This window comes from Dromaius novaehollandiae, chromosome 5 (genome assembly GCF_036370855.1).
Source record: "Dromaius novaehollandiae isolate bDroNov1 chromosome 5, bDroNov1.hap1, whole genome shotgun sequence".
Taxonomy (NCBI): domain Eukaryota; kingdom Metazoa; phylum Chordata; class Aves; order Casuariiformes; family Dromaiidae; genus Dromaius; species Dromaius novaehollandiae.
In genome coordinates this window covers 16,671,621-16,815,799 of record NC_088102.1, presented here as the reverse complement: position 1 = coordinate 16,815,799, position 144,179 = coordinate 16,671,621, and the positions used below count along the sequence as shown (strand labels likewise).

The following is a 144,179-nucleotide window of genomic DNA, read 5'->3' as shown; positions in this document are numbered from 1 at the left end:
AGAGACGTAAATGAAGAGGGAGAAGGTAAATTGGCCGGGAGTCCTTTATGTCTTCTGGTTTCTGAGCTGCCTGGGGGACAAAAACAGCTGCCAGGGCAAACAGCAATGGACCCACGATGGTAGCCAGAATGAGCCCTCATCTGCATTATTGATTTGGATTCTGCCTCTCAGAATTGCCCCTGTGATTTAAGGGACACTTTGCTGTTGCTGCTGCTGCCCCTTTATCCTAGAGGAGGTCTCATGCTGCTAAGCCCTTTGCAAATATCCTGGTGCTAGGACTATAAATAGCATGTATTTCCCACTGACTAAAACCTGCCAGCATAGCAACAGTCTGACTTGGTTTTCCTGCTTGAGGAATACATAACTGTTTGTGTCTTCTCTCCGCTGAGATCTCTCTTTGCTTTAGGCACTGGTCTCTCTGCTCACTAGTGACAGAGTATTATTGAACCTGGTTCCCATTTCTGCTCTTTCTGATCACTTTTGTCCACATCAAACACCGCTCCCTGGGCACCTTTCCATGCCTTCCCTCCCCTCTCTCTTATGGCAGGTCTCTGCCTTTCTCAGGTATTCTGATTGCTACTCTATATTACTTTTCCCTCATCCTATTTTGATTTGTCTGATATTCATACATACAACACACCATCTGTGTAAGCTGCTTTGTTTGAATGCACTTTTAATGCAACTTCTAATGGCCCCGGAGCTTCTTTCTTGCTTTTCTTTGTCTTGGTCTTGCCTTGCATTTATATGGTGCCTTTCAACTCTGTGAAATCCAACTCTTCTTATAAATAAATGCAAATGTGTGTCCCTGCACTCACCAAAGCTGCTGAGCAGGATCTTGATTGACAGCTAAAAGCATGTTGTGTAAATACAGTTTAGGAGAAGGCTTCTCCAGTCAAAACTGCACAAGAATTGTAAGTGAGTACAAAGTCACCATACAAGTGAGAATATGCCAATATGCCCTTAAAAAAAGGTCCCTAGGATTGCTAACAAGCACAAATGTGTTAGCTGACTTTGCTTTCCTCCCACAGGCTACTAACGGCAGCCCACTATCTCTACTTCAGAGCTCTGATCTGCATCTTGCTCGAGGGGCTGTCCAGGACTTGAGCCGAGCATGACTTTCCCAAGTCTATCCTTGCAGGACAATGCAGTTAAAAGGACTTGCAAAGGGAAAAATATTCCACTTGACTATGATGTTCAAGTGGGGTTAAATCCTTGAGGAGCCTCTCTTCCCTACTTGGTAATTCGAGCACTTCTTTGTGAGATAAGGGAAGGTGTTAGGCTCCAACAGCATCTGAACTAACACTCTGCTTTGTATGATTTCTGTGCCCTCTTCAGTTTGCTAATCAAAACAAGTTTCTGTTGTGTATTTCTTATCCCCAGAAGGTGGAACTATCCTCAGAAAATTAAAGCTCTCTTATCTGTTAATGTGTCATCACAACTAATAGCCTGGGGACTGTAAACAACTTTAAATATCAAAACAATTTAGCTGGCGATTGTCTGCGATTATGGCTTAAGAATACAAAATTTGTACACACTGATATCCAAGCTAGATTGAATACAGGGAGCCAGATCGTCAGCTAGTATAAATGGAGGGAACTCAGGGGAGGGAGGATGCTTTGTACAAGCGGAGCATCTGACCCTGGGAGCTTTTCAGAAGTTCTTATTTCTTGTTTTCGAAAGTGTCAGATAACACATGACAGCACGAGCATGATGTATGGAGGGCTGAGAGCCCCGCCAGGGCCCTGACCATCCTCGGCTCCCCCAGGTGTGCAGGGACGCCACGTTCTGCTGCACGCACCTTCCTGCACAGCCTGCGTGGGGACCTTATGAATAATGACTTAGGAGTGAAAGGATTTAAGATTACAAAACTTTCTCAAGAGCAAGTCAAGGTGCCAGCATGTTCAAATGCTGTCAGATATGCCAGGGCAGGTACTTCTTGAGGGATGTGCTTTGTATCTTCAATGTGACAAAATCTACTGCAGTGAATTAACATGCGTGCACTTGCTGCTGCCTTTTCCAAACCACTACCATCACTGATCACTTTTAGCTTAGTTACCAGTCACCCTGTTAGTGACCAGAAGAGTAAGAATTATTTCTTCTTGCTAGAAATGCTTTGACTGTTTGCAACAACAGTGATGGGCAACAACCCTACAGATTTGTGAACATGGCAGTGGATATGTTTTATAGCACTGCTGGATTTGGCATTTTTCATGTTAACTAGTCTCTGCTTAAAGTATTTGTATGGCCTTTCTATTGTCATAGGTCATTTTCTGACATAGACTAGGCAGTTCTTTGAAGTATTTAAATAGGAAATAATATTCCCATCTTACAGATGGGAAACTGTGGATTTCTCATAGATACATAAGGAGAAAGTAGTAGTGCAAGGAGCTGAATATTGGAGATATGTCCTAACCACCAAACTATCCTTTTCTCCCCTGAGCATCACAGAATATATGGAATAGTGTATTTCTGAAAGGCTGATATTAGGTTAATGATGAATCTTACAAAATGAAGTAGGAGACAGTAATTTTGATGTGGCAGAAGGGCGCTTACCTAATGAATTAGTACTTAAATGAGAAAGATACTTATTTAGGAACTGATACAATTATTGTCATTTATCCAGTGGGGTCCTTTATCAGAAGTTTATCAGTAGTTCTGGATAAGGAAAAGAAATGTTTCTGACAAGTATGAAGTCCCATCAGAAAAACATAAAGGGAGACATGTATCACAAGAATTTAAAAATGCAAAACAATGTCATATAAGTGAAATAAATTCCCCAAAGAAAGTAAAAAAGGCTGAAAAAGGTACCCTGAAAGCCAAAAGAGTTTTCTATTTTTTTTAATTAGGATAATTATACTAAAACTGTCAGCAAATATTTTCACAGTAGCAAGAAACACCCACAAAATCCAACCAGCCAAAATACCCCTCTGAGCATGACAGCCATGAAGGTTAAAGGCTTGAGTTTGCCGTTAGGAGAGTGCTTCTCTTCTCCCAAGGTCAGTCCTTAAATGTAGAGAAGTAATTTTGATTCTCTTCACAGTTCAAAGTCAAAGCTTACCTTGATTTCAACAGTACCGTATTTGGTAAACTGAAGTACTAATATGATTGTTTTTGGTTCCAGTCTTGTCCTGTTTGAATGCTAAGTATCTCTTGAAACCAAGCCTGTTATGGTCTCGTGTAGTTTAGGCTGTGTCTACCTTAGCAAGTAGTGTGGCTCCACTGGAGCAATCTCTCCAGGGAAACAGATGGTGCTGGTGTCCACACTGTATGTGTTGTGATGGTTTTACTTCAGACCAGCTCTAGTCTAGTCCCCTCGTGCCATGGGCTGAAATCATCCTTTATTGTTCATAGCACGTGAGGAGCTCTTGCAACACATCTTCAGGTGTAGTTTCATCCAAAAAGGATGCAGTACATGCAGTCTCAGACTGCATCACAGCATGAGCAGCACATAAACAAGTCTGGAAACAGAGATGACTATCCAACAAACTGCGTTGTGCATCGTCCCATGTATAAACTCTGCTGCTGTAGCCTCCTCATTACTCCCCTGCCTCTCTCAGGTCATCATGGCCCAGGTCACCACTGAACTGTGAATATTTCTCTACATTGGGCATATTTCTCCACACCACACTGAGGGCTTTCCCCTTCAGTTAAGGATCCTTAGTGGGACAGAAATAATCTAGCAGCCTGATTCACATTGGCGGTGTTCGGATTTGAAGCTACTCAGTACCTCCTTGCTAATAATTAGCACTTGCTAAGCATATAAAAATGATTGTACCACATCACATCAGAGACTGCGTAGCCCTGGGTCCTCTCTGCAACAGTAGCCAGCAATGAGGGCTTGGGGAGCATTATAAGAACAAGGCAAGCATGCTGTGGTACTTCCCCAGAATACTTTCCTAGCTTCCAAAAAATACACAAATGAAGGACTTCCTAAGCCAGAGGCTAATCTTTTTATTTAATAGTCTTTGATACCTTTTTGCTTTTGTGAATCATCTAGCTACTTTTTGGATTTATGTTAATTTTAGCATCTACAGTGTCCTGCAGAAAGAAGTTCCTGAATTTCACCACATACTGTACACTTTGGATTTATTAAAGGATTGGACATGTCCATACCAGGGGTTCAGATGCCCCCAAGGTGCCTCTGCTCACATTAATCCGAGAAATAGGATTACCTAGGGAGTGTAATGCAGAGACACCTGGGGAAGAAATGCAGTGTAACGCCCAAGTTAAAAGCGTCAGTAAGTACAGTGTGTGCGCAAATACACCTAAGCTGGGGCTGGACTGCTCTGGGTGAATTTGCATTGGGAAGGGCATGGGAAACTTCCCTTCCCCAGGATTGGCTTGCAGAATCCTTGTGTTCCAGCCTGGGATTTTATTTGATTGTATTTGTGATTTCACTTGATTTTTCAAATACAGTGATAAGGAAACATTTGACCAGAGGGCAAACCTCTCAGTTTCTGAAGGGGAAGAGAACGCAATATCCAAATGACTCAAGGGTTTGTGGATGAAGTAATAGCTACATGTCATAGCTTGGGGTATGGGTTTGCGGTCCAATGCCACAGGGGCTCAGAGCATTTGGGTTGTGAGGTTAATGTAAATGGCTTTGGTAGCAAGTCTCCTGAGACTTCCCAGAACCACTTTTCTTGTTAAGATTTGACAGATTGTGCGGTGACAGTTAATAAGCTAGGACACCCGATAGGTGCAAAGCTGCACAGAGGGAGGTGGGACAGAAGGTCCTCCTTGGATGCTGCTGAGTGCAGGCATGCCAAAGCTCTTCTGCTGCCAGAAGAGGTCCCACAGATGAGGAGGAGCAGATGGTGACAGGGCGGTGATGGGACTGGAGAGTTTCTGAGGGCGGGAAGAAAACATGGAGCAGGACAGCAGGAACAAGTGTGCCCTGGGAGGTATCCAGTGCCTGTGAATCTCTGCTCTCCTTGGTGAGGTTATCAGAAGACCTGCTGCATCAGTGCGCTGTGATGTCTGATACACTATCCCCCTGTTTGGTGGCCCCTGTTCGTGCTGACTTGTGTTTGCCGTGGGTGTCCTCAGGTTACTGACTGTCCTGTTCTTGTTTTCTGCTGAATCACTTGATGATGCTGAGGCAAAATACATAAATGTCAATGCAAGTGTAAGTAAAGAGGTCAGTAGCACCTCCGCACCCCTCCGTTGCTACCTTACTCACCACTAATCACTCACCTGCTGGAATTCAACCGTGAAGCCCTTTATAGGAAGCTGTCAGCAGTAACTCACTGTCTTATGTATGAAGAACTTGCAAAAACTACAAAATATGGATTGATACACCTGGATTCTCTTTTTCCTCTTAGTCTCTGGTCTGTAATTTCTTCACCTCTTCCAGACCGTTCCATCCTTTTTTTTTTTTTTCCTCCTCTGATCACTCTGCTGCAGCTCTGTAGCTGAAGACCTCAGTCAAGCTGCAGTTCACGACGCCTGTGGTGTGTTGCTTGGAGAGAGACCTGTGCCGTGCCATGCCGTGCCGTGCCATGCCACACTGCAGGATAGGGCGGCTGGTTCCTGGGAAGCCCTTCCCTCCCTGCCCGGCCAAGCCGCATGTGAACAGGGGAGTTACTCCACAGATTAGTGGAGGGAGGAATTAGAGAACTGCCTGTTCCCCACTTCGCCTCTGACTGAAATCCTCCTACAAGCAGGAGCCGTTTGGGGGCATTTTTTGCTGTGTTCTGCCGCTGCTTCCCGCAGCAGAAAGGTCACAGAATAGGGTTTATGGCCTGGGACATAACAGTAGGGCATAGCCTGAACCCAGATGTTGGCAGATCAGCTTGCTTTCAGAAACAAGCCAGCCTTTTTCATTTTTCTGGGATGATCTGGTTTACCCATTAGATCCGAATTTGCAGGGTTACTTGATGGCAAGTACAGATAAACAGAGGTTATGCATTTCTAATTTGAACAATCAAATGTTTATCCAAGCCTCAGTGCCTCGCTAGAAGAGCAGAGGAGCTTCTTTATCACTACAGCGGTGCCTAGAGTCAGGGTTGGTCCCAGACTTGATGAATCTTCCTTATTAAGCGGTTCGCAGGCTGGGGCTGCTGCTTAGGAAATGGCAGTATCCTCCCTGCAGGCAGATCGATACATTTTGGCTGACTGCACTGCAAGAAACTTTGCATCGTACATTAAGAATGAGGAAAATAAAAGCTAGGATGGATGTTATTTTGGGTTTTCTTTTATTTTGAATTATTTATTGGGAAGTCACTGTTGTCTTCCTTCTTGTCAGGAGACAAAATGTCTTTGTCTGGTTGTTTTCCCTATTAAAAAGAAACAAGGTCTTCACAGCTTTATTTCTCTCACCCACTTGCTTCTTGGTAGTGAAGTGTAAATCTAGTGTCGCCACAACTTTGTGAGATTCTCTCCTGCTGCCCTAATACCAGCAAAGTCCCCACTGATGCCGCTGGGAGTCACGCTTCATTGGTACATTTCTAAGCAGTTTTGTAACAGGCACTGAAAGTACGTTGCAGATGAGTTATACCTGTTGTGACTGCTGGCACATAAGCAGAGGGTATTATGGATGGCTATAAGACGTGTACAAGCTAGCTGAACCATCACTTTAATTAAGCACTTAATAAGTACCTAGGAAAAATTATGAATCCTATTTTAAGGGAATTCTCAATATCAGATGTTACGGGGCAAAAATTCTGCAATTGGCTCCACTACTAATATCAGCCTAGAAATACAAACTAATAGTCTGCTGTGATATTTTTCTTCCTAATTCTAGGTTATCCTGAAAGGGAGGATAAAGACACTGGCCACCAAGATGGTAATCACTAATGGAAATGATGAAGATAAAGGCAATCAAGAAAAGGAAAGCAAAGAAGAAACCATCCTGGCAATGCTTGGAATTATTGGGACCATTCTGAACCTCATTGTGATCATTTTTGTGTATATTTACACGACGTTGTAAACTAGAAGGCATGCAAATGGGACAGATAAAACAGCCATTAAGGGTGACAACAAACATTGCTGACTATTGACAAGTTGTTTAATCAGAATTGACTCTGTATTATATTAACACATCAAAAAAGCACTGCCTGCAGGCAGCAAAGGCTGAAGCACAATTAATTTAACAAGACTTTTTCACGTAGCAACAAGCTAAACTCCTCTGTCCTGCGCTCTTCCTTTTGGTTTGGTCCTTGGTTTGGGGGGAAATGACGACAATTATGTAAGTAGTAGCTTTGAAGAAATCCAGCAGGGATGTGTTGTTTTAACACAATTTAAAAAAAAAGCAAAACTGTACACTATATACAATTAGAAATGTATACCATATATCTGCAAAGATCTAACTCAAAGATAGCTGCATAGCAGAAATCGTGTGTCCATTAGGTCAAATGATTTTTTTCTTTTGCTTTTTGCTTTTACTTGCATTGAATTTGACAAGCTTTTTATTTAGAATGAACATATGGTGCAATCATGAAAAAACAATTCCATTGAGCAAGGTCTGCCTAAAACTGATAAAACATAGGAAGAAATACATTACATGGTTATTTTTCCTTTCTCATTTGCTCAACATCTGTGTCTGTTAATACCAATGTTTATAAAAATATATTTTTAATAAATGTGCTATATTTTTAGCATGAACCAAATATTCGGAGACACTTGTATTCATGCAGCAAGATTTTGTTTGAAGAAGTGCCCTTTTTTTGACAATGGATGTTATTTTTCTCAGCAATTATATAGCAGTCTTGTTTGCAGCCCTCTCATTGTAGTCTGAAGCGAACTCACATCATGCTCATATGCATGACTTGAAGTTGGACTGTCAGCTGAAAAGCATTGCTGTTTAATATGGGAAATAAGAAAACACTGAAAGGTGACCTTTGGAGACTGGTTGCAGAAAGAAGGCTCTATTTATAGAAAGAAAAAGCAAATGAAAGGGCCATTGAGGCATCTCACAAAAAATTGCAAAATTCACAGTATTTATGGCTTTCAGAATCTGATCACACTCTCTAAGTACTTATATTTAGAGAAGTGAGCAAAGGTTTATGCAGCTGCACAGAGAGATGTATAAGAGCCTGTAGTGAGGAGGTTAAGAGAAATCCAGACTGTGAATACAGAGCACACTTTAACTGTGAGGATAGTTAACCATTTACACTTCTTGGACATGTGCTTTAACTGAGTGGGGTGCAGTGAAATTCTTTGACTTGTGTTTTTGTCAGGAATGTACAATGGATGATCACCATTTTTCTTCAGAGTTTAGTGCATATGAATATATGATGCATTAAAAATATGAGACCTCAATTCTTTCTCAAGGTGCCTAAGTATGTTTCCCATTTACTCTGAAAGATCTTCTTAATAAAGGGGTCAATTAATGCTTACTGACTTGTGGCTTGAATTGTGTCCCCAGATGCATGATGGGGACTGCTGCTGAAGTCAGTTGGAGCGGTAAGAAGGTTGATACAGGTCTGTTCCTGGCATCTCAGAGATTTCAGTGATCAATCCTGTACCTCTGGAATCAGTAATGAACCTTTCACTGCTTTCCTGAGGCTAGGTCTGGTTTCAGAAATACAAAATTTCACTGTAGGATATAAAAGCAAGCCTGAAAAACCCTCAGGAGCAGCTCTTGTAAAGGAGATGTTTAGTCTGTTGTGATATCACACACTCAATACTAAAACCACTAGGAGAAGGGAAAAGGTCAGTGAATAAATTAAAATGAAATACAATATTAGACTGAAAAAAAAAAGAGCAAAAATAATCTCATGATAATGAAAACATGACAGAATAATAGATCCTTGGAAAAGCAAGCTGAAAAAATGAGGAGAGATTTAACAAGAAGAGAACAACGCAGAAAGAGGGTGCCGAGCATGCCAAAGTGTTTGAAGAAACATTCGTTGATGTTTGGACACTGCCAGTAGAGCTGCAGGTCTTGGGGAGAGTGAGAAAGATTAGCGACGGCTCAGTGGAGCTGAATGAGGCTGATCTTGCCTTTTTTTTTTTTTTTTTTTTTTTGAGAATTAGGAAACTCTGCTTTTTGCTTATCCCAAGTGAAAACAAAATGAGTAAAATATATTTGCCTCCATCCTGCAGTTTTTATTCTGGTGAAACTACTGCTGCTTTCAGCATATAACATGGCCTTGGCACTGATGTCCCAAAGCACACCTGAAAATACTCCTGACATCTGGGTAATCCCAGCCCACCCCCTCGTGCTGGCGTGAGCCTCTTGGCATATGTTTCTCTTGGACCTCCCCCCTCCTTCTGCAGCAAGCGCGCCAAGGAGTCTGTCTGAGGCTCGATGCCTTTTCTAGAGAGGAAACTTGGGGAAGCGAGGAGCCACAACTGAGAGAATAGCTCCGATGCCTGCTACTTCGTCAGTCTCTGCATCAGGTGATAATACTTGTCTTCCTCTTATAGGTGTGAAGGTGTTTAATGAATAGCTGTTCACTGAGTACTTTTATTAATATTGCAAATTAAATCTCTGTGTTGTAAAACAGCATGTAGCCCCCCTGTCCCCCGAATGCATTAGCGACTGTTGCTGTTCATCACGCTGGCACTGCTTCAGACCCTGGGTTGGCATCTGCATCCCAGAAAAACACTAGCTATAGCCCAAACATGCCTAAGCCTGACTGATGGGTCAAAAAAACCCACAGAAACTTTGTTTACTCTTCCTTTCCCAAAAGAAGACCCACTGGGAGAATAATTTCCCATTTTGAGTTTGCCGTATTTTGCCACTGAGTGAAGGATCCTGTTTACTTCAGCAAATGCAGGGCGTCCAGGTGCCTCGCCACACTGCGCAGTCAGCAGCCGCATGCTGTATGTCTTGCCACAGTGCTTTTATTACACTTTGAAATAGGAAGAAAGCTTAATCCCATTCCATAAAATGTTTAACACTTAATATTTTAATTTTACTGTTTTCTGTTCACAGATAGTTCTAGAAATATCCTGGGGCAAGTACTGCCAAAGTAGATTCATTAAGTATTCATTTAAATAAAAATGAAGAGTTTCCTTTGAGGGCAATTTCTTTACCTTTTATTTGGTATTCATGAACACTGATATGGGAAAAGTATGTTTTCAAGAATGACTGTGGAAGGGAAATGTTTTATAGAAGAATCCGAAAGTATGTCTGCTCAGGCAGATGCACACAGGCTTGTTTTCCGCTGCATGTCAGCGGGAGCCAAATTAGCCTGATGTCTTTTTATATGAGCAGTTGTCAGCATGCACTTACACGAAACGTTCAACTAGGTAACGTATATACTAAGGGTACCTTATAGTCAGTAACTACAGTATAAATGGATGACTAAAACTTCTCATTACAGGTGCTGAATAGTAAATCTGCTTTGGCAAGGGAAAAGCTAGTAGTCTTGTTTCGGGCTTGACTTGTAGGTGATGCAAATGGCTTCCAAAGCAGCTTTTTAAAAACTATTATTATCAGTGACAAGAACCTTCATGTTTGCATGTAACCGAGTTGAATAAAATGAATATCCAGTACCTTAATAAGATATGAAAATCAACACCTTTTGCCTCTATAAACTAAAGGATATAATTGTATTCTTAAATTATCGGATATAGTTTGATGATTTGTGTTGTGGGAATGAAAAATGTTTTCCTGAAAGTCTTTATTTGCCCAAGAGGTGCCATTCTCCCTGCTAGTGTCTGCTGTCTTGCCCGCATGCTATGGTGGGGGCAGAAGACTTCTGTGGAAGAAGAGAAAACTATTTTAAGTACATTAAACACACAGCAAAGGAGAAGGCAGAAAGAACAGCAGCTCTCATCTCTAGTTCCTAAAACTGCCACTAAAAATTCATCAAATCAGGATTCATGTGTTCATATGGGAATATACCTTCTTGTGTACAATCAGACAGGGCAGTCTCTCCTGTATAGTGGTTGCTCTGTCCTCTCGCACCCCCGTACCAATGCTTGGCCTGTTGCAGCTGGGGACGGGTTTTACAAGTGCTCTGGTTGGGAGCCACTGTGCAATTCTGCAGACACAAAGCTGCTGTTTTGGTTTATTGTGGTGTAAAATTCTAGTATGGGTCAGAGTTATATTATTTTAAGAATGGTTAGTAGTTGTCTCCATGCTATTGTCTGATAATTTAGGGGACGACCAGCTGGTTTAATTGTCTTACCTGCCCTGCCCCCCCCCCCCCCCCAGTAAAATTTTGATTCAGCAGACATCCAAACACTAAAAAAGCTTGGGCCAAATTCTGATAAAGCTTTAGTATGGAAAAGTTGCTACTATACTTCACAGGAAGTAAAGTCCAAGTGTCTAACCCTTCCATTTAATCTGTATCCTGGAGCTCACCCCAAATGCTTCAATGCCTCATCCAATGAGCAGGTCTCTCATTTTTGAGTGAGAAGTTGACATTTCAGAATGCATTGTGGGATATGCAGGGAACCTGGCCCATAGAGGGGAATGTGGATTGAAAAGTAACTGGGCTAAAACTCTAGGGAGGCAGCACTGCAGAATTTTCTAATTAAACATTTGGGGTTTTGGCTGAAGTGCTTTGTTTCTGGCTATGTAGCTTTTGGGCAAAAAGTGTTATTGTTCCTTGGAAAGTTTCTGGAAGAAATATGTCTAAACGAAAGAAAGAATCTCACTGAAAGCGTTTCAGGAACAATTTCCAGCAGCAACCTTCCAAGGAAAACATTGACCAGGCCTCCAAGCAACCCTGGCTAGCTTCCCGAGAGGACTTTTTGGCAGCCCATGAGCACACTGCACATCCATGTAAGCACCTCTTGTGTACTCAGAGAACTCTCCTGCTTTGGAGAAAAATGACACATTTAAAAAGACTTACAAAGATTTAAGGAACAGTACCTTATGCATTCAGCAAAGAAAATACTCTTCACCTTTATTTCCAGTCTACAGTCACTCAAAGCAGATACCCTGCAGGTTCCGTGAGGTTTCCATGTGTGTCTGTGCATTGCGGAGGCTCTTCGCAACGATCTTAAAACTCAGTATAGATTTCCTTCCCCATCAATAATCCAAGAGAAACAATACCTGTGCAGTGTGGAAATCTCCTCCAGGCTGAAATCCCACATGCATCCACATTTATCTATCTACATATGAACCATCTGGTATCCAATAAGACATTCCTGGTATTAAGCATTAGGTTTGCTTATTTGCATTTCATGTGGGGATTCAGAGAGTTAAAGGCAACTTGCAAGACTAAAAACATGCAACTGTTTCCACTGACACAATTTTACAAAATGAAGCTATCACCTAGCAAGGCACCTGTTCACCTGAAATACGCCCGTGCAGTGTATGGCTTCATGGTTGCTGCATGCACACACTGAGAAGACACAGCATCTTTTCTAGGGACAGTTGATGTCTATCCAGACAGGCTAACTCAGGGCTTTCACCACTGTGCCAGTGCAGCTCTACTAGGTGAGCTGGAGGACCAGGCAGGTATGAGCCTTCCTATTTTTAGATTTGTTACCCTTTTTTCTGCCCTATCAGTGACGATTCATGTGTTCTCGGCACCTGAATTTCTCTCTGGCTCCTCAGCTCTGAGGCAGGGACAGCTTGACCCTACGTCCCCACTAAGTGCGCCTGTCACTCTCAGAGCAGGAGAAAGACTGTGCACTGCTGAGAATCCAGGAGAAGGCTGCCCACTGCCTGTCTCCTCTGCTGTCGCAGGTGCCAGTGCGAGGCAGGGCTCCTCTGCAGGTTGCTGACAAACACACAAACCCCCGGAGGCCAGGGCCTCCCCTGGGTACCGGTGGGAGACTGGACACAGTTTCGAGGGGGTTGGGTTCAGGCTCTAGGTAGCCACCATGGCAGGGATTTATACAAAAGCCTGGATGTCAGCTCGAGCTCTGCAGAGTGAAAGGGAAACCCTGCCTTGTTCATAGGAGGTGCTTAGATACATTCACAGCCCTGTGTTCCCTCCTTCTGCAAGCAGTACAAATTCAGATTAAGATAATCTAGGGCTCTAGACGTACCACTTCTGACCCTCTTCTTAGCAGTGACAGAGCTTTCTTCCACAGGGTTGAGGAAATTGCCTTTTGTGTGACTTAATCCTCTAGAGTAGGGAGCAAAGTCTCCCCTTGCAAGGCAGAGACTGCAGCAGGAGCACCTATTTCATGCTGAAGACAGTGGGTAACTTGCCTGGAGGGGTGACGGAGACCCTTTCCCCTCCCGTCATCCCAGATAACCTACTATTGCAACGCAAGGGAACTGCAAATTTATCATCCGTTCTCTGCAGGCTCAATCACCAATTAGACTCAGGTTGGTTTATGATACTGAGATGCTGATACTCTGACTTGCCTCCAGGAGCTGGGGTTCAGGAGTAGCCCTAATGTCTTTCTCTTGCCTTGATCCCATGGAGCTCCCACCATAACAAGAGCCTCAGTCAGTGTCAGGCTCTGGCACAAAGTCTTAATGGACTAGCATGAGCAAGGGACACGAGACGAGAGCCAGAGATGGTGCAGAGGAGACTGGCTGCTTTGCATAGGTACCTCTCTTCTTGAGGAGCAGTGGTATTATGGTGGACTGACATTGGTGGTGGGTTAATGTAATAAAATGTCTGTGTAACACAGGAGTGATTTCTCACCTATAGTTCCTGATAACTTAATGGGAAAGTCTTTATAAATCTGGCTTTGTCAATTTAAGATATGAATTAAAATTTGCTATATACATTTTCAAATTTTAATGTGCTGCTTTTTTTCCCTATACCAATCAATTCAATATTAGTTTTGTAGATACTGTACTTATTTCTCTAATAAAGACATTTAATGCTAAAATGCTGTTATTGGTATATAAGAAATGAATGAAAACAAGATTGTCAATGTTTTTATTAATTTTTTATCGCAGTGAAGAAAATATAGTCAGTGATTTTCTTTGCATTCAGTTCACATTGCTAGCAGTATTTTATACCATTATTGCTGGAGCTGAAAGGAACCTTGTGGGACATGGATTCAGCATCTAGAGGTGTGCATTTTTAAACATCCATCAGCAAATAGAAAAGTATATAAAATGTTTGCCTTAAGGTAAGAGAAAACAATGTCCCCCCGCCACTGACATTGCCTGATACATGCTAGGGCATAACGGAGATGCTCATTCTGCTAACACTTATGCATGTGCATAACTCAGCTTAAGGGACTTAGTTCCATTAGAGTCAATGTGCATATGCATATGTATTTGCAGATTTGGGGAATTAGCTGACAATTTAGCTATAGCAACAGTGCAATTAATCAGATATAGAGAAAGAAATCTGATTTCCTATACAATGAGCTATTTCTCTTTGCCTCATTGACCTTATTTTCAGCTGATCTGTTTGAAGATATATGATTGACAAGAATCATGCTAAACATCATCTAATACAATCGAGAAAAGACTCAAGACAATGGAGAAATATTCAACATACGTCTTCCATTAGAAACTAGGCATCTAAATTCCCTAAATTGTCTTGAAATCTCAATGCTGAATGTTTTACATTTTCCTTCACATGATTTACAATCAGTCAATCCACTAACTCATTAGTGGCTTTATCATATTTTTATTTTATGGTATAATAATGTGTATGTACAGTGTCATTGAGCTGTGCAAACAGTAGTAAATGGATTTTGCATCCTTTGTTGCTTTTTAAGTATTATAAGCCTCTTGCTAGTACATACTGAGCTCCTGTTTTAAAGAGCAAGAAGAGAAAGGTAATCACATCACTACACCAGCACAGAATTGTGCAAATCTTTTTACAAATTTATATAAAAGGTATGTTGCCTCTTACACAAAATAGGGGTCTTATTTCTTGAGTCCGTTCATCTGTCCAGCCTCAAGTGACTCTGGTCGTGGCATGAAGATGGCAGACCAACAAGGTTAGGTGTTTTTGATTTTTAGAAAAAATAATTCAGCTGTCAGACTCCTCAAAGCAGTGCATCACATGGTCTTTGCAATGCTACAGAGCGAGCTAAAACAATCTCATAACCACGAAGCTTTTCAGGGCCCCAAGCGCATTCTCCCTGGACCCGGACCCAGACCTGGACCTGCCAGCCTGGCTTTTTGACTTGGCTGCAGACCTGCCTCATCGCTGTGGCCTTGCTGGGTGATCACTGACTCTGTCCCTGTCTCAGCACCATGTCCCAACCCAGACTTGCCACTCAGCATCCTGGCACCTCGTCGAAGGGGTCGCTGCTGCTGCTGGCCGCGCCGCCATGCTCAGCTCCCAGTTCACCTTTCTCTGAGCAGCAGTTGACCTAGACTATAGAATCATGCAATACAAATCAGCAGTGTATTCAGCAGTGAATGCAAATCTCCCTTTTTTTTTTTTTTTGACATGCATAAATGTCTTTCATAAACTGAGCTCACCCTTCACCATGTAAATCCCATGCACCAAACCACTTCTGCCACTAAGTGGGAGAACATGATGGTGAGGTGGAGAGAGACAGAGGCAGTGAGATGTCCATTTGTTGTTGACAATCCTGTAACAAATCTTCAGAGATACAAAATTCAGCTTGTGAACACACAGCTGCCTCTTTCCTGGGCCTGGTAGTTTGCTGCATTGTGCCTTGTGCTCTGGGAGGCAGTGAGAAGAGCTTGTACATGTTCCCCATCCTAATCGAGTTACATGCCTTGCTGGCTTTGCTGTGATGACAGTGACTATGGCAAAGGCCAGGACATCAGGGGACCATGGCTGTGATACTGCTGCACTTTGAAAGGCTCCTGTTCAGCATCAAAGTCCTGCAGCGGCCAGTGGCCGCCTCATGTTTCCATGGAGCTTGTCTGTCATCCAGTGGTACTAGCGCTCCAGCTTTCATGGCTGTCCATGTTATGATTTCCAAGTGAAAAATATGTTGAAGAAGCAAAAAAAAAAAAAAAAAGACAATGGCTAATATATTACAGAAAAGTAGCTGATGATTGGGAAAGGTGTCCCAAATGTCCCTCCCCAAATGCATCTTTTTAGAGATGTGGCTGTCAGGAACTTTGCAGGGCCCCTGGCAGCAGTCTGGCAGCACCTAATGTCACCCTCATCACAAGGGCTCTGACTCAAGGGCGCTGCAAATGTGTCTCCCTGGACAGGACTGTGCCCTTCTCCTGTGAGGATGTTGTGTGATGTATTGTGTGATTCTGCACTCTCCCATTCTCCATATTTTTCTGCACCTATATGTGCTGCCTCATTCCTTGGTAAACATTGAAACGGGACCAGATTTCTGCATTCTTGTGTTTCCCCAGACTCCTGCCACCTTCCTTTGGCTATGTGGGTGGACAGGACCACACGATGAAGGCCTGGGGATCTGTCTGAGACTTCCTTTGCAGTTTCTTTTGCAGCTAACCGGTTCTGGTTCTGAGATATCTCTGAAATTACCAGCCGACCTCCAGAATCTCATATATCTTTTTGTTCCTCCCCAGAATATAGCAAGGGTCTGAAAACAATGACCCTTGAGCTGGAATTCCACTGCCTGGAAACTAAATAAAGGAAAAAAATCAATAAGCATGTAGACTGTTTCTCCATCAGTCTGTGCTGGGTTTACAGGAAGATTTACTGAACTGTGACTAACAGTAAAACAGAGTCTGACCAGCACTTTCAAATATCCTTTCAGATCAGTAAGTTTTTATTTATAGTCCTTGTCCCCTGGACAGAAGACGGCTTTTTTTTTTCTTTCAACCAGATGGTTTCTTCCTTCTGTGCATCTTTTTATTCATCAAGTCATACATTGTAACATTGTTGCTGATATGTCATTGGAGAGAAGAAGTGGATTTAACAAAAGAAATGAAATAGTCCAGGTGTAAAAATAAAATATATGTGAGTCTCTGTCAATCAGTTCAAGCTCCATGGAGCAAAATGTATAGATCCCAGTAAGCAACACACACTTTTTAGCAACCATTATTTCCTGAAGAGTGGCTGAAGCAGAAGGATATACACCGTATGCCCTGGGGCACTTGGATAACTACTTTAGAAGATATATCTTTATTGCATAGAAGTTAAATGTATTAGTTCACTTGAACAGCTTTCCTTCGGTAAGTACTGTTGTCATTACGTTTGGGTATACACGGGGGTGACATTTCCCGGCTGTCAGTCCAGCCAGCGCTGGAGCTGCGTGACTGCAGCTGGAGGCAGGACCTGGCTCTCAGGTCTGGCTTCAGCAGAGTGCTTCTGTTTGAAAGCATGCACGGTCCTCTGGACTTTCTGGACTGCCCACAAGCCCGAAAGCAAATACGTGCTCCAGTGCTTCGCTGGAGCAGGGCAGCATCCTGCTGCCGCACTAGAGCGCTGGGCACAACTTGCTTTGCAGGAAGGTTATTACTGCTCAAAAGAAGTTTTTCCCTCAAACAGGGGAAGGGAACGAATGTCCCCCCAACACTCTTCCGCTTCCCTCTCTCTCCCTGTCTATTCACATCAGCCCTGTCAATTCTTTACAAAACATCAGCACTAAACAGCCTTGCTTGACATCACTGTCTTTGCATTATGTATCTCAGATTTAAACTGAAAGCTGCCCCCTTGCCCAGGGCCCTATTTTCTCCGCTGATCCCTTTTCTGCCCCCGATGCCACCAGCTGTTGAGCATCACCATTTCCCACAGCCAAAGGAGTTGGGGGTTATTTTCTACGGCACACCTGGCGTGCCTTGGCTCTCTCCGCCAGCCCCGCTCCCTCCCTTATTTGAATCTTGCTAGAAATACATCCAGGCCTCACAGTGGCAATACAGTGAGTCTCCATCACCCATTGGCAGGTTTCCTGGCTGGAAGGGAAAAGGCCATTGAGGGAGACTTAGCACCATGGCAGCTCGGCGGGGGTTCACTGAAGAGTGGGTGTAAGCTAGCAGTGCCTCTGGGAGTGAGGTTTTGGGGTCACCCTTCAGAGCCCTCTGCATGAGCTGCTGTGGGTCCAAAAAGGAGGGGGAACATCCGTGCCGTGACCCTCACGAGGGGTCTGTGACTGCAGAGGTACAAGTGCGGTGTTGCAAATTCCTTCTTTACACACTTCACACTTTGGTCAACAGACAAAGATCTCTGAGGAAAAAGAACAAAAGTTAGTATCTCTTATAATAGGGACTCCGAGTTTTTTGATAAAGCTGCTTAGAAAAAGGAAATAACTGTGCTTTATTGTCTGGTACAATCCTGTTCTTACTGCAATTGCAGTCTTTACATTCAGAACTAGTGACGGTGATCAAGTTGATTTCATGCCCACAAGGCCCACAACTAATCTAACTGCACATTTGCAGCAATCTGTAAAGAAGTTGCTGTCCAATAAATCTGCCGATTTGTGAGTTTTTGAGCTGCTTTTTGTTTCAGGGGATTAGGAAAGCACTGGAAAACATAGGCACATCTCACCAGACAGTCTGTGACTGTCAAGTTCTCAGTCACAACGGATGCTGCCTTACTAGTCGTGAAAAGTATTTCTGGTCAGCGCGAGTGCTCTTAATGAAGTCAGAGTGGCTATTTGAGCAACTGTGCTCTTCTCAACATGAGAAACAGCAGGCTTCAAAGAAACACTGAAAAAAGCAGTGAAGTATGAGTCATCTGTAAAATGTCAGGTTGTATGATCTTTATGAAGCATGTAATTATTTTTATATGCATGTTTAATTAATTTTTATTTGTGTTTCATCTGGGGCTACATTTGTTTGTCATTCTCTTTGCTGGATATAGCATCACACTGCTACAATGTCAATAACTATTTTGGCAGGAGGAAACCTTTGAAGAACACAGCAACTAATGTGGCTGCCATGAAAAGTGGTCTGAGCTGGAGACTACAATCTGCAGGTTTTCTGCAGTGAAAATAATGTGTCCCTTAGCACAGCTCCCTCCCGCTCCAGTATCAATGGCCCACAGCTGAAGGTCCTGCTGGAGGCACTCACAGACCTCTGGAGGCAAAGCTAGGGACGTGTCAGCTCTGGAGTTTGCTGTGCTGGTTCTTCACCTGCCTCTCACAGCCTCTCCATAGCCGCTCCTCTAGTCACACCCCCAAGCTCTCACCATCCCTGCAAAGTAGGCTGCCAGCCTTTCGGAGACGCGGCAATGGTCCTGTTAAGGGAGCACAGAGACTCACTGTCGGTCCTCTTCCTACACTGGGAAGCAAATAAAGCTCTTCCCATGATAGTGCATTGATTCATCAAGATCCAAAGCCTTCTGTCTTCCTGAAAATGAACCCCTGACAGCTAGCTGAGCTGACTGTGGAGAGATATTAGATGAGATGGACACTTGAAGAAGGCCAATGGCATCCTGGGCTGCATTAGGAAGAACACTGTCAGCAGGTCAAGGGAGGTGATCCTTCCCCTCTGCTCAGCACTGGTGAGGCCACATCTGGAGATCTGGGTCCAGCGCTGCACTCCCTGATACAAGAAAGACCTGGACATCCTGGAGCACGTCCAGCAAAGGGCCACAAAAATGATTAAGGAGCTGGAGCATCTCTTATATGAGGAGAGGCTGAGAGAGCTGGGCCTGTAAATCTGGTGGGAGGGTGTAAAGAGGACAGGGCCAGACTCTTCTCAGTGGTGCCCAGTGGAAGGACAAGAGGCAACGGGCATAAACTGAAACACAGGAAATTCCACCTGAACACAAGAAAATACTTCTTCACTGTGAGGGTGACTGAGCACTGAAACAGGCTTTTCAGAGAGGATGTTGAGTCTCCATCCTTGTAGATATTCAAAACCTGACTGGACATGGTCCTGGCAACCTGCTCTAGGTGACCCTGCTTGAGCAGGGGAGGTTGGACCAGGTGATCTACAGAGGTCCCTTCCAATGCCAGTTATGCTGCTGTTCTGTGGAATGGGAATCTGGGCCTTTTAACACTGTCTCCTCACTTCTGCTTGTGAAAGGGATCCCAGGGAAGGGTGGTTATGTTTGGGGCAGAACTGAGGTGCTGTTGAACCCTCTACACTGAGGTAGCAAGAAGTGCTGGAGAAGATAAGATTATATGAATCCATCTTCTATTATCACCTGTAGAAATACAGGGAAATGGTCTTAAAGCAGGAGGTTTGGGAGTGTGGTATGAGGTTTGCACCTGGAGGCTATTAGAAGCAGCAGAGGAAGGAGAAGAGGCTGTGAGTGTGGGCAGGGGGTTGTTTCTCTGTTCCTCTGTCTCAGCAGGTATAAACCCGAGACAAAGCTATTGAAGTGTCTGGATTAGGAAGAAAAGAGAAACTGCTTTTCCCTCAGAGAAGAAATAACTGATAGGAATAGCCTTTGTTACTAGGAAAAAGTTGTGTCTTAGGGCATAGGATTTTTTTTTTTCCTCTTTACTCAAGAGAAAAGGGCTCTGAGTCTTCTGGAAAGGTAAGCTGTTAAAGCTGTATGCTGAAGATATAGTTTGCTCATGAAGGGTAAAAGTAGCCCATTGTTCCCCTGTGTAGTAGAACCTGGGACAGCAGGTAAAGAGAAGAAATCTTTCCTCCTTGTAATAAATTATAGTGTTACATTCAGCCATTAATGAACTTAATGCTGTTGCATTAGAACAGAGCTCAGGAAAACCTGTGGCTTTTTCTCATTTAAATGTGTGTGCACCATTTGAGTCTCTTGTGACTGCTACCCTTTGAGTATGTTGTGCATTTGGGAACCTCTGGCCAAGCCTGTAAAGTCCCATAGCTCATCTGGATGATAATGATGGCCATTCATGGTTAACCTCTGTCTGCAATTATATTTTCTGAATAACATCTGTGATACAGAGTTTGCTTTTCTGAATCCTAGGGTCTGATTTAATTCTTTTGGTGGTTTAACTCTTAAATGATTTAATCCAGTGGCATTAAAGTAGTATAGAATCAGACAAAATTGGGCAAAGTACCTTCTTTGTCAGATGTACAAAAACTTTTTGGTAATGCCTTTCTATGGTGTAAAACTAGAACAATCTGGGTTAGCACAGAAGAGTCTCAAAAAACAAAAGCAGAAGGAAAATCTTGTCTGCTGCTTGTTTTTGGCATTTTCCCAGCATGTTTTCTGTGTACAGGACCTGCACTGCTTGCCACCTCCCTTTGCCTTCTCTCTCTGCCACCTCACTGGCCTCATTTCAGGGTTTTCTTTGGTGTCCTCAGTACTTGCTTGCTGGTTGCTATAATCTTCAATTTACAGGAAATGTGAAAATTTGCCTTCTTAAGTGTTTTTAGTTTTGGTGCATCTTTGACTTAGACATAACATATGTGCTTTGGAACATGAAACGTTTTCTTATATGGGTTCTTCTTTTACAGTGCAGATGACTTGGACAATTAAGGAGTTTTGACATTGTGCTTGTCTTTACCCATGATACCGTTCTCCCTGTTCTCTATGGCTATATCACTTTTCCGTTATGTGTGAAGTCTTTTCCAACGTATTACTTGTTCTCGTTCTTAAAAGCCATAAATAACACTTCTGCATTCATACACATTTGCTAAGGCTGGAAATGCATTGGAAACCTTCATTTTTTCTATCTTGTGACAAAGAAGGAAAACCATGAGGCAATTCTGTCCCTCATTTGAGTATTACTGCACTTACAGCACCCAGAACTGAATTCACTAACTATCGCTGCTAACAAAGCTATTTTTACTGTTTTCATACTGACTTTTGCTGGCCCATCTCCATCTATTTGTGAGATGAATAGTGTGCTTGGATCTCATCTCTTTGTATTTACACAGGGTACCATAAGTAATGGCTTAATCTTTTCTGGAAGACGCTAACAAGCCTTTGGCAACCTGTGCTCTGCACAGAAAGATCTTTACTCTCACTTATATGAAAGTAAATCAGGAATTTTATGACTGCAAGACCTGGACAACAAAAAATGGAAACAGTGTTAAACTTGCCAAGATATGAGGCAAAAAAATCTTTTCCTGCCTATAGCCACAAGAGAAATGATCAAATTAGCATCAGGAAAGCTTCTTGACTTGTCACATGTATTAAGATGTTATGTATCTGCACCTTTCGGCAGGTATATTCTATCTTTTTAGAAAAAAGATAAATATCCTATGTTTAAAAGTCTTGGGTCAGTGCTTCCATTCCAGAAAGATATTCATATAGCGTATCGGGCACTGTAGACAGTTCAGTAGAGGTTGGAAACAATTACAGGGCTGAGTTGACGTGTATCTGAATGACCACAAACTGGATGAAAGTTAAGGTGCTGCAATTTCCCGCAGAGTTGACTAAAAGCCAGAAAGCCATTTTGCATTTGACTCCATCTTTCATGTGTTTAACCAAGTGTGCAGAAATGGTTCTACAATTCCCAGGATATGCTTGACCAAGGAGGGAGCCCACACTGTGCATCCAGTGTGTGCGTGATGACGAAAGGCTTGACTGGGTCTTAAGATTATGCCCATTTTTGGCAGCAGCTCTTCTAATTCAGCTGGATGCATTGGTGGTTTCCCAAAGGTGGGATGTTGAGCACTGACGATACACAAGCCATATGGAAATGATATATGGCCCTTCTGAGCCCTGCTGCTGCTTCCAGTGATGTAGCTTCCTATTGCTGCTATCAGTGACTCTGATAATATTTCCCCACCAAACAAACAAACAAACAAACATTTATTAAGTTGTGGGATGAATCAGGCCAGCAAAACACTGAATGTTTCCCATTCTGTTACTTCTGATCCCTTCACGGAGACGTGGGAGAGAAGGGATACCCTCCTCTAGACTGGCAGACTGGCTGGTACCGACCCTGCAGTAGAATGCCCCACCAGAACCAGCCAACGCAGTGTGCTGTGGGGCTCACCATGAGTGTCCAAAACTGGAAACAATTGTTCTGTTGCTCCTTTCTCTCCCCCTGCTTTGTTTTGGGAGCCTGTGAATCTTCTCTGTGAGATGTGAAAGACTGGGATCCTTCGTATGCGGCCTCCTTCCCAAATGCATGGGAACCCAACATCCACCCGAGCAGAATGTGCCCTGTGAAAGCTTCTTGCCACGTAAGGTGCCAGCCAGCTGTAGCATGCTTTCCCCCACGGCAGGAAGTATTGTCAGAGGGAGAATCTGTGGAGGATTGCTTGTCTTCTGATTGCATTATTTTTCAACCACATGAGCAATAAATATTTGAAGTCTGGTTGCAGGCTATGTAACAGCTGTGTAAATCTGTGGTTTCGAACAGAAGTGAGAGGCTGATCTTTTCTTTTAAGAGGAAACAAATACACCTCTATCTGGCATAAACTGTCCTCCTCCCCATTCTGTAAGGAGGAATATGTTGAAGCAATTCTGCTGCTATGAATGAAGGTGGAATATAATATAAGGAGAAAAGTCGTGCTGTGTATTTATTGCTACCTCCTGGCTATCCACTATTCTTTCCTGCTTGTCAGATCAAAGTATTCAATCAAAGCCCAATAAGGAAAGGCAGGGACTGAGAGAGGGAACTGAGACAACTGAATAGCTTTACTCTTACTGTTTCTTACTCTCTCCCTGTCTGTCCCCACCATATTTTTCCCCTGAGAGAGAAACTGTGACTGGTGATGGAGATAGGGAGCAGTCTGGGAGGGCCTTAGCATTCAAGCAGGGACTGACCTATGTGCGGCACCTCGTCGGGACCATTGGCTGGCTGCTGACCGGGGACCTCGGCTCTAGCTCCTGCTGAAGTCCACGAGTGAAACTGGCCCTACCTTCCAGCTCCACTCACTGGAAAGGATATTTGGAAATAACTTTTGTGAACTCTGAATGGAAAGAGCCATTTCCACCACCCCTTCCCCCTGGAAAGCAGGAGAATCCTGTGAGTTGAGGGAATAGTTTGCTTTTTCACTTTGTGTGTTTTCTCCATTTCTATAATAGCCCTTCTCTAAAAGGTTGGAAAGGTGAATTGAGTCACTGATTGGCAGCTGAAGTTTCTCTATTTATTCTTACTAGGGGTTTTTTGTTTTCTCTACAACATCATATGAGCTTTGACTAGTTCAAGTAATTTGGTTTTATGGCAGTATTTAAAACTGGTTAATGGAAACTGAGATTCACAGTTTACATGGACCCAAAGATGCGAGGCTCATATGTTGAGGCAGCAGTAGTGGAAGAAATGCAGATGATAGATGAATGCACTTTTGCATACAAATAGACTTTCAAGGGTGGAAATAATCCAGTCCTACTTTGATGTCCTGTGTTATGATTAAATTAGATCTTGTGACTTTGGAAAGAGCTTTGAAAGAAAGAAGTACTCTGACATTGACTGAAGGAAGATCTAGGATCTTAATTAATTAAACTGAAGCAGTGCTGAGCTATGGCAGTGTGGGCAGGATCTAGTTCTAAAGAAGAGCCCAGCTACCTTCTCTGTTTTGTTTCAAAAGTGTTTTCTGTATTTCTTGGAAGTAGTTTTATGAAGTGCTTGCAGTTGAGAAGTGACATGGTGATCTGACCCACATGGCCTGTTTCTTCTCTGTGAGGCATAGTTAGTAAAAATTTACAAGCATAGAAATGATTAGCAAAATGCTGTGGGGCATACTGCAGCTTACGCTCTTGCTGTTTCTAAAATCTGTTCAGTGAACAAAAACCCTAGTGGTCATCTCAGAACAGGCCATTATCAAAAAATTGTTACCTACCAAGACAAGTTTCCTTTTCAAAAAGCCCATCAGAGGCACAGTAGAATATTTATTACATGTTTGGCAGTATTCTTCTGCCTGAGGGATGGACTGCAATTACAGTGTGGTAAATATTTCATTAGAACAAAGCAAAACTGCATGTGAAGTAGCCTTCTCTTTATTTAAAACACTTATTAAAATACAATGTTAGAATCTACATGGAAATAATTCTTTCCACCCAATCTACCAACTAAGCTGCAATTTTAGGCAAGACACTTTGATATTACAAAACCTTGCATATTAGAGTAATCTATCTTTCCCTTGGAGAAAGATGGATGTCTTAATACAGATAGATTAAATTTAGTATACACTAATGTCCTCTATATCATTCTGGCTGCATAAAGGATTTAAGAGTTGGGTACAAGCAGAGTTTAGTTCCCTTGCAAAGTCCCTTCTCTTCAACAGAACTGGGTAAATGCAGTTTAACTACAAGACTTAAATATCACTTAATGTCAAATTCTGCATACAAAAGTGGGAAGTAGTCATTTCAGTACTGCATAATGTTGCATACACAGTATTGGAGAATAATGCTCTACTTTAAATACATTCTGGCTTCCATTTGTTTTAAAGATGACCACTTCTCCAGGTGCTGGAGAAAGACACAAAGGCAACCATTTTTTTGAGCACTCACCCCACTGCAGCAATTTCCTTATTGAACAGAGACAACACCTAGGAGGACATAAGAAGAAGAAGGTCCTATTGAACAGTAATCTGGCAATAACTCTTTTTTACAAAGTTTCAACACTACTTGATTATGCCGCTGTCTGTATGAAATTGTTTCTCTCAGATCGCTGCTAACATCATACCTGACTTTCCCATCTGCACTCGTGCTGTCCCTGATGCCCAGCAATAAACTTCTAGAGGGAACTGCCTACCTGCCTCTGGGCCAAATGCACAAGGGCATGCCTGTATGAGTGGTCACCAACCCCTTTTTAGTTGCCGTGACCTGAAAAGAGGCAGGATGAATTTAACAGAGAAGAGTCAACGCATAAAATTTTTGCCTAATGTTAGTTATCCAAGGTGATTCTGTTGTCTCATTCTTGAAGCTCTAATGCCCTGAGTTCTCATAGGGACTTCTCCAACAACACTGGAAAACTGACACGCTGAAAAAATTAATGTATGGTGAAACCTGCCTCTAGAGAGCTCTTATCATTCTTGATATTATAAGCATACAGATGCCGAAAAGCTGTGTCCCCTTTTTAAAGCCATAGCAGTTTTTCACTCTGACAAAAGGATGCAGCAGTAAATCTGCCCTGGGGCATAAAATCACCATTCATTGTATATGGTAGGAGCTAGCTTCTGAAGCTCATCCTCAGTACCAGTGTCCAAAATGCATTTAAATTAGATGTTGAGTTTCCTTTGGGTGGCCTCCAAACTCTAAGGCAACAAGCAAGCCTTCAAAGTGCGCTCCTGGGGAGCGTGGTGCAGAGGCCCTGAGCAAACAGAAACCAGAGCCAACGCATTGACACAGGACAGCACAACTGAGCCCGCAAAAGCTGCTGTGGTCTTGTCCCCAGCCCGATCAGCATGCCAGCAGGGAGGGAGGCTGTGCTGTGCTCCCTGCTGCCTCCTCTTCCAGGGCTAGCAATGACAGAGCCATTTCGGAGACCTGTGTAGCAGCTCCGAGCTATTTCAGCCTAGATGCTCAAAGTGGTGGTGGGGCTTTGTTTTGTTTTATTTTCTAATTCATCCTGTTGTGGGTGGGAATGAGTCACGAAAATAAAGCTCAGGAGTCTGAATATGTGGAGCTAGGCTGTTGGGATGTTAGGCAATGCCAGAGGAAGAGGGACTGAGGATTTGATGCGTGTAAATACGGTCTAAGTAACACTAAAATTGCATTTGGGTGCTTAATTCCTTTGGAAACCTAATCCTTGCACCCTCCCTTTGTGGGTCACAGGAGTAAAATAGCAGCCACACAGATGTGTTCTCCTTTAATGACAGGTCGTGTAGCGAGATGCTGTCTCCTGCTTATCTTTTTACTTAATACTAATACATGCAGTGCTTCACATGCAAATAGCTATGCTAGGGTTTGCACAGAGTCCTGTATCAGACAATGAACTGTATAGCTCTCTCTTCCTGATGTTGCTTTCCTTCAGTAAGAAGTCAGAGAAGTAAGTGAGATCTCATCAAAACACAATGCCATTGTATTTGAAAGCAGCAATGTTTAGGCAGAAGGGTAAATACAAGTACATAATCACCACCAACAAAAGAACTAAAGTAGAGGTATAGCCTTAAGTTAGCAAGACAGACAGTGAAAGGCCAAAATAGTTTAGGTCCTTACTGCCTCCTGGGAGTCCATGAGGATGCACCAAAAGGAAGACGAGCCTTCTGAGTTATGCTCTTCCAAGAGAGTGCTCTCTTGATGGGACTGTTGTCATATTTCCAGCAGCACCCCTTTTGACTCTCACATACCACATACTTTTCCACTGTGGTTTTGTATCATGACTAAAACATAACTTGCATCTCTGAAGAGTGTTGGGCATGTCTTGCATAGTCACAAGCGGGTAGACATCACTTTCACCATATTTGCCCTCATATCATTAATATGACAGAAGCGGTGGGTTATGTTATCTCTGATTACTCAGGAGCTGCTGGATGTTTAGTCTTATGGATGTTAAGAATCCCTCCAGACCCCTAACACTAGTAATTTGGAGTTATATTTAATACTCCAAGTAGTTACTGATGGTATGCATCTATCATTATCATGTGATTAGGTACCAGTTAAATTGTAGAAGCCACAATCTTTTCTCCAAAGCAAAGTATGTGAACGACTGCCTTTTGGAACAATGCGCTGCTTCTAGTTTTTTGATTGCAGATTTCTACATTTCTGTGCTTGTCTGAATTTTGTTAGAACAATTTTTACATCCAAACTCACATGAAAGTCATCCGTCAACCAATTACTGGAGGTTATTCAAAGGTTATGTTTGAAGTAGTCATTTGAGATATAAAGTAAGCATTACATTCATTGATAAAAGTTGCTGAACGAAGGCTTGAAAATCCTAAAGGAACTATCAGAATAGATTTGAACTTCTACACTGTGGGGAGAGCTTCCTGAATTCAAAGCATGACCTTGACAGAAGCAGCAGTTAGCTGTGCTCACACCTTCTGAAGTATGAGGGAAATGTTTGCATAATTAATTGAAGGTGCTTTTCATGTGACTGACATGTTGACAGTGATTAATTATTTTAATATTTGCTTGGGGTTCTGAGTCTGCACCAAGTGATTAATGATACTTTTGGAAATTAGTGGTTTTGTTTGCTCTCCTTCCTCTAATTGTTTGCTAAATAATTTACCATCACTGTATTTTAAATCCTTGAGTACTGCATTACCATCACTGTATTTTAAATCCTTGAGTACTGCAAATAGTACCTAAATAATATTGTTTAATGCAGAAGGAAGTAAATACAGGTGTCTCAAGAGTGTCTAGAAGAGCAGAGGGAGAGGTGAGCACACTTGTGCTTTAGAGGTACTTGTTAAAAGGAATGTAAGGATCTTCCCCACCTAAATAGAATAGGAGGTGACAATCTAAAGAAATTTGGTACAAAAGAGCTGTAATGCTTCAGGCAGACCTGCAGAAGCTATCTTTATTAAGTGGGTGTTAATTGAACTATTATGAAATTAGTTGGCAAATTTGCTACAGCCTTTATTTGCATTTCTGAATATCAAGTGATGCAGCAAACTAGGTCCCTTGAAAAATCAAACTCTTTACCCCTTCCCAGCCAGTGCCTCTTCTGCTGCACCCACTTGTTCTCAGTGGCCCTCATCTGAAACTCATTGGGGATCTTTCCATGTATTTCACAGTTTTCTTGAAGGTCACAGAGATGCCTGCAGTGTTCAGGCTGTTCTGTAATATGTGATAGATATCCATTCAGCACGAGTTTGCCTTACCATATGTTTCATCTCTTCCTGCCCTACCAAAAGAATGGCTTCAGTTTGTAAGCCTGTCATGCACTTCTGCTGTCTTTCCTATTGAGCTGAAATAAAATAAATGATGCAGTGAGGATATTCAAACAGAAATTGAAATTCTGGGAAAGAGGTAATGAGGGAAAAGTGCTGGCTTCATGATTTCTGATCTGATTTGAGAGCTGTGAGTAGGAGGGAAGCTATGAGTCTCTTGCGCTTCTGCCTCTGACTGTCTTGCTTGATCCACTAGTGCCTTGGTGTCTTAGATAACCCTACGCAGTCCAGAAGATGATGGCAGAATAATTACCAGAATATACTGGTCAGCCTTGGAAGGCTGCAGTTCTTCCAATTGTCATTGCTATATCTTGCTAAACTGATAACAGAAACTTCTAGATTAGAAAAGAGCTCTGGCCAACTCTGACTGGATATGCTGTGTAGTACTGGGAAAATTACTTACCTTGTGTGTGACTCACAATGTGCGTGTGTGTATGTGTGTGTATATATATACACATGTATATGTGTTATATACATACATATCTATATGTGTTTGTGTGTGACTGATAAAACTGATCACAGTGATGTTCTGTAAGGTGATGGTTGAAAGCACTGCTTTCCACAAAATACTGACCAGCTTTCCCTCCTGCTGTGCGACAATGCAGCCCTGTATTAATCCCCAGTTGACTCTAGTACTAAGGTCAGGCACACAGTCTCACCCAACAGCCTAGCAACAGACTAGTGGATGCTGAATGGCTGTGATAGCACTTTTCTGTCAGATATCGCTCAAGCAGTGATAGGTATCTCTCCAAATCCTTTGCAGACCCAGAAAGAAAAAATTGAGTAAAGTGTGAAGAAAGAAAGGATTGGAATCCTCTTAAATTTATATGAATATACCATCCATATGTATTCCTGGGGTGTGACTGAGCTAGCCACATGCTAAACCTTTGGGAAACTTAGTTTCTCTCTGTGGAAATTTCTCAAAAAGACCTGTGGAGAAAAATTTCACAGGGGTGACACAGTTAATGTGCAAAGATGCCATATGCAAACCTCAGGGCAATCCTGACTACACTTATTCTTTCTTTGTTATATGGAACTAAAGGGGAAAAAAGTGTGGAGTGGCCAGTGTCCCAAATCTCCCCATGCCCATTTATTTAGCCAGCCCTTGGCATTCTCAGTATGCATATTGATATTGTTGTCCACTTAGCCAACCCCTCAGCTATCTGTACGCTCATACTGGCTAATGCTAGGTGACCTATAGACCTCTAGCAGTACGTTAGCCTAAATAAAGACTTTGATGTGCAAATAAACGAGGAGCAATAAGACTGGACGAGTCAAATGAAGCTACTGTAAATAACTAGAATTTGCAATATCTTTTTAAAAAATGACAAGAAATCCAGCCAGTCTGATTCTTCTTGCTCTTGTCTCATACACATAATTCCACCTTAGTCTGTTCATTTCGCCCTCTTTCTCCAACCTCCATGTTTTATCCTCAACTTCTGCAATTCCATTTATTTCAGTTTTTCAAAGGAAACTGTTTGGATCACTTTCTTCTCTCCTCATGTAAGTATTCAGGAAATCAGCAACATAAACATCATAGAAGATTGATGGTCTGCACCCAGGAGATAAAAGACATTAACAGTTGCTAGAATCCGTATTTTGGAGTGCAAAATGAGGTCTAGGACAGGGGGAAGCCTAGTAAAAGAACCCCAGAAGCCTTTTCCTAAGCCTTACACTGACCAAAGGAGTCCTTGGTTTGCCTTCAGTTGATCTAGGTGAAGAAAACAGGCATGTGTGCCCAGTCTTAACCTTAGGTTGGGCAGAGAGAGAAGTTAGCTGCTCCTTCAGACTCACCAGATCATCATGTTGCCTTATATGCAAGTGTAACTTTCTGCACTCTTGGTTTTCTTTCCTTGGGAAGAATCAAACCAGAACTTCATACTGAAAAATGTGGTGAAAATCCCAGAACAGCACAGGCAGAACTGAGTCACCTAGAAGAACACTGATATGCAATGAAATGCATGCTCTCCACAGCAAAATCCTTAGCCCTTTAAGCACATTAAGACCTGTACAGAACTGTGTTCTTCTTGTGACAAATCTTCAGAACACCTTCCCTCTGGTTACTTCTGCAGGTTTCCTCCAAAGCTCTGCTCTTCTCCCTTCCTCCCTAATAAGCTAATACAAATCTCCTACTATGTGAAAAGCATATACCTATGTCTTGTGTCCTAGGTTAGTTGACTGGTAGATAGCTGCTTGTTCCTCAGGCTCCCAGCATATGACCATCTCTTGCATATTCTGCTCCTGCTCTTCCAAATGCCTTTCTCTCCCAAACAGCTTTTCCAGAAGCTGCTGTGCCAGTGTTCCAGGAACTTGTTCATGGTGTACATTAAAGGAAGGATCCGATTACCTTTATTTGGCCCTGTAGATTTGATACGAGAGAAATCCAAGACAGTCTTGGATTCTCTTACCTGGAACCTACCTCACGAACTTTGGAAGCTGTGTTGCACCTCCACCCACCTCCGCCACAAATACTGTTACACATAGCTGGAGGAGACAAACTGAGCTTGTTTGCTGGCCATGCACCTGAATACTTTTTTCTAACAGCCCTTTTATTGGCATAGAGCCCCCAAACTCTGCCACTTGGTAGCTGATAAAGCAGAACCTCTCAGATCAGAACATTTTGCAATCCCTATGACTCCAGGATTGCCAAGGTGTAATCAAGGGAGTGTCAGCACATTTCTGTTCCCCTGTTCCTGCCTTGCAGGAGTGGAAAGTAAAGGGCAAGCAGTCCATGGTGACTATCTGTGTCTTGACTGACTGCCACGTGGTAGTTGCTTTAATATCACGTAAAGATGTGTAAAGTAATTACAACATTTGTGCACAGATCCATGGACTCTCCCGTTAACTTTATTAGGCATTGGTTTTGATTGACTAAAGGGTTTTATATAACTGCCTTTTGAAGAACTTCTTAAAGCAAGGCAGGTATGTCTATGTTAAAGTCACTGCAGTTTCTATAAACACTAGTTTTAGACTCACCAACCTGAGGGTTACTAGACCTGTTAGCTCTAAAACCTGGAATTCAGAGCAAGTACATCAGGCAGGTGTCACAGGCAGGTTTCCTGGTCCAGACTGACCTCTGTGCTGCCGTAATGACCCTGCTAGGCTATCTAGTTTAAAGCTACTTTCGGTTTGTATGCCTGTGTAGCAACCAATGCAATATAGACATATCATATGTCAGATCAGCCTTATAATGCACACAAGTTGAACAAAATGTATTGAAATGTTCAAATTTAGCTCTAGTACTGAGCAGCTCTGTCACTATATCCATACTCATGTTACACTGCGCTACCCAAACCTGCCAAATAGCCAAAATACCCACCATTTTCAGCCAGACGAATACAGGCAGATCCTTCCAGTTGTTTTTTTTTTTTTGGCCATTCTGAGTACTTGGCTATCTCCTGTTCCTCTCTGCTGTGCTTAGCAAGGCTGACAGCTGGAGACAGGAGTTAGGGCTTCAGTTCTCCAAACTGAGAGACAGACACCAATCAGGCTTCCAGCCCCTGAAGCCTACAGGGAATTTCTAATTTCATGACTTTGTTAAAGCAGAAAAAGATTTCACACGTAGATAGCAGGGCCAACTGTTGGCGACAGAATGGCAGGACAAATTCTCAAGCCTGGTAGAATATCAAATAACTAATACCATTATCCCACAAAAACATGCAGAAATAATGCTATATTATGCACTGACTTGTGCATACTAGCCATGTAATTACTACTGATCTAGGCAAAACTATTCATAGTGATGGAAATGAAAGAGCACATTTACGGCAGCCCAACTATTGCCTCTGTATTACATGTGAACACTGCATGTATTCTTCTTGACTCAGTATAGGTTCTGAATGGCCAGCATATTTCTGATGGACCTGAGGCCAAATTCATTTTTTTCATGCCCAGAAAATAGTGAAATTCTATCTGGAAGAAACAACAGGCTGTTTATGGGTGTTTGATTGCATAGCAAATGGCAAAACTCGGAATTCCTTGAGCTAAATTTTCTGGAGGAACTACACTTATTTTCTTTTCTTCAAAGCTCTTGCCTCCAGCTGCCTGTTCCAGAATAGGACTTCCATTCTCCTTTGTCCACTCCTTACAAAAGCATATTCTGCAGAATATTTATGCAGAGAGTAGTACTACTGCCATCTACTTGTTGAAGACAACATCAACGTTTTGTTTCTTAATCGTGAACACAGCTCAGGTTATGTTGCAAATCACCTTTGTTTTCCTTAAGTCTAAATATCAGAATTTTTACCTCACTTGTGCTATGTATCCACCAGACAATCCACCTACACATTCTCTCTTCCCTTAGACACACCAACACAAAACAGGTAGTTGCATGAATGCTGTAGTTTCCTATATCATGATGGGATTAGCAGTATTTAATGAGATGCCAGCTTTGACAGAAATGTGTCCTGCAGTTGTACTATTAATAACATCTTTCTCTCACAAGGCTTCTTTGGCTGGTAATATAGCTGAGCTCTTGCTACAGTGGGGACCTTTGTCTGGCAGGTCGTCCTCACAAAACTTGTCTTTATGACCGCTGCTGCTTCAGTCAAATTTGATTGCCATTGGTCAGGCAGTTGCCCTTGTGGGATATATGTGGGATATATGGGATATATTGTGAGATATACACACTTGTACACCCAGATTCTAATTTTTATTTTTTGCTTATGTGTTTGAGGGCAGTTAGCTTTATCATCCTATATGTCCAAATTATTGGAACCCAAAATTTAAGTAAAAACAAAAGATTCTCTAAAGGTCTGCTGCTTGCTCAGTAGGGATCCACAGCATCTCAGTTCCCTTTGACTTGAGTTTAATGCTTTTTCTGTAGTATGACTAGCCTGCACAAATATGGCTTCTGGGTTAGTGCTTCCGGGATTAATGTGCTGTTATGTGTGTCATGCTATCAGTGTGTTTGCTAGGGGAGTTCTGCAATGAAAATTTTCTCTAGAATGATCTCAGGTAAAAACAGACCTATGGTTTTCCTATTCTCTCCTTACACTGGTTTTTAATTTTGCCACCTAAGCAGCATCCTATCAAATCACCTACAAAAAAAATCTGGATATCAGCTATGCTACAATATTAGAGCACAAACACGCCTATGTGATTCTCTCACAGAGTGGGTATTAAGGACATACTTAAAACATTTAAGGGATGTCTTTCCCAAAGTGTCTCACTGCTGAGCCTTTAGCTGTCTGGGGAATTGTTACACGTCAAAATTAATACTAACCAGAAAACTGTATCTTAGAATTATCAAAAAAAAAAAGCCACTTTACAGATGCTTTGGTTCTGGCAATGTGTGCACAATATATAGATGTAAAAAAATAAAGCTGACATTTTCCGATTTACAAGTTTAGTCTTCTTTAGCAAAAAGTCTTAATCTTTCCTATAATACTCTCTTCAAATGGCACAAAATTGCTGTCTCTTAAAACACCCTTGCTGAAAGTTTTATACATTGGAGCTTTCTTTCGGCCTCCATAAACGTCATTACAGCACCCAAAGGAATAGCATAGTCTGGAAGGACTTCTAAAAGCCTAACGACATGAGAAATACGTTAGATCTTGAAGAAGTAGGAATTAATGAAAACATCCCACGTTCTCTCTTTCCTCATTCTAGCTTTTTTGAAACCTTTACTTTTGGGATATGAGTTCCAATTCAGTTTGAAACCTCTCTGACTCTTTCTTCTCTTAGAGCTGTGCAAAGGGTTGCAAACAAATGAGGTGTCATGAAAGAGTTTGTGGCCCAGTTTCATCTCTTAGACACTCTCCAGCACCCCCAGCCAAAAGGCCTAAGCCAATCAGAAATATGCTTGTCTAAAACATCACTTCTCAAAAGTGTTAATTTGCTAGGCAACTAATTCATTTATACTTCAGATATGGTGACTTCTAGTTAGTTAAGGCAGGCAATGATGTGCTTACTGTGGTGCATCTAAATCACTCAAGAAATTATTGCCAGCTCAAAAAGGGTGGCAGCTGGGTGACATTCAGACGGGCACATTATAATAAGTGCAGCCACAAACTGTGCATATCTAGTTGCCTATTAACTTGTTTGTCAAAGAAAAGAAACAGAGTGTGTAGCACTAAATGATGCTTCCAGTTCTGCCTCTGTTCATGCCTAAATATGCTCTGGTCAGAACGAAAGCTGTCCTTCACTATGAAATCCTCAGGCAGAAAATGATATGAAAATTCAAATGATCATTTCACAAAATACAACTTTTTATGGAGATTTAATTGTAAATAACTCGGCTTCACTTGTGCACTTTTAAACTAAAAAATTTGGGGTTTTTAAGCTCTAATATGAGTAAAACTTGTTTTTTTTTTCACTGCTCAATCCAGTGATCTAATGCATCTTCCGTATCTCTAAAAAATGAAATAGGACCTGTCTATTAATAGCAACTCTGCACTAGGGTCTTTCTAATTATAAATATTTTGGTATATACACTGCAGGAAGCTCATATAATAAAATCATAAACAGTTTCATAACACTAAGATTTACATGTGCAACATGATATGCTAAACTATGTCCAAATTTTAAAATAAGTGTCTGTAGATTTGAAGTTCATCTTAGGAATCAGGTTGTATCAGTGATTTTTAAAGAAAGAATTTGAGATAGGTAACTAGAAAGAAAAAGAAAAGGAAATTGGGAACAGAGAAATAAACATTTGATTGAACCTGCACAAGAGCTCACGCTTAACGGACACCCTTGTGCTTTAACAGTGGGCTCCACAAACTCCCTAAACACAGTTCAGCTATGTTTTTAGTAGAAGACTGTAAGCTTCAGTAAATTGGTGGTACATAGAGTAAATCAGGTACATGAAATAAATCACCTGAAATAAGCTCTGCTGTCCATGACGGTCAGCATGAGCAGTATGGGATTTGGATAGGCAGAAATTGTCCTGCCTTATACATCCCACTCCGTCCCACAATAAGATGGCTGAGATCAGATAGAGCTTGGCCAACCCTAAACTTGAGCTTGGCTCTGCAGGTCAAAACCATCTTGTTTATGCCCGTGAAGACGCACAGCATAATCAGACCTTTCATTCAACCCTTGCACAACTGTGCTGTCCTACGGCAGAACCCAACCATGCATCAATCCTCCTGCCCTTCTTGCCGACTAGAGTTTGGAACTGGGGTTGTTAAATTCGTCTTGTAAGCATAGATGGTAACTGATATTTTTAATGCTAGAAAAGACCAATGTTTCTGTCTCATCACTTAAAAGTGTGGCTATATAAGGAGCCAACCCAGAGATCTCCAGCAGGGAGAGGGGAACTGGAGTGGACGTGGGGAGGGTGGTGGGTGGAGGGAAAAATCTGTGTCTGCCAAACAGTCACTGTTTGATGCAGCGGCTGATCTAGGTAGGAAACTCCTAGGTGTTCCCACCATTTTCCTTTCACCTTCCTCTTTACCTGTACTGCATTGGGCTGAAAGCTGGCTCAGGGAACAGGAACAGGAACAGGAAAGAGAAGCAGAGCTGGGAACTGGAAACCTAATAAAACAAAATACAATGATTACTGTTTGTCACACCACCTTACCTTGAACATACATTATTTCACAAAGCATTGTCCATTGACTTTGAATCCAGTCAGTTTTTCAGCTGCAACCGCTGCTTTTTTCTATGGTGTGGAATCGTTCCAGTCAGATAAACATGGTGGTTTCACTTGTTTGTTTGTTTTAATGGAAAAGCATAAAAGGGCACAGAAAGGGCACCTCTGAAGGTGTGGGAAAGATTGCTTGATAGCTGGAAGCTGGGAGGGTAGAAATGAGAGATCTCTTGGTATCTCCACTTCTTGTATGCTTTCCTTTAACATTCGCTACTGGCCACTGTCTCACACAAGCTACAGGGCTCAGAGGACCTCTGCTCCGAGCCAGCGCGGCTGGGCTTGAGGGCTTGTGCCAAGGGCAAAGGGGAGACGCTGTGCGGGAAGCTGGTGTGTAAATCCACGGCACGCTGGCTACACGGGCACTCCCAGAGTCGACACTGAACGGGGCACAGTGAGAGCTGGGTTACTCTGTTTTGAAAAACACCTCACAATTGCCATCAAATTCTCAGATCCAGTCAGAATAATTTCTCATATGTATTTTCATCATCTAAGCACACGTGAGAAGAACAGTGATACAAAGCTGAGTATAACCTGTTCACTCATGCACTCAGAACATTTCAATTCTGTCACAGACTACCTGGGGAGGGAGGAAGGATGCTCGTCATATCTGAGTATTGCACAGTGCCCAAACTGAACTAAAAAAGTATTTTTTTCCCCAAAGTACTGTCCTGGATGGCGATTTCTTACACGGCAGGGACATCTGCTGGTGCTAATGTAACTCTGCAGAGCATCCAGCTTTTCCTGAGTCCTCCCAGGAGTGGGCTGGCGGGGGATTTGGGAGCCTGCATTACAGTGCTAGAGGCAAGGCTCAGCTGGCCACCAGGCACTGCAGCTGTGGGGTCTGGTGTAACGGGGCCTTAGGCTCCTTGTAAGGAGACATAAAGCTTCTAGAATAGTGATCCAAAAAGCTGGTTTTGTTTTTGCAGAACTGTAATTCAGTTCTAGGTACCACTCTATCTGATTTTATACACTTTAGCCACTTAGGAACGCCAAACTTGAATCACAGTGCCATCAGCACTGCACAGACAAGTGACGAAGAAGGCAGGCCAAACCTGTGGATTGACTGTGACGTTTCTCAAAAGAAAAGTGAGATTAGATGAAGCCAATAAATGGTTGGTTGTGAAAATGTACAAATACTCAGTGCTGGGCAGAAGCAATTTGTTTCTATCATGTTCAAGTTAGAAGTTTAAAAGCAGGTTTAGAAGAAGGAAAAACTGACTAGAAATAATAAGGGGTTTTTTTCTACATATAGGAGTTGTCTTTAAGGAAAGCAGAGCTGCTAAAAGAAACACTGGTTGTGTCTACATTAGTCTTTTGGATGTAACCAGGAACATGCTTTTGAAGTGAATTGCCTGGTAGTCTACAATCACCTTGCTTTCATTCATATCACGGAGTCATCTTGGACTGCACAAACTGATTTCTTTTCAGATGAAACTAGACCAGCTGTGCTGTCCAGGAGTGTACCTAAAGCACCCCAACAGCTAATGGGACCAGCATATGGCAGTAAGCCCCCTAAAACAGATCCGGTATGGAGTATGGGTCTTCAGCATCAGGTATTTCACTCACAAATGCAGTCCCCTGGGCTGCAAAACTTCCTAAACTAGCCATAGCCAATGAATTTCATTGAGGCTTGCATGGTGCCTGATACACAGATGGCAATTTGTGATGCTTAAGCTCTTTCAAAGGCAGCCCTCATTCTCCAGTCTTTCTAAGCTTTTCCTCACCTAGCAAGAGCTCCATGATGCTCATGAAAAAGATGTCAGAATATATTTGGCCTATGTTACTTGCTAAATAGTGACAATCTACAAGAAATGCAATGCCAAAGCTTGTAAGAATATTGTAAGATACATAGGATTAATTGGTGAAAGCACAAAGCCACCATTACAGCAGATGGCTAAGTAAGGGGGAAACCGGTGAGCGTGTCAAAACATACTTTTGCACACAGAGACTAGGAGTAGTGAGAGCTTCTGGCACCCTGTGGAGTGCCCTTCTTTGAAATGCTGAGGGCAATATATTTAGATGGTGCTTTTTGCAGGCATACTTTTGGCCTTTATTGCCATTCCTTTGAAATCAATAGCAGTTTCACCAGTGATTTCAGTAGACAAGTTTTAGGTCAATTCCAGCCCAAGTGGAATCTGTCTCCTCGCTGTTTGCAGTGCATCCACCATCAACAGGAATATTTTTCTTATCTAATTCCATAGTGCTTTGGGTGCAGAGACTTGAGCTAAAGGCTCAGGAAACAATTCCTAAGCTTCAATTTGATATTTGAGCCTGAATCTCAGGGAACAGACACCTAGCCTCTCGGCTGCATTTTTTTTTTTTTTTCATTTGTGAAGAGCACAATAATATTAGTTTGGAGTGCAATTTGTTATGAGAATGAATTTAAGAATTTAAATATTAAGAAAATACTGTATAAATAATAGACATGATATAATCTTACTTGTTTTAAGGCACCACCAAAAATTAATTGGCAATTATTTATATAAATCATATGTTTACCAAGCTGCAATGAATTATGTTATATGAGGAATATGATTATTATACAATTCACATATGGGCAGCCAGAATAACAATACTAGTATTTCTACCTATAAGCAAAATCCTTTGCATTAATGTGTCCAATAATTTATCACAGTAAAAGGAAATATGGAACAAGTTAGTGTTTGTATACCTGCAGAAGTCACAAATGGACAGATATTTGTCAAATGCAAAGAGTATATCTAATGTACATCGCAATATCTGCTCCCAACAAACCACAGATTCTTTAATGGCCCCTGGGAATGATTTCTGTGCTGTTGAAGGAGAGTGCTTATGATGCTGAGGTGGCTGAACTTTCCCCTTCCCTATTTCCTTTCTAGTCTTCCATGGTTTTGTCATGGAGAAGGGATTTAAGCAACATGACTTGCACGTCAATAAGTGTTCCCTAGTTTACTGTGGCTTTAGAGAACGTCACAGGATAATAAAAATAACTGTTGTGCAATGTCATTATTGCTTTTTGGACCATGTACTTAAAATTTGGAGAAGAAGGAGAAAAAAAGCTTACACAAGGACTGTGAGACTACTGTCAATGTAAAAAGCCTATCTTGCTTTTGAAAACCTGTCCCTTCACCAAGTAGGGCAAGAGGGTCATCTCCAGCAGTAATCAGGGGAAGACAAAGAAACTCTACCTGAGAAAAAAATGTTTAGTTCTTAGTTTCCCACTTTCTGTGTAGAGGGAATCCCTGATCTATTACAAATAGTCTACCTTTTCTCATATCTGTATTTATGTATGTGAAAGCTAACTGTATTGCAGCTATATAAAGGAAGAATACAGGTATGTATGTACGAATATATATGTAGGATGTTCTGAGGCTGGTGTGGTGTAGCCCTGCAGCCTGGCCCACCTCAACCACTGCTACAGAGCCTGAGGGCTTCGGCCCAGAGCCTGGGGTGGAAAACAGCCTTTCCCTAGAAGTGCTGGGGAGAAAGATAGCGTAAGCAGGAGCTGCCTCTTGTTTGCTGAGCAAACACATATGCCGAAGTGGTAACAGAGACTTTCTGGAATGAGACGACAGACTGGGCCGCCTAGGCTGAGGTTATATGTGAGCTTTTGGTGTTGAAGAGCAAGCCTATCGAAACTCTCTGTGTTTGAAAGCTGCTATAACCATAAAGATAGCTATAGCAACGAAAATCTGCGTGACCCAATTTTCCCGGTATGTCTGCAAAACAGAGTCAGTATAAGCCAATCTGCCGTTTTGCTGCAGGGGGGAAAAGGAATAACAACTTTCAGGTTAAATCAGAACAGGGTTTTGTGTGTGTCTGTGTTTTTCTTTTTCCCCTTGGTCATTTCCCCCCCTCTTCCTTTATAAATAAAACCGCAGGCTCCGCCTTCTGCTGGGCAGAGGCCCGGGCGCGGGGTCCCGGCTCTGGCGGCCGGCCTTGCCCCCGCGCACGCCGCTGTGCCGCTTGGGCGCCTGCCTGGGGCGCGGGCTGGGCGCGGCCTGGTGCCTGCGCGCAGACAGCAGCTGCGGGAAGCAGGCTGCGGTAGTCGCGAGGGGGCGGACGCAGCCCGGGAGAAGGGCTGCTGCTGCGCTCCGGCTTTCCCCGCCCTGCATTCCTGCGTTTGGGCTGAAACCTCATTAAATCCTCTTAGAACAAAAATGTAAGCACAGCACTTTACACAGTTGTGCCCAGCTGTGTTATTAGCTCAGTGTTGACACTAATGTTTGGGAAGAGGTTTGTTTATAGTCTGATGAAGAGCTTAGCTTTCTTGGGAGCTGCATCTTGGGAACACGGGGCTCCAGAGAAGCTGGGCTTTAATACTGTTGTTACTGGGCAAAACGAAAAGAAAAGAAGAAAAGAAAATGCAAAAAAACCCCTAAATTTTTCAGGTGTACTACACATATAACATGATTGTCGCTGCATGCCTGCCTTTATGTATTCACCTTTTAGGTCCTGAGCAGTTGTGTTGTTTGTGTGCATTCAGCTTTAACTGCTGTAAATATCCCTGTTAACTCCAGTGTGGCCATAGGAGCAGCACAAGCATGCCAGGCTTTGCGGGACCAGGGCCCTATAACATCATCTTTCTGATGCCGAGATAACAGCTGGCCTTCTTTATACATCTGACGATCCTGGAAATCTCTCTATGCACAGACAGTGCTTAGCTCCCAAACTATTCCATGTGGCTTCAGAGAAGCATCACGTGATTGGGCTCTTTGCATTAAGTTGTATACATCTATGTTTTTAAATCTAACATCCAAATCAGAGCTTGCTCCTTCCTGCCAGCAGCTCTGGATCTGACCGGCATGCAGCATCTTGCGCTGCTGCCTGGGAACAGCCTCCTGAACACCCAGCCCTCGCGCCGCAGCCCCACGCTGCCCTGAGCACGGCGGAGCTGTGGGGCCAGCACAGGGCCAGGCAGGACTGCGCCATTCCACACTGATCCATAATATCTGTATTAGGCAAGAATAATCCTTTAATTTAAAGTTCTGAGCAGTGACTCCATTTTGCATATTACCAAATAACTTAGCTACTGAAATATGCCTTAAGGACAAAACTTGCAGTGACTGTTTTTAGAAGCAACTTCGCCTATCACTTAAGGGAAAGGACAGAGAACTCTTGGAGAACTTAAATGAAACCCCTGTTTAATGTAATACATACCGACTGAATCAAACCTTTTATCTGTTCATTAATAGGCACCTTTAATTTACTGGGGAATAGAATAATACAAATAATAAAATAATAATATAAAATAAATAAAACAGACAATAGCAGGAGCAGCAAACAATGGAATGAATCATGTAAAAGGGATTCAACGATCAAACCCTCGTTTGGTGTCATTTGCAGGTTACGCTGGGCTAAAGAGGTATACCTCTGCACACACTGGGCTCCGTGTAACCTGAGACAGCAAAGAATTTGGAGGTCAGTGAGCAGCTTCCTATCCCACCAACCCAGGCTCCAAAGCGACTTTGAATTCTCAGCTGTGAGGTCCATCACAATTTAGAGGTGGCCTGAAATGAAATCTTGGTTCTCTTCAGGGATTCCAAGCCGTGATTCATCTTGAAATGCACTAATGACAATGGTTTCCAGTTTCTACTAGTTAGCTCCTAAATTAAAATCGCAAATGTCACTAAATGAAGAGGGACAGTAAATTCATTGGAGGACAAGAATAGAATTCAAAATGTCCTTGACAAATTGGAAAAATGGACTTGCAAATAGGACGAAAAAGAATTAGATTAAAAAAAAGCTGAAGACATGATATATAGGTGCATAGATACAGCATGGGGAACAACTGTGAGTCTGTCCTGAAGAAAAGAATCTGGGCCTTTGGTCAGCCATGTCATACCATTGCAAAAATGCAAAATGTCTTTGTGGGATGTACAGCCAAAAGTAAAACTTGCAAGAACATGAACTAATTCCTTCCAGTGTAGTCTTCAATAGTAAAGCTTCAGCTAGAATATATTATTCACTTTTGAGTGCTGCCCTTAAAGGTATACATGGACCAACAAGATGTACTTTAAAAAGCAAGGATAAAGGAGAGTTTTGACTCCCTGCTATGAGCTGGGGGAAAAAAGGGGGCTTTCACAACTGTAAAGAGTAAAAAAAACACTTCACTTACAATGCAAACCAGAAAATCCAGTACGAGACAAGGAAGCATAATAAGAAATAATAAATTAATAAAGGAATATGTACAGATTATGATAGAAAGGAATTCAGTATAAAGAAGTTAGTTTTTAATCTGTATTTTAGAAATCACTAAGTGACTGCTAGTACATTAGAGATTAAAAGTTTGCTAACTTACCTGATATGATCTTATCAGGTAGAAGAATTAGTGTCCTATAAGGTGACTTTGCTAGAAGGACAATGCCATGACTTTGGACTTTACTAGCCTGATATTTGCTAATTTAACATTTTGTGATAATTTCTTAGATATTTTTGCCTATTGTCTCTTACCTTAAATAAAGCTTTTGTGGTTGCATAGTCCTCACCTTTGCTTTTACTTTTCAATTTGTGTGTAAACTGATTCTTGTAGATTATTGCTTGTTTGTCTGCCTGGAAGTTTTATAGGGCTGTCCATATCCATTACCATTCTATTTTAGTATTTACTGCATATAATCAATAGCAACAGTAGTCTCTAACAGACTTCATAAAATGTTTGGCTTTTTTTGCTTTCTAGGATAAAAATTCTGCTTTGGAATTTCCCTTTATAACATAGCATATTTCATTTATGTTTTGTTTGTGCCGTCAGCGTGGCTCCTGTTAACAAACAGACCACTTCCAAGAGCGGATGTTATGCACTTTATTGCTTTTTTTTTTTCCTCAGGTACAGACAATGTTCAGTGCTGACCACTTTTTGGACAGTCTACAAAGGCTGTTAATGAGCTTGAACATTGCATTAAAGGCTTGATGACTGTTCCCCAGAGAAGAGTAGTTTTCCATGGATGCAATAATATCCGGTAAATATTAGTCTGTTCCCAAGATACTCCGCTTGTGAGCATCAAAAAACAGGGAAGGCCTTTTGCTCTTCTTGCTGTGTTGTAACAGTAGGTGAGGGAGCTCTCTGCAGCTGCCCAGATCCGGCGTCCCAGCGTGTCTCCATGCAGTCCTACCTCCGAGGTAGGACAAAACAGACGCCATCTCCTTCCTGCCCTTTCATCTTAGTGTCCATGGGCAAAAGTATCCTGAGCACAGGGATTGGGAAGGTGCCCAACCTGCACAACCACAGAAATGCACAATCCATGTGCCAGAGGCAACACGCAACACTGCCCTGCAGCCTAGACGCAGCCTCTGCCAGCCTTGCTAGCCTAGGGGAGCCCTGGGTCATGCCTGGGGCTCACAGGCACTGTGCTTATATCCAAAAACCCAGTACTGCACAGGTCCCTTAACAGGTACATTTGTATGAGTATTGCATTCACATTAAAAAGAATATCCAAGGCAACTAACTTTATTGCGGTGCTGAATTAGAGACACTAAACTCCTCAAAGCCAGGAAATTTAGATCAACTATAAACTTTCTTGAAATACCTTCCATTTTACCTCTCATTTCCTGCCAATTTCATAAACATTCATAAAGGTTTCTCAATACACTGTGATGTCAGAAAGGTGAGAATTTGCTTTAGAGCACATCCTGGGTTTTAGAGAGAGAATATTACCATACTTAACTTGCGTGGTCTAAAAAACACAGCTGGCCTTACTGGGGTAAAAGGTTAATTTCAAACAGCTGTAATAAATTAACAACTCCCTTAGGCTATGAAGAAATACTAGTGCATTTTACATCTATGTTTGTGTTAATGCTAGGGAATGAAACCACGTTACTGGGGTAGGAAGGAAGGAGGAAGTTACTCTTGCAAAACCCCTCTTTGTTCTCTAGTTTTAGCCAGGCTGAGGAAAATCTTTGACTTTAAAATTTTAATACTGACTTGCAAACTTTTAGTGTTTGGAAAGCTAAATGGATTTGTCATTTGTATTTTCTTTTGCAGGAAGCAGAACGTGACAAAATTTGGTCGCTAAAGAATGAGGTGATTTCATTGAGTAGGCCTGCACGTCTACTATTCCTAATCCCAGATACAGCTTGCTAAACTCAGTGCATCTGCAGAAATACATGAAAATCAGCATCAAAAACATAGAAGTAGCTCCTGCATGTTGACAGTATCCAGCATTACTTGTTGGAAATGCTATCTGAAAAAGTTGTATCACAAAAAGTTTGCATTTGTAACTTTGTGGGAGAGTGGGATGGAGGCGTATGAAACAGCTGTCTTAAAGAAACTGTGTTACTGATACCCTGCTATGGTATACTGAGAAGACTCTCCAGCTGAATTAAAAACATTGCAGAAGATTGGACAGCTGGGTTTGCATGTTGCTATTATTCATAGTGTCCATTGGAAGCACCCAAAGCAAACACCAGAAACAATAGCGAGGGCAGGAATGATGCCCTTGCCTCACATTGTTATGAAACAAAACTCCTGCCAGTGCAGAGAATAATACTGTATCTGGAAGTCTTATGGAAAATAAGAAATGTAATCTGAATTACATATTGGCTATATGGTTGTTTAGACATGTTAGGTCTGAATCAAGTATACACTCATGCTATTTTTTCTTAGGTTTACAGGTTTTTTAAGGTCTAGTAATTTGGATGGGTACAGTAATGCTGTTGCTTTAATTACTATTTTAAATTACAGCTTGCAAATTCTACAAGATATATTGTCATCTGCCAGAGCATATAAATATATTACTTGGATGCATAAAAGCCTTTTAATACCTAGAAATAAATTATTAGAAGACTGTGGTTGCAGTTACTTAATGAGCAACTTTGAAGAAAGACAGCAAACGAAACAGGCTCTGGCATACGGTGTACACCTACACATTTGCTCTATCACATGACATTTCTGAGTGGGCTTCCTTACAGTAGCATTTGACAATTGATGAAAGCTGGGTTGCTAAATCTGACAGGCTCTCAATCTTTTTCTCCAGTATACTTTCTGTTAAAAGGCCCTCAGCTGTGGGTCTTGCTTCCTTAACCGAACTCCTGCTGCGATAATAGCACTGCTATGTTAAGCAAGCCCACCTATTTATCATACCAGATTTTGCAGAAGGAATCAAGGATTTAAAGATGCCTGTTTGAGGCACCTGAAAAAGGACCTGAATTCTTGAAATGTGGATGCACAAAATCATTTAACACCTTCCTAAGAAGCACCTGAAGTGAGTAACCTAAAATATAAATGTGTAACATATCATAATAATGTTATATTCTAATATACAATGTTATATAGATACTATGAATATGCTACAATTATAATCATTATATGAATTCATATAGTGAAATATAATTATGCAATTATATCTTATTGTAAAAAATATACGTACTGATATCTATTTAAAAATACAGTCTTTTATAAACCTCAGGATTTTGTTCCTAAACGTGAGCAGCTCTTACATTTTTAAATCTGTGTGTTTTAGTGTCATTTGTATTTGCCACTATAGATAACTTTTGGTAAGCGTTTTAAAGCTGTTATTGTAAGTGTCTGTAGATATGTGATATATACAATATCCACTGAAAAAATGTTTGTACCCACTTACCTTTCCCAAACCCCAGTATCTCAGTTGCTTTCACAAAAAAGAATTCATGTTGTCCTTTTGCCTCAAAATGCTCTAAGAATAATAATATCCCAATATCCCCATGAAATAGGTGCATAGGATCATCTTCAGTAATAGGATGACTCAGTCCAGCCATTTAAGGGCCTGATTTTGCCAGAGTGCAGTCAACAGCAATCTGTCCACGGATTTTAGGAACAGCTGTCCCAGGCTTCAGAAAATGTAAGCTAGACCAGTTAGAGCAGTCTTAGCCTTATTTAAAATGCTTGGCTCATGGACTGGATTTGGAAATCAAGACTAAAGTCTGGGGTTGCTTATACGGGGCAAGGGGGAACACAAGCCCCACAGGAAAAGATGCAGAAGAGCCAGCATGCCCGCGGGGGTGCCCGAAATCCTCTGCCCTGGGGCACTGCTGTCTTGCTCTGGCTTGCTGACTCTGCAGAGCCATGCTCTGAAATAGTCCAGGGGCTGTCGCGTAAAATACAGAAGCAGTCCTTAGTCCTTAGCTCAAGGACTAAAATCATGGCCTATCTGACTTTAGCCAGGCACCCTTTCACGCTCACTCTCTCCCTGCATTGAGTTCTTTTCACACAGACCATTTTCAGGAAGAGGAGTGGAGAACGGTCACCCAGACTATTTTAGTCAAATATTCAGGAAACTCTAACACAGATGGGATATATAGGCTTGGCTATAACACTATCTGACGTTATCCTATATCCAAAATGTAGACCCTCAGCACCCTACTCAGCTTCCACATAACACTTCAGTATCTGCCTTTGTTGTAGGCAAGTTCCCTAAATCTCTCTTTCTGGACATGTGCAGAACTGCCTCTATTTTGACAGAGTTGAACAGTCGGATGCCTGTATGCTCAGCTGCTGTGTGGACTCATAAGCTAGACATGTCTGTGGCTATCTCAGGTATAGGGCTCAATCTCTTAGCTGTTTCAAACTGTGCTGACCAGATAAAACATTGTATAAATCATCAATAATTTCTCCTTTTCCCTGAAAGCCACCCAACGTACACATCCTTCCTTGGCTGCCAGAATAAGTGCATATTCCACACCTCCGTGGAGCATTCCCTGACCATCATGAATGGTCCGGTCTGGCCTGGCCTGTGCTTTCTGCTTCTCGAGGAATATCCACTGACCCCATGAGTGCTCGAGAACAAACAGTAAATCTATAGTTTAGTGGTTACAGCACCACCTGGGAAGGCAGAGACCTACTTTCCAGTTCCTACATCAATGAATACTTAATATAAAACTCTTGACTATTCGGCATTGCAGCCCTTAAGATCCCACAATGAATACCTGTCAGACTGTGGGAGAGGTGTGCAAACGTTGCAGCAAATAACAGGGTTGATGTATTCCTTTTATTTTTTGAGAAATAATCTGCAAAAACACTTTGATCTCTGTGAAAATGTTTTTTATGTTCAAAGTAAATCAGTGGGTAGTGTGGTGAGCAGGCTGTGAGCATCAAAGTCTTGGATATAAATAAACATACTGAAAGGTTTGAAATGCAAAGAAGTGGATTTCAAAATGGCTTGTAATAGTAGGACAAGCTCATCCATAATTTCAAATCCAGAGCACCTTGAAGCTTCAAGGTGGCTAAAATCTGGGTCTGAAAGCATCTTATACCTTGGTCTGCCTCTGACTGAAAGGGAAGTGAAATGCCTTTATCCTTTCCTTTAGAATTTACTTATAACAATGCCTATGACAAAGCCAGGCAGTTAGGCTGCTGCTTAGTGCATGGTTTGTATCTGCAGAGCTCAGACCCGAGAAACTGGATATTACAGTGTCTCTCAGCGAGGTGCCCTCAGAGATGGGTGCTTCTGTTGGCCCAGCTTGCTGCTCCTTAGGGCATACGTGTACCTGCTTCCTGTGCTACGCAGTGTCACCGAAACGTGAGAGCACAGCCAGGAAATCCGTGCTGCTGCTGTGCAAGGATGCAAGGGGCAGCCTAGCTTTTCTTCCTACTGCTTAAGACACGGCTAGGACAGCTGTGGCTGCCTTGAGCTGGAAGCCTTAGCACTGACTCCGTAGTCCCTAAAGGCCTCCGAGACACTTATGGGGAATCTTCCCAAAAAGTAAAGTGAAACGGTGTCAGTCTTTATTGGGTGCTGTTTAAACATCAAAAATAATTACAAACATCTTTTTGCAATCAACAGTTGAAAAGCAGACCTTAGCTCATGATGGAAGAAATTAGCTAGAGGTGACGGAGTAGATGTTTCTTGTGAATGGGTCTTTTGACAGAGCCAGCCAACAGAAGTAACAGTGTACCTCCCAAAGGTGTATGGTAGAGCTGCAAGAATCCCGTGATAATAGAATTACAACCTCTGTGCTGCATGGGGTCTGTAGCAGTTCATGAAAAGGTATATTGACCTGGTTACTGTATTGGTCTAATTCAAGAGACAGCTACAGAGCTCGGGGAAAAGAAATTAGAACAGTGATCCAAGAAATGTTCCTTTTCCACAAACACCAGAGAGTTAGGAGATGGTGCAAGGAAGCAAAAAGGCAAATACCCACCTGATACAGTGTTTTCTATTGTTTTGTCTATAAATAGTAGTGAATAACAATTTTTTAAAATAATGCTACAGATATATGTTCTCATGCTCTTGAATAAGTGATTTATGTTTGAAATAAGACAAAATCTCTCTGTTGCTGTTGTTGAGACCAGAAGCAGATTAGACTGGATTTACTGGTAAGCAAGACAATATTTTAGCCGTTCATGAATTAATATTATCAAACAAGCATAAAGCATCGAAAGCACTCAGAGTGGAGAATTTACTCTAGCTGTATTGTAGTTTATGAGGGTTATGACTGTTTATGACAGTTACGACTGTTCCTTCAATCTGTCATAGTTCTCCCTGTAGAGAAGAGATTTGTGGCCTATTGTTCCCTTCATAGAAGTGGTGAGCTTATTAACAGTTTCTGTTAAATTCAGCTAGAGAGACTGGCCAAGACTGAATTAAAAAATCAAGCTGGCTTTTCAGTGATAAGATCCTATTCCTTAGATCTTCCAGGGGAAATGATGTATAAGTAAACAATGAAAAAGAAAACTGAGATCTTCTCTGAGAGCAAGAGCTAAAAGGAGACCAATGTGTGTTAGCTATCACCTCTCAGAAAGACATGGGTTCAAAGAGAACTCTGAACTAATCCACTTTATTTTTAGTGGTGTCAAATGTTTTTACCTCCAGTTGATCGACAGAGGAAGAAAGAAAATCCTCCTTCATAAAACAGTCCATCCAGGGGATTGTTCTGTTACAGTGACAAACTGCCAATGTTCATGTATACACCTTTAACAATGCTACCTTGAATAATTTGATTGCAGCCTTTGGAGTAAAGTGGTTGAGACAACTATATGGTATAATGAAACTATATGGTATCCATACTTTTGCTTTCCATGTACATGTCATCAATATACAATGTATAAATAGCGGGAACACTTCTTTTACCTCAAGGGAAACTTTTTCCCTATCCTTTGATGATGCAAATACAAAGTCCTACATCTGGGGAGGAATAACCCCTTGCACGAGTACAGGCTAGGGGCTGACTGTCTAGAAAGCAGCTTTGCAGAAAAGGTCTTGAGGGTCCTGGCAGAGAGCAAGCTCACCATGAGTCAACAGACTGCCCTTGCAGCAAAAAGGGGCAACCATATCCTGGGCTTGCTAATGCAAGAGCGTTCCCACAGGCTGGGCATAATGACCTGTCCCCTCTGTTCTGCCCTTGTGAGATCACCTCTGGAGTACTGCATCCAGTTGGGTTCCCTGGTGCAAGAGAGACCTGGACATATTGGAGTGGAGAGATTCCAGTAGAGGTTTGCCAGGATATATTGGGGTGCTGAAGGACGGGACATTTGAGGAAAGACTGAGACAGCTGAGATTGTTCAGCCTGGAGAAGAGAAGGTTAGGGGAGATCTTAATGCAGTCAACTACCTAACAGGAGGGTTCAGAGAAGATGGAGCCAGACTTTTACCAGGTGCACAGTGGTAGCATGAGAGGCAATGAACACAAGTTGGAATATGGAAATTTCTGACTAGATATGAGGAAATACTTTTTCACCATAAGATGGATCAAACACTGAAAAGATACCCAGAGAGGCTGGGGAGTCTCCATCCTTGTAAATACCCAAAACTTGACTGGACGAGACTGTGAGCAGCCTCATCTACCTGGACCTGCTTGAGCAGGGGGTCAGAGAAAATGACCTCTAGAGATCCCTTCCAACCTAAATTATTCTGTGATTCTGTGATTTATCCAAGTCAGCACTCTGAGCGCAACTCATGACATGGAAATCTTAGTAAAGCCTTCTGCAGCAGGTCCTGTTGGTTAGTATTGGCAAGTAATGAAGGACTCTGCAACACTCATTACAATAATCTTTGCTTACCATGCAAATCTGATGTAGAAAAACAATGCCCTTCTGTTATACATCACACCATCTTCTTTTATGGAAGACTTTCAAATGGAATGAAAAGCACTTACAAGAGGTTACAAAAAGGATTTTTTTTTACCCAGTCAAGCCTAATCTTGAGAAATTTTCATTAAAGCAGGGGAGGCTTTGCTTAAGATTAGAACAAAATACTAAACCTTAGAGTAGGACACTTGTCACAGCAAAAAATTCTGTCCCTCTTGTAGGTATCTTAAAATTCATTCAGTGTCTGATTTGATAGGTGATTTGTTTCATTACATAGTCAATGTATCTGGTTTGATTAGATCATGGTCTATTTGACTTGATAGGTGCTAGGTATTGGCCCATAGAAGATGGATCAGTTTTGACAGGTGACATGGCTTGGTGCGCTCTGAAAAACATTGAGTCTTCTGAGAGACGTGCTCCCTTTGGATAGCAATGGACAGTTCAGTACAGCTTACTATTGGGCTGCAGGCTTTAATATATAAAAGGTATTTTTGCAGTATATAACAAAACATACTGGTTTCCAAACAGTGAATACTATAACCTCAAAGCATCTTCCTCACCGTCTCCCTTTTGTTTCAGGTTTTTTGTCAGGAGTAGAGGAGTATCTAGCATACAGTAAGAATGAATTTACTGTATTGCTACTTTGGTTATTACAAACTTTCCTAATACTGTTTCTTGCCCTTGTTACTGTGCCACGTTTGTTATTTGTAAGCTCTTTAGAAGAAACTTTCACTTACTACATGCATGTCTAGTGTTTAGCTCCTATGACCTATTCTCTTTTTCAGTACAAATGCATATTTTTTTCATTACTTACAGGGCTACAACAGGAAAGTTTCAAGCATGTAAGGCTGTACTTGGCATATAATATCCCATTTTTAGGCCCCACTTTCAAGAGTGGTGCAGACTAATTGGAGGAAATCCAGAGGAGAATGACAAGAGGTCTAGAAAATCTTAAGAGGTCGAGAAAGCCTGACCTGTGTAGAAAGGCTGAAATGTTTGGGATTGTTTAGCTAAGGGAAGAGAAGAAATGAAGAAGAAATTATAACAGTCTTCACATCTACAAATGTTTGCTGTGAACAAGAAGAGAATAAAGTGTTCTCCATATCAGCTGAGAGTATGATGAAAGTAATGGGCTTAAACAGCAGCAAGGGAGATTTAAGTTAGACATTAGGAAAGGCTTTCTAACAATTAAAGTAGTTAATAGTGAAATAGGCTGCCTAGGGAGTTCGCAAATCTCCACCACATGACCTCCTCACTGGATGTTTTAAAGACACTTCTCAGGAATAGTCTAGATGATGCTGATTCTGCCGTAGTCTGGGGGAATTGTCTAGATGTCCTCCTCACATCCTACCCAGGATTATTTTCTGTGACTCTGTATTACCTCAGTCCATGAATAGCCACAGATACAAGCTTTGTACCCCACAATAGATGTTTCTAGGACTCATGGTGCATTGCAGATTTTTAGCTCTCACAGGGGAGGAGCTGGCATAAAAGCTAGCTAGAAACTATTCCTTTCTTCATGAAGAGTGAAGAACTAATAAGTGATATCTCTGAATGTTTTGCATCTCAAAACAAAGGAAAGATTTTAAGGACATTGTGTGTGGGTTTTTTCAAGTATTCTATTTAAATTATGTAACTAACAGACTAACAGGCAAACTAAACTACCCACAGATTTTACACACATCATGGGAAATTCGTTAACAGCTTGCTGTAGCAATACATCCTACAGGCTAGCACACTCTCTGTTAGGTTTTGCTTTCCTGTTCTGCGTTGTAAGCTTCACTTTGGATCTGAGCTGTGTAATTCTAAGATAGAGCCTTGTGTAATTCTAAGATAGAGCCTCTCCTTCATTTAGAAAACAGAAGAACATGAGGGGAATCCTAGGCCTGTTAAGAGTAGCTCCCTTTTCAATGATGAAACTTTGAAGAACGAGAGTGGTCAGAAGACATTAGGGTCATGTCCTCTGGTGATCCTTCCTTGCTCAGTAAACACATTTTCTGTGTATGTCTCAAATCCTACCTGCTTATTTTTATAGCAAGGATGACAGTTCTGTTTTATTCCTGTTGGAACTAGAGAGCCAGCTTCATTTTCAGATATTGACCTAGGTTGGGTTTATCCATGGACTTCTTAACTATTGGTGAATATGTAGTCCTAATGCTAGCATCTGAACTAAGAAGATTTCCACTTGATTTCCAGCCTATGTGGGCTCATATTTGTTAGCAGCAAAATTATCCATGGAAATTACTGAAACATGGAAAATTTAGAAACAGATTTCTTCATTTTCAGAGTATAACTAAACAAGAAACTTTCCTTGTGTTTGAAATCATGGTGCTGTCATTTTTTTGTCCTTCACAGGTAAAATTTTCATGTAGATATACAAATAGGGGAAGCGCATTTATGGTGGGTCAAGGAATCAATTTTGTGTGTTACTCTATGATGAGAGCATACATAGCAAGTAGCGTGGAGCCAATCCCTTGGTTTCTTGGGAAGATGAAAACAGTACCTTACAAGCTGTCTGAAACAAGACAGACCAATTTCTGCCCATCTCGCAAAGCCAGCTGAGGACAAAGGTACAGAACAGGAGGGGTGAACAGGAGCATCTATTTGTGTAAAGGAGAAAGGAAGAGAACTGACATGGGAGCAGATATTGCCTTTATTTGCATTCTGGCAGCTGGAAAGGTGTGACTTGGGTCATTTTTTTGTGGTCAGTGCCTTTAGAAAGATTTGGCTTTTGGCTTTTCCAGATTCACCCTTAGATTCTGTCCTGTTTTAATGAGGATACTTGATGCTCCACTCTAGGTATGTATTATTTGTTTCTTAGGCTGTTCAGCAATAATTACTTCATATCAAAGAGAATGGAGGAAAGGGAACCCACTAACAAACCCCTTTTTTCTATTCATTTTTAACTGTTTTTAGCCCTAGGGCCAGCTCTGCCATTCAGGGAGCCATATGCTTGTGATCTAAAACACTGGGGCATAAACAGAGCGTAAACCTTGCTGATTGTATGAGTAGCTTTGTGCTTCAGCAAGGAAGAGGCAATTCTGTCTGCTTCCACCCATTGCATAGGCATTTTTCATGGATTTCATCACTGGATCCTGCAGTTCCCTTTAATGCATGCACATTCTTTTAATTAAAGTAAATGAAGCTGGACATGATAAGCATTGGCAAGTAGAAGGCAGGAAAAAAATTGATGTCTGCTTTTGTAAACAAGTTATTTTATATTATTTAGATATAATAGCACTGAAGTGTCTCATAAAATGCAGTGGGAGGTATTGATGTGTCAGGAACAGTAATTGGTTCTTCAGTAAATCAAGGCATTTGTCACAGTTGTTTGCACATGAGATAGTCATTTTCTTTGTTTCTTTATTTTCATTTTTAAACAAAAAAAAGTGACAAACCTTCCTGATTGTTTTCAAAACCCTTACAATGTTTGGACCATGACTGCATTTTCACAGATGCAATATTAGCAGCGACAGAGAACTTTCCTCTTCTGCCTCTCACTGCTGGCAAGCACCTTAGGTCTGGCCTATGGAAGCCTGAGCATCAAAATGACGGGCCACTGTTTTTACTCGGGTAGTTTTGTCTGAGGTAGGGAGGCTGATCAACACCTTAGTCATGCAAAAAGAGTGCTGTCAGGAAAGGCACAGCAACTGAAAAGGGCTGCCCCCCAACTCAGAGCAATCACTGCTCCTAAATCAGTAGGATTTTGCCTTCAGATGGGACAGACATACAGACCTGTTTGTAGCTGCACCAGCTCACCACTTCTACACCAGCACTGCAGACATGTTAGGGTAGAGTAGTCAGAGCTGGACCTCTCTATTAGATTTGCCACTCCGTGCCAGATGTATTAATGTTCTCCGTCAAGTGGGGACTTCCCTGGAGTGGCCTGTCATACCTAAACTTGTCTCAGAGAGCTCCAGTAAAGAGCTGCAGTCTCCTGTTTTATCAAAGGTGTATGAGGCTGCCCATACATTTTGGAAGGGTGAAAATTATTTGAAGCTGTGGAAGAATAGCTGAGATGATGAGTAGAAAAATACGTTCTTATGTATTTTGACAGGTTCAAAGTTAAGAAAAACATCTTGAAAACTATTAGCTTGTGGAATAATCTCACAAGAGATCGAGTGTGATATGCCATAAGGCTGGGCATTGTGCTGTGGAATGGTCAGTGAAATGATCCTGTCTTCTTTAGTCTAAAGGTAGCATGAGAAACTGCACAGGATGCTTCAGCGGCAGTCAGGAGAACTTTCTGAAGATACTGTCCTTGTGAAATGTTTTGAGATGTGTATTTGAAAAAACTATGCAGACACTGCAGAAAAGTAAACAATACATTGCAGTATTTAAGAGGAAAAAGATCTGGAGATAGCTAATGGAAAGCATTAGGAATGAATTTGGCCCCTTTAGTGTCTTCCCCATATTTTTTGTTCTTGTTAGTATTATACCATCTAAAGATAAAAGAAGCTGATCCTTTGATGTAGCTCTTTTGTCTTTCAGTGTTTGGAGAAGTGTGATCTCATTATTTTTTTCCTAATTGTATTTTCTGATGTAAAAGCCCCAGAATCTGTAAATAATTTACACTCCTTTTGAAGTGTCTTTATAAGTTTTACTTCAGCAATATCCAAACAGTGCTCACAGGCAAAATGAATTTTCTCTTGAAGCCCTTTGATTGTAGACTATCAGGCCAGAATATTTGAAATGTGATTTGAACATTTCAATGGGTCAAAGCAAAGTGCAGTACAGTGATATTCACACTTCATTCACTATGTTTCCTCCCTTAAAACATCCCTGTATCTTTTAAAGAGAGAAAGTCTATTCCAGAAGAGTACTGACACATTAAACAAGCAGTACATTGCTTGGAAAGATGTCTTCATTAGCTTTGCCTCATTGGTAAGTAAAACCAAATGGTTGATGATGACCCAAATTCAGCTCAATTCTGAATATCACGGACCAACTCATACTACGTTAAGAAACTAGCAGGTGGCAGAAACTCTGAAATTCAGTGTGAGTTTTTCAGGAGTTCATTCTTCTGGGGACAGGGAGAGAACACGGTTACTCTGTATGAAATGACCATGGAGCTTTTTCCCACCCTCCCCAAGCCATCTCCAAGCAAAGCTGAGGGACAGCACGCAGGGAGCGCGAAGCTCTGCGCCACTCGCCTCTGAGTACTGACGCCGTAAGAGCCATTTGCAGTCCCGCTGGGAGTCTGCTTTGGCAGAGTGGGGATTTTCCCAAGGAAGGGAGGCGGAGACAGGATCAAATTAGGCAGGGCGCTCTGCCAGCTAATACTTCCCACCCTAAATCCGTCAGATTTGTTTTTTTCCAACTTCAGAGCCAGAGGCTGAATTCCCTCTGCGGGAAGAGAGATTACCGTATCAACGAATGGGACACAAGTGATGGAAAGGGGGGTTACCAGCCCAGCCCCTTGAAATGAGGATCAAATTTACATAGGCCATCCCTGATGGATGTTTGTACCACCCAATGTCAAAACCTTCCAAGAAAACAGTCCTGTGTCCTCTCTGGGTGTCTTGTCAGTGTTGCATTTCCTCAACAGTTAGAAAATTGATCCTAACAGCAATTTGTATTTCTTTGTCTCAACTTAAGCTAATTGCCTTCTTCAACTTTTTATATACTGATTGATTGTTCTTACACTTTATTTCAGTGTTCCCTTTTCTGGACTAAACAAACCCATGCCCTTCATTTTCCTCGGATATGTGTATTTCTATCACTCTCCTCTCACCTTCAGAGGTGCTACAATCCTCCTGAACTAAGCCTTGTTGCCACCATCCTTATTCCTCGCTTGCTCCCCATTCGCTTCCATACTACCCCTGAATCATCTGCTATGCTTATGTCTTTTGCTGTCACATCTGATGTACTTTTTTTTTGCCATGTATCGCTTTTTGTAGTTTATCCTTTCTGATTTTGTTCCTTCTGTATTCTTGTTATACTTTTATGTTCACACTAAATTTTGTAATCCTTTTTTCTTTCAGCTCCTGATGCAAATATAACAGCCCTTTACTACGTATTTAATTCTATCAATTCTTCCCCACTAGTCAGAACCAAGTCTAAAATAACTGCTCTGGGGAAGGCTTCTGAAACACAAAGTGGTCCCTAACGCAGTCTATAATTTCCTGTAATGTTTTTCCAACTTATATCTAGGTAATGAAAATCCACTCCCTTCCTCCATTACCACTATTTACCGCCCTATTAGTTACTTCTATTAGTTGTTCAAAAAGGCTGCAGTTACCATCTCCTTCTGCAGTTCATCTACAGCAGCCCCTTACCATGGCACAGGTTGTGTTCTTTTTCTCCTTCTTCTCCCAGCCCAATGTTATTTCAACACTTATGCCTTTACCTAAGGGATATTACCACACAGCTTGTCATTTGCCTGTAAAATATTCTGGATTGAATTAAATAATCCCATTGCCCATTATTTTGTATAACGAGAAAGTACTTTGGACTGAATGCTAAGGTCACACAATTCCTGGGATCTAAGCTTCACTAAAAGTTTACAAATTGGCCTTAGATAAGTCTTTCACAGTGTGTCTGCATCATGCAAGGGTGTGGACATCTCAAAGTCAGTACCAGCCTGAACTGGTAAATCCCTGTGATACAGCATACAACACAGCCAGGGCTGTGCTGGCATTGCCATTATGCACTGGAACCGCTATCACCTTTTCCTTCAGCTGGTGAGCCTTGGCTGGTCGTGTGCCCTGCACCAGTTCTGGTTTGGATGGGCTTGCGTGGAGCATTGGCACCTGTCTTGCAGATACGCTCACAGCCTCCGTGCTCTAGTTTGTCCTTCTGCTCTAGACTAACTATATTTTTATGTCATGTTGAAGGAATGCTGAATTAACATTGGGAAGTGCTTTTATAAGACAGATTACTTTATGGACCCTCAGGTTCACTTAAATAAACTCCCTTGCCTTGCCTTCTCTGCCCTGTTCAGAGGGCTACTGGGCCACCTGATCAAATATATAATCTTTTCTTCTCAAATTTGTGAAATAAGACAAATAAGAATGAAGAAAGACTGTAGAATCCTGGTTTCTTTCAAGTGTGTGACAGGAAAATGAGAATTCAATATGCTCTCCTGCTCTTTGAGAGCCTGTGACATGCCCCAGCAGCCAGCTCTTCTCAGGCAGGACCCTTAAGTACAAGAAGCACAGTATGGCAGTATATACCATAGTATACATAGTATATTTCCATATGTGAATACCATATATACTGCTTCAAACTGTGTAAATTATGACAGTGTCAATGTCAAAAATCCAAATGCGCTATGACAGGAAACAGTGCAGAGCTCATTATTTGCTTCTAACAGATTGATTGATCTAAGGACAGGCGAAAAGTCTGCCTGGATGGAGAAAGAAAGCAGTGTTCACTTCCATTAGAAATGTTTTAGGCTGTTAGAAGCTTCTTCATAGACATTTAGCTCTTGGCAATACACAGGACTGGTGAAGACAACTTTTCCATTAGGGATAGAGTAAGCTACTGCAGGCAGCACCCTCCTTGTGATCCTTGTGTGGCTGTGATCTTTAATCATCCTTTTGTATTAGCTGATGTAAATTTGAGGGAGGGAATAAATGTTTCCAAAAGCCAAGATATTTCCCCTCTTGATTTTTTTCATAGTGTACAATTATGCAGCGTTTTCTGGTTTTGCCTTCCTCTTTAACTATGGTCAGATCCACCATGAATCAATCTGTTCCCTAATACGAAATCAACAGCTCCTGAGCCTTGCCTGAACAGGCAGTCTCTAAGAAAAATGGTTCTGTACCAAAATACTTAGAGGACTGTAATTAGGAGGAAAGGTTACATTACGTATCCTGTATTCTAATGTACCCATGACAGCACCAAAGGATCAAAGCCAGGGCTGCAGGAGCTATGCTGATGCCTATGATATTTGTGTATCTCCACTAAGAGGAGGTAACCTCCTACTGATGACTTTCCCACTTCTTCCATCTCACTGTCAGCCCTTCTCTCCCAGCTTCTTCCTAGCTTCAGAGGGCTCCACACAGACAACGCTGCAAACACAGGCAGCAGCTCCACCTTCCACGCGGAGAGTGTCACTCCTGAGGCTCAGGCTGCGTGTCCAGGTAGGCTGGGCTAGTTTAAGCAGTCAGTTTTCTCGCTCTGCCTTTGATACTGCTCCAGTTGCATTTTCAGTTCATATAAATGAGACAAACACCATCAATTTCAGAAAGACTTACAGCAGCCAAGGATGGGGTTCCCCGGAGACCGTTTACTTGCTCAGGGCTGAGCTCCTGCCCTTCCCTTCTACAGAAACTAGGAGTTACGATGAAGCAGAAGACTGTTCTTGTCTCCCTCTACATTCAGCTACCTCTGCCTTTGTTCCCTGTGCCAAACTCATTTGTATTGTTTGCTTGTAATGCTGCAATATGAGCAGTACAAGGGGAAGTTGATTGGATTTTAGAAGCATTATTGCCCATCAGAACTAAATACTACATGAAGCTAAATAGTCCTGGAATATTAAGAATTTGCATATTGTTACAGCTCATCTGTGTGTTAATGACTTTGTTTTCAGGGCAGAGTTAAATCTAAAACTCTTCTGGGAAGAGTATTTTGCCCACAGGTAATCTGAAAATAATGTTCAACCATTATTATTCTTGAATGAGTAATTGTGGGGATTTCAGGAGTCATGTAGAAGGTTACAAACTTAACTTTCCTTTAAATTACTGGCATTAATTCATTTCACCAGACAGTTATGTATGAGCAAGCCGCTCAGTACATAACTGCTGCTGATACTGGAAATATAGAGGGATAAAAAGGCATGTAATCCATGCCAAATTGGTGGGGCAACATTGCTCCCTCTCGTGATTATTAGGATACAGTGAGAGGTCAGTGAGGATACTGTAGCTTTGGCCAACAAAGATGTTTTTATTTGCCAAGTAGTAGAAAGTCATAGGTGTAGATCTGACCTCAAGGCTTTCTTTGCCAATACAGCCAGACACATTCCACTGGGATGAGAAAAAATTAAAAGCAAACAAAACCCAGCCTCGTTCTGAACAGTTCTGAATGAAGAAAATATGCTGATGCGGTTTGATGTAATTCAAAGATTACAGCGTACAAAAATGAAAGTTTGTTATTGTAATCACATTTACTATTTAAAGGAAGAGAAAGTATGGACTTTCAGTGTGTTAGGTCTGGATAACCAGTACTGTGGTGCCTGCGGTTCAGATAAGCTGAGGTGCTCTTCAGAAGAAGTTACCACGAAGTACAAAGCCCTGGCTTCTGGTGTCCTCTCCTAGAATCATTTCTGTGCTTGTTATCGCAAGACCATCTAACAAGAATGCCTGCAGTCTTGCCAGTGGGGACTGAGATCCAGGCTGCTTCCCTCGCACAGGGGGGCCTGGAGCACTGGGCAGATTCCCGCAAGTTCTTCTTTTCTCACCTAGTGACTCTTACATGTCCTCTGCAGAGACATCTGGCTCCAACACAGTTTGAGAAGTGTTTCTTCTGCCCACTCTCAGCCTCATGTAGAGGACATTCCTCCAGGGAACCAGGACCTGTTTGGTCCATCTCAGGCTTGGTATATAACTGAAGCCAGGCTTCCCTTTTCTGGTTTTATCCTTTACCCTATTACTTTAAACAGTGGGCCTCTTCTCATATATTATGAAGTGAGACAGTACTTGTCCATTATTTCCATGAAATCAAAGTTGTGGCTATCTGCTCTCAGGAGAGGGTATTGCATCTGGAGTCAGAAGAGGCATCAGTCTGCAATGTGAACTCTAGCACCTGTGCTCTGGAAAGGAATATTTGTTTAGGTACTTCTCTGTGTTGACTATTTACTAATGGCCAGCTCAGACCAGCTCTGTGCCCAGTTTGGCAGTGACTCTTCTGAAGATCCCAACTGTCTCCCTGCACTGCTCAGGGGACCTGGGAGCAAACTCAGGCGCCTGGATTCCTCTCAGTGAAATTGGCTGCTGGAAAATTAAAGGCCGCAATGCGTTAAGTTGCAGGTGCCAAAGTCTTTTGTTTAATTCATCCCTTGAAGACAAACTGTTGTTAGCAAATAAAATTAATGTACTTGCTGATTAATAATTCGGTTCCTGGATGACCAGAAAGAAGATGTCAAATGCTTCTAATGAATTTCTCTTTATTCAGTAATTCAGTCCAACCACAGTCTACATGAAAAATTCAGCATCCTTGGCCTCCTTTATGATACAGTTAACAGCGGGGAGCTGTCAGAGATAATGCACTGTTCACAGACACGATTCCACATGTCACTTTGGATGGTTCTTCATTCAGGGAACTAATTGCCCTGTGTGACTCTGACCTGCTGCAATGAGGCAACAGTAGGTTAAAATCAGGGTTCAGAGGGAATTCCATTTAAATACATTAAAAATGCACCAAGAAGCGAAAATTCCCCTCTCTCTCCAAAGTGGGAGGTCAATCCCTGAATAAATGTAAGATTTAAATGTGATATCAGGGATGCAAAATTAAGAATTCATACTGTACTTTAGCAAGCAAAATACAGAATATGGTAAATATGACTATCCAGATACAAGCACACTTAAAATCCTTTTCAGTATAAAGACTCAATTGTCAGGTTTTGTTAGGTCTGCTTTGTGAAGCAAAGGCAGAGCTTATGCACACATTCAGTGCAATAAAGGATTTCCTACTATGCCCCAGGAAAACTGACAAACCAAACTAGTCTCTATTTAAGTTATGTTCCACTGTACTAAAAAATGTGGGGTTTTTTTTTAGCAAGCAGCTTTAAAAATAATTAAAGAGCATGTTAGGCTATCACAGCTTGTTTTCAGGAATAATGTTATACAAGTATACTTGCATTTTTAATCGTGTGCTTTTATACAGTATCTATCCATAGCAATAGCAAATCATGACATTATTTAAATATTCTAGATATTCTTGATGAGAAAGCTGTAACACAAGGTTAGCAAGCCAGCTACTAGACGTCGGTTCAAACCATGCATCATCACTACTGGAACACAGAAGGAGGTCTGAAATACTTGTTTTACGTAAGAACTTACAGAGCAGTTTACATCCAAAATGCATTTTGGAGGAAGAGTATGAAGACAGATTTTGTATTTTGTAATATCATAATAAAAGCTTGGAACACAAATAATTTGTTTTTCCTCATAAATTATTTGCAGCTTAAACTCTATAACACTGTGCTGTTCCAGAAACCAGGAAGTGAATTAGCGTAAGCAGAAGTGAAAACTAATTAGTGATTTTTCCTTTGTCAAGCTTAGGAAATATGAAAAGTAAATTACTAGCTCGGAGATTGAGGACATTGTGCTAATTTTGTTGATTAAAAATCCTTCTAGGACAAAATTTGAACAGAGGTAGAGTGTTTGCATGGCTCTTGCAAACAGAAATGCTGTTCCAATGATGCTAATGCTCCTCAAAGCAAGGAAGCAGGTTACAAAGCTCTACCAAGCATTTTTTTCTCAAGTTAAGGGGCCAATTCTGCACATGTATTCCTATAAAACTTGACTTTGACTGCACTATCGCCCAAGATAAGTTAGCCAAATTCCTAACTGAGATCAAGAATAAGAAATAACTTTCACCGGCATCTAAAGCAATCTAGTAGTATAGGACTCTACGGATGCTCATGGTTAGATCACACAAGCAGGACAGCTGGCTTATGCAATAGTCCTTTACTTCAGTGTTCCTCTACCATCTGTCTCTTAAATCAAATATCCAGAGTGCTTAAGAGATATTATCACTTTCTGTATAACTGATAAATGTATAATGTCTACAAAGTATAATGATGGGTACTACTTTCCACTGCCACACTGTATGTAATAAACACCCCTTCCACTGACCTAGTCAGAGTTTATCTAAGTAGACAACAGCCAGAGATTTTCCACATAACTCAAACCTTGTAAACAAAGATGGAATGAAGCCTCATATTTGTGTGGAATAGGAACAGAAAGTGGCCAAGTTCACTGTCCCATGTATGGAATAACACTTCTGTGAAATCCAATTCTTTTTATAAAGAAAAAGTTGTCCTGGAAGTCAGCGTGGAAATAAAAGAATTTGAAACTTGAACAATTCACCTTTATTCTTCCCCAATAACTGGTCTGCAAGGTATTCTTTAAGTGAGCAGCTACATGCAAAATTAATTTTTTGAGATACCAAGGATAACAACAATTTTTCCAGAAGTATATTAATAAACCAAGAACAATGCTGGTCTATTTCTCAGTGGAAAGGCAAAATAAATGAAATTTGATGCCAAGAAAGCCAGAGTATCATCCTTCACTGAAAAGTCATCTATCAGCAAGACTTGGATTGTCAGTACCTGTCAGAAAGAAGTAAGATCTCAGCCAGGAACAGCTTGGAGACTAAAACTGAATTTCATAGTAAAATACGTAGAAACCTGGCTGAACAATCTCATTACCATTAGGAATCTTCTTTGAGCGCTTCCAGGGGATGTGCTAGGTACCCTAAGGCTGGATAAAGACAACACTGTATCTATCTTTCCATAAAAGGGAAAATGGGGGGAAGAAGATCTAGAAAGCACAGTCAGATGAACTTCAGTTTTTAGAACAAAGAGCCAGAAAGTCTTTTTAAGCACTAAGAATGCAGCCACAGCCAGCAGAGAATAATCAACCATGCAAATGCAGAATGGGGAAAAAAATGGCTAAGTAACAGCACTGTGGAAAAGGCTCTAGGTTACAGTTCATCAAAAGATGCTGAAAAAAGGCAAGCATTATGCTAGGGCATATAATCAGGAGCGTGACCCACATGACACTTCCAGGTTACACTTTCATTCTGCTCGCTACTGATAAGGTTTAGCTGCACTACCTGTATCCAGTTTGGGGCACAGAAAGAAAGGAACCAGACGGACGATGTTTAAAGAAAGGCAAGGAAAATTGTCGTAGGTTTAGAAAATATGAGGAAAGATTGAAAGAGTTTGGGTTATCTACTGGAAAAAGGGAAAGACTTAGGGGTGACAATGACGACAGTTGTCAGAATGCAAGTGGCTGTCCCAAAGAAAATCATCTGTTCTCAGTGTCCCTGGGGGACACAGCCTTAGGACACGGCCAGTGGAGTAAAGATACACGTTGCCTCATAGAGAATGACATTTCCCTCACTGGATGCTTGTAAGGCGGGATGGATAAAGGTTAAACCTCTGTTTGGAGCACGATGCATGTAACTGCCTGTATTTTGAGCAGGTGCATGGACAGGACTGTCTGCTCCTAGACAAGCTCCACTCGTCTAGACTCTCGTGCTCCGCAAAATTATGCAAGTACATAAGTCACTGTAGTTTCCAAGACTTTAATTATTTTGTTATTTTAATGAAATGATCCTTGCTAGCGCAGATGCAGCAATTGACCTGGCTACATTCATGCTGAAGAGATGTCTACAAAGTGCGTGCAGAATTTTTCTGGATGATAAAAGATTAACACTGCTTTGAAGTCGCTTTATGGCTTCTGATATACACAACAACACCCTGTCAAAACCTTGGAGAGAGTCCACAAAGAGTCAATTCCATATTTATGGACCTGAATTTAAAAATCTTAAAATGAGGCAGTCTCTTTTAGATTTTACTTGTTTTAGTTAATGGGACTCCCGACACATAAAAGCATTTTTGGCAGGTGCACTAACAGTCATTGAAGTAACAGTATTGATTTTAAACATCTGATTTTCTTCCCACCAGCACCTGCTGCAACAGTGAACTTTACACTAATGAAACAGTATACAGTTCACAACACAGACTAGGAATGTGCATACTGTTTTTTTCTTCCAGAGTTTAAAACCCCAGCACAAAGCTGATTATCCAGGTGCTTTTGCTATTGGCATGCACTTGTAATTCCAACCAGCCGTGATTCATGCCCCCAATATTAACCTGAAACAGTAAAAACATGGCCAAATACTTCCATCTTGGACGTGGAACAAACATGTATATGGTGGGAGAAGGATGAAGAAATCACAGAACAAAAACATTCAACACATAAGAACTCAAATTTTTAATATTCTACTTTTCCAGCTGGTGTTAAAAGTTTTCATTGCAAGCCAATAAATGAATTCATTGAATTTTCATGCAAAACGCTAACACGATGCATGAGATGAGGGAAGAAAAGAGCTTTGCCTTGCTTATGAGGGAAAGCATAAGAAAAGGGGCAAAAGATGTTTACAGTGAATCACTGAAAACGGAAAATTCTGGGACTGAGAGAGAAGTTACAAATGAAGTTGTAGCAGCTAAGTCATCGGAAAGGTGTAAGAATAAACTGCAGGAAGCTCTCCTCTGCCGCGGCGGGAGCGAGCTGCGAGCACAGCACAGGCGGCAGGGCGGCTCCCGGGCGAGCACAGCTGCCGAGGGACTTGCAGGCCGGGCCAGCAGCACGCGTGCAGCAGCCGGCGACCTCGAAGGGGTCTATCACGCACAGCACCTGCAAAGGCAACGAACGCAGGGCTGCACCCGCTCCTCAGCGCGTCACGTATTTATCCCCTGGCTCTTCAGCGCTCACCCTCAGTCATAGGGCTGCGAGCCTGGGGGCACCTGCCCTACAGCCCCTGGCCCTCCCGTGTGCGACAGGCAGCCCCGGTCCCGCTCTCCTCGGGGAACCGAGGGACCTGTCGCCTCCGGGGCGAGCCAGGGCCCCGAGGGCAGGGAGCAGCTCCAGGCAGGACCCCCGCAGGGCGACGGCGGCCCCTCGCCTCAAGCCTTCCGCCGCGGGGCGCTGACAACCACCCCCGCAACCGGGCGGCGGGGCGTCGCCTCAGAGGCGGGCGGCGCCGCGCCCAGCCCACGGCGCGGGGGCCGGGCCGCCGCCGCCGCTCGCTCCTGGCGGAGGCGCCGTGCGCTGCGCCGCGCCGGGCCGGGCCGGACGGAGCCGGCGGAGCTGGAACCGGTACCGCTGCCGGTACCGCGGCCGCGCCCGCCGCTGCTTGGGGAGGTGGCGCCCGCGCCGCGCCCCCGCGCCCCGCCCGCCCCCGGCGGCAGCAGCAGCAGCGGCGGCGGCAGCAGCAGCAGCCTCAGCACCTCCGCCAGCACCGCCGGCAGCACCATGGACCTCTCCTTCATGGCCGCGCAGGTAGGCGCAGCCGCCTCCGCGCCCCTCCCTGCCTCCCCCTCGGGTTGCCCCCTCCGACGCCGCACTGCGCGCGGGTGAGGGGGGAGAACCGAGGTGAGGCGGGAGGAGGCGCCGCGCTGCGGGAAGTTGGGCGCCGCACCTGTTAGCGCCGCCCGCCCCCCGGGGCCGCCCCGTCCGGCGGGGCCCGCGGCAGCGCCCGGCTGGGCCCCGGGCTGGGCTGGGCCGGGCTGGGCCGGGGAGCCGCCGCCCCGAGGGCGGAGGTGCCGTCGGGTGGAAGCAGGGGTCTGCTCAGGCTTTCCCCGGGGTTGGTACCTTCAGACGGGGGGTGGGGGGAGAGGACAGCACTTATCCTCTTTTTTTAATGCAGACTGTAAACAGAACAGGAGATCTGATTTTTTTTTTTCAGTTCCTTTTCTCATAATACGTTTTTGTACTTGCGTCTGCATTTTTGTGCAGATGGGAGTGCACGCGGAGTCTAGCTTGGCGTGTAGAAATGGTCTCCGCTGTTTGCGTGACCAAATTGTGTTGGTCACAGCTGAGTTTTGGGCTTCATCTCAAGACACACACGGATATTGATATCGTGTATTGATATTCAATGTGCTGAAAAGTAACCAGTAGATGCAGGTCACCCAAAGCCAAAAATCGCCCTGGTGAGTCCAGGTGAACTAGGTTTTTAAGCAAGCAGGACCATGCTTTAGAGAAAGTCACGCATACTGAACAGCTATTTCATGTTTTTCCTAGGATAACTTCTTGTATTCATGTATATACATAATTGCGTGTGCATAGGTAGTTTCTTTTTTGGTTTTTTTTTTTTTTTTTTTTTTCCAAAAAGTGATTTGAGTCCAAGCTCAAAGGGCCAAAAATGTCACACACTGCTCAGGGACTAAATAGGGGCCAGACCCTGGCTTTACAGCGGTGTTGCTACTTGGACACTGATGTTAGTTGGAGGTGGTTGTTGGAAACCAAATCTGATACTGATCCTGCTTGTGTGGTTCTGTGTTTCATGGATGCAATGGACATTTTCTCTGCTTCCCTCCTTAAAGTCTGCTCCCTTCTTAGTGGGCATCAGGCTGTGCCTTCCTGAAGGTAGGAGTGAGCTGTTGAGAACCTCCTCTGTTTGGAGGTATTTCTGATAAGACTCTTTCTAAAGACTATTAAGAATTTTAAGCCCCAATGGGGAGAGGAAAGCATCACTTTGATTTGAGGTCTTTCTGTTAGCTGAAGTATTCAAAGAAAATTTTTTATGTATCAAATCACTTCTCTGTGGTCCCTCTCACCACAAGCTGTGAGCTCCCTGAGCCCATTTTTTGCTTACTAAATGGGGAGCTGGGAAGGTTTAGTATCCCCATCCTATGGAAGGAGAGGTGAGGCACAGCTGAAGCATTTACCGGTAATTGGTCTGTGGCACAGCTGGGACCAGAACAGCCCTTTCCCTTTGCATGCTCTCCCTTATGCTTCTTGTCCTATATTCCAAGTATCTTCTACCACAGCTGTGTGTATTCAAGGAAAGCAAAGCTGTGTGCTTCAGGCCTTCCAGAGAAGTTCTTTATTGGGATCATTTTACATCTTATGAAGGTCAGTAACGCAGCAATTTAAGTTGAATTGTGTGTTACTTCTGGATCTTCTGGGGTTGGTTTATTTATTCATTTTTTTCCTTTGTCCTGTTACATGAAAAAGAATCATCCATTGAATATTCCTTTGAAATCTGAGAATCTGCTCTTCCATGTGGGACATCTCTTTAAGGGAGAAAAGTATTTATGGTAACATCCCAAAGTAGGGAAGGCTACATGTGATGTGAGATCCCTCTCACCAGCATGGATACTGTGCTTCCCTCCCTGAGATAGAAAAGGGTAGAAAGCCTTCACCACACTTCCCCATGTCTCCCTCCAGACACTGTGAAGGGAGAGTGGGGATGAGGGAGGAAGGGACAAGCTGGTATAAAGTTTCCTTCCTGAGGTGGCCTGCTACACCTCAGGAAGGAAACTTTAAATACCTGGGAGCTGTCTTCTCTGCGAAGCCTTTGGGGTGGTGAGAAGACTACTGGGATGGGAAGGCTACCTGGAGGCACAGAAGGAGCTGGCAGGGAGGGAAGCAGCTCCAGATGGGAGTCATGAGGCGGATGTGGACGCCTTTGTGGCTCTCTCAGCTGGTATGTGGGGTTGACCAAGTCTGCAAACCATCTGTTTCCCTGCAGCAAATGGGGGAGTCCTCTGAGGGGTATTGGTATAATTAACCTTTTAGCAACTTTAGAGGGTTTCTTGGGTTCTGCTACTCCTGAAGGAAATTAATCCAGTTTTTAGGTTGCTGTGTGCAATGAATGCTACACTTAGCTCTGCTGACCCCCTGTCCCAGGGCCTTCGCACCTTTCTGTCCGAACTAAGCAGCCATTTCCACTTCCACCAACCTGGTGGCATTTCAGACAGATGGTCTCACAACCTCTCTAATTTCTCCTTTGCCTTACATCTGCTTTCTTTTCCCTGCTCTATCTTTCCTGCTTTTTTGAATCATCTCTGTAGCAAGTGTGGTGTTGTGGTCCACTGAGGTGACCTTTTGCAAGGGATGTCTGAAAATAGAAGAGAGTTATCGACCTGCACTCCCTTCCTGTAATCGGTGACATTAACGTCCTCATGACATGCAGTAGAGTTTGTATTTTACCTCAGGGATGCTAGGTATATGAATGCTTTATGCCAAAATCGGCAGCATCTAAACTGAGATGCTTAATGGTATAAAAGCAACGTTTAAGTCTTGACTGAGTTTAGTTTCTATGGGACCGTGTAGGCTGTTTGTGCTCCTGTAAGTTGCCTTTGTGTATCATTCTTACTGCACCTCTGCACCATTCATCCTGGACCCAAGACGTTTTTGTTAAACATCTTGTGAGACACCATAAATAGTCTTTGAATAAGTTAGGTTAACACCTTCAATCTCCATGCTACTGTAGTGTATTACAGAAGCTCAAAATCTGGCCTCCTCTAAGGTGTAGTGTCTCTTCCTGCCTGGGTGAAAGTGTAATACCAGCTAAAGCAGTAGTCAGTGTCTCTTAATTGAAGTTTTGGTCTAATTGCTAAAAACACTCTGTGGGTCACAGCTTGCAAATTTGGATTATTGCAATTGTGTGTTTAGCTCTTCAGGAACCTGGATATGAGAAACCTCCTTTCTAGAAGCACTGTCTATACAAAGACTTATGAGTAAACTGGAGTTTTGGTGTCAGCACCTCCCCTGCTTTTCTAAGATGTCTGTGAGACAGTTTATGCCTTGGAGGCCCTGAAACTACTTCTTGTGCCTGCAGAAGAAAGATCATTTAGGGGAGCATTCCATTATATACTTGATGCCAGAGAAAGGATAACATTTTGCTGATAAATACTGGTTTTGTGGAACAGGAGATTGTCAGAGTAGTAATGTTAAGAAATCTATGCATCTATGGTACAAGGGGTTGGATGCCTAGCTGAAGCAAGCACATCTGAAAATCTCAGCTGTAGTACATTTATTAGCTATGTCATGAAGAACAGCCTTTGATTGTGGCAATTAAATTGGTTGTTAAAATAAGCCCTTTTACATCTGTGTGTTTGTTCATCAGTAGTCAATTGTGGAGGCTTAGATGTCCTCTGTTCTGCAGGTGCTCAGATTGATTTCATTAAGGTCACTTGTGCTAATAAGGATGATTCATGTGTAGTCAAAGCCTATTAGGATTTTTTCTTTTTAAATACAGATCTTCATTAAAGTAATCATTTATTCCTCAAAACTACACCAAAGATGTTCAGCCACTGCTGAGCTGTATGCTGTATGTGTGGCTCATGTCTGTGTGCTGTTTGGTCATTTCAGAGTACTCTTGTAGTCTAGGTAACCTCAGAAATAGCCTCCTATTATAGGTAGAGACTTTAGCTTCCAGCATAAAAGCTGTTTTGGGGGAGGTTTGGAGCGCTGAGTCCAGGCCGAGAGCATTCAGTGCTTTTCAGATCTGGCTGCATGTTGCTTCATCTGTCAAAATATTCAACAGGAAAGCAGGGATCTGGGGTTTGCTGTCAGACAGGCAGGGGTAAGTTGCCCCCCTCCCTGCTTCTGACATGCTAAAATTAATACCCATTTAAGAACCAGCTAAAGCATTTCTGCTGCATAAAACCATAACAATGAAAATTACATCTGGGTTGATAATGTTGTGAGTGGTGTTGAATCGCATATTAAAATTGCAAAATAGAAGCATGTAGTGTAAAAACCTGGGAAGCTGCAGAGGAAGAAATGATGTCATGGTCTTCTGCATCATACAGATCAATATGAGCTGAACAGTACCTGCAGTTATAGTGCCAGTTATGTATTTTTCATGACTTATATTTACAGTTTAACTTCCCCTAAATCATTTATTGTAATTTTTGTCCCATACTGAAAATGAAAAATGGACTTTCTTAACTAGCAATATTTTTATGCTGGGGTATGTCTACATACAGTCAAAATACTACTTTAAGAACCAGGCAAATGATCTTTTCTTCTTTTACATATAGAACAGGGAAAAACCTTGAGAACATGGTCATCTCTGTGGATTTATTTTTGGCTTAAAGTCATGTATAATTCACATACTCATTTATCTTTTGATTCTCCATGTTCAAGAGGTCTTCATAAACAGCTCCTGAGGATCTGAAATGTAGTAAGTTGAATTCTTCATGCTTAGTTTCAATGACTCAAACTTTAGCCACAGTTTAAAAATTAATTTTTGCAATTTGTAATTCCTGTTGTAGCACCGAGGATTTTTTTACTGAAGGCATATTAAAAGAAAGCATGCCTCTGACTGGTTTCAGGAGTTAGAGAAATAAATGACCAATTCGGGACAAAAAGCAAAACCATAGAATTAATAAAGAGAATTTAAACTTCATAGACTTTGTGTTCTGTGTTACTCTTCCAGGCTTTCAGGTCTGAGAAGTGATTGTTTAAGTGACCTTGAGCCTTTCCATTGTCTTGGCAGTAGTTCAGGTCATGTTTCCCACAACAGGGCAGTGGTCCTTGGTGCCCCTTGAAGAAACCTTACACTGTAGCTACCTATAACCTTGCCAGTATAAGCAGTCCAAGGCTGCTGTGTCTCCAATTAAAAATGTTAGTGTGAGCTGTGTAACTTCTGGAAAGCACTAGAATACATGCTGTAAACTGGTTTGTTTTGGACATGTTTGACTTGCTACCCGTTTTGTTTTGGACGTGTTTGACTTGATACCCATATTTTCAAGAAGCTGTGGATTGCCTGTGCTGCAGAACCAGTGTGTGCACAGAGGGTGTTTGGCGTGCTGGGGCACCTGAATAGAGTTGCTTTATTTCCAGAAAATCTCAGATGTAGGTGCAGTATCGTTTAATTCCTTTCTGATGAGGTTTCAGGATACAAAAGGATGCACAGTTAGAATCTGCTGTAGTCTGTCATATCTGCATACAGGGAACTAGAGGATGGGGTAATTCTCTGTCTGTTTTCCCAGTTTTTCCTCAATATATTTTCTGCTGCAGGTGTCAAGAGGGATTCAGAGTCTTTACTGGCTGTGTGCTATTTCTACAGCGAAGTATTCTGAATGTATTCAAACCAAAAGCTTTAGAAACCCTTTTCTGGACTCAGTAGGCTACTTGCTCAATGCGAGCTTGTGTGTGTGCTCGTGTACACATATATGTGCCAAGAAGCTGGAATTCACTGCTTGCCTCCAGAGAGCGAGAGAGACCTTTTGGTCATGTTAGTACTTTGCGAGTCTACGCGTGACACATCTGAATGTGCTGGTTACTTGAAAGCTTAATTACGGCGTGTACAAGTTCAGGCAGACACACTGATTTCTTTTTTTTCTTTAAAAAGTATGATTGCCAAAGAGAAGCTCTAAGAGAAACCACACGGAGAATCATGATTTAAAGATGCATGAATCTTTCCTTGTCAAAAGCCGCCTTGATCATAATCTAAGACTTGGAGACATAAACCCTTTTATCCTTAGCATCAAACATGAATAATGTTAGCTAGGAGGGTAGAGGCATTGTCTGATGTGACTGGTTCAGTGTATGGAATAATAGGGCACTAAGAATTGCCCTACCAGCTCTGCTTTCTTCCAAAGATTAAAGTAATTTTCTCTGGCATCCTTTGGTTCCTCCAGAATGTCTTGACCTGTAGTAAATAAAATCAAATCATCAAGAAGCTGAAAGAGCAGGGAGGAGTTGAACTGCAGATGTCTAAAACTCTTAAGTTCAAGCTCAAGTTCTAATGCCTCACTGTGGTATGGTGCAGTCAGGGGGACAAGTTGTCTAATCCAGATGTTGTAGAAAATCTATTTTACCTGCAGAAATCAATGGTGTCCTCATCCAGGATATTGTTAGCAGCTGAGGTAAGAATCATTTTCTGGAGAAACCTTTCAGTTGTTTGGTGCAGCTGAATCACACTTTCGTTGGGGGCAAAAAATGAGGAATCCCTGCGCTTTTTCTATCATGACAATAACACTGCAAACTGCATTTCCAAAACTTTTATAGCAGAAACTTCTGTGCCAACAAATCTTTTGAACATTTTACAGAGAGTTGGCTTATTGGTTTTGTGAAACATGTATATCTCACTTTGGAAGCGGCTGCCCTTTCAGAATTATGCTTGTAACTGCCGTCAAAGATGCTAAAAGCAGCAAAACAGTTAAGCATTTGCTGCACTTGAAGCACATGTGTATGGTTCCAGTGACCTCAGCAGGACTTAACATGAAATATCTCAAAGCATGGCACAGATGGGGTGAGGATGCTTTGCAATTCCTAGGAACAGCTCCTAGAAGAGCAAGGGGAAATCTGTTTTGATCATGCTACTAATCCAGAGAAAGCTGGGATTATGTGTTTGGGAGTGGCTGTATTTCCACTGGTTAATAGTGGGACAAATTTCTCATAGGAGTTGCTGAAGCTTATGAAAAGAGCAAATCGTAGGAGGAGTGGTAGGGAAGGAAGAGGGGGAAGTGGTTGGGCTTGTAATGTGGCTATTTGTGCACTCTAGTTATGTGAGCACTTGTAGAGGGGATGAGAAGACCCTGGGTATACTCATTTTGTTTCATGTGCCAATTAACCATGAGATTAGTTCCATGAAGTGTCTGTGTGTTTGTTTATTTAACAGTCGCATGATTTTCAGTGCATATAGACCAAACAGTACACAAGCATAGTTGGTGGCAGCAGCAGCTGTGGTCCTATTGTAAGCAAGAAACAGCTACAGACGGCAGGCAAAAGGAATGAAGACTGCAAAAGAACTACATTCATGATGAACATTTTGCTTGTTCAGGTGCCTGGTTTTATTTAGCAGTAAAAGCCCAACTGTAGTGTATTCTGAGCCCTAACACTCTTTGCAGGCTTGACGAGAGCTGAGTTTACTGGGTAGCCTGGTGGTATTGGGTCATCAGAATCCATAGGCTAGAAAATCCAGCCTGAATATAGATTATTATTATTTTAGGTTAATAGGACTGAATTTCCCCATTCATCGATGAACTGCAAGCACGGGGGAGGAAAGTAAAGGTTCTGTTTTGAGCTTTGTTGGAGATGTTATTGCCTCTGGCCATTAGGAAGTCAGCTTAACCATTTAGCTGTTCCTAATCTTGTTCCCATATCAGGCAAAAAGCAAAGGCCAAAAAACTCCAAATGAATCAGTTGCGCAGGATTTAGTGTAGCTGCATGATGATTTGGTGACTGTTGGTACACTATCAAATTAGATCAAAGAAAACATTAGAGCCTTTGAAAGGAGCGTGGTGATGTGGGATGCAGAAAATTAGAACAGCAACCCCAGTAGATTCAGCGGTGACCAGCTCTGTTAGCTTGCTATGTCTGTCTGTTGAGACTTACTTTCCTTGAAGGTATTTTCTGTCATGAATTGCATTATCTCCCTAAGCCAGCAATGCCTGTCAGTCCTCTCTGTTGTTTCAGTAGGCTCCTTGGCTTGATGAGTGTAGTATCTTAAACAAGATTGGTGTTAACTCCTTTCACTGTTCACAGGGACTATGAATTTTAAAGGCTTGTTTGGAATAGTGATAGGTGTCTGGTGCTTTGAGCATTTTTTTTTCCAAGAAATGTACACTTCTGTGTCAAAGGAAGATCCTGGAAAATTGGTTGTAAATTGAAGACAGTCATGTCACCCATCAGTGGCTTGATCTACTTTTTGTGCCTGTGAATAAGTCAAGAATGGCTCCATTGATTTCACTGGAGTAGCAGCAGTCTAAGTGCAGCGGAATCCTGTAGCAAACATGATCCTGACGTTGCCTATGAAGTTGTTGGTGCTCATGTACATAAAGGGCTGGAATGAAGAGTGAGGAGTTTGCCTTCTGTTTGGAAAGCACTGAGTGTCCAGGCCAGGCTCTTCTCTTCCTCTCTAGCTTTGGAGTGAACAATACTTGTGTCTACATTGAGTGTTAAACAGGAGGAAAACCCATGATCAGACCAGAAACACTGAATGTTTGTCGAACGTATGCTCTGCCGCTTTGGAGGGAGGAAGGGAAGCAGAGGCAACATGGTGCAAAATTTCTCCCTGCAAATATTATGGTGCTGTGCGTACATGGCAGCCAGAGCTGTTGCTGTTAGTGGTAGTCACTACCCACCCTTTCTCTTGCTGGCTCCCACCCACACACACAATCCTTTTAGGTCTGTCTCACAGCACTGGCTGTTTAAAATTATGTGTACTCTTAAGCTGAGTCTGTAGTCTTCCTGTTCGGAGAGCTGAATTGTGCACTTATAGCAGCTGTGAGAACCAAAACCTGCCAAGAAGCAGCTAATTAGAAAACATTAACTTTCAGTCACTTCAGAAAAGCTCAAAGCCTCTTTGCAGTTGGCTTTGGGAGGATAGTTGGATATAGGGCCAATTCTTTTGATTTTGCAAAGAGATTATCTCCTGCGTCAAAACTGAGTTGGGGGGCTCATCCAGTTATCTGTTGCCATTTTGCTTCTTTCTAAGAAGCCTTTCAGATGTTAGGAAAGGGAGGTCACTCTAGGAAGGAGCAATGTATGTTTAAAATGAAACCAGCTTCCACTGAGACTTTCTTTTTCTGCCAAATCAACTGGATGAGCAACTGGATGAGCATCTGTAAAGCATGTAAAGATGTGCTGAGCCTTGGGGTTTGTGTTCTGGGACTGGTGAAAGCCCCACAGAGTCACTGTATGTATGATCCCTGGAAGGAGGAAGGACAGTAGTGTCACTTCAGCTGATGCATAAAGGTGTTGAGGTGTATATTCAGAGAGAGAAATAACAGCTGAACAGATGAGGAAACAAACACACTAAACAAAATATAAAGTTGTGAAGGACTTCCAGAAGAGCAGTTGAACCCAAAGTCTGGGAGCAGCTGATCATGCTTCAATTCTCTGTCCCCAGTTAAATGTATGCTTAACTTCAAGTATGTGAGTAATCCTCTGAACTACTCCTCTGTTAAAGTATATAATTAAGTGCCTTGATATATTTGAATAACTGGCAAGGCATTTTGGGGTATCGTAATAACTTTCTTTACAAGTGAGCTCTACTTGAAATTGGGTTGTTCCTCTCTTCTTCCCCTTTCCGTGCACCACATAAGTTTCTCCTGGACTCTTCCCAGGGATTTTCTCCCAACTCTTCTCATATATACATGTATAAAAGTTTTCCTTCTAAGTCAGGCCTACTCTCCTTTTTTGGTATCTTTCTACATCTGTCATATCCTCTATTCTCACATTTTGTAAATCATTGTGGATGCTTTGGTTGCACCTGCTCAAGTCCAAATCCTGCAAAGATTTAAGCTTAGTTCTGAAAGCTTTGGGTCAAAGAGTAAAAATTCCTCCTGTGCAGGGACCAGTCATCATGCTTTAATTAAGATCTATGTTCTGAGAGGGAGCAGATCTTTATACAGGGCTGTGTGTATCCAGCTTCATCAGGTCTTGGTAGAGCCCTCTGAAGAGACTGAAGAAAGACATTACTGTTTACAGAACCACAGATGAAGAAGCTGAAATTTGGGCAAGGAGAATTCACTATATTTGTAGAGGAACCAAGCTCTAAAGGCCAAAATCTGTTGTCCTAGCAACATTTATCAGTTCAGTGTGTGATCCAGGCAAATCTCATGCTTCTGTTTTCCTCTGTTCCATCCTTGCAGGTACTTTTAGATCTTTAGATGGGTCATGTAAATAAATGACTAAGTAAAAGGAGTATGTTTATAGTGTGGTGCTGATCAAGGATGAAGGGGGAACAGAGCAGCAAACCAAAATGCTACAGTCACTGAAAGCATAAGCAATGCAACAGAAACTTTCTCAGTTGTCCTGCTAAAGACAGAAGTGTGTTAGTGTGTTGTACGTCTGCCCAGAGTCTTTACTTGGTTGCAGGTTAGAAAAAATAGTGATAGATATCAAATCTAAAACCCTGGAGATAGAAGTACCATCTCATCCATGCTGTTTTGCCTTTTGATTGCTCTCTAGCTGGGGCAGTAAAACTTAAAACACCAATTTGAAATATTCTGAATTTTCTTCCCTAGATGCTGAACCCAGGAGCCATTTGGGAAAAAAATGTTGAAAATGCATTCCCAAACACTCCTCTCTCTTCCATCCCATGATATGTTTTTCCCTCAAGATTTTGGGGAAAGGTTTACCGAATAAATGGCTGCTAATGTTAAGTCATGGCAAATGGGTGTTGTTCTGTAATAGGATTCAGGCAGCTGTAAAATGGTTTATTCTGTCTTGGTCTCTGAACCATGTGATTGGGCATGCTGTGAAATTGTGCAGATGGGTAAAGCAGTGAAATCCTGAACTGATTCATTGTCGAGGTGGCAGATGTTTTATTCCCCTGGTGTGTTTTCTGGCATTTCTCACCGATGTAGAACAGAATCAAAAGGAACTGAATTGTTGTGCGCTCTCCCCCTTGTTCTTGCAACTCATTTCTCCTGTAATGTTATGAAGTGTGAGAAGAGGTATTTGCCTCCTGACTTCTCTTAAACTGTGCTTTAAACTTTCACAGGTAACTCTTTATCCAGTCAGCTGTAATTTTTAGCACGGGTGGATTTTAAGGTTACTCTTACTTACCTCTTTGGTGTACATAGTACTCTCTGCAGTCCTTTAAAGATGAGCATTTGGATGACTAAATAAACAGTCCTGCCTCTAAATCATTTGTCTCCAGACCTCTGGTCTGCACAGGAAATGGCAAGCAGAAAAGGAGGCATGGAGAAGGCGGAAGACAACACGTTAACAGCTGCTGCCTGGGCTGCCGCAATAGCAACCCGCTGCTGTTCAGCAAAGCCTTTAGGTAGCAGGGTGTACCACAGGGAGCACTGGGGTAAGAAGTGAGGGGAGGTGGGAGAGAGCCAGCAAGGGTAGTTTTGGACAAATTCTCTCTTCCTTGAGTATGCAGTGTTCTTGAACTAATGTAGATAATGCTGGCCAGCTTTTGGGGGCTAATTCATTATTTTTGAGTGTTGGCTTAGAAAATGGCACCTAGGTTATTAAAAGCCCTAAGCTCGGTTCTGGAGAATGAATGATTTAGGAGGGTCTCTTCTGAAATGATGGCTGGTCCTGTCTTGCTGCATGAACTTTACCGTTAGAAAACTAATACATATTTTTACACTATTTGTTTAGCCATGCATAAGCAAGAGTATCATTTCATTGATACAAGTGGATTTATAATCTTTTAGATTTTAGGCATTAGTTTTTTGTTAAAGAATAAATTGTTCTATCAGTAGTGTAGCTTGTATGATGTGAGGGATTCAACTGGACTCTACCACGCCCATGCCGTGTTTTTACAGAAATGCATAACGTTTAGGGTATGGGTGCTGTTGTTCAGTGTGCCACACTGTTGTTCTAGAGGGCTCTGGAGCTGTACTAATACAAGCTGTGGTCAGGCATATATTGTCATTTCAGGTGAGACGTAGCTGGGAATTCGCACTCGGACATGTTGATCGCCTGTGTTAGCTGCATGGTGGCCTCAGTGAGTGCATCTTGGGACAGCTGGCAGCTTCGCTGCATGGAGAGGGCAGTCTTGATCTAAAATCCTGCCCCCGCAAGCACTATGGGCATCACCAGGCTGGCTGAAGTAACCTGCCTAAAAACTGGCTTTCTCTCCATTCTCTAAAAATACATCTCCAGACACGTCAAGCCTTGCCTGTCCCTCCATGCCCTCGTGTTGCCCCAGTGGTGTCCCATTACCACACTGCCACCTTCTGCCTTTTTTCACTCAAAAGCAGGATGTGTGCGACACAGGCAAGCCGGGAAAGGTGAAAATGCCGAAAGAAGCCCTCCTGGAAGGGAGCGGAGGCACGTGGGCTTTCTGGTGAGCTGGGATGTGCTGCGGCAGCGTGGCTGGGGGCGGTGGGCAACGTGCAAACTGAGCAGGGAGCAGGACCGCAAGCTGCTGTGCGACTGGGCGGCACCAGCTTGAGCACGCGCACTTGGACCAGGCAACCACAGACAGTGTACCTGTACAGCCTACGGGTGGCTGCCACGGTGTGTCAGGGTTACTGTCCGATTGCTACGTACTGCAGTTACCTACCACCCACCCAGTTAAACTTTTGATGTGACTTTCAGTCACATTAGCTTCGAACCATTTTACAAAGGGGATAAAGTTTCATATGCAAATAAAGGCTAGTACTGAGAGGGAGGCATGGTTTGCCTATGCTGCCAAGGGGGAAATACGGGCCTTAATGAGAGCTGATTCCCAGTTCAGAGCTTCCTCAATGGAGAAGCTTAAACTGGCCGTGGCTGACAGAGGCAAAGCGGCTAATCCTTCCTGGGCCCTTTATATACCATCAGGTGTCCTTGCAGGTAATGGTTGTCCTAAATTCTACTCATCCACTGAAGGCCATCTGGAGACTTCTGTTTTCCCGTATCCTTCAAATGACTTTAGCAGGTGATCTTACTCAGTTTTGGAAAACTGGCCCTGCCAGATCCTGCACCACTTCAGTGAAGGGCTGGCCAGCTGGCAGCGCAGGGCGCACTCTTCCCAGAAAATAAGCAACATCTCTGAGTGCTGATCTTGACGAAGGCCCCAAAGAAGGGATAAGCTCTTGTGTAGCAGTTTGCCTGAGGATCGTGCTACGCTCCCGTCGGTCCTTGTAGCCATGCCCTTTGCTGCCTGTCTCGCAATAGTAACAGAATGGCAACAACCGAGAAATACTCCATCTGTCTCGCCTGTTTACAGCTTCTGCGTTCACTGACGTGGGAGTAAACAAGCTCAGGATTCATGCACTTGCATGATTAGCTGTTTATTTTTAAAATGAGTCATTTAAAAAAATACAAAAGCACAACTGAAGGTAAAATAGCCCTGTCAGCACCTTCTGTGCAGATTGCAACATTGCGCTTGATCTGAGATCCCTCTCTTTATGTTAATTTAATAGAAGACCTAAGATAAAGGCCATATCCTTACCTGCTAAAAATGTTTCACTTCTGAGTAGGCTTGTACCAAGACAGGATCTGGCTCTCCAAATGTAGCTTATGCTGTGTTGCTTGTTCACTGCTGCCATTTTATTCCCCGGTTTAATTACCAGTTCTCCCAAGATGAGTAACTGCCTCACATGTAGGCAAATGGTGTTTACTGTAAAAAGGCTGAGTGAATTCAATAGTTGCATGAATGTTACAAGAATCAGAGACAACTTTCCTATTTTGTTTGAAAATACTGAGATAAAACATGTGAAATAATTAACATTTTCTCTCTGATAGCCAAGAAACATGCCTGAGCTCATATTTTCTAGCTTCATATCCTCAGAAAAGTGGGTGCAAAACTAACTGTAGTAGCTTACATGGTTGCTAAATATTTATTGAAGTCAAGCAACAGTTGACAGTACACCATTCTCTAAATGAAGCCGTTAGCAAAGTTGACAGGGTCAAAACTTGTGCTTTGTTTTCCAGGGCCAAAGTGAGACAATCCCAGATAAACAGAGAGAGAGCGCCACTAATAACCCTCAGAGTCACAATATTTAGGCACATGGGTGTCGCACTCTTCATTCTGTCTCTGCTTTCCTCTCCTCAGAGCTGTGGGGGACCACACACAACAAGCATTTCACGGCGGGAACGCTGGAGCTGTATTTGTGGCTTGGAGATAAAAGCAGTCCTCCCTTGGGCAGAAGGGGCAGAGCAGACTTGAACAATCTGAACCCAGTAATTGCCCCTTAGCAGCTGCCCCTGGGACGTGTATTCCTGCACAGTGGCATCAGGGGTATTTTTGTAAGCAGGACAACCTGTGGTTAAAACTCAGGAAAGGTGCAAAGAGGAGATATCTCAGGTGTGAGCAGGGGAAGGAGCATGGCTGAGTCGCCAGGTTAGCTGTTAGCAATTATACGGTGCTTCTCCATTTGCTGTGTTGGCGTTCATAAATGGGACTTATGGATCCCTTAGGACCCTAGCAATAAGTCTGTTGCTGAAGTACTGGGATACAGTATGACTCTGTGTACCTGTAAGCTCAGCCCCCAGCAAGTGCTAGTACACGGACAATGTGTACAGGGATGTGACCTTAATGCTGCAGTGAGGCATCTTATGCTTCAATTCCTCTTTTTTTGGGGAAACTTCATTCCTGCTGCTGCTGCCTTTCCCTGACCTGCAAATGCAGACTCGCACCTAAGTCCTGAGGGATGGCAGCAAGTGGCAGTGCTTGACTCTCTGTGCCACTGCTTGGCCCTCCTCTGCCTGCGGCTCTGTGTGATGATGCTGTTGCCTTCCTGCCCACCCCATCAGCTAGCATCAAATCCATTTGGTGCTTGTCTCTTAGGACTGCTGAAGGATGTATTTATTCAGTAGTTTAAAAATATTGTTCTATATAGGATCCTGTATGTTGCTCCTGATGTGGTTCCGCTGATGTGCCATTAAGAAATTTCTGCATTTCACTGGAAGCACTAGATTGTAGCTTTCAAAATGAAGCAGTTTGCATGGTTTCCCTCTGTTACTCTTTTCCTCCTGTTTTTCTAAATAATCATAAAGCAGACTTGTTTTTATGAGTCAAGGATCAACACTTCAAGAAGCACAACTTTCACTAATCCTTCAAATGTGGTACCATTTTTGCTGTGGGAGCATTTATTTCATATTTAATCTTTGTTACATTTATTTCTGTAGGTCCAAATTCAACTGTAGGCTATGCTGCCCTGCGCTGATTTTACAGGGCGGGGGCTGTCAGCAGAGCCCTCACTTCTTTACTCCAGAGTTGATTTTTTTTTTTTTTTTTTAATCTTTTTCACAGTAGCTACTAAATAGCCTCTAAATCTTTTTGGAAAATGTGACAAAGTCCCAAAGAGACAGGTTGATGGGAACAATTGCTGTTAAAAGGCAGGAAGCAAAACAGTGGTAAGGGCATATGTGCATTCACATCACGTAAACCTGATGTCTACCAGGGTGAGGTTGCACACGTTCTCTTTGCTGCCCGGGCAACCCCACAAGCGACAGGATGTCGTCTGATCTTATTGCCATTTAAGGACAGGGTTAGCCCTAGCCTTTCCGCCGGTATGCAGGGGCAGAAGGCACCTCCTTCATGTGTCCCAGGCAGAGCAGTGGCCCTCAAACATGGAGGAGCACGTGTGGATGGAGGGTGGAACTGCTGCTCTGTTCTCCATCTGCTGCAGCCCACCAGCACGGCTGCACTTGTCCCAAAGAGTGAAGGGAGGTACTTGATCTAGGAGCAGAAGGGCAGCCCAGAAGAAAGTGTTTCCAATACACCGCTCCCTCATGTCGTTCAAGGGACTTTTCAGGTCCACATTGTTGTGTGCGCGCTGAGTACTCTGCACTCAAGTCAGCCTTAAAACAGCAGTGGGAATAAACACCAGCCTTGCCTGGGCTAAGTACATATGTTCAAGGGAAAACAATGCACAGTTAAAATTGTCATGTAGCTAAGATATGTAGCAGGGTTGGAAAAATATGCAGGAATCATGAGCAGATCTGGGTCTACTTGCTATTGCTGTCTTTTAGCTCCAGTGTTGCAAGTGTTTTGCTGATGACAGTTCTTAGATTTTGAGCTTCACCTTTCTGCAGTGTGAGTGGAGCCCCCGCAAGCTGTTTGGCACCTAGAGAATCCGTAAATAAAGGCAAGTTAGTGTTACACAGAACAGTGGAGAGAAAAATACAAGCTGAGGAAATAACAAGTGACTGATCAGCACTCCACTGGATGCAGAGCAAACTGGGAATGTTAAGAAGATTTGGAAAACTGAAATGATCAACCAAAGAAAAAAGCTATTTTTTTCCTTAATCTTTGGCCTTGTTCTTGTCTGTCTCAATTAATTTCCTGCTTTCAATGTAAGACCATGTATTTCATAAATAAACCTTTGTGCCAGCCATCTCATCCATCAATTTGTATTTCCTGTCAAAATGTCATCTTCTAATTCCGGTTGGCCTACAATGACCTCTTCTCTTATCCACTTCTTAGATTTAAGAGATGTCTTCTCCCCGGTATCCCCGTAATCTTGCATGTAGTTTGTCATGCACAGCAAAGCCACTTTACTGTTTCTTCCTGAATACCTCCTGAAAACCCTTCTTTTGTAAGGTCAGCAAAATACTGTGCAATGGCTGGACTGCTGCTGCCCAGGACCCTCTAACTGTTGCTCTGTCTTATTGCCAGCTTTGCCCTTCTCCCACTCTGCGAGTGTCCAGTCTTTTTTTTCTTAGATTGTGATCAAGACTTTTCTATTTATTCTCATAGTACCTATAGGATCCTTATAGTAAACTAAGGCTGTTACTTTCTAGAGTCAGGAACAAAATGAAGCATTTTCAAATCACAGGTATTGAAATATTCTGTCTATTGAATACAGTCTTCAAGGAATTTTCTTTTTCACAGATGTGAAGAAATAGAAGTGCGTTTCCATGTGTGCATCCATGTATGTCTGAAAGCTGTCAGCCTTCCAGTGATCCTTCCAAAATGGGAACAGTTCCATAGTCACTGGCTGTTCGTAGTCCTGCTGCTGCGTATCGGGTAGCAAATGGTAGAGCATTTTCTACTAGACAATGAAATGGGTTACACAGGTGCCTGTTACCATTCTGGGTGCATCTTGTTTTGGATGGTCCCTCTTCAGTGTCCTTCAATTTGGTGTAAAGCCCAACACACAAATAACAGGCAATAAAAAATACAGACAGATTAAATAACTGCATGGGCTAACCAGAGAACATCTCTGAAAGCTGCTAACAGTGCTAATAAATTCTGTTAGTCCTTCAGTTTTAATGTTGTTGATGAGGTGAGAGCAATGTGGAAGAGCTCTCAAGTCAGTGAAGCTGACAGAAAAGAGTAATTCCTTTATGGATATCTATCTTTGTGCCAACTTTCTTTTACCTAAGCAGTTCGAATTCAAATGCTTCTTCATTCAATTATCTGGCAGCTTGCACAAGTCTGCAAGTTAGTCCTGTGAGTGGGAAACAGCAGCCTCTCAGTTCATCAGTTCTGGGCTGTCTGCTGGTAACACCCTTGTTTTCTAGGGGTGTGAGATTTTTTGATAGAGATAAAAACAATCTCATGCCTTTTGCTTATGCATCTGTTTTCTGATCTGGATTTCAAAAACTTGCATTTAGATTCAGTTTTATGCATCGGTTCATTACAAAGAGTCTATTTGCATAGTGCATTTCAGGTTATTAGTCTTCATTTGTATTTTTCACCCTGTTGCTGAAAGTACTGTTGTCTTTATGTGTACTTGTCAAGGTGGGATAAAAGTTTTTGTTCCCTTTCTGGCCCTTCTCTGGTCAGATGATATTTGTCTGTAGCTTTTCAGCTCCTCCTCACTCCGCTCCATCTTTTAAATCAAGCCCTCCAAGCAAGCAGCAAATTCAAATTGATCATCAGACCTCAGACTAACTTTGCATGTTGCAGTGAGATTGTAGTTGGTTCAATGGAAGCTGAGGTTATCAGGCATATTGTCAATAAATGTATTGGTCAGCTGAGAACAAGAATTATGTGTCTGTGCTGACTCCACATCTTTAAAGAGGATAGTAAAAGTTCATGTGTGGATGTGAATGAGGATGTCTAAAAAAAGATGGCTATGGCCTTGAACTGAGGCCAGCACCTCGGGATCAGCTGTCAGGTGTGCATGGAGTGGTCAAGGTCCAGTTAGTGTTGCTCTGGTTTTGGTTCATTTCTTTCTATTCTCAGTAACATTATCATAAAAAGAAATGGGTTTAGTTCATCTGAAATAATGATACAAATTAACAGTTCATTTTTTTTCTATTAAAAACACATTTAATCTTGCCGCTAGCTTCTTTCCCTTCGTAACTGCTCCACTTGACAGAGCATGTTATCCAACAAGCGTAAAGGGTGTCACCTGGAAGAAACTTTCTTAAATGTGGCTTTCCATGCGTACGCGTTTCTGGGCCATATGGCTTAGTGCAGCAGAGTCACACACGAGTCATGCATTTATATTTATATAATTTCTGTGTTAAGAGCATCATTGAGGTCATAAAATTCTACTCTGACCTGACAAGTATCCTTTTTTAATCTTATTACAGTACTTTGTGTAAAAATGTTTGATTTTTCACTCAGATTTGTTAATAGCAACTCAAGCATTTATCTTAGCAAAATGTCATACCTCTTAATCCACGAGAGATCACAGTAACTTTTTGAGAAAAAGAGTATGTAATATACCCATAATTAAGTCCACTGATGTCAGACTTTTCATGCCTAAAATATCTCATTTCCATTTCTGCAAAGGAAAAACAATGTCAGCATCTAAATTGTGGGCTTTAATGAAGGCCTAAAATGACAATAATATGTATGAGATAATATTTGAAGTCTGTCAACAGAAACTGGGGTCATCTGGCTCTGTCTCTACAGGTCCAGGTCCAGTAGCCAGCTTCCATCCTCTTGTCTTGCTTTTCTTACTGTCATAACTAGAGATCAACAGGGATCATCTGGGCACTTTTCAGCCCCCGAATGCCAGGCAGCCTTTGACCAAAAACACTCACAGTTGCAGTGAGTGAGACAGATCAAAGGCAGCAGAACAGGTATCAAGTAGAGGAACTGGAGTGGTAAGAGGGAGAATAACACTTGGTGAAAAAATGAAGGAAGACAGAAGAGTAATGGGAGCAGGGCAGGAGAGATAAGAGAGAGATGGATGAAAGGAGGAAAGATGAAATGAGATTGAAGTGCAAATAATTTTTGCTCCAATTCCTCAATTTGCTTTCTTTTCCACACCCAATCTGAATAACTTGGTTACTATGCCTTCTCCTCCCTACGGCTTAATCACGAGGGTATTTGTTGTGGTGCAAGTCTGTTGGAGTGTGGTTGTTTTCTTTTTCCTTATAACTTAACCCCAAGAGAAGACAGTGCTACAAAGAACTGACATGAGGCAATTACCTTTTGTAATGAGGACCTCTCTCCTGCTGTAACACTTACATGATGTTTTCTGAAGATAAAAATGAGTATGCCCTTGTACTTAGCCTCGTGGTGAAGAGTGTTCAACAGCAGCCTTTGGCTGATGTGGCAGGAACGTCTGTAGGAGTTATTTTTCTGACAGAAGCAGTAGACTAGCTTGCTAGATTTTGAATTTGTTCAATGTTGTGAATCAACTAGTTCATTAGGACTGGTGAAATGTAAGCTAGTGACAAGGATGATTAAAAATAAACAGGACAATATCATAAATCCATAACTGGTAATCTGCAATGCAGAGGATTTTCTGAGATTCATCAATTGGTCTTGCAGCAGACACTGAGCAAACACAGAAAGTCTTGAAGGGCTTATAATCAAAACAGACAAGATAAGGCAAAAAGAAACTTAACATGTTAATCAAAGGGCAGGATTAAGATCTGTAAAGAAAATTAGTTCCACCTTTCCCTTTTCTCTTACTTCATTGCGTAAATAATCAGATTTGGAAGATATCTCTTATTGTTGGGAAACGGATCCTGACTGGATGGTTTTGCTGTGAGCATGTGAGCAGATTCATGCTCAAAATCCATCTCATTTGGAGCCTTTGTAGGCCAAGATCAATTGGCAGCTGAGGCTTGGTTCCAAGTAATAGATGAGGATTTTCTTGGCACAAGATGTACGGTACTTTTCTTTGAAAGATGCTGGTTCATTCTGAAGGCAGACATGACAGTGATATTTCCTTGGTAATGAGTCATGCACTTAACTGCTTTCTAGAAACTTTTTCTCTCCCTCTTTTTTCATTTGCTCCATCAGGTCAGCAGAGAGTAGAAGAAATTGTTAATGTTCCCTTTTTTCTCTGTGGTAAAACTGTAAGTGGCTTGAAACAGATGGCATAGGTATTGGTCAGATTTGTTACAGGGAGTGTGCGGAGGTATGGACCAGGGGCGCTGGTGCATTGCTGGTTATTTCCAGTGCAGAAGTGCAGCTTTTCTGCAGTTTCTCGGAGCCTGAGCACTTTCCCCTTGTGGGAACACAAGTGGTGCCAGCACAGCGGGAATCTAGGGGGAAATGGGTCCTAATGGGAAGAGAGGAGTGGGTGTCAACCGTTCTGCTGTGGCTCGGGCAGGCCAGTGAGCAGTCCCGCTGGCAAATAAAATCCAGGCTTTGCTTTCACCTTGGAGATGATGCTGTATCAGTGCTGGGGGTAATTCATTGCCTGGTTGGAAGGGAAATGCCACTGTGAGCAGAACTGCAATACACAGCCTGGCTTATCTTGGCATTTGAAGAGCATGTTTAACATCAGTGAGCCTTATATGCATGTGGGGCTTGGGGGGTTAGTCCCTCCTTTCATAGCAAGGCTCTGTCCACCCTCAGAAGTGAAGGAGAGGAAGGGAGGTTCGTTCTTTCTTCCTCCTTCCCTATTTAAGCTGTAAGAACAAGAAGTTGCTCTTGATAAAAGTGGATGCAACACAATTCATGACAAGAGGGCTGCATAGCTCAAGGCCTTTTACTCTTCGTAGACTCAAACCCCATTTTTGTGTGTTTGCATCTGAGCTGGTAAGATCCAAGCTTGAGAAACATGGCTTTGGACTGGGGAATGAATGTTCATTTCCCATCTCATTCGTTCTAGATCTTGCAACGGAAAGTTGAAGTTATCCAAGGCTGACTGTAAAATCTTATGGGGCTCATTGCTGAACTAATTGGAAAGACTGCCTTTACTAGCTTTGGCAGGGATTTTTGCAGGCCCAATGTGAAGTACACAAGGTGTCACTCCCCAGCAGATCTCCTTCCCCTGCATATTTTTGTGATGTACGTCTTCCTCCTATGCATCTCATCTATCTGTGTCTCTCTAATCATATTGCTCCCTCCTGTGAACCTTTCAGCAGCATGTGATGTTCCAGAAACTCAGACCAGGTAGCGAAGAGGAGGAGCATGCTGTGACTTCCCAAGCCACAGTCAGAAGGGCCTTTGCTTTTACATGCAGAAGCTAAAACAGGCACCACAACAGTCTGATTCTTCTTGTTAGAATTACTGCAACTGCATCGCACAGTCTGGTTCTCTTATCTCCATTGCAGTGACTAAATATCCCTGTTGGAGTAAGCAGGGTGTTGGATTTTGTGAATATTCTTTAGCTGTGTCTTGTCAGTTTTGCCTGCAAGCGTATAAACCCTACAGCCCTCTGAAATCAGTGACATGATTAGGTATGACAGTCATTAGTGGGTGAAACAGAAATCTGTCTGCGAGCATCTGTTTTGAGAAAGCCAAATATAATTAAAGTTTAACCATGCTGCATTTGCTCTTTTGGGGCCCCATCCTCCTTCTTAGGGATTGCAGTCACATTTCATGTGGATCTTCTGAAGAGTTCTGGCTTGCTGCTTCTTGTCAATGTATATGTTTCGCGGGTGTATCAAACAGGTATGTTCAGAGACTCACTTTAGAATAAGGAAACTCTACCTTCCTGCATGGCTACAAAAATTTTCTGTGAAAAATCTTCTTCAATTTCAGGTTGTTCTGAATGGGCTGACTGTACACAGCTGTCCTTGGCTGTTGTAGTTCCTAAAATAAATGAGATGAAACAATGGCAGCCCTGGTAATATTGCAGTAAATGTCAGAATGAAGCTAATGCAAAGAGGAGAGCTGGGTCCAGTAAATCCCATTTTGATTTTCCCATGCATATGGTAACCATGGATATGCTATGCATGGATAGAGTATCTGACAGTAGCTGGTTCCTCACACAGTATTAAATCTTGGTATAAAGAGTCACTGGTAATTACTAGTTATAGTTGTAAGTGAATTACATTGTAGTCAGAGTGCCCAGAAAAGACTGGGACCTCGCTGTGCTAGGCTTTGTATAAACCAAAGTATGGAAAACCATAGCGAAGCTCAACCGTTCTGTCAAAAACTTGAAGTATATGAAGAAGTAAGAACAAAAAAAAAAAAAAAGAAATGAAAGCAGCACAGAGGAATGTGAGTTTCTTAAGGCACAGACTCAAGCAGTAGCAAGGATATGAATAGGGTCTCTTATGAGCCCCAGCCTGCTTATCCATGGCACCCCGCGTGTCTTGAACGGTTCTTTTCCAGTTGGGTGACTATCTATAGTTGCTAGTGTTTCTGCTGTGAAGTCAGTAGAGCTTTTCCGTTGACTTCTACAGGCCCTCTAGATTGTACTGTAATGGGATGTGGTTTGGAATTGGCCTGAAACCATGTCATAGTCATATTTTAAATTTTGTTTGTTTGTTTTGCTGACTTAACTTGAATTCATAGCAGCAATCTGGAAATAAGTGATTCTAGAGAGAGTTGCAAGTTTCCTGTGCGAGCCAGTCCTGGAAGGTGGGTTTTTTTCTGAATTTCCGACTTCTTTAGGTCCCTTGTTCCAGAACTGGGTTGGGGCTTATTGTTATGTAACTGATGGGGAAGTCTTTAAACTGGATGGATTGTGGGTTTTTTATTCTGTAATTAATTCTGTGCAAAGGTCAATAAATAAATAATGTCTTTCCTTAACTTAGAGGAACTTCATGTCATGGTAGACCACAGATGTCAGGAATTATGTTCTCTTTTAAGGATGTAATCCAGAGATGATTTCATACAGTCTCTCCAGGCAGGGAGTGTATTATGAATTTATTTTCAAGGGAGAACTCAGGTAATGAACATGTTAGGAGGAAAGCATTCTGAGCAGCATGCTTTTACAGAGTGTGAAGATCTTATTTAGGTGCTGGAGAAACTTTGCATAAAAGGCTGTCTTGTATTCTAGGCTACAAACAAATATGTGCTAAAGGTTGTTTTGTTTGGGAACATTTTAAAATTTCTAACATGACCTCAGTTTAACTTGGGCGAACATGGTCACCTGTTATCTGGTGTTGCCTTTATCCTTTTGAATATGCTTTCAGTGTGCAATCATTCATATCACAGAAGGACTCATGGTATGCAGGGAACTTTCAAACTGAGAAAACACAGAATTGCTTAAAAGAGATGATAATTTCATTTGAAAAATCCTTCCCTTCTCTTCTGCCATTCCTTGTATTACTAGTTTATTGTTTCAGTTACCTTTGAGATGGGTCCACATAGATAATTTTAGGTGTATGTTTGTCTGCTACTTTTTACTGCAACTCTAAAGTTTTAAATGAAATAAAGAGGATAAAGAATAGGAAAAAAGTTTCCATGAGAACCTGCCAAGGTAAAAGTTTTTGATACAGTCTTGCAATAATGAGTGGTGTGTGCAGTTCCCCATTGTATTGTATTGTCAGTGGAGAGCAACAGGTATCTCCATAGGGAGATCCTGATATCTAGTTTAAATTCCTAAATTTGTCTCCTTTTGACTAAATTGTGAGTTTGAGAATGTTTTTGAGGAGACTGCTTCTTTGGGGGCAAACCGGATGGAGTGAACCTCTCTCTGTGCTTTTTGTTGATGGCTTTACTTGTTTCTCGTGGCATATGTTGTAATCCTTTTTCTCTGTAACTTCCCTTTCTGAGTTCTTAGTACCTCACCGTGTTACATATTTGCTTGTGCAAGACACAGACTGATGGTGTGGGATGCATACGATTCCTGGAGATATTTTTGAAATGGAAATCTTTAATCTAGCATTTTGTATTATTGGTGATTAAAGATTTGATGAGTGATTGCAATTTTGCAAGTAGTAGATATTTTCACTGCTGCTACTGAAAATTTTCTGTGCTACTTATTAGGATCCTTGTGTTGGATTTTCGATGAGTGATGCTTACCTTGAAAAAGGCTTCCTGTTCAATTCTTAAGACTTCAGTCTTGCTGGTGTAAGCCCTTTTGTGGGTGACTGGATAGCTGTCATGCTGCTGGGGTGAGGAAGACCTCTTTGTCCCCAGGAAGCAACAACCTCTACAGTGTTTTAGGGTTAGCGCAGATCAAATTTCCTTGGTCTTCACCTTTCTTCAAGAGGTCTTTATTGACAGTGTGTGGGATTTCAAAAGCCAGACTAAATGGTGTAGTGGTATCCCAAACTTCCATTTTTAGCTCAGCTGGGCCTGTAGCACAGCATGTGGCTCCTCAGTGAGTCCCTTTGTAATCTCTCCAGTTCTTATTTCCTTTACCATCTAGTTTCCTTACCATATGCTCATTAATGCCATGAAAAGATCAGACTATGGTATTTTACTGATGTTTAAATTGGCTTCAGTGGGGTTATAAATGAAGCCTCAACATGGGTAAAAGTATTATAATTTTAATCAATGAGTTCATTATCTATCTGAATATGTAAGCTTTGGGCAGAGGAACCCAGCCAGCTTTTCACTTGTATCGGGAGCTGGAGAATAAATCACACACTAAAGTCTCCAGTAACCGAGAATCCTGGGCTTCTGCCAGACATTTTTGCAACAATTTTCATAGGACTTAGTACTAAGGGCTTAACAAGGCAGACTTGCAGATCTTGATGCAGTTCAGTTACCTAATATTTTAGACTGCTTTCTGCCTTCCAGTAGTTAAATTTAATTCTCACTATTAGACTGCTTTTGGTCAGATTGATTATTTTAAGACTACGTGTGCAGGTGCAAGGTACCACCAGAAAAATGCGTGCATAGTCACAAACGTTCTTGCATGTGCGAGCGAGTATCAGTCTAAGGATATGTGGGTGTATTAGTCTCACTCCAGTCTGAATCCTGTCTCTTAAAGCACCAAGATATTCATTAGCTTTGTTGTTTTGTGGCTTTCACCATCTGAAGTCCCAAGGGCTCTGAACTTCAGGTTTGAAGAAGAGTCTGTATATTTAGTTTGGCTGGCAGGCTCTAGAGAAACCCTGCGTGGTCTTGGAGCCGGCCCCATTTCCTATTAGACACGCTTAGCTGAAAGACTTTTCAACTGGTGCGTTGTTCTGCTGGTGGTTGTTTTTTCTGACCAGAATTGTATCAAGCTCAGTGACAATAACACTTCTCTCCTGTCTATTGCAAGCTTCTTAAGACACTTGCATTTTCAAAATATTGCTCCAAAGCAATATTTCTCCAAGCTAAGAGGCCAGGTGAGTGCAAACTTTTGTCTTTCAGAAGACAAGGAAGGGGCACTGAAATGTGCTTCATGGAGAATCCAGAAGTTAAGTCAGGTGCACATGATACCTGGTGATTTTGGTTAAGCTGTCAAAGATAGCTAGTGAAACGGTTCTCTGTCTTCTGCTTCTGTCCTCAGTGCATTTACATCCGTGGTTTTTCATAGATTTCAAAACCAAAAGAGACAACTAGACAGATCTTCTTCCTTCCTTTTTTTCCCCTTCTCTCTGAACTGTTCCAGCACTCTAGAGCAGTAGTGATTCTTTAGTTCAGACTCCACTGAAAAGAATGAGGAAAAAAAAATAGAATAAGCAAAGTAAACTTTTCTTTTCTTTTCCGTGTCCCCTGCTCACCCTTCCATAGCACAAATATGACTGAACAAGCTTTTACAGAAGTCACTTCTGGGTAGCAAAAAATTCATTCCCAAGGAAAGCTGTTCCGTATTCATGTCTTTAATTATCCCACGCAGCCCCGCCAACTGTAACAGTTCAAAGCACAAATATCAAATTGCAAATAGAAGTATAATAAATTATACATTGATTTGCACTCATCCTGTGTGTATATATACACAAACAGCCACAAAGGAGTGCTACTTTGCATACACATATATAGACACACACTTGTTTAGAGTGAAGGAATCAATGTATAATTTATTAGATTTTTCTGTAATGTGCTTTGAACTGTTTGAACAGTCTTAAACAAGCACACAAACACAGATGGCTTGGCTCTTCTGTTTTTGTCTGGTGTGATAAAGGTGTCAGCAGCTGCTATCTAGTTCAGCCACACTTAATCATCCCTTGATGATCTCAGTAAATGAGCAAAACCTAGGTTGTAAGAACCTTCGTTTGTAAGAACATATGGAATATTTGGCTCTGATGAAGGCTTTTCTCACATTTTGATGAAGGTTTTTGCCTCCCACAAAACAGCCAGTGAAATGGACCACATTGGTGCTCCTCTTCCGCTTCAAACCAAAAGTGAGCCAGGCTTATTTTAAGGCTTTTGTGAAGTGTGTTTAAACTAAGCCTGCTGACTTTGTACCAAAGTGGTTGGGACACACATGTTACTTCTCTTCTGTGGGTTCTGCTGTGGGAACAGTAAATCCTAGAAGATGGTCGAAATGGTTGCCTGGTGGCAGTAAGTTCTTAGGTGCTCAAGATTTACAAGTGGTCTAGCTTTTAGTTTCCTCATAAAATTCAACAAATCATTCTGCCTGGAAGGCACTTTTCTAAAATAATATGAATTTCTCTTCAAATGCTAGAAATTAGGAAACTTCAACATTTTTTCACATTCTAATATTTATTTTCTTGTGTAATGTGTGATTAGCTCACTCATGAGACAAAAATGGAAGAGAACCAGATTAATTTTTAAGCAAATTGGTGTGTTTTCTTCTTCAGGTATAAACCACTATTGAAGCGTTACAGGATAGGCTGGGGGGAATGAGCAGTCCATAGGTTGTTCAAGCTACGTGTTGAGCCTGCTGTGCCTGATGTGGTCAAGAAGTATGGCAGCCCACCAGATGCTGGTATTCTATCAAATGAAGTGTACAGTAGGAATAACATTTGGCATTCCTTCTTTCTTCCTAGGAGCTGCTGTACATGCTTTACTTGACTTTTGTGCCTGCCACTACCGCATCTGTAAGGCCTGCAGATCGGAAGAGTGCTGCTTGTTAGGGCTGACACTGTGTCAGCTTTTTCTCCTCTTTGTGTCCACCTCACCCTGAATGCATTACTTTGGTTCACCATCAGGCTTGTGTCTTAAATTTCTTGCCAAGTAAACAAGCAAGAGAGTTTACAAAAATAGCCTTAAGTAAGAAATGAGAGATGCACATTGGACCTCATCAGACCTCAGCCCCCCCACCCACCCACCCACACACTTTTTATTTTTGAAAATGTAATGCAACATGAAAATGAAAGAGAAAGAAGAAAACAGGAAAAAATACTGGATGAAGATGATATATAGCCCAAATAAAATCACATACGTCATTATTGATTTTCTGTCTCCTCTGTTTTTTCAGGGAGTCTGAGAGCATGTATAAACTTAAGGAAAATAATATAAATAATATTATGGCATAAGCTGAAAACCTTAATGCTATTTTGATTTCCATTTTGAGCCTTCCTACTGGATGCCTGCATGTATCTTCAATGGGAGAATTTATCTCTGTAAGTCATCACAGAATGATTTCTTACTCCAGTGGGTTTGCACTATGATAAGAGCGCTCAACTAACTCCTAAGGAAGCATGTCGGAGGATAGATTCCAGGTAGCTGTTCCAAAGGTGCTGAAAATGAGACATTTATATCATATCATTAGGTACAACAAAGCTGCGATGATAGCGATTACTTCCCTCAACAGCCAAATGTATCCCAACTTGTATTTGTAGTATAACCATCCCTGTGTAAAACATCAGATGTGTGGTTTGAAGACTTTTGAGTCTTCATGGAATAGTAAGTAATTTCTCTGATGAAACAGAGCTAAGCTATATTAGCCTGTTAGTGTGGTATAGCTAAACCTCCATTGATTAATGTTTCATGGGCTGTGCAGTAGGGATTGGAGCTAGCAACCAAGATTTTTTAATTCCTACTGAATCTTTTTATTTAATTATTTTTTCTCAACAGGAATAAGGTGATGTCTAAAATATCCCATCATTCTAGGTCTAGCCCCTAACACCTGCCCCTTGAATTTATTTTAGTCTTTCTCAGAAGCATCCTGACTGCTGAATATCCCTGCACCCACACATACGCACACCCCCCTCCTCCATTGCACTCGAGAACAGGAATAATCTAAATATCTTGTTGGGCTAAAGGCAAGGGAGCAGCAGGAAGATCAAAAGAATATGAAGGTCAGTCCTTTTCTCTGCTACCAAGGTACCTTGGCCACAACAGTAAATTGGTGATGAGACATTGATATCTTACCAGAGAGGAACGTGGCTGCAAAGATTGCAGCAGAGGAAGGGGCTGTGCAGACCTTTCTCACTTTGAGAAACAGAATTAGGCTTCATTCAGTTTCTCTGTACAGCCTACTTCTGCTTTGTAGCTTTTCTACTTGTGTGTGATTATTTGATTTTTCTGTTTATGGTGGGAATGGCTTTTGCTCTCATAAATAGGGAGTGTCATTACAACCTGCTTGTGTCACACTTCTTTTCCTCTTTACCCTCCAACACATGGATGGCCACTTAGTCTCTGCATAGGAACAACTGGAACTTCCACTGATACCATGTAGCTGGTGTTTGCTTCCAGTCAGCAGCATCTCCTTGTGTCTTAAGCGGTCCTAGAAGACATCATGCTCTAGGCTCTGTTCCTTTCTTTTTTCCCCCAGGTTGTGTGTCCCACCAAATAGAGGAACTATTGTTAGAAATCAGAAAGGAATTGCTGGCCTGGCCAGAAGTCCATTTAAGTCCAGGTAAATCCAATAGTTTGGCCTTGAAGTGACCAGTGCCAAAAATATCAGAAGGTGGTGCAAGAAACCCTCCAAGAGGTGGGATAATCACCACCTCTTTCTTATCCCACATGGTTAGGGAGGAGTTTAAACTCAGAAACTTGGTGTTTTCGCTCCCTTCCAGAGTCAGGTTTAATATTAAACTGGTATTGTTCAGCAGATAGTTCTTATCTCTAAAAAAATTCCTGTTCTTTGAGTTCCACAGTGTGACTCTACATAGTGTGCAAAGATCCTTCCTTTTGCCAGTTTTGAAAATTTTGAACAGATTTGAATAGCTCTTGTGCATGGTAACACTGATCATTAGTTTTATAGCCTCCTACTGTGCTTTTCCATGTTGATAAATATTCCCCTCTCTGGTTCCCTTTGTATTTTTTATTTTATGCATATGTGTGTATGGAAATTGTTAGAATTATATGTAAATGGCACCTAGACATCTTCTACTTTAGCATAGTGTCTCCAAGAGGATGCTAGATTTCATTGTATTGCAGTTATGTGGAGGCTCAACTAGCTGTTTGAATGTTTTTTTCTGGCATGTCCAGATGGTTTAAAGTCAGTTGTGCTTGACTGCCATATGCACATTTGTGTAATCCACCACCACTCCAATTTAGAATATTCAGGTTCATCATTTATAGTACATACGACTTAGATCCAAAGCTTGATACAATTTGCATTTTTTGCTCTGTTGTGTGATGCAGTATTGCTGGAATTGGCTGCGAAGGAGAGGAAGAACTCTTGGGACCAGGGATGGGATGAAAAACTCTTCCTCTATTTCCATTTGGAGACTTAGCACTTGTTAACAATAAAAAGATTTTTGTTCCCTGTCTTCCACACTTGTAAGGTGAGATCTAACAGCAGTTGATTGAGAATGATAATAGTTAGTTTAATGCAGTAGGGTTCTTTGAAATAATAGATGTTTTAAAATAATAAAATCAAGGAGGAATTAAGCAGATGTAAATTGTGGGAATGGAATCACAGCATTTTTATCACTAAGGAATCTTGGATGCTATGTATGCAGAAATGTGACAGTGAAAATACTTATTTTCATGCCAGTTGTTTACACTATTTTGTGCAGCTGAATTAACAGAGTAACTTTCCACAGTAGGTGCTCCAGACTGCATAAGGCATGTTCTTATGTAAGGCGCTAGAGCTACAGCTGTGCTTAGGAGCTAGATCTACCTGAGCTTCGTTTCCCATTGGAATACCTTAGTTAAGGCAAACTGATTTCTACAGCCAACAGCAAACTTGGAATTGAAATGTCTGCTGCAGCTGTGGTCATCTTTGGACATTCCTATCCCGCATATGCAGATACCTGTTGGTGAAGGTAACTTTCAGTGTGGCTCAACAGCAAGGCTGAAACTCGTCCTTCTGGCTTCTGAGATACTTCAACGGCTCTGCAGTAAGATACAAGCTTGAACAATGATCTCATCTAAAAGGACAAAGCCAAATTATATCAAGCCTAGCAATAGTTGAGAAGGCGGCAGTGGAAGTTATATACAGGTCCTTGGAAAACTGTGAATTCTAAGAAAAGTGGAGACTGATGGGAAAGATGTGGGATAGGGTGGAGAGCTTTTAATGAGATTAAAAATAACAGGTGAAAGCCTGATGCTTTCAAACCAGAGTGCAGATTTTCTATAGCTAGTGATAGGGTGAGCATTTTGACAACTGTATTTTGAAAATAAACAGCTGTTTTTCCTAAGCTTCTCAAACAGACAGATTTCAGGGTGAAGTAAGGACCTGAATTAATTAAAATGAGAATTTGAAGTTAACTGCATAAAGGTGTTGCATGGATCCTCCCCCTTCAGCATCAGACCTGTTTAATTGAATTAAAAAAGATTGCCTTAGGTCCTCTTTAATTCTGATTATGTGGGGGTTTAATGTATTTAAATTAATCCACTTGCCGTGAATGTGGAATAACTGTCCTGATTGTCCCTGTGTGCCCAACCCTCATGTTGTAAGTAGTCAGGAGGCGGCAAAGTGTGGACAGAAGGACTTGGTTCTCCAGATATCACCAGTACATAAATAATAGCAATGAATACTTTGTTTACATAATAGTACGTGCATTAGATGAGGAGAATATATGCATGTTTCTGAGCGACACAAGAGATTGCGTGTAGGGGAGGAGTGTAGCGAGGCTGAGGCACAGCACACCTGATAGAGACGCTGCTGAGGACTCCTAACCCCTGAAAACGGTCCCCTGGAAGCTTCACCTATGCTCTCAAATTGCTATACCAAGCCTGGCGTCCCACTGAGATGCTAGGAACTGAACATTATACTTTTCTGTCTGACTCCAAAATGAATGTCATCTGATTCCAAAAGAAATGGAGCAATGCTATTGCTAAATGATAGATTTTTATGTGGTGTTACTTAAGAAAGCTATCATTTTTAAAGTATCAGTGACTGGTACCTGACTTGTTTTTTCCCCCTTTCACATGAATCACATCTGCCATAAAACAGGATTTTTCTGCTAACTGGGAAGTGTATCACTTAACTATTCAAGAGCCTTGTTTTCCTCCTCGTGAGCCCAGAACATCCTCACGGATGTCAGTAGGAGGTGTTCAAGCACAGTGGGTGTTTTCATTAGCACTTGACATTTTGCTGTTTGGTTTTATGCCTGTTGTTATTTAATTATTTGGATTCTTGCTTTGCCAATCTCAGAAGCCATTTAGCAAGAAATGTACTATTAGTGCTACTTAGGGTTATTCGCATAGTCGCTAGGAGAAGAATTTCATTTTGGAGCAGAGCTACAGCGTTCGCTCTCGCCATCTGCTCATGCCACGTTCCTCATCGTCGTGTTTTTCCAGTTAACCCTTTTTACAGCCTCCTTGCCCAGTGGTCTCAGGGAGGGCAGCACACAAGCTGCATAGCTTTGCCTGAACTATAAAAGGTCTTTGAGGCTAAAACAGACAGGTCTTTGTAATGTCAGTGACACGGGTGACACTTTTCGCTGATGTAAATTTGTGTGCCTTTGCTTCAGTAGAGGCACGGACAAACAAACAGAGAAAGCACAGGAAGCATTGCAGACTTTCTGTCCTTAGCCTGCTGCTTATCACAGACACTTCACAGCTCCCATTAGCGTAGGGACTGGATGTCTCACAGCCCTAAATGGAATATCTCACACAAAAGATTGCAGAGGAAGGGACCAGCAGTATTACACCTTCTGGGAGAACGAAGACGTCAAGACTAAGGATGATATTCATCTCACCAAAGTTAATCTACCAAGAAGATAGATTGCTAGTCGATACTAATCGTCTGTGCTTCCTCCTCTCCAGTGGAGAGAGGGGGGCATCTCCCAAGGATGATTTATGTCACTTCAATCACCGGGCAACCCGTACTGTTAAATGGCAGTAAGAGGCTGGATTGAGAATGATACTCGGCTTTAGATGAGCTCAGGCTGAGACTAGACAAGTTCGTGGTAGTGAAATTCTTTGAGAGTTACTAAATCTGTAGAAACAGCATCTGGTTTATGAAGCTCCTAAGCTGAAAACAGTGGGAGGCTTTGAGATGTTAAGGGGTAGTATCGGGTATGCTTGCCTGTTTCTGTTCTTACTCTTTCCTAAGCCTCTATTTTTTGGCCACTGTTAGAGCTAACGTACAGGGGAGATGGACTTTTTGCCTGACCCCAAATGGCCACTCCTGTGTTCTTACGTGAGGCCATTTTAGTAATGAGAAGGGGAGAATGCAAGAGACGATTTCTGCAGACTGGAAATTGGCAGCGAGGTTTATTTCCAGATCTGCAGTGAAGTGCTACTAACCTACAAATAGAGAAACTGGAAGTCACTTTTACAGAACAAGTCTGTGCCAGGTGCTGAATGTCAGTGCTTTATAACAGGTCACTGCAAGCCTTTCGGAGACTCAGATGAGCTGTTTCACCATGTGTTCCTCTCAGATGGAGAAAACAGCCTTTTTGAGCCTTACACTGTTTAAGATTCAGATCTGACATCATTTGCAGTGTGTGTGTCGCTGTGCTGTTATATGAATGCTCCCTGCCTCTGTGACAGCACCATGTGGACTAACAGTGTGGAAGCTTGTCAGCTCAAATAACTCACGGAGGGTAGAGAATTTATGACCCACAAACCAGATATCACTCATCAGAACGATTCTCATGACCTCTCACCATCTTGGGCACATATGCATGCGTCTTTCTGATTATATATACGTGGACCTCTACGTGTGTTGCAAACATTCACATTTTGATTGCCTCCATGATGGTTGTTGCAGTTAAGGGCACAATTGGTCTAAACCTAAGTGCTGGTTCCCTTAAAATGATTTGCTAAAAAGGCAAGCACCTCAGATAGAGGTCTGTCTGCTGACAGTATGGGGTGTTCGTCATTTGCTACGAGGATCTCTAGTGTCTTCATAGCTGTTAAATGAGAACACTGCTGCATAAATACACTTGTCACAACTGTTTGAAATCAGAATTGTCTTTTATGGCACTCCCTAAATGAAAAGAAATACTGATTCAGCTTACCAGTGTTTTCCTTACATAATCCCAAGACATAAAACAGGTTGGTGGGATTGGATTCCAAACATAATCAAGCTGGGCTTGTTGTGAAATGCTTTTGTTTTCTTTAAAACACTCCATGCTGAAACTGGAAGTAAAAATGATTGATGTAGGGGGAATGTATCAAATTTGAATTTTGCAAATTCCTGTTTAGTTTCTTGCAAACTGCTTTTGTCTAATCATATTTGATCTCAAGGATAATTTTATTTAATGTGGATTAGGTAATATGGCATATCCATCGTGATACTTCATTATTCTCTTTTTCATTTTGAATGTGACATGATATTTTCTAGTGTAAATTAAATTATTCAGCAGTCAGCTTTGAAAGAGACTGTCTTTTATAGCTCTCTAAAATGTTAGGAATAGCAAGCAAATAAAAGCCACTTGGTCCTTAAGGTTCTCAAATGCTGTCATTTGTCACTTGTAGGTTACAGCCACCACCATGGAGAGTAGACATGGTTTATTCCCTCTGATCCTGTCCTGCTTAGCTGCCTTTGTAGCACAGCTCTCCACCACCAGGAGGGGTGCAGTTTGGTACCAAAGGGAAGGATAATTGGGAGAATCAAAGTGAGGTGCAGGAGTTGAAGGGCAAGGTGTTGAAAGAGACTGATTTTCCGTCTGGGTGGGTTTGGGGCATGGTAATTTAATGCCAATGGCATTTAATGCTGAAGGCAGCCTTCTGTGGTGTGGCTTCAGGAAGGCAAGATTGGTTCCCCTTTTATTCATAGACCATGGTAAATCCAACATACTGTGATGCTGCTAGTAGTAATAGTACTACTACTAGTACTACAGCAGGAAGGGCTTTTATTCTGCCATTACTGAGCCCGAGGGGTTCAGCTTGTCAGAGTCCAGTACTCTCTGACCAGGTTCTTTTAGATATTCCACACAGATGGAGAGTGCAATGGTTAATGTAAAAGTTTACTTTGAAGATATTTGATGTTACACAGGATTTTTGATTTAGCAGTATGATGCAGCAATATACTGAAATCACAATACAAGTGTACACTTATAGAGTTCAGTCACAATACCAATGTGATTGCTATTACTGGTCTCTATAGTAGGCTCACCATCAAGATGCTGGGCGTCCCCAGTCGCTGAGAAGGAATATGTGGGTCGAAGTCAGCTCAAGCCTGTTGCTCTCTTCAAAATTCCTTTGTTAGTTGTTCAGGTTTTGTACTCTGTGTTGGGCTGAGCTACATATATGCTTCCCTCATGCTAGTGTGGCTAATCTCAGGGAGACATTCGCATTGTTTTGATCAGCTCAGGAAGAAATGTTTACACCAGTTGATCCACTCAACCGATACAGCTGCTTATCTAACACAAAGGTCATCCTCTGGTGCCCTTCGTGTTGAGAAAAAGTCAGTTCTCAGTGCAACAGCTGTGATTAACAAGTTGCATCCTGCACTATTCCTGGGCTTCATGGGCACCTTGCCCTTGCTCATCTCCTCTGAGCCTTCTCCCACTGTAGGGGTTATTGGTCAGTCACACAGCTGTAGATGAAAGCCTTATTGAGAAAGGTGTTGTGGAAAGAATAATAATACCTAAAGTCCAAAATTATTTGCAAGTAGTGAGACTCTGATGTAGTCTACAGGTTGGAAGGTGAAAGCAACAGCATGGAAACCATGGGAAGTGGGGGGGATTGGTTGGCGTTGCAGCAAGAGTGTTTTTTAGGGAGAACAACAAAATAAGTCTATCCAGCAAACTATCAAAGCAGAAGATTTTGGTAGCAATTTTGAAGGGAACAGTTAAGTGGCTTTGCAGATGTGTGGGAAACATGGGATAAGGCACGAAGGTGCTTGTTTGAAATTTAACAGGTGGATAAGGGAATGCGTTGGGTTCATATAAGCCACATGGAAATAGGAGGTGATACTGTGAATGTGACGTGATGGGTGAGTGAGTGGGGTGAGAATGGGTCATGACCATGAAGACAGGGTCACGTTTGGATGCCAGTGAAAAGGAAAGGGGACCCAGTGTGTGAAACACACAGGTGATATGATCAGAGATGATCTTTGCTAGCGTCTTCCAGTTGGACACAGGCAAGACAGAACTGCTTATGTTAGGACCAGAAGTAGGGCTGTGCCCTGATTACTGGAAAAGATGGTGATGAGAGTCTGAACAAGATTTTTTTAGTATATAGGTGAGTAAGCATAAGCAAGGGAGCCTCACAGAGATATCTTCTAGAACCTGAAGACTCTGCATGTAGAAGTTGTCTGTCAAGTTGAAGATGATATCCGGGTTACTCTCTTGAGCACGCGATGCCTGCTCTCTACCACAGTGATTGAGAAAAGATGGTAAAGGGCAAGGACACAGGCTGAAAATGCTGCAGAACAGAAATGGGGCTCTGGAGATCTAGTCACATGGACTGCTGTAGCCTGCAAGAACTCAGTTCCTCTGCCTCTTTATAGCCATTCCCAAGCTCACTGTTTAAACATAAGTAAACCCTCAACACACATTAAGATTTGTATTTAATCTAAATTTCATCAAAGCTCAGGATGAAGAGTAAGGAAATTCAGATGCTATTCCCAGCTCTGCCACTGACCTTCAGTGTCAGCATGGAAAGTCATCTCAGTAATCCCATAGGTTTCCCCTATGCAGAGACCTTTCTTATTGAGTCAATTTGTTATTAGCAAGGTAACACATAACGAACTTTCCCTCTTCTCAGAAAGCTCCTAATGTATAGGCTGCCAGTTTCCTCAGATATTCCACTGCTTCTTTTCATTCCTGGAAAAACTTAGCTCTCCCTTTCCCTCACCCCCAGCCATCCAGTCCTATGGATACCCAGGTCTATGCTTATCTTGAGGCAATTGTTGAATCCGTTTTTGATAGGCTCAGAATATCTATAGGATTTCCCTTGCTCTCAGTTTCTAGGCCTGGCCTGCGGTTATTTTTATTAATGAGCTTCAGTAATTAATGAGCTTAGTCATATACACAAAGCAGTGTAATCTACCCAAACCTTAGTAGTGTTCTTTACTATTGCAGTTTGACTGTGTCCCATCAAGTAAGTCAGGGGCATAGTATTTTCCCAGGTCTACCTTGAAGACTGGCTGGTGCATAAAGCTTTTTATTGCCAAATGCAATGTACTTTTGATGGTGCGATGTATGCAAGTATTATTTCATACAGTCCAAATGCCTGGACACTCATGTTTCAAAACTGCTGAAAGTTGTTATGAGAAGAAAAATCTCTCAGGTGGGTTCTTCTCATGAAGCTGTAGCTCCAAAGCTGAGGTTGGAAGATGTCTCCAATTTCTCACACCCATCAAGTAAGTCAGGGGCATAGTATTTTCCCAGGTCTACCTTGAAGACTGGCTGGTGCATAAAGCTTTTTATTGCCAAATGCAATGTACTTTTGATGGTGTGATGTATGCAAGTATTATTTCATACAGTCCAAATGCCTGGACACTCATGTTTCAAAACTGCTGAAAGTTGTTATGAGAAGAAAAATCTCTCAGGTGGGTTCTTCTCATGAAGCTGTAGCTCCAAAGCTGAGGTTGGAAGATGTCTCCAATTTCTCACACATGACTTGCCTATAAAAATCAGATTTTTTTTTTTTTTTAAGCTTTCTTTGAAGCATTGTTATTTGACCACATCTAAAAGCAGGATGTAGGTAGGATGCACTGATGTCTAGGTTTTACTCATTGCTTGATGTCAAACGGGTCATCGAAGTCATTATGGGGTTTTTCCCTTCAGGTCAGGCTGGCAGAGATATTTGGACACATGGTTCTGTTTTGGGGGTTTTTTGGGTTTTTTTTTTTTTTTTTTTTTTTTTTTTTTTTTTTTTCCCCAGTTCTGACATTGGTTTGGTCTACCTACTATAATGCTCTGGGATTTTAGTTACTGAATACTGCAGAGGCCTGGGGCTTTAGGATACCCCTCACTGCTCCTGCTCTTCCTGTGGTACTATCAGTTGTGGTTTCTGAGATTGCTCAGCAGATTTTAGGCTTTTTTTTGCAGGATATTCAGCAGTGTATGTCCTGGGAATCTACAGATTAGTGAAGCAGATGTTCTGCAGCTCTCTCTCTGAAAAAATGTCCTCCAGCTGCATGTGACTGTGGAGTCTGGACTCAGTGAACTAGGGCAGACTCTCCCAGACCTGCATTCCTAAAAGTGCAAGGAACAAAGATGAAAGCAAAAAGCTTTTATGTGACCCTTTTCTTAGTAGTAGTAGACAGTCCTAGCCCTGCAGTACGTAACCTTTTCTTGCCTGATCAAGAAATCCATACGTTTGGGGGAGGATGTGGCTTTGCACCTCCATCCATAGGGTAAAGCAGTTGTTGAAGCATGAAGAATTTGCATTGGTATCTGAGATGAGGTTGGGAAGACAACTGAAACCTGTATGAGGACAAGAGTAAATGGTTCCTTTTTACTTTAACGTTTCCATAGTCTCATGCTGAATAACTGCCATCTTGCTGAGAACTTCTGGTACTGCTGATAAGTCCACCAAGTACAACAAAGAAACTGTATACCTCTCAGTAGGAGAAGTCTGAGGTGGGAGAAGTGCTGGAAATCTGCCACTTCATTGCTGTGGAGAGTCTTGCTTTTCATAATCCAATCTGAATTCTGCTGTATAGGTTTTTGAATCCTGCATCTTTGCAGTGGTGTGTTTTGCAAGTGAATTTAGAGCACTGCATACACTCCACCTTACAGTTACCTTCTTACAGTAAGAACTTTTGCAATGATCTCTGTATAAATCAAGGGTTTGCTTTTGAGCCATACATGAAGGGAGAATGAACTCCCTGCATCACTTCCTCATTCTGCTTGCCTGATTCCTCTGTGCAGCATGATCCCATTGCTGGTAATCATTAGTCACAAAACAGATGTGCTGTAAACCTACCTTTTTGTATAGGCGTAATTTGTGGATAACTGTAGCTCTTCTTTTTGAATCTATAAATTATTTAAGTTGATTCAGAGTATGCGTGCTAGCTCCTGTGTAAATTACATGTAATATTATTGGTTTCCTGCAATCATATTGATTCTAACAGAAATGGAATAGAGATATTTGAATGCAGAATGAAGGTTATGGAAGAAATAATGTAAAATACATGCATGTGCATGTGTTTGAGATTCCTGACAGCTTAGCACCATGTACATGAAATAATATTTTTGCAGGTTGGCTAGTTGTTACTTTTTTGTAATGATTTTAAGATAAAGCAAATATGGACATCAGCCTTTAATCCAATTTTGCCATATGTTTCTTCACAGCTTCCTGTTATGGGAGGAGCCTTTATGGACTCACCCAACGAGGACTTTAGTACAGAGTACTCCTTGTTTAACTCATCAGCCAACGTCCATGCAGCTTCTTCCATGCAGAATCCTCCAGAAGAGACGTCCCGTTCTTCAAATGATGCCATATTATTATGGATTGCAATAATTGCAACGATTGGAAATATCGTGGTTGTGGGAGTGGTGTATGCCTTCACCTTCTAGGATGACTGACACTCTGACCACGGGAGGTGAAGATAACTGCAACAGTATTTGTCGTGTGTATGTATGTGTGTGTGTATATATACATGTATATCTATATAAATACATATAAGTAGGGACTTTGTTGATTAAGTGCTGCCACAGTCATGGAAATGAAATGCAAAATAATTACCTTGAATCTTGATGGTAGAAGGCTTGGTTGCAATTGCAAATTGTATGGAGGTGAGAGCTTTAATCATGAACAGAGCCAGTCCATGCTTTGTATAGAAGTGTAATGAAAGAGAGGCCAGTGTGGGAATGGTAAATACAAAAAAGAAGTGAGATTTATACAGAAAGTCCTTATTTTCTACTGTTTAGATTTTTCTAGCAGCTTTTCTGGTGTTGTCAGCTTTTTTGTGTGTTTTTTTACTGTGCTTTTGATGGGATAACGCTCTATGAAATTGCTCTATATTTTTTGCTGGACATCTTAGTTTTCCAGATGGAGTAATGGTAGTCTTTGGCTCGGTTCTGATAGAGTACAAGTTCATCGTGTGTGAATCTAGAGCACGTGCATACACTCAACTGTGTTCAAAGTTGTGAGTCTTAAAGCTGTGGCAGGCAGGTACATATTGTCTGACACCTGCCTTTTAATATCAATTACTAGATATGAATTGATGCTAAACGTGTCTGCTGTTTCCAGGAGGAGGCACAGCTATTGCAAGGTATGACTGTCTGCTGGCCATCTGCACTCCAGAAGCTGGAGTGTTAAACAGAGCAGCTCCCAGTTCTGTCTAGGGGTAATGGATTGCAATGATAACAGTGGTCCCCAGGGGTGTCCCTTCCAGGAAATAAAGGCCAAATACCATGCTTTTCACCTCCTTATATTGTAATCTAGATTTCTCACAGAAGCTATATACTTCCATAAGCATATTGGTGAATCAAAGGAATGTGGGGAAATTGTAAAGCTTAATTAACTGCAAGTAATGTCTAGGAGAAGAATACAGTTGAAAGGAAGATTAGACACTTTTACTGTCATGAGGAAGTGAGTGCAAGGATCAGGTAGGTGCTGAGGTATAAACATCATTAAAGTATGATAATTGACAGATTTGCAAATGCTTAAATACTAATATGTCTCTCTGGGTTCTGATGAGGCTCCTGGAATTGATTTTTATATAGCCTACTTTTGGTAACAACTCCAATTAGTCATTTGGATTTGTACTATCGAGGGACAGTGTTTTCATTGTATTAATCCCATAGAGCTCTTAAAAAGGAAACTGCTTATTTTCAAAATGGGCTCTAGCCTTTCTTACCTCAGAGACTATAAAATCTTTATGGAAGAAAAAGATCACCTCTGTTGGAAATCTCCCTCTTCCCCTTTAAAAAAAACAAACAAAAGTAAATAAAGTATCTGAACTTTGAGAGGGTAGCAGATAAACTCCTTCTCTGAGTCTGCATGTACTGTATAGGTCTCCTGTCTCATGCAGCTACTATCCTAATTCCAGAACACCTGTCTTCAGGCACAGAGACTATTTTTGACACTTGCCTGCTACTGAGCTTAAGGCTGGACTAAGAGCTGCCAAATGTATAGAGGTTTGGGTTTTCTTCTTTTTTTCCTCTTTAAGAAGCAGTTTTCCTGCAGGGCTGGTGGGTAGTTACTTGAATTAAAGCAGCATGCCCTAAATCAGTATTTATTGTCACTATGTATATTTACTGTGTATGTTTTTTCCCCTTCTGTGAGCTGGCCTCTAAAGCTGTCCTGATTCTTTGGTAGCAATTTGCTGCCAATCAGTTGAAGAGATCCTTGAAACTGTGTGGGAGGCCACCCAGGGCCCCTTCTCTCCTCCACACCTGCTTTCCTCAGCATATAGTGTGACTGTCTTTTCAAAAAGGTCACCATGACATTCTGGAGTAGACAGGGTAATTGTGATTGTGCGCTCCTCCACTGGATGGGGATCATGGAACAGGATGCAAGCACAGCTAGCAGGAGGGAGAAAATTAAGTTATTCAGAGGATAAGAAAACCAATGACAGCTCACAGGAGGTACAGAGCCCCTATGCATTTGGTTATTTCCTTGTTTCGATGCATTATTTTGTGAAGGTGGCTGAGGTCAGAAGAGGTCTGCACTCTGCACTGGGGAAAAGTTTGAGAAGCACAGTTCTGGAAGATGAGCAGCACAGAAAGCAAATCTTGTCTGATAAAAATAGCTAATCTCAAGAATAATATAAAAAGAGTAATTTTCACTACCCTATTTGATGTGCAAACATGTAGGACCATGCGAATATTAATGCACTGTCTCCACAATGTTCAGATACTCCATTGCCCTGGTAGTTGTATCAATTACTCATGGACTTTTCTTCAGTGTTTCAAGAGGCTGTCTATTTATGGCAGATCTTGTGAGCACTGTTTTTGCATGGAGCAGAACAAAATATTTTCACCATGAGTAAAACCAGTTTGACAATATGGTAATTACCCAACGGGATTATTCTACTACTTAATGAATTTGCCAGTAGAGTGCTCTCTTTAAATTACCCAGAATATTAATCTAAGTGCAATTAGCAATGTTTGCATTTCTCTCCCAAAGCACTGGACCAAATTCTTCACCCATGAAGAACAGTGTTTGAGAGGGAACAGCAAAGAACCTCCCTTCTGCTAATGAAAATGAGTGTGACACATTCATGTTGCTTTTCCTAAAGTAAGTGTCCTGCTTTCATGTGAAATTGATAGTAATTGCAGGACTGCTGGAAAACAACAAGTTCTGCCTCCCTCATCCAGATCATCCTCATACATGTTTTCATCATTAGAGGTTGAGATGTCAAGAAGGCCCAGACAGAACTTTAATTAAAGTAATTGGTCTGACAGGGTGACGTGGAAAACAGGGTGCAAGCAGCAAGCACAAGCATTTGCTGTCTCACAGTTGAAGGCACTAACTATGCAGTTTTTCCTGTTAATATTTTTAGGATGCAAGTATATTATTGCATGCAAGAGTCTATACAGTGTATTGTCAGGTATATTAAAGATGAGATTCTACGTCCCTAAACTGCAGCAGACAAAGCTGGTTCAAACTGATCTGCTTTGAGACTGGTAACATGCTTAGCAATGGGCTGTGCAGTTATGATATGGCCTTCTTTCTGACACACTACGAACACTTCTGTCTTTTGGGAGGTAAGGGAAGGTTTAAATTCAATCACTGCAAATGAGACCCATCCATCATTAAGAAAGTTCATAGAAGCAACAGCAGGGAGTGGAGAAGGAAATGAAGGGCAGAAATTTCACAGGCATGGTCTTGGGAAATGTGTTACCGCTTCTTTGTGCAGGTATATGTTATGCCCTGAACTTTTCCTTGGAACCAGGCAGTTGGAAAGCTTCTGTCACTCACTCAGGGGTGATGAGGCCCAAGAACATTCCCCAAAGCTTTCCTCTGAAGCTGTTTTGCAAATCAGAAGAGGCTTCTGTACTTTGTTAAGCATTTTATGCATCAGCATCAGAGCAGAATTCCACTTGCACATGCATATCTGTAAATAAAAGCACCCAACACCGATAACTCTTATATGATACTGAGCTGAGTTTGTTCTGTAGTAGACAAAGCAAATACTTTGTGTGCAGTATTAGACCCCTAATATGTTGGAAACATCATCTAACAAACACAAGCAATACTGCCTGTGCTCTGCAAAGTTACTAATGAGTTGTGGGAAGCAGGGGGACAAACTGGATGCCCTGATGTGTCCTTCCTAGCCATGGCCTCTAGGGATCTATGACAACATATTAAAAAAATCAAACTGTCTCTTAAGAATCTTTTTCCTCTAAGCAGCCAGCAGCTAGACTATGCAGCTGTGTGGCCATCACAGCAAAGAAGCTGAACAGTTATGGAGGTAGCTACAAAGGCACATTAGATAGGAGAACCGAACAGGCAGACCCACAGAGCCAATCCTGTTATGCTTCATCTCCAGGGCTAGGGGGTTTGCCCTTATTACCACCATTAATATGCTCTTAAAATAAAATGAGGATGTATTTCCATGCCAACATGTTTGCAAAACTGAACAAAAGATTTTGAAACTGATGAAACAACAGCAGCAGAGACTCATCTGCTATAAATAATATGTTTAGCCATTTAACTGGGAAAGTGAGCTGATAGTTACCTCAGAAATAATGAGCCCTCCCTCTCCAAAATCCTTGTTTGCAGTGGGACTTGAGGGCATTCAGCATCCCACCAAATTGCTGAGCAGTCTGTTATGACAAGTCCCAGATCAAGAGAGGTTAGAGCCAGCTAGCTATTATAGTCTTATCCCATACATCCATTTCAGTTAAAAGGAAAATTCTCCCTTGTGTCTGAGAGTAAGCCAAATCAGGAATCTTTAGTCTACAGGTTGTTATGTATTTTGTCAATTATTAAAAGCTTTCTTTTTACTATTCTGGTTCTTAATAACCATTCACATTTCTCTGCAGGCTGCTGAGAGTTATTAATTTCACATAGCTCTGCGCTTTCATATCATGTAATTTTACTGGGTTTCCTGTGGCTAATCACGGAGCAGAATCTGGAAAATTATTCCTTTTAAGGATGATTTCTATTATTAAGAGAAACAGGCCAGAAATCAAAATCCCAGATCAGAATGCTTTTATGCTTTTAAAGCTTTCAGAGCTCTGAAGAAGGGGATTTCATCTGGTTAATTCTCAGAAAGAAGAAGGGCAGCCAGGTCTCTGATGATAATGTCAGACATCAGGGTTCTGACAAGCAGAGCTTAGCGTTTCATTAACTCCTATTCTGCCCTTGTGAGCCCTGCTGACTTTCTGGGCACACAGTCTGAGCTGAATTTAAGCCAACTATCAGGTACAGCATGTCCTTCTTCATCTTACAGCTTGCTAATCCTCAGGAAAACAAGTGTTTATTCCATTAGCAGAAGAAGAGCCAGAGCTCAATATTCTATTAGGTATATTTTTATCGGTCAGTCATCATAAGATAAAGATAGGGACAGTTTAACATGTGGTTGGCCCTTTGCGCCTGACCTGGGAACATCCTAAACAGATCAAAACATCCTAAGTCCTTCATCTTAAAAGCTCCCACCGCCCTTTGTCTGACACTGACTTTTCATGTTTCCTTATACAGTCCCTCTTTGCCTTACCTTTTTGCCTTTCCAACTCAAGATGGAGAAAGTGAAGTCACCACTAAACTCTTCTGTGGATACGTGAAGAACTCGTACCAGGCAGGGACCAACCATCTGCTGTTTTCCTTTTCGGTGCTTCAGGCACAAAGTAGAAGGGAAGAGTCTAAATGTCTGGCCAGAAATCTCTGGGGGAATACACATCTTTGCAGAACAAAATGCTTGGCAATTTTATCTCATTCTGTCCTGTACCAGGGTGTTTACACCAAGACAACCTGGCCAGACCTGCACAGATAGAAAAATAATTTTAGATAATTGTCTTCATGTCATCTGGCCAAAGTGAAGTCAATACAAACTTTATGGGCTTATATGACAGATCAGCCATCTAAACAGAACTGAAAACAGTCTTTGGGCTGTATAGTACAACAGGCCAACCTGAATTAAGTGACACTACTTTCTACTGGTTTATTTGGTGAAAACAAAAAAAAAAAAAAAGAAAGAAAAATCCCCCAAACCTCTGAATACCTTGGCACCTTTTACTCTTTTTTTTTTTCCCCCCCTCCCTCTCTCGTGCTTCTTTCTAGATCCTACTTTTTTCAGTAACCTGTTTTGGGAAATACTGCAGCACAGACAGGAAAAGGAAGAAAACTGGTAATACAAACCTGTGACACATCTAATTGTCTCACTGTATTGCAAATTCATTCTCAAAAGCCAGGCTTTTCCAAGTGTCATAGGTAGACCTGAGCTGCTGGTATCAAGGCAAATGCTGTTTTGTATGAGCACAACTGGTGTTTTCTTTTTGGGAAGTCTTGGGAGCATTATAAATGTTCTTTTTGCTGTGCAGGCTACTAGTGAAGATTTTTTTTTTCAAGTGCAGAAAAGACTCAAAAAGCCTCCTATTTTCGTGGAATACATTCAAGACTGACCTTCCAAAACTTTACTTAGTCTCTACTTTTCTCTCTGAGAAAGCAAAACACACCTGGGTTTCTTATGCATACAATATTAACAAATCAAGTATCATTTGTAGTAGCATCATCTTATTCTTCTCTATAGCTTTGTGGCAGTAGATCTCAAAGTGGTCTGTGTTATTACCCACACTTAACAAAAGGGGGAAAACAGAGACAAGTCACTTTTCAGGCCTGTCTCAAAGGTCGATACACAGTCCTTTAGACTGAGAATGATGATTCCACTTTCCTCCCAAAGTACCTTGATGTGAACTCACATCCCTTTAAAACTCCTTGCCACCAAAATGTGTCTCTATTCCTCCATTTTATTTCTCCCCTGGTCTTCTCTGTAGTCTTTTAATTCCGTGGCATCAGAGCATGCAAGTATTTAGAAGCCAAAAATGTTCTTCTGCCCTTCTTAATCACCTCTGTTGACCTTCACAGTGATACCAAAGATCAGTAAAATAAGGTCTCTTTGTGGAGATAATCATTAGCTACCTTAGCAAACTGCAAAGTATTTTACTCAAGCAGATGAGTAAGTAAGGAGGGGCCATTAAGCTTGGTAACTGTACTATCAATAGCCATAAAACCAAATGCTACCATTCAGAAGTTCAGATTTTATAAACTGCACCAATCAGGAGCCAACATCTACCAATCTCCCCCACCCCCACCTCTCTTGTTATTCTTAGCAAATCAGGATCAGTGGTAATATAGTTGGGGCAGGAAAAGGGGAGTTAAGGTGGGTACCAAGAAGTACCACATACAAGAGAATGGAAAAGTTTAGTCACTCCATGTGGTTTATAATAGGATGAGGGCCATAAAACCCTAGCCTAGTCAGTCAAGAAAAATGACCACAATTTAGAAAAAAAAGACTTTTTTCAGTGTGCTAAGCCATAGGTATTTCAAATCCAGGCATACCTGTTGTTCTCAGCTGCTACAGCCTGATAGCGCTTGATCATTCCTAAATCTCATTTTGAACAAAAAGAGATTTACTCTAAGGCCTTGGACAGAACTGAGAGGCACTAAAAAACCTCCCTCAGAAGTCTATGCTTATTCTGGTATTGTTGCAGGAGCTTTCTGAGCTGCAGCCGTTAAGGCTATGTTGCATTTCCTGTGGAATTTAGGCCCATTAATGAGGAATAAGATGAAATTATTACAGATCTAGGTCTAAAATTCTATTGCGTTCTGACCTTCACAGAGATGCTTAAAGTTCCCCATCATGCAAACTGCTCTGTCCAGAGGGACCTTTGCCTCCAGCTGGAGTGAACTGGATTAATAACATCTCTATAATTCTAAGGTTCGCTTTGGTAGCTCAACTTGCAGGACTAGCTCTGGGTTGCTGGGTTTTTATTTTAAATACTTCTAAGGATGTCTATGCTTTTCTAATCAAAAGGAAGAAAGATACCAGCACACTGTATTTTTTTAAATAAGAAGGTAATAAAAACAAGTCTGAATATTTTGATAGATATGCTGGTAGGGTATATAACATAGCAAATTGTTGCACTATTTTTTCTATCGTCTGAGCACATAACCTCAGAAATCTTTGTTCTTTTTCTAATGAAGGTCTCTTTCAGTTCTGAAGTTATAAAGTTTGGAAGAAGTGGGCTGCAAAACCTCAATGAAATTTTTAATTAATGTAAATAAATCCAGTTGCTTGCTTTCTGAGGTAGCCTGTAATATTTATTTTTCAGTTTTCAGTTATCTCATTGTCTCAGATACTGCCTAAAATATTCTTTTTCCAAAATGCAAACTAAATAGTGACACTTCTGGAAGTGTCTGGACTTCACTAATGATTGCAATCATTTGGAAATGACATCTTCTTTCAGCTCATGTAAAACACAGGCTTACAGGAGTCCTTTAATATATGCTGTTATTTTTATTAATTATCTCCAACAATTTATTCTCTTGCTCTTTCTCTCTGCTATTTCTTCTTGTACACTAACAGGTTTGCAGGGCTTCTCTGTATTGTTTTTTTAGTATAGGGGGTCGTTTATTAAAAAAAAATCCTTTACTGTTGTAATGATTGTTCTTGAAATGTGGATCTCTATCTGTGAAAAGGAAAATGACTTAAATAATACCCTCTGTTTTCTCTAAGTTCATTGTATTTAGCAAGTTTAGTTAGCAGAAGTGTATTCTTTTAAGCTCCTGTTATATTCTTTTCAACTTACTCACTTTTCACTACATATGTACTTAATACTGGTTCATTCTTTTACTATGGTGAAAATGACAAGTTTTGTTAACATCAGATGGAAATTGTGTTTTTGGATAAATTTCTTCAAATTGATGGCTGCGTGTGATTTTCCTTTTATTCTCAGCTTACTTGACAGTATTTAGAAGTCTGTAAATGTATCTATTTAATTATTACCTCTGGTGACATACTGACACAATTTGTTGCAGTTTACAAATCTTCATGACTTGTCAGCCGTTGGGAACCATCTCCATTAAACATACGGCACAAACAAAAGACTGTGGGTTTTTCTACAGAAATAGGTTAACCCACTCTCAAAGTCCAAGAAGTGTCTCAGCACATTCTGGAGCCAAAAACAGAGTCTCAGCTTCTTCAAACTTCAGCTCAGAAGTCCTCGTGGCACTAACCCTTCTGGGAGTCGTTGCCCTCTCCCAGTTCACTCCTCAGTTTAATGTGACCATACTGCCTTGTGGTGCAGCATGGACATTTTTGTGATTGTGTCCCAAAACTGTCCTGGGGCAGCCATTCAAAGGGCAATTGGGGATTCAAGGTGAACATCAGTGCATGCTGTAAGGTGTGCAGCGAGCTCCATAAACGCAGAGGGTGGCAAGAGAAAGGAAGGAGAACATTTGGCTGGCCTGATGTAAGGTGCCATCGATACAGCACATAGATTATCATCTGCTTTATGATTCCCCAGTAGGGAACCCATGAGCCACATATTTTCAGATCTACTGAGGGATTCAGAGCTACTTCCTACAAAAGGAAATGCGAAGTGACTTTTCTTGTACAAGTCTAAATAAATATTTGACTTACCTGTGAATGAATCAAACTCAAAACACCACAAAGCTGCATATGGCAGTCCTGTTAGTAAGTCTGGCAAAATTTCATAAAAATCAAAGATGCGATTTGTTCTGGTCCCAATCTGTATCAGCCATAGCAACATACTCCAGAGTTTATCCCTTTCTTTATGTAACAAGGTGCAGTTGCTACACTAAATCAATATCTAATTATTACTTGCTTTTTCATTGCAGCTATGGTAATCTGGCTGCATATTGGAATCATACAGACCTAAATTTTGTTCGTTTTAAAATTCTGTAGAATAATTAGAGATGAGAATAATTTAGAAAAAGAAGATAATGTTCTGTTGAACAGCCAAGGAGGAAAAACATCAGCCATTTAGAGCTTTAGCTGTGTGTTGAGACTAATAAAACCAGCACAGTTTGTTGGAGATGTATTCTTGCACATCAGTATCTACATAAACAAACTGAATGCAAATATCTGCTAATGTAAATTATTTTGCAGAGAGCCTAACAGAGAACATCAGTCTTTTGGCCCAAGAGAGGCTGCCCATTAAACTGTATTTTCAACTGCCATGTTTTGCTTTGCCTAGCAGTCAGTCACATCACAGTTTTCTGTAGGATATGGAGTAATTCAAACAAAAAAATTTGGAATGACTGACTTCATTGCCTTAAATGCAGCATTTGTGAAGCTGATGAAGTATCTCTATGAATAGACCCCTCTATTCACAGAAGTGATTGTGAAAAAAGAAACACTGGAGTCAACTAGGAGCTTGCATTTCGCTTTGAAGTATGAGGTGCAGCAGTGTCTCTGAAAGGCAGTAGGCTGCGAACACTGAAGTATGAAATTGTTCCTCAGGTACAAGGCAGGTTTTGTCGCTGTGATTCAGCCTTGACCAAGGGAATTATACTAAGGAAGGCAAGCTAGCTCAGTCTGACCATTCAGTCCTTGTCCTCTTCCTGCGGCTGCCAGCAAGAGAATCAATTAATGCTGTTTTTTCTAATGGTTTTATCTTGAGCTATGCAAATATTACAGTTTACAAAGATGCAGCTTCTAATTCTGAATACATCAGATGAACTGATTCCCATTTCTCTTTCACATACTCAGATAATTCTTGCATATTAGAGGCAGGAAGGATACTCTGTTTATGTAGAGCTTTCCTTGTAGGTTCTGATTTGAATTACAATGGGTTTATGCTTGGAGATGTTAGCTGGATACAGAAGTAAGATTTATTGGTCTGTGATTTTCCCTAGTGCCACCTTAAAGGATAGGTAAAATGATTTACTAGTCTGCAGGCCTCCAGCATAGTAACCAGTTTTGAACAGAGCTGTCTTATTTTCTCAGCAGCTCAGCTGAAGCTTCTGCCAAGCCCCTGGGTTTGGCATCTTGCTACTCTTTCATTTATTATCCTGCGCTAATATCCCAGCTCTTCATCTCCAGCAATATTTATTACTTGGAAAACAAGGATTCAGGGTAGATATCCCCTCAAAATCCTCTGTGATAACAGCTGATATAAAGAAAGTACTTACGAAATATTTATTTCCCTCCCTTTCTGGTAAATCAGAAGACCCATTAATTCCAATGAAAGCTTCATGCTTTTGGCTTTTTAATAGTTTATATGACTATTCTCCAGTCTCCCTTAGCGTCTTTAGTTCCCATCTTCTGTGCAACCTTTCCTAACCATTTCTGCTTAGTGTTTGCCAGTTTGACTTTTTTTCGTCCCCATCTTCTGAAATACATCTTGATTGGAATCACCTATATCAAACTTTGACCTTGTAAGAATTTTCCTTACCTTCTTGTTTCCTTTTTAGTTCAAGGGGATGTATGATCTAGATCTTAAAGTAGTTGTCCCAGTTGCCTCACTTCTGATTGTTGGGCACTGTAGACGAAACCTTAATTTTTCCATCTTCTGTATTCTGATAGCAATACAGAATTCCCAGTCTTCAGGCAATTTTGGAAAAAAAAAATCATTCTAAATGAGAAAAAACAACCAAACATAAAACGCACAATATTTTGTTGTATTTCAGAATGTTTAAATTTAGTTTCAATTTTATCTATAAGATGTTAAAATAACTACAACAAGAAAAGAAATCAAAGGTTTAAAGTGGGGGCAATGCCCGGCCTCCCAGCAGGGACAGACACACAAACGCAAGGCACATTATGGTCGATATTGAGCGTTCATTATCTCTGCATTTGAGCAGGGGGGTCCACAGCGATTTCCCAGTTGAGGCAATAATGGAGCGGGAGAGTCCCTGGCATCGCTGAGCATCGGTCCATGGTGAGGAACGCTGCAGGAGGGCACTATATGAGGTTTTGACGTACTACACACAAGCACAGTAAGCATATCAAGCTCATTGCTAATCTCGATTCAAAGCCCAGGTGCAGCACCACACCGGCACAGGCTCAGCCACCTGGCTATGGGTCAACATACCCTGTTGATGCTCCTTTTCCCACAGAATGGTCTGGCTAGCTCCCACTGCCTATCTCCTCGACATTCTTCCACGTTTTCCCATACAAGAGTATTTTTATTACACTATGATGCAACACAGCATAACCGCAAATGACTTTGAACTTTTGTATTCTGAAACATGCAATATTATAATTGCTTCAATAACAAAATTAAATGTATCAGTTAGTAAGCAGAATACTGTTTCAAAATTATGACTGAAAAATTATCATGATCTAGTAACTCTTCAGTGAAAAGAGTGGTTCATCAGATATGCTTTGACATGTTCCCCGGTGCTGGGATTAATTAAGAATCCTTTCCCCAGTGAGGTTGATTTAAAATAAATGAGCGCCACTGTTACTTGACAGCGCAACGACAGTCCCCTACTTTGGTCAGTGCTTGCATACTTATTGCGTGCTACTTGGTGCTTAAGCGGGGGAAGAGCTCTCTCAGAAACTAGCCTTGTCAAGATTTAGGCATCTAGAAAGCACTTCTTCAAACGTCAGCTTACCAACCGCTTACCAGACCGCTGTCGCAAATCATCACGTGTGGGAGAAAACCCCAGCCGGGCTGTTTCGCTGAGAAACGCCTACGCTTCCCGTGGGAGCGTGCGAAGGGAGAGCGGTGGGCTGAGGCGACGGCAGCGCGCGCTGCACCGGCTCCCCGTGCGGGCCCACTCGAGCACACACCAGGGCTGAGAGCGGGCTGAGTCGCTTCACAGCAGAGCCAGCGGCCCAGCGCTGCCACGGCTGGCACGCACAGACAGCTGGCCTCAAAAACTACTGCAGAGTAGCTACCGGCTGTAGCTATTATCCCATCTTCACTGCATAGATACAGCCTCTGACTCAGTCCAGAGAAATAGGAAATGCCTCCGTCAAATCTGAGCAGAAAGAAAGAGAATTCTGTTGTATCACAGCCATTTTTATCAGGAAAGAAATACTGAGAGAGAATAAATGTAAAATCAAGTGATGAAACACTGCTCTATATTTAAAAAAAAAAAAAAAAAAAAAAGAGGAGCAAATTTGGCATATAAGTGAGGATAATGCCCCTCTTAAACCACTTAATTATTCCCTCTTTTGGCACAACACAAGCTACGGAAAATGCCACCGCATTAGATAAGCAGAAGTCCTGAGTGCAGGACCAACACAATTGTAAATTAAAGAAAAAAACTGACCTTTTTTCTGCACTGCAGCTCTCAGTTGCCTATTCTATGCACATCCCACACACAGAAGCGTAGCAAAATAGCGATACTCCGAAACAAAAAGAAGTTCTGCAGTGGAATTGGAGAAGCAAATCTTGCCTGGAGGTTTTATGCTGGCTGAACCCTTAATGGATAGATTGTGCTTTCTGCAGCCTGCTGGAAGGGCAGCTCCACCAGGTTGACTGGCACTTCAATGGCTAGAGCAACTTTGGCATGACTTATTACTCATATAGTGGACACAGTCAATGGATCTTACTTTTCATTCCTCATGCACCTCCTGTTTGATGTGCAAGTTTTTCATGACCAAGGACTGTAAGACAGGATTTTATTTTTGTAACCAGCATAGTATCTTGTTATTGCAGGCATCTGTCTCCTGACACTTTATGAAGCATAGCTACAGTCACATTAATTCATTCCTAATGCATTCAGCTCACACCAGTGTTAAGATTCTACTGAAAAGCTGCCAGACTTTATATCTCAAGTTTCTACTTTGCTGTAAACATCATACAATATTATATTCAAGACTCTCCTCCCACTCTTGCATTTTCTTTCGTTCTCTGTTCAAGCACAGGAATTCATAAACTTCTCCCCAACACTTGTCTGTACCGAGTCCCCTGTCCGAGTCTTGCCTGAAAGCTCTTCTGGCCCAACCGTGTTTCTATTGCTGGGAGAGACACAAGAGCAGCACTTCCGGACTGGCAGGTTACACTAGGGACAGTCCTGCTCTCCACATGTCCAGACTGGGGACCTCCCCAGAGTACATCCCAACTATGTTTTAGTTTGTGTGCCAGGGGTTTGGTGCTTCAGGAAGAGACTGGTATACACATTGGTCTTGCCTGAATGCTGGATCAGGACTTCATCCTACATATCCTGACCCAGAACACTGGAAGCACTTAAGGTCAACCAGTGACATAATCTAAGGACTGGTTATTACTTTATCACCTTGAAGTTTATGCAGATGAGAGCTTTGATAGCATAAATAACATCCTGAGATTCAGCATGATATGACTCATGTGATCAACAGCTGAGGTTAAACAAAAGAAATGTAGCAATTGCTTTAGTAGGTCTTGACATTTGATACTAAGGTGAGTCAGATGAAGACTTTTACATGTCATATCCAGTCTTGCAATTACTATAGTGTCACTCCTAGGTTCCTTGCCTCCTGATCAACTTAAAAAAAAAAATTGGCTCTAGATGGTTGTAGTGAATATTTTTTTCTTAAAAAAAAAAAAAAAAAAAAAAAAAAAAAAAAAAAAAAGCTCTCTGTGTATCTACTTCTAGTTTTGAATTTCACTCCACATTGGTGGCAGGCATTTAAAAGTAGGAAAACTCAGCTAGCAGAAGTCATGAAGACCTTTGAGTTACTTGAAGGGCCCATTCTTCACACATACCATTTTCAGTTGGAAATAAATGGAATTTATTCATTAGAATAAATGGTATTTACTGGTATTTACTTGTCCTACCCTTCTTAAAACATGAAATCAGCGATTGGAGTAGTGGTGGAAATCGAGGCTTCTCCTTCCTCAAATGAGTGTCCTAACTGCTAAGCTGCTTGTATTTGCTGTCCTTCATCCAGTTAATTTTTAGTTAGTACCTAAACAGTAAAAAGGGAGTATGGCAGAGTATTCTACAACTCGGTGAGTGCAGCCTTCACCTCAGAAACTTGACTTCGCCTTCCCCACATGCAGAAGAGGAACATGAGATGCTCTCCCCCAGATTTAGGTAAGCGCTCTGACTAATGAGTGCAGGATACTGGGGATGAGGAGGTGAGGACGAAGGAGAAAGGATATGATCTTAGGCTCCTGGCCCTAGTGAGTTTGGTCCAACAACGTGCTGAAACTCACACATGAAATTTGTAGTTCATGGACCATGCTGCCTGCTTGGGACTATCAGAAGAGTTATCCTCTGGGTAACGCTCCAAAACAGACCATAAAAGGCCATGGAGACTTGGGTATGTCCCATATTAGATAGCGTTTGAGAGAGGAATTTTGAGGATTAGGGTTTTTTTTGATTGCTTGTTTGTTTCAGAGGTGGACACCCTGGTAGATGATAGGATTTGGAAGCTTAACCTTTTTAATGAAGTTAGCCCTAAGCCATTTTGAAGCCTAAGTCTTACCTACCAAATAATTTATGCTCTTAAATCTCATTAAAAAAATCAGTATAACAACTACAGAATTGGCTTGGTTTCTGTCACTGTCTGGATATAGCCTTGTGCTTCTTTGCTGACAAGCTGTCTTGTTTATAACTAGTGAGAATTGTTCCCTTTTCAGGTTGGAAGCCTTTCTAATAACCAAATTCAAGACATTAAGATGTTCAGAATAACAGATTTTAGTGTCTATTACACAAACCATAGAGTTAGTTTAATTTAATTGGTTTCGCGCAATCAAGCAGGCTGTCAGAGGATAGCATCACAGTTTCTTTGAGTGGTCTTTCAAGGAAGAAGGTTTGTAAGCTGTACAAAATAGTAGAATCTGGTTCTAATGAGAGCTAGAAGCAATTCTTTTGCCTTGTTAGGCTGCCATTTGCAAAATGTCAGTCCATGTAGACCTTGGTTGGTGCAAGCATCAGTATGTGTGCATCAGTTCAGCTCCTTTAAGTCTTAAAAAACAACATTTAATTTTGATTTGAGGCATTCAAATTGGGAAGTGTTGTTCTTCCCTTTGAAATCAGCAGCAAGTCTTATCTGCTTGAATGGAAAACAGCCTCTATTGCTCAAGTTTTGAATTGTAGGCATCTTCATGTCCCTTTCTTTCCTTGACCTAGGAACTCATCTCAACACATTACAGTACCTAAGCATTATTCTTATTCTACACTGATTTGTTTCCTGTCCGTTTTTCTCCTATCCTCACTAAACTGTCAGTGCGTCAATGTACACACTACAAGTGCCTTCCAGTCTTCAGATTATTTGATACTGGAAAAGTACTTAGGTTTCCTTGGACAGCTGCAAAGATGAAACTATAGAAAGGCTACAGATGGTTTTCATTGTAAATAATACATAAAAGACCGTATGACAACCTAAAAGGATATTTCCCTCATTTTGTTTGAGAGCTGGGTAGCTTTGATATTATCATAACCAGAGGATTTTCCTCCTTCTTTATCATCAACAATGAACACTGTATCATGCAATTTTATAGCCTTGAGATACCATTAGAGCTCTCTACTGGAATGCTATGTCATGTACCATGAACTAATCATTATAGCATGTCACAATTACAGTGAATTATGAGTCTTTTTCTTTATTGATTATAAAAGCACTAATGATTTACATCCCATCTGTCCATCAGTATACAAGGAGTTCACAGCAGCCAACTGGTCCCCCTCCCTTTACTGCATGCTTTATCCTAAGTCACAAAGGATACAGTCACGTTAGCTACATAGCCCTGACTCACAAACTTAAAATAAATATTGAGGGAAAAAATATAGCTCATTCTTGTCCTAGATATGATTTTCAACACAGTGCAGCTTTGAGAAAATACTGCTTCTTGATCCATGGAACTCAGTTATGGGAAGGATTCATAAAATGTAAATGGTGATAAAATAGTGTTTGGAAGTTGTGAACTATTTATACACAAGATCGAGTTAAATAATAAAGTCTTTTTTGGCTTTAGAAACTATGAATTCCTCCTAAATATTATTGAAGGTCTGTAAACACAGCCTTGAAGCATGCCTCTCTTTTGTGCAGCTTAGAAACATATAGAAAAGTTGTTTTTCTCTGACTTTCCTTGGATTTTCAGATAAATTGCTGAGAATCCTTGGAAATAAAAGCATTAGAATTTCATTTGCATTACTCAGATAGCATCATAATTTATCCCTCTTAGCAAAGTGAGTAATATTGTCAGCAGATCCCCAAAAGTTAGTCTTTCTCATCCATTTCATACATGTTTTAAACAACTCCACCCAGTGCAAGACTGGCTTCAGAAAATACCCAGTAGGATGATGGCTAAGCACAAGCCTAGGAGAAAGACAAAGCAACAATACATAGTCACACAAATTATCATGCTTTAACAAGCCCAAGAGCCAGCAGAATCTGAAAATTCTCCTCTATAGCATTACTGTGATTCCTGTCAATGTTTCCATTTGCGGAACGATGATTCAACTTTCCCTTCTTGAACCAGCACATTGAAAGAGTGAATCTGTTTCTCAGGTCCTGCAAATACTTTCCTTCCTTTTCTATAGGAACCTGAATCCCTGAAGGCAATGAGGAGAAAGTTCTCTGCATAAGGATAAAAGTCCCAGCAGCAGGGGACCTTGAACACAATTTTCTGAGGTTCTGTTTCCTCTCCCCACCCTTTGACACTGCTTTCCCAGTTTATCCTGTCTCACTAAGGCATACGTCAATGATAACATGTTTCCTCTTTCTAGTGTTTTCCTTCAAAAGAAATAGTGCTTAAGTGGGCACCCAATTGCTGATCTATTTTTCTCCTTACCTTTTAAAATTTATCTCCAAAATCCGTGCACTAAACTGGTTGCACTTCTTGAAGTGCAAGTGCTTCATTCATCTCTCTTGTAATGAGCAAAATGAAGAAGACAGTTGTTTTTACACTTGGAAAACTATAATGGGATCTCTGTCAGTCACACCTAAGCTGTCACAATTTATCCTTATTTGCATAAACTTCTGATTCCATTTTCTGAAAGGAATACATTAGAACTGGAAAAGGTTCAGGAAAGGGCAACAGGAAAGACTAAAGTTACAGAAAAAAATGGATAAAAATTAAGGGTCTTTACGCATGGTGGGACAGTTAGCAAAAGGAAGGACAGGATTATCCATCATTCATAAGAAGGTAAACATGTTTCCATTCTCTGGACAAACTAACTTGTCAGAGCTAAGCTCACCCATGTCTTTGAGTCACTCAGCTGTGGTATTAGCTACTAATTGCAAGGCTGCCAAAGACATTCAGATTCTCTCTCAGCTTTCTTTGTAGCATGCCATCACCTATGGATTAATGCAAACACTACCTCAGACCTTTGCTCTCCCATGTAATATTCCAACCCTATTAGATTCTCTCACACATATGTTTGTTCTCACATCCATTCTTTCAGTTTCAAACTGTGGGAATCCCCTGCCACACACACTGCCTGTTGTTCAAATGAACACCTTCAAATTATCTGTTTTTCTCACATTTTCACTATACAACCCTCATATTAATGCACTCCAACATGCAAACTCCCTTACTTCTGAAGAAGAAAGGTGCTAATAGCATATCTTCTTGCTACCAGAATGACAAAACATGCTTTTAATTTGCATCTTGACAGAGTAAGTTAGTTTTTCTTCAGGCTTGTCTTTGAGGTCTGTATCCAAATAAAGAAATCTTGTTTACAGTTATTACATTAGGTTTTTTTTTTTTTTTTGCCTCTTATTTACATGATGAGGTTTTTCTAATTTTGATTTTTTTTCTTATCTGTGAAGTTTTGTTCTATAGTTTGATAGTCCAGCATTCAGGGACCCTCTCAGACCCTAAGGTTAATGAGCTGCAGGTTCTGCTTAAATCTTCATTTAGTGGATCATACATGAGATATTTTAGACATTCAGGGCCATTAAAAAAAAAAACAAAAACAAAACCAGACAAACAAAAACTTTAAAATAAGGATATATGCAAGATTCAGCCAAACTCACACAGCCCAAAATCTCAATAGCATTTCTCTGATCTCAAGGAGATGCTTATAAGACGCAATGCAGCAACAGGCCAAGATGCCTGAACACACCATCCTAACTACACCCAGCAATAAATTCATGTTACCACGTTAGCCCTCTACTGGGGTCAACAAATCTTTTTTTCAGAAAACCTTCTTTGCCTAGGAAGGGAGTCTCTCTCATCTTGCTATACCCAAGAGAGCTTGCCCAGGCATACGTTAGCCCTCTTGATGTGAGGCACCACTGTACCTCAAACAAATGCAAGTAGCACCTCGGATGGTGTCGCTGTGCATGGCAGGAACAGCCCCCAGATTACTTTGTGTACACCCTTCAAGCAGCTTCATTTTCTTGGAGCATATCAAAATGATTAAAAATTTAAGCATTTAAGTTATGAACAAAGCAGTTACATAGTTATACTCCAAAAAGGACAAGATGACCATATACTTTGGGTTTTTAAAAAAAAAAATTTTTTTTTCATTCGCATATAAAAAGTCGCTAAAAACTGTGACTGTGGTTTTCCTAACAAAACTCCAGGAGTTTCAAGCAATCAGAGACAAAGAAAAAATTAAATATCCCCCCCCCCCCCCAAAAAAAAAAGTAATCAGACTCCATTGAAGACTGCAGTTTCCACCCTCAGTGACAAACCTGAGATTTTCTGTGTATTCTGAAGTGTGACACAAGTGGAACAGAAGGCAAACTTCCTCAAACAGACTTTGGCTGTTAGGAACTTGACTAAGTGGGAATGTCTGAGTAAGCTATTATAAAAGCAAAGAAAGCATTAGGACAACAAAGCCACATGTTACAGCTCAATATAAACTAAAAATAAATCGAGTCTGCAACATAAATTATCAGCAGGATAGATGGCCAAGAAGAGGAAAACCATAATTGTTTCCTCAGGGACTGGATTTCTGGGAGTAAACACTTCATCTGGTGCTGACTTTGTAAGAGAAAATAGAATTCAATAGCATGGAGGAAATGTCGGAAAGTCATACAATGGCAGTGCATTATTTAAAACCCCAGCCATACTAGGGAAGGGGCCAATGATGACAGTTGTTATTCTTTAAGTCGGTGCTGAAAGCAGACTTGCAGGAAGTTTTGTCTGTCAGAAAGGCAAGTGTCTGGCTGTTGGGACACTTTGTTCTAATCCTGGCCTCCTCTCTGGCTCTCCTGTTTACTTGTATCCGTTGAAGCACAGATGGTCTCCCCTTGTTTATATGATGCTACCAAAATGATACCTTTGAGAGGGAGATACGGTCAAGGTATTTATCACATTCTAACAAGAAGAGAGATGACAAAATCCTTTTCAAATACCATCACAAGAGGTCAACATGGGGATATAATAAATAGATCCAAGAGACTGTTCTGTGGTGGTGGTATAGATCGTGATCATCAATGAATACAGAACGACTGCCAATTTTAAATACACCGTTACCATTTAATGAATTCTATAATTTCACTAAAATCTTGCTATTTGTTTTTTCATCAGATTTCCCAGAAAGTCTCTGCTTAAGTTCCCCATGCTTGCACAGTTGACATTTGACCAAATTAAGTAAGAGTCCATCCAAACAAAGGAGAAAGTTTTATTGGTATAAATGAGTTGATTGTCCTGGGAAAGTCTCCAGCCCAAGCAATTTTGAGCATGGTTGATTATACAGATGGAACTGCCCAAATGATTAGTTAGGTCCCTGTCTAATTTTGATGACTTTCTAGGCCTTCCCATGTAGAAATAAGTGTATCTATGAAAGCTGAGATGCAAGCACATTTTCTTCAGAATAGACTTTGGAAGCAGATGGATCCATAACAGTCTGATCCCAGGGGGAACCGAGCTAAAAAGCTTGCTACAAAATTCAAACGTGTGTGGTATTTCTCCATTCTTTCCATTGCAAGTTCTGATGCTAATAAAATCCATTTAGCTTTCCTGAACCACCATTTAGCTCCTTAATACGTTACTTGACAGAAGGAGGAGTTTGGCCCTAGTATCAGTTAGTTAAATGGCCGAGCACTGTCTGATATCTGGGGACAAATTCTGCAAGCTGTAAATAGCTCACAAGCAGCCACATGGCACAGCACAACCTAGCCTTATCCTCTGTGCTAGTGCTGGGTAAGGGAATAACAAAGGAACTGCGTACTTCAGCTGCCACCCAACCGGGCTGAGAAAAGGGGTGGATCAGCCCTTCAGTTGTGTGATCTAAAATCCTCCTGAGGATGGTTAAAGTACCTATTGTGTCGGCTCCATGCAAGTTTCACTTGCCTCCAGCTCTCAGTGGTGTAAGTACAGGCATCATATCTTTTTAAATGAAAAATAAATGACATAAACTAGCTCTTTGAATTCTGCTTTAGAACAGATGTTTAGAGGCATTTATGAAAAAGAACATCACTAGCAGTGCTATTCACAGCTAAACATAACTTACTCCAAATACTATATGATAGGAAGTTATTAGAAGGTTTCTTTAACTGAATTTGGCAAAAAAGCCTTGCCTGTTTGCACTGCCTTTTAGCAGCAAGCAGAGGAAGACCTACAGCTCACCTCCCTGTGGAGTAACCAAGTACCAGTGTTTTCTGTCAGCAAGGAGGGCTCTGGACTAAATCAAACTAAAAGGAACCTTGAAAGTTTGCCCCAGTAATAAAAAAACATTCAGAACAGCTGAAAATATGAACCGGTGAAATATTAAAATCATCATTTAAATATCATTTAAATACAAGGGCACTTTAGGGGAAACAGGTTTTGTGCACTTCCCCAGGATTACCGTAAATACCCCAAGGCTCCTCAGGTCCTTGATGAAGCAAGCGGAAATACATAACTTTCTCATAAATGTACATTCCTTGGTTCACTGTGCGATGAAACACCCTTCCTGCCGAGTTCTGTTCATTAGTGGTTGGAATTTTTCCTGTACTTTTAATTTGACCATAAACAGATATTACATTTGTCTCTCTCATCTCTGAATGTTGTTTATTCTCAGTTGGCTGCAGGGAGGGCTTGCTAGTCCATCTGGCTTCCTTCCCCTACCTCTCTCCAGGCTGATTAATACACCCTGTTCTGTTTACTGGTACCACTGTGTGCCACCAGAAACAGGAAGCCATGGTGGTTTATGTTAACTGGTTTGAATTCAGAAGGAAAAGTGCCAGCCCAAACTTTCTAAAGAGTTATAGAATATCATCAAGAGGAGTCAGCACTCCTTCTGCGTGAACTCAGCAAGGACAATACAGCAGGAAAAGGCACCCAGGGCATTAACAATGTGTAGGAAATTAAGGAGAGTTCAGCTCGTGTCCAGGCACTTCAGACCAGGTGTTCAAAGCTCTCAGCAGGTCCCATAGCAATATTTGTATCTAAACATTCAAAAGACCTTTGCACCCAGCAAGCCAAGCCATTGTAAAATCCTGGCCACCTGGGCTGGGGCACTTCACAGGAGCACGCAAGGGTCTTTGCTAATAGGAAGCCTCTATGAATTCCTACATATAGACAAATGCATGAGCCAGGAATTACTGCAAACACACAAACTATGATACTTCCAAGCTTTACTTCCAACTTTGTAATGGGAAACAGAATGCAGAGTGTGAATCACTATGTTAGGTGAAAAACCGGGTTCCTCACACCAGTGGCTGCTGCAAGGCCTGTTTGTCTCTATTTATTTCTGCAGTAAAGCTGTCTTGTGAAATCTTTTTCTTTACTAAACTCTTTGAGGAAATAACTGTACTGTTCTAAGCAAGGCAAGCTGGGGAAGTGGGCTGGTTACTCTCCTAGTTTCCTAGGAGAAATTCCAAGGCAAACAAAGAACTTTCTATCCACTATTAGATAGAGAGAATCTCCAATTTCCTAGGTAATTTTGTACGTCAGAAATTACTCCTAGTGGAAATCATGGTACAGTCTGGACACACAGAGTACCACAGGCTAATTTATCCCAACAGTCTCTTTAAGAGAGGTTGTCGTGACACTTCCAGTGCATCCAGACACATCATACTGCACATCACAGAGGCGATGCCAGACACATCACCTCGCCCACAGGTGCTTCACAAGCATGAAAGGCCCTTCCATCATTTCCTCCCCCCGCCTTGTCTGTACTGCACAAAGCTCATACACAGTACTACTTGCTGTCTGGCATAAATGGGTTAGTCTTTACTGCCATTTTCCAGTCTCTGTTGTTCCCATAGTGCCAGTATGTTGCAACAAGCTGAGACCCTGCAGTTTGGGTGAGAGAGAGAGCAGAAGGCTTCAGGAAGGGAACTCAAGCCAGAGGGAAGGATTGCCAAAAGCTCGACCCTGTCATGCTCTCTTCAAGACCAACCGTCATATCGTGGGCCACAAGCCACAGCCAATACTAGCAACACCCTTTGGAAACTTATGAATAATACTTATCAACCTAGTACAACAGTACAGCAGTTTTTAATTCCACTATAGCTGCTGTTTTCACAGGAACCTGCAAGATCATACACTGCCTTTTCTACAACTTGTTAGCTGCAGTCCAGTATGCTGTTCTGGAGGTAGGACATACCCAAGTGTGCCAGAGTCACAAAAGGACATATTTTCCCACTTAGCGTCTGTTGGCGATACCGTAGGGAAACCGCACTACTTTCTGAGCTAGGCTCTACTAGACCATATCAACATCCACTGGGAGCATACGTATCCATGCCGTGTCGGAGTCCTCTCCGATTAGGCAGATTTACACTCTCATTGCATAGCATGAGGGCAAAGTGGGAGGTGCCAGATGGGGATACCGTGGCCCGTTAAGGCACAATCTGGTTACCGGTCTGCTCTCGTGTCAGTTCAACATGCGACTTTGTCACAAACCCCTTAATCATTAAGTGTTCTGCAAAGAGCAGGAAAAGAATAAGGTCTTGTCCCAGATGCATATTACACACTGCTTGCTGTTCCACTTCACCATAGAGAATTTAAACACGAGTGTTAGATATCTGCTCTTCTAGCAGCTTCTTTTCTCTTGCTCACTTTCACAAGAGTCTTTTATAATTTAAAACATTTGGGGCTTGTGATTACTCCGGAATACTTTCCATTAATGCTGTCTTCAAGCTTCGTCCATCTGAACTGCCTCAGTAACCCTACATGAACTGTGGTTCTTGTCCCTCCTGCTCTCCTTTTCCATGACAGGCCTTACCTACATCCTGGTTTGACTACATGTCCAGTGCTGAAACAGTCTTTAGCTTTCTAAAGTGCACTGCAGTGCGGTACAGAGTAAACAACCTGACTAGTGATCCCAAATGAAGGGAGAATGAGGCCAGTAAACTGTGATTTCTAGGGTGCTTTCCAGCCCAGTCAGACACCAAATAATGTCAAAATGACCAGCACAAAATAGGCACATTATTTGACAACAGATAAAGGATAAACTTTCAGTGGAATTGGTTTATATTTGCCCACATTGGAAATAAAATATTTAGCAAAATAAAAACATTTCTGCTGTAAACAATGATTACAGGAATTGTAAGATAAAGGAAAAAACAACCAAAAAGTCCCTCCAAACAATTCCTAGAAACAATTTCAAGTCAAACACGTTTGCCCCCAGGGCAAATCTACTAGGGACTATTCAGCAAGAATATACAGATACAGAGTTCAGTTCAGGAAATCCCTAAACTGCTGAAGCTGGGAAGAATCATCCACACATCTCCTGTTCTTATTTTCTCCTTTAAGGTAACACCAATAGCCATGCTGCGGACAGAATAAACCTCTAGAAAGACTCTTGGTCCGAGGCCGTACACCAGTTCTCATGCTCCCAAGTGCACCACCTGCTCTGAGTGCTCCTCAGTGCTCAGGCTGTGCCAGCTCTGCAGGAGAGGACCTGCTCCCAGGAGCACTTAGCAGGGCAGTCAGGTGCACATACTGCTTGTGGTGTCGGCAAGAGCAGTTTCACAGAGTGTGGGAAAACCCAACAGTACACAGATGTCATCCGACAGCTCAGTCAAATAGTCTTGTTAGAAACCATCTTACTGAAGATGGTCTTATTTTTCATCTCTCAAAAGACAGTCTCATTTCTTTCTAACAAAGCACAAGTGCTAAGCTCCATACTGTAGTTTCTTCTTACTCAGAATAATCTCAGATTTCCTCTAATTTATACAAAGCTGACCATTGCTTGGTGGACCCTTTCCATAGTTGGACATTGTCAGCTTGGAGGTGCCTGTCTAGTATTTTCTTAACTGCACGTATGCTCCCTGGGTCAGACCTGAAAAGGCAGACCATGCAGAACAGATCCCACAGGTTTCCTGGGGATTTCTATCAGATCAGTCAGGCAGGCTGCTGAATTGCATGTTCTTTCTTCACAGACACAGAGCAACTTGCGTCAGAGGATACCAAAGTATTTTAAAAATCTCAAGTATTTAGGAGACAGCCAAGAACCATCTCCCAGTTTTCAATAACATGAGGGAGAAGTGAGCACCTTCCACTGCAGAAGAGCAAAGTTGCCATTATGACCAACCATATCTAAAGTAGAACAAGATTAAACTGACACTACTTAATTTTGAGTGCACTCTCACAATCCAAGGGAGACTGATCCACCCTTTGCTGTTTAACCCAAGCAGAAACAAACTAGGTGAATAGGGCAGCAGGGAGCAGGCAAACCTCGGAGACCAGAGCAGAGGGAAACAGTGCACAGAACTTTCTGCACTTCAGCTACTTTATCGGCTCTCCCAGGAGGGACAACCCCCTAGCTTCACGCACTAAGTTAGGAGTGTAGTTGCTCACAGTTTCTCATTTTATCGTTGTGGGAGAAATATAAGGCTCATAGCAACTCTCATCCAGGAGCAACACCACGGCACTGTTCTCACCTTACGAATCACATTGGCAGGCCTGAAATTAAGTAGGAAAACATGGGTCTTTGTGCTTTTCATCAAGATCATTTCATCTTTGATGGGAAATAGGCTCTGTCACATGAAAATTTCCTATAGAGACATACTTAGTGTACATGGCATAGAATAAACGTACATTTCAGATTATTGGGCAAGCAAACACAAAGATGCCAGGAAGAAGAAATAATGTATTTTTTTTAAAAGCATCAAAATCAAATCATAAATCCTAGTTCCTTGAGCAGTCTTAGTGGAAGAAATGGCATTTATTTTCTGATTCTTCTTACCAAGACAGCAACATTGCTTGGGGAAGGCTATTTCTATGGCTTTATGTAGTCAACAAAGGCACAAGTGGAGATGCACCTATAGTGGTAAAGGTGGCTCTGCCAGAAGAATTTTACTCAGATAAAATGGTATCATGATAACAAGTCTAACGTGTTCTTTTGCTTCTGAGAAGCAAGTTCACAATAAGAAGGATCACTAGTATAGATGCTGGCACAGATCCACCAACCAGTGGATTAACATATACCCAGCTGTGGATGTAGCACAGATTTCCTTTTTAGCTGCAAAGCACTTGCAGTTTGTTCTTAAACTCATTTCTTTCCTTGAAGGAAAATCTGATTAAGTTACAGACAAAAGTTCATGAACTCAAACTAATGGTGCAAATCTAAAAACAAAATCTTGTGAGCTTTGCTGAACTTCCAGATCTAAAATTTATTGTCAGGTTTATAGGACTGCTGAGTGCTGCCATGACACTGATGCAGACCAGGGCTAGGTATGTCTTAAGGATTAGCACTCATGGTTGCATTAACATCTAAACCTCCAGCTAAAAACAAAGCGCTATTAGAGGGAGCAGAATCACAGACAGCTAATCCAGTTAACCCTGACAAACAGAGCTTTGCTTTAGTTCTGTAATTTATTGTCTATTCACAAGGCCATTTCCCTTTTCAGAGAATTAGATGCACATTGATCAGATCCCAAAGGAGAGGGAACCACTGCCGTGGCCAGTCATTTGCTGGAATTTGACTTGGTGCTTTACAAACAGGCTTTGAATGGAGTCTTAGGCACATTGAAGTGTTTCCTTTTGTGTTCCCTAGAGACAAAAAACTGTAAATGAATAGCCCAAATGCACTAGATTTATATATGGATAGACAGCAGACATGAAAACAACTCCTTTCAAAAAGTTGCAACAGGCTCAGGTATCCAGTGCACTGCATTTTTCTGCTACTAGAATTTCTGAAAAACACCATTTTATACTAAGAGGCAGATTAAAAATGAAAGGTCAACAACTAGATAGACTGTGCAGTGAAAATTTTCTTTCCCTCAGGCTTAGTTCTAGCATATCAACAACTACCACCAACTTTGAAGTTCTTTTCCACATTTCTGACAGAAATAGGAAAAGATTAATGATTTCATAACGGCCATTCTCACGTAGCATGATCAATTATTTCAATAGGATTCTGTGTCAGTCTTTTGCTTAGGTGCGTGCAAATTGATTTTATTTGAATATTTAAGTTAGGAAGCCAGATTATGCCCTAGCAGCCAATTCTTCTCACTGCTTAAGAGGGTAGATATGAAGAAAAATTTGTTTCAGTGAGCTTTAAAGCAAATGTCCCTACCTACTCTCCTTACAGCAAGCGTTAGAAGGGGGATGGTATGGCATATTATCTTTACCATTGCTTTTTAAGCAAGCTGTTACACAATCCAAGTGGCAGCACATGCAGGGATTCATTTGAGGTGCTACACCAGATTCACAGCAAAACACCTCTCCCCCCTGTAGGCTCTGCAATTGCCAGTTCTCACCATTGGAAATATTCACCAGGGCCCTCCAAGAGTAAAACAGATACAAATCTGCACCAAATTAGACAGCTCACGTGCAGCACATTACTGCTCAACCCTCAGTGAGGCAGTCCCAAAAAAACCTCAAAAGCAGAAGCAGAAATATACCACTTGGCACACAGTTAGAGCTGAGATACCTACACTACTGAGAGCTACACAGTGGGCAAGTCTGACCCTACAGCCATCTCAGGCTGTATAGCACCCTGTTCTGGGTCAGTTCGGTGTAGTTCTAGCAGAAGACTATCAGTGCCAAGGAACAGGTAAGAGCCTGTCCCAAATCCAGGGGACCTCCATTTCTGGTGTGGTTAGGATGTCACCTCCCCCTTCTCCAGATCCGCCACTTCTACCTTCACTGTCACAGCTTCTGAGCTGCTGTATTTGCTACTCCATGTGTTTTCCAGCTCTGATGATGCCTCCTTTGGAAAAGAAAAATCTCCACAAATTTCTGTAAAAGCTCTTTATGCTTGAGAGAGTTTCACTCCTTTGAATAAAGGATGCCCACAGATTTTAGTAAATATCAAAGATACATCCCTTTCTGTTAAAAGTTTTTCACTGTTAATCTATAGCAAAAAAATAAACTAATTCTATGAAGCAAGCCAGAATAATCAAACTAATTTAAATAACATCAACCTCCACTTTTCTACTGGGAAGTATTCTCTTCCAGCACAAACTTCCATTTTTGTTGCTCATTTTTGTGCACCACACATTCTTGTGCATGTGCCTTTTGCGTACCTTCTTTCTTGTCTCCTTTGCTAATTTGGGCTGAATAGGATCAGCCTACTTTTAGACCATGACCCGGTAGACAAGTAAGTGCAAATTCAGCTGCTGCTGTAAACTAGTCCCAAGATTTCAATGGGACTGTTCATGAAGGAAGCTGAGCACATGTTGTTGAAGGCTGGACCCTTCAAGTGAGATGGGAACTTTTATTTGCCTGTTGAGTGGTGGGTGCCATACACCATAAATACTACCAAGTACATAATTGTTATTGCTGAATGCTATCAGCTCTGTGTCACATAACACTTTTTGAGATCATAGTAGCTTTTAAAGTGTTAGATTCTCTAATGTTTTACTACATGTAAGATGCAAAATGAATGCTCTGGTGATCGATGAAAGCTATAGACATAATTTAGTACCAATTACAGACAATATACATAATCATAGCATACTGTCAGGGTCAAACGTCAGAAAATCAAAAGAATTTAGCATGTCTTGAGTATTCATTCTAGAAAATGCCAACCTCACAGAGAATCTAACCTTGCCCTAGAGCTATGTTCCATTCACTTAAGCATAGTTCCCAAATTACATAATTCTGATTAACGCTTTACTACAGTGGTGGTCTAAAGTAAGGCTAAAATAAACTCACCAAACTCAGAGTATATTTGAGCAGGATTGTAGGGCCAGTTCTTCAGGGCTGGGAAAAGATCTGGCCTGCATTAAAACAAATTAAGCCCAGTATGCACAAATTCAACTTTCAGAATATGGAAATTCTGTTATTACAGTGCTGAATTTATGGAAAGGGCAATGAAACAATATCATCTACTTACAGAAAATGAGTTTAGAAGCTAATGACGCTATAGGGCACTATAATATGCAGGCAATGGTTAAGGACTGTTTCTGTTTTAGCTCTTGCTGATATGAGTAACTGTGCCCTGCAGAAGAACTCTCCTGTGCAAGGCATAAAATAATCTTCAGCACCAAATCTGACAATAAATCACTTCATACACATTCTTTCCTGTGCATATGGGAGATTATTCCAACAAGTTCAGTGCTAATTTGCAAACATGCAGTCTTTACTACAGAGATTTTTCAGACAATAATGAGTCAGTGGATATCTATTCTATGGTTTTTATTTTAATAGAAAGCATTGGAAGATGACAGCTGCAGTACATTTTGCTTTTATCATAAGTCACAAGAGCTGCACAAGTCCGTATAAGACTGTTCTTATCTACAGTTCATCTTCTCTTCCTCAGGTGTTTATGCTACTTAAAAAACCTGACACTCACTATAAAAAGAAATCCATTTTGCACTCATTAGCATTTACAGATGGAGACTTTTTTCCTTGCCAGAAGCAGTGGAATTGTTTTTAATGAAAATTATGCCAGGCAATAATGTATCTGGGTTATCATGTATTGAGGTTACTAAAGTCTGGCTTAAATAATAGGATTGTTAATAAAAAAGTAAATAAAAAGATTTTTTTTTTTAATTCCCAAATCTGGAAAACTTTAAAAAAAGAAAAGAAAGAAAAGAAAAAAAGAAAAAAGCATCTTTCTTTGGGATAGCCCAGTTGAACTTCAGTGTTTGGACATGATTGCACCTTTTTTAAATTTTACTTCTAAGTCTGACATTACTAGCATAATATCTTATCAAGGTTAAAAGTTCAAAAAACTCTTAAGGAATTTTAATAGATCAAAACTACTGTGATGGAAGAGAAACAATTATGGAGCAAAAGTACACTGACAGTATGTGTATTAAGAAAGGAGTTCATGTTTCCTAGTTTTAAACAAATTAGGTAAAAAGTATCAATACCTTCCTTTAAGTGGTCTTTGTCCTTTCCTCACTCATAAGTAAATCACAAATGGCTCAAAACCCAGGAGGTGTGTGTGAACTGTTCATTGCTCAGGCTCTTGAAAGTCATGACAACTCTTTGACCTCCTTATGACTTTATCTGCAAACTCCATGAGAAAGGGCTTTCTAGCACTTCCATATTACAAAAAAATCAAACCCCAGATAGGGGGAAATGAAGAACTTTATTGTTTGTTGCAGGCCCCCCACCCTGAGCTGGACCTCCTGCCTGGTCCTGGGACAGGGTCACATGCCGCGGACATCCCAGCGCACTGCCACACCACCACACCTAGCTCAGCGCTTATGGGTGGGATCAGCTACGCGTGATGGCCCCGACTCCCAGGGTAGCAGAAAAGCTGAGCCTTGCTTAGATACAGTTATAGCAGTGAAGAGGGGACTGTTAGTGTATTGTTTGGAGAAAATAAAAGAATAGCATCAGGAAGCTTCTCCTCTTCCTGAACCCTCAAACGCCTCACAGACAGATCTTGTTTTGAAATAACCTTTTAAGTCAAAATAAACCTTAATTGATTTATTTTTGCTACTGTATTTTGTGTGCTTTTAGAAACCCAAAGAATTTCAGGACGTTTTTTAGACCACCAATAATAAAATTACCCCCCTCTTTGAACTCCCACTATCTCAGTTGCTTGAAAGCACTCTTTGAGGTACTGAAGTAAGGACTTTGTCATGTCTTGGAACCAACAGTCCAGCTTCACCCTCCAGGCTTGTTTTCAGCCCGATCAACCACACTATAACTGTAATACAAGGTTTCAGGAACAAATAGTTAATTCCTTGCCTTAGCAAGCTGATTTTGCAAAGCCACCAGCCCAAATTTAGCAAATTTAGATTAAAAAAAAATAGTCCAAACAAAACCCTGTAGCTGGTCCCCCTCAGAACTTGGGAGAATTCAAAATTGAAGTTGAAATTGTGGCTTTGGCCTATTCTTAACAAATAGTGGTGCATAAGTGTCACGTATGTCATACAAATCTTATTTGGGGGATTTCTCTGTACAGTGATACTGAAGAATCTGAGATCCACCAGCTAGTGAGATAGAAGATGGTTAACCTGACTATGAGCTTCCAGTTAACGGAAGCAGGCATAGTGTTTGCCTTGCCTTATTGCCTGTGCTGTTCTTCATCAGGATTTCTGCTGCTACTGGAATTGCTTAAGCAGATAATTACTAGAGTTTAATTAAACAAGGATCTGTCTATTCAAGTTGAATACAGGAGAACTTGTTTATCCAACTAAGTTTGTCTAGGATGTTTTCAAGGATTGACAGACCTGCTAAAGAGACAGCAACTGAACATGCCTACATAGGCTTTTCCTCTTTTAGTATTTATAACTTAATAACACGCATTATTTTTGGCTTATAACAATTATTTGGAAGTGGAGAGAGAAGACTACCTCAGGAGCAGGGAGCAAGGATGGTTTTTTTTTTTTTTTTATCTTCTCAGCAAAACAGAATGTCCGTGTCATTTAAATCAGCCAAGCATTTGTTTTAGCTTTTAAGTGCAGAAATACTTTGAATACATATGTGCAGACTGAGGACTGGGCAGATATTTCCTGTACTTCATTTGTAACCTGTTTCTTTAATCATTCACTTTTCGCAACAAAAGCTACAAACATGAAGACTCTTGCTCAACATGAAGACAAAATGAATAGGGCACGTGAAGATAAATCATAACAAATTGGTCAAGCTTCATTTGCTTTATGAACCAGGCATCCTTCTGTCCAAGTCACACAGAAGATTTTTGGTCTGTCCAATTCTCTATCTCACTTAGAGCAGAAAAGCAAGCAAACACCACACTGAACACAGCAAGAGACACCTTTGCATTCAAGCAGTAGGAAGCTAATTTTCCAGGTTTGAAGTTGCACACTGAAGTACAGTTCTCAACTCTTCAGCACCTCAAAACTAGCACCCTGAAATCCAGGTAGCATTTTGTAAAGACGTAGATACCTATTATTCTCAGGTTTGTGAGAAATCAGAACTTTTACACAGACTAAAAATGCCAATAAGTTTCTGTTCTCCAGTATCTGTGAGAAAATACAAACAAATCACAACCAGACAGGAAGGAAACTCACCTGGAACTTTAAAGAATAAAATCTTTTCTTTTTAAGTTTTGTTTCCCTCCTTAAATTGGAATGAAATGTCATACTGGGGTTATTGGAGCATAGCAGAGATGCACAAAATGAAAGAAGACTGCCATTAAATCTCAGTGACCTTTGCATCACGAGCAGGTAAGACAACCCTCTCCTCCTTAAATGCATTTCTCTGCTCCTTGTCACTGGGCAGGAAGAGCATGAGCTGTGAACAGCCCTTGCTCCCTCCTGCAACCTGTCATCGTACTCAGCACCCTCTTTCATAAGTGTTTGTACTTCACATGTAATATGAAATTAAAATTATTTTGGAGACAAAGGAACAAAAATAAAATCCTATTTCTCTTTTTCCCCTTCCACCAACACACATTCTCCCTTGCTTTCCACACACACCTTCCATGGGTATTAACTGTGAATATTTAATATTCATACAGGGCTCTAGAAAAATCTTTTCATGGGTTTGTTACCCATCACTTACAGGCCTTTATAGTTCCATTATGAAAAATAAATCTGATAAATGTACCATAACCAGATATAAAATATTTAGAGCTGTGCATTTCCCCAACAAATATCTTTAACAAGCTTTCACCATCAGATCTGCTCATTAAAAGCTAAGGTTCTCTGCATGACTTACAGTTTCTTTATAGTATTACTAAAAAACAAGGGCAGCTATAGACTTTCCATTACTCTTTGAGGAAGCAACAGCCAGTTAAAAGCCAGCATACAAAGCCTTAATGGAAAATACTCAAGTCCCAATATGCCAGTGGGTTTGAAGATATTGGCACTTTCCTTTTTACATTCATGAAGACTTGCCTCTTTTGGGAGTCCAAAGTCAGTACCTTGACAGTTTTCCTCCTCCTAAAAAAACCTCAGGATGGGATACATCAGCTATGGTACAAACAAAACATTCACAGGGAAGATTTTTAAATAATTAATTTTCATTTGTCCTATGTTCTCCCTTCACATCTTGGAAGCCATGGTGCTCCTCAAATGAAGGGGGTAAGATCTTGACCATGCTGGGGGGAAACTCTCAACTGCATGGAGAAACAGCAAGCTTTCCACAGAAACAGGAATCACACAAGATGCTATTGTATTCAAGGCTGCAAACTCATTTGTACATGTGCCTGATTTCAGAAAGGCAGAAGCATCCTTCATATAATTCAGACTCTTTCCAAAGATCTTTATTACTACACTGTTCATAGCCAGCTTATAGTTTTGTACTGGAAGGAAGGCAGGGGATTAGGGAGGCACTGCTAGAGGAATCACACATCATTGCTCACAAAGTCAGATTTTAAACACTTCAAATTTTCCTTCTTCCTGTTCTGCTGGCATCCATCACCTTCTTGTCCCCCAGCTACAAATCCCTTTGAGCTATTTTAATTGTCAAAATGGGACAGAAGCCTACAGGGTAAATGGAGTATCAGAAGCGGTGTGTGGAAGAAGAAACAAAATGCAAGAAGAATGGGAGCTAGGGAGGATGGCATTACAGTAGCAGAAGCATTGTGGAAAACAGGAGGAGGAAGGAAGCACAGAACTGAAGGCCATGGGATATGAATGCTGGCAGGAACAAGAAGGGAAGCATGCTCTATCTGTATTGCAGACTTCTATGAATGGGTTTTTCCCTCCCCATGGTTTTTGTTCTGAGCACCAAGCAACAGAATGGAAGGCCAAAAAATGAGCTGGAGAGCAGTTCTGGTTTTGACCAAGTCTCTGCTATTGTTTCCTTTCCCTTCCCTCCCCTCACCCAGTGGATAAAGTGGTTAAAAGCTGACAAACAGTCCTGCCAAGGCCAGCTTCTCCTTCACATCAACCTCCTTCTGCTTGGTTGCCTTTTAGCCTCCCTCTGGAAGTATCACCTCACCAGCTCTTGAAGACTGAAGTTCCCAAGGTGTCATCTTTGCTTTGCTCAGCTGACATTCAGTCAAAATGCCTTGAGCTTTTACAGTTGATGCTTATTTGTCATGAGATTAGAATAAAAATCTTACTGCATTAATGGAGGTTTCTTTGATGAAGTAACTGATGGTCACAGCAGCTGCTTAACACTTGTATTGTTTTATGGGCTTCAGACATAGTAAAGCACACAGAAAATGAGCCTGGGTTTGTTTCTGCTTTAGAAATGCACATGCATAATGTTATTTTCTTTTGGGGTTTTGGATGGTGCGGAGAAGGGGGATAAAAGGGGAAGCAAGATTCTAGTAGACAACTAGGACAGAACAGAACAGAAGAGGATAGAATAATAAAATTTCTAAGACTGGGGTTCTTTTAAGTGACCAGTGCCATTGTCCAAATCCTCTGGTTATTAAGAATGATGCAATGTTACAACACTGCTACCTAGTATTACAGCACTAGTCAACAAGGATACTTTGCTGGATGAAAAGGACTCCAGTGTTTTGCCAAGTCTGCAATAACTTGTCTCTTCCTTCACCTTCAGCAGCACCCTCTGCCTCCATCCATCTCCTTGTCAGGGGCACAGGAAGAAAAGGAGAAACTTACTCTGAAAAGTTTCACTACAAAGTCCCAGTGTGGCACAAGTTGGTATCAAGGTCCCCCTACCCTCAGCACTCTCCTCAGACACGGGTCCTTAGCCTGAAACATGGACAAGACTTCAACAGGTATGATGTCCCGCTTGATCCAGTGCTTTCCTGCAGAGAGGAAAACCACACCAGGGCTAGGTGTCACATAACTGAGTATAAGATTAGTGGGAACAATATCATAGATACAGCAACAGTATCTGCACCTAAAACATGGTATTGTTTGTTATGGTTAGATGAGCAGTCCAACAGGGACAGCAATACAGTGTCCAACATAAGTTATAATGCTAGGTTTCAAACCAGCTGTTACTTCTGCTTGAAAGGCTTCTGTCTCTCTGTTCTGCTTTCTTGCAACGCTAGCCTAATAATATTTTTTTTCTCCCTCAGTCCCATAGGGGTGGGGGGGTGTTTTCTCAAAGTCAGACTGCTCAAATCACTGCCAGAATGACATCACAGATATTAATGGGTGCTTTGTTATAAGCGTTGTGGATTAAGTTTGACCTAACCCTTCTGAGATACAAAGTCTTTCAATGTATGTTGTGAATCTTATGATACCATATTGAAAATCCTCAGTTCATCCTTCCCCTTTAAACTTCATACCCTGGGTGCAGCTGCACCCCTGAGGGCAGTGGATATTAGGAATTCCCCACTGGAAAGCGCTCTGCAGAGACTAAACCCCCCTCCCCTTGCTCTCCAGTCCCCAAAGGGGCAGGAAGTCAAATTTGGAGCTCTTGCTACACCCCTGGCTGCTCCTCAGACAGGAATTCAGAACTGCCCATTTGCACCAAGACCACTGAGTGCTTCTCAAAAGTAGCACAGAATAAGGTTTGGAGCAAAACTTTAAACTGAAGAGCCCGAAGCTATGTGAAAAACAGTATTCACAAATTTACCTTTTACACAGGCAATTCAGGTTGACACTTTCATGCAACTGTACTGGAGGTACAGGTGTATGCATGGAAACATAAAAGTTTAATCGAGGTCATCATTCCCTTCCTAAAACAGCATCAAAAACTCCCACCGACAAAACCGCGAACTGTGGCCAATAGGATTTTTGAGATGTGCTTCATAAAGAGGGGTATCATTGATTTCAGTCACTTGAGGAAAAACACAAGCCAACTTCATTATAAAATTCAGAATTTCAATTTAATTTTCTGAAATTGTCCTATTAAGACAGAGAGAATTATTTATTCTGCTTTCAAAATATATTTACAAATGTAGATGAGATACTAGATAATGTACATCATCTTTCTAGAGCACTCTAGATGCACTTTCAGTGATAATTTGCTGTAGTTATTTTCAGTGAGAAAATGTTTTAACAAAATAAAATAATAGTCACCAACTGTTCCTCCTCACATACCCTCTTCTGCTTCTCACTCTCATTTCAAGTCTATAAGTTACTGTATTGCAAAGGTATGGATGATATTTTTCCAGTCTCCATTCCAATTTTTTCAAAGATAGAGAAGCACTAAAAAAAGTTAGGAGATTAGGGTGAAGAGGTAGCATGCATTATGCATTTAATTTTACTGGACTGTGACAGCTGCATAACAAATGGGCTTCAGCAACCACTGAGAAGCCAGGGTGCTGCAAAGTAGGGGGACAAATGAGCAACCAGGTATGAGCTTCTTATGCCAGTATAGTTATCAAAGATCTCTTAATGTAAAACCTCAGCCTGAAGTAAAGAAAATGATAGGAATGAAGAAAGTGGGAAACTAGACAACAGGATTGATGTTTTTTGCAGCCATTTTACTCCAATAAGCTGGAAACACATCATCAGTTTCACATAGTGCGAACGTGCAAAAGCAGAGAAACAAGTGTGATATATTCTTTATGGTAAACAGTGAACTGAAGCCAAATGGACTGTAATCTGGTCTACTCCTTTAACTTAGATCTATAGTCTGCCAAAACATAGAGCCTTTGCAATAATAATTAAACAACAGTAACACTTTAAGGACTGATAAATTCCCTTTTTACCAGCTGTTCTTCAGTACAATCAAGAATCTCCATCCACAAGCTATTCCTGCATGTTATGCCCTTAATTCACGAGATTCAACGCCCCAAAGCCTGTCGACTACGCAACGTATATTATCCAGTTTATTTCATCACCTAGCACGGGAAGGCTGCCCAGACTGCAAAATCGGAAAAAATTATGTTCACTAGTTGCTTTACATTTTTCTCTGGTGCTGCTGGTGTTTCCAATGCTTCTCCTAGGACTGCAGTCATACTGGCTTTATTGCCATGTAAGCCCATTGTACCATTATATCAGTCCTCACCTCCCTTTCAACTATGAAAAAAACAAAGCCCAACACACAGTGATACACCCCAAAGCAACTGGGAGGTTTGTCCGTTCTTGCCACAGTCACACATAACCCTAGTCTGTGCTCATAAATATACTTTACAAGTTCCAGTGACCACAATTTGGGGCTTTATTTCTACCACTCAGATGAAAGACACTCCCAGACTATGCAGTTAAAGGAGAAACTGGTCTGCAGTATCCCTCTTTATTCACCACTGATCAGATTGAGGCCAACTCTAGACACAGGCAAAGTAGACAGCTGCCTAAGGAAGCAGAACACCGATGTCTCTGATGTGCATTTGCCTCCAGCAGAACTGTGAAAAGGCTGGATGTTGCTTTTAGCAATACAAAGGTCCAGAAATACAGAGAGAAAATAAAATGCTAGGAGACCCAGTTCGTCCTGTAGTCACCAGTTGCCACACTCTCCTGCCTTTGTGACAGGGCATCAAAGCTGAGTCTTCAGTGCTTCCCACCCAAATTTATCTTTACCCCTGTCTTTGGCACAGTGAAATTCAGTTCTGCATACACTGCTGAGCCAGTTCTGGGATTGGACTATCTCCGAGAGATACTAGTTTAGGGAGAGTTACGCTCAAGCATCCAAGGGCAGGACATGACCTGCAATGCCTGCTAGAAAAAACAATGTCTATTGTGGAGCTGAAGAATGGTGTTAGTAGAACAGAAGTGTAACAAAGTCCCTGAAAACTCCAAAACTAGGGCATGGGCAGCAATAGTGCATAGAGAGGAGAGCTTGTTCAGCACCAGCAACTGAACATATCTGCTAAAATAATTAAAACAAAACAAATCAAACCCCCAAAAAACAAAAAGACCAACCAGTAAATTTACTGTTGGCTGTCTTTCAACTTGTCTCAATTACTGCCTTCTTTCTGGCTTCTCCTTATTTCAGAGAAGCAGCACTCTGTGCCCAGTCTCAGTGCACCAGAGCTGATCTGTTAGCATCCTGAGGCAGGGGGGCAGGCTGAGTTTGCAGAGACACAGAATCCAGGATGTTTGCATAAGCTGCTTTCTCTAAATCTGTCCTTGCATCACAATTTTTTCATGCATGAGATAGGGACAATACTTCACCACCACACATATAAGTGAGGAGGTTAAATGAACATGTGTTTGAACAGCTCCCTGGAGTGGAAGGTGACAGACTGCATACAAATTAAAATATTATATAGCATTTGTTATTGTTTCTCCACCATATTAATTCCTTTTATGCATATTTGAAAAACACTCCCTGAAAACACACCAAGATAACCAGATAAACATGACTTCATCCTGTCTCCTAGTTCCTAGGTTCTGCTGCTGTTTGTTGCTAAGATGCTTCCCCCCCCCCCTTTTACTTGTTACTGAAAATTTGTATGTTTGGATATTTGCAGTAAGTCAAGACAAAGCATTCATCCATGACCACTGCTTATTCTTCACTTGCTGCAGCCGTCATTTTCCCCTTGTGGTACAGGAATTCAGGCCCATTTTCATACAAGGACAGCGGGAGCAGGAAGAAACAAGCAAAGGCAGACAAGCTCTCTACAGGAGACAGACCACTCATCAGGAATGACAAACACAGGGAAATAGCCAGCAGGCTGCAAATTCATTAAATTAAACACTGAGGAGTAATCCATAGTCCTTTTTCACTCTCCTGCATAAGGCACTCAGCTGGTTTCAGTGCCCACATCTAGGATCTTACTGTGTAGCCATGAATAGGAACAAACTCTTTGCCCAACTCCTGATCCTCAGCTCTCTTACAAACCCTTTCTCATTTTCCACATACAGAGAAAATAAGAAATTAAAAAAAGGGATAGCGCAGCCCATAGGGACTCTGGTTAGGTTTGTAGCAACCTCATCAAATTGTCTGGTACCCATTTCTTGGGAAGTTAAGCCCTCAGAGTCAAATACTCTGCATTCAGCAGGGACCTGCAGACCACATGCAGTATAAGAGCTGCTCCAACAGATCTCCAATGACCTGTTTGTTTGGTAATTCACAGTTTGCTCTGTTTGGGACTTTCTGGCATGACTGTCAATCCAGGTCCACACACATCAGAATACAGTGCTCAAATTTATCAGACTTCAAGACTGCAGTAAACTGAATGCCTAGCTAGGACAGAGCTGGTTTTCATCAGTGGTAGAGGAGTCTGGCTTAACATTCATAAAACACCCATTCTGCTCTCAGAAGGAGACATCTCAGCTTAGATAGCTAGACGCCATCCACCTGCTGACTTGGTTATCACCCGGGAACCTGGTATGGAGCAGAGCACTCTCCACTCCAAACCCTATGCAGTCACAAGCAACAAATGTTGCTGAGGCTGTACATGACATCAGCAGGATGAATGCAGATCCTGGACCAGCCCTTTTTCAGCACCCAACCACCTGCACCTTAAGAGTTAAAAATTATCATGCTACAGACATTTCTGTCTCAGTCCTAAGGAGAATGTAGTTAAACATCTTCCTGACTGCAGCAAAAAGATTTCTGGTTAGACAGCTGCCATTCCTATATGCAAGCAGCCATACATATAAGATTAAGAAAAGCTTTAACAAGTGAGAACATAGACTGCTTTCAGTGCATTGCACTCACTTTACCACAACTTCCCTTTCCTGCTCCTTCAAGTCTTCTAATCCTCCAGTTTCATTAGCATTAATCCACGTGGGAACTGCACAACTACCAATTGTTTTCAACAAAACTACCTCGTCCCAACACTAAATGTTATGCGCCACTTCCCAAAACTCTACCAAAATCTGTATGGCTGAAGAGCACCTATCATCTTCCCAAGTCATGCCATTGGGGATACATCTCCAAAACCAGATGCAAGCATTTCATCAACTCCTATTAAACAGCCTGAAGAAATCTCAGATCAAGATGTCCCTCTGAACCACAAACTGATATTGTTTGTATAGCCATTCTGTGGAGCTCTATAGATTGTATGCATTTCACACCTGGGGTTCATGATGGGCCACTTCCTCAGTTGGGTCAAATCCATGGAAGTTCTTCTCTACTCTATGAACTGTACCAATTGGCCTTACAAATCCTGGCTCTGTGTGTGTGTGTGCGCGCATGTATGCGTGTGCGTGCATGTGCGTGCCCTTGAGGGCCTGGTGGTCTGTATTCATGTGTGAGCACATCTGCGTATGTTGGGATGGGGGCTGCTAAACTGGAGAATGGCACAGATTTCTGGGGTCAGTGCTGTTAATACATGGCAGAGCACCTGCACCGCCACCACCTGTGCTAGAACCAGCATGCAAAGAGAGGTACATTACAGGCAAGAGACAGTGATGAGACAGATCATGCTGATTTCAGAATTTGGCTTATAGTTGAGCTACCACCTGGATGTCACACGAAATTTCAGAAGTCTGATTGTTTTGCTTATGGGATTTGATGCCTTCCAGGGACAATTACAGAATAAATAAGGTCTGATGACCAAAAAAAAAAAAAAAAAAAAAAAAAAACCAGCAACCCTCCACCCACCCACCCAGACACACACAACCAAACAAACCACCACCCAAAAAACCTTACACTTTAAACTTGCAGATAGCTAATGGATGAAACATGTGCTGATGCTGCCTCAGGAGGAGCCTTACTCATTAATTTCTGCACTGCATAATAAAATTGAGACATGAAGGGATTTCCAGTGTTTAGAAATATCCTAATTCTTTTGCCAAAACAAGGATAAGAATGATGAATCAAAACATCCAAGCATATGTAATATGCCTTAACTTTGCCAAGAACTGCTATTTGACAAGAAAACCTTGACAAGAAAATTAGCAAGTCATATATGAGGCTTTTCTTAAGAAAATTAATGCAGATGTTTGTTTACATCAGAACTGGGCACAGGAGTTTGGATATGAACTGGACTGTTTCCAGAATGCAAGGGAACATACTGCTCTGGCTCTTGCTTCATCTGACCAGACATGACTTACTATGAATCAGAAGTCAGAATCTGTTCAGGCCTCCTCAGATCAGTAATGTCTTGTGGGAGATTAATGGGATAGTTGGCATTCTCTGGATTTAAGGTGAGGATATGTTAATTATGATGGCCGCTAGACAATACTAGCTTAGTTTGCAAGCCTGGCAGTAAAATACATCTACTGATAGTTTAATGTAGCTGTGTAGACCATCCCACAAATTTCTTCATGGCCTAGTATGCATACATGAAAATCGAAAAACAAAAATAGGAACAAAGTAAAAGATGCATCACCTGTAAAAGGCGTGTTCAACACTGTCTCACATTAAAACCTCAGCAGTTTGATCAGCAATACCAATGACTTTTTTTTTTAATATCTTTTACACAATAAATACG

At 41.6% G+C, this 144,179-nt stretch overlaps 1 protein-coding gene across 1 annotated transcript; it reads left to right on the top strand.

Moving 5' to 3' along the window:
* The first annotated feature begins 64,672 nt into the window (after window positions 1–64,672).
* On the top strand, window positions 64,673–111,798 carry C5H14orf132 (chromosome 5 C14orf132 homolog). The gene is made up of 2 exons (XM_064512112.1): window positions 64,673–64,933; window positions 103,274–111,798. The coding sequence occupies exons 1-2, from the start codon at window positions 64,907–64,909 to the stop codon at window positions 103,496–103,498; spliced, it is 252 nt and encodes an 83-aa protein (XP_064368182.1). The 5' UTR covers window positions 64,673–64,906; the 3' UTR covers window positions 103,499–111,798.
* The last annotated feature ends 32,381 nt before the right edge of the window (window positions 111,799–144,179 follow it).

Excerpts from the sequence above, each read along its gene's own strand:
- C5H14orf132 (XM_064512112.1), top strand. The coding sequence starts at position 64,907 with ATGGACCTCTCCTTCATGGCCGCGCAG. Across the intron at positions 64,934-103,273 it reads TCTCCTTCATGGCCGCGCAG|CTTCCTGTTATGGGAGGAGC; the intron begins GTAGGCGCAGCC and ends GTTTCTTCACAG.